Source organism: Fundulus heteroclitus, unplaced genomic scaffold (assembly GCF_011125445.2).
Source record: "Fundulus heteroclitus isolate FHET01 unplaced genomic scaffold, MU-UCD_Fhet_4.1 scaffold_90, whole genome shotgun sequence".
NCBI classification, from domain to species: Eukaryota; Metazoa; Chordata; class Actinopteri; order Cyprinodontiformes; family Fundulidae; genus Fundulus; species Fundulus heteroclitus.
The window spans coordinates 363,043-507,221 of NW_023397362.1; the positions used below are offsets into that span (position 1 = coordinate 363,043).

At 38.0% G+C, this 144,179-nt stretch overlaps 8 protein-coding genes and 1 long non-coding RNA gene across 25 annotated transcripts in view; 2 read left to right on the top strand and 7 right to left on the bottom strand.

Annotated features, from left to right (window-relative positions):
* The window catches only part of LOC118562385 (odorant receptor 131-2-like), a 2,922-nt gene extending 1,634 nt beyond the window's left edge, over positions 1-1,288 (bottom strand). The window contains exons 1-2 of the mRNA XM_036134756.1: positions 1,266-1,288; positions 431-613 (exon numbers count right to left, since the gene is read on the bottom strand). Of these exons, the coding sequence (XP_035990649.1) occupies positions 431-562 (132 nt within the window). The 5' untranslated portion in view covers positions 563-613; positions 1,266-1,288. The remainder of the gene's footprint in view (positions 1-430; positions 614-1,265) is intronic.
* Positions 1,289-6,661: 5,373 nt separating this feature from the next.
* LOC105919690 (odorant receptor 131-2-like) lies at positions 6,662-11,041 on the bottom strand. Its single transcript, XM_012855056.2, has 3 exons — positions 11,016-11,041; positions 10,138-10,315; positions 6,662-9,104 (listed from the first exon to the last, which is right to left on the bottom strand). The coding sequence occupies exons 2-3, from the start codon at positions 10,267-10,269 to the stop codon at positions 8,322-8,324; spliced, it is 915 nt and encodes a 304-aa protein (XP_012710510.2). The 5' UTR covers positions 10,270-10,315; positions 11,016-11,041; the 3' UTR covers positions 6,662-8,321.
* A 2,095-nt stretch (positions 11,042-13,136) lies between these two features.
* Positions 13,137-16,363, bottom strand: LOC105919687 (odorant receptor 131-2-like). The gene is made up of 3 exons (XM_012855053.3): positions 16,337-16,363; positions 14,897-15,079; positions 13,137-14,793 (listed from the first exon to the last, which is right to left on the bottom strand). Exons 2-3 carry the CDS (start codon positions 15,050-15,052, stop codon positions 14,002-14,004), a joined length of 948 nt encoding a protein of 315 aa, XP_012710507.2. The 5' UTR covers positions 15,053-15,079; positions 16,337-16,363; the 3' UTR covers positions 13,137-14,001.
* A 3,265-nt stretch (positions 16,364-19,628) lies between these two features.
* On the bottom strand, positions 19,629-24,038 carry LOC105919689 (odorant receptor 131-2-like). Its single transcript, XM_012855055.2, has 3 exons — positions 23,944-24,038; positions 20,534-20,707; positions 19,629-20,411 (listed from the first exon to the last, which is right to left on the bottom strand). The coding sequence occupies exons 2-3, from the start codon at positions 20,687-20,689 to the stop codon at positions 19,629-19,631; spliced, it is 939 nt and encodes a 312-aa protein (XP_012710509.2). The 5' UTR covers positions 20,690-20,707; positions 23,944-24,038.
* A 13,243-nt stretch (positions 24,039-37,281) lies between these two features.
* On the bottom strand, positions 37,282-40,149 carry LOC105919685 (odorant receptor 131-2-like). Its single transcript, XM_012855050.2, has 4 exons — positions 40,134-40,149; positions 39,456-39,483; positions 39,074-39,236; positions 37,282-38,109 (listed from the first exon to the last, which is right to left on the bottom strand). Exons 3-4 carry the CDS (start codon positions 39,218-39,220, stop codon positions 37,327-37,329), a joined length of 930 nt encoding a protein of 309 aa, XP_012710504.2. The 5' UTR covers positions 39,221-39,236; positions 39,456-39,483; positions 40,134-40,149; the 3' UTR covers positions 37,282-37,326.
* A 3,926-nt stretch (positions 40,150-44,075) lies between these two features.
* Positions 44,076-46,304, bottom strand: LOC105919688 (odorant receptor 131-2-like). Of its 2 annotated transcripts, XM_036134757.1 has the most exons (3): positions 46,149-46,304; positions 44,830-44,849; positions 44,076-44,754 (listed from the first exon to the last, which is right to left on the bottom strand). In XM_036134757.1, exons 1-3 carry the CDS (start codon positions 46,296-46,298, stop codon positions 44,082-44,084), a joined length of 843 nt encoding a protein of 280 aa, XP_035990650.1. In that variant the 5' UTR covers positions 46,299-46,304; the 3' UTR covers positions 44,076-44,081. The 2 variants fall into 2 exon arrangements, with proteins under 2 accessions (XP_035990650.1, XP_012710508.2); XM_012855054.2 differs by having other exon boundaries at positions 44,076-44,849.
* Positions 46,305-54,514: 8,210 nt separating this feature from the next.
* matn4 (matrilin 4) lies at positions 54,515-101,362 on the bottom strand. 16 transcript variants are annotated; one of them, XM_036134721.1, is made up of 22 exons: positions 101,079-101,362; positions 79,113-79,262; positions 77,396-77,571; positions 77,073-77,231; positions 76,443-76,674; positions 74,178-74,300; positions 73,785-73,907; positions 72,243-72,368; positions 70,239-70,364; positions 69,282-69,407; positions 67,144-67,269; positions 66,101-66,226; positions 64,762-64,887; positions 63,659-63,784; positions 61,382-61,504; positions 60,185-60,307; positions 58,923-59,020; positions 58,467-58,598; positions 58,109-58,292; positions 56,727-56,879; positions 56,120-56,224; positions 54,515-55,735 (listed from the first exon to the last, which is right to left on the bottom strand). In XM_036134721.1, the coding sequence occupies exons 2-22, from the start codon at positions 79,186-79,188 to the stop codon at positions 55,677-55,679; spliced, it is 2,748 nt and encodes a 915-aa protein (XP_035990614.1). In that variant the 5' UTR covers positions 79,189-79,262; positions 101,079-101,362; the 3' UTR covers positions 54,515-55,676. The 16 variants fall into 16 exon arrangements, with proteins under 16 accessions (XP_035990614.1, XP_035990615.1, XP_035990616.1 ...); XM_036134722.1 differs by lacking the exon at positions 72,243-72,368; XM_036134723.1 differs by lacking the exon at positions 70,239-70,364.
* On the top strand, positions 96,283-101,178 carry LOC118562377. The gene is made up of 2 exons (XR_004930595.1): positions 96,283-96,561; positions 100,984-101,178. It is a non-coding gene; the product is annotated as an uncharacterized LOC118562377 (long non-coding RNA).
* Positions 101,363-102,356: 994 nt separating the features above from the next.
* On the top strand, positions 102,357-119,879 carry rbpjl (recombination signal binding protein for immunoglobulin kappa J region-like). Its single transcript, XM_036134738.1, has 11 exons — positions 102,357-102,361; positions 104,213-104,347; positions 104,970-105,040; positions 105,173-105,288; positions 107,440-107,617; positions 108,684-108,821; positions 111,368-111,480; positions 115,488-115,628; positions 115,770-115,925; positions 116,156-116,259; positions 118,336-119,879. Exons 1-11 carry the CDS (start codon positions 102,357-102,359, stop codon positions 118,634-118,636), a joined length of 1,458 nt encoding a protein of 485 aa, XP_035990631.1. The 3' UTR covers positions 118,637-119,879.
* The last annotated feature ends 24,300 nt before the right edge of the window (positions 119,880-144,179 follow it).

The following is a 144,179-nucleotide window of genomic DNA, read 5'->3' on the forward strand; positions in this document are numbered from 1 at the left end:
TCTTAAATAGATATTTGTGAAGATAATGCAGATATGTCTCAATTCAAAATTCCCAATGGGCTCATTTTCTTATTCTGTCATTTCTTTGCTCAGTTCACTTTTTAAACTGCAAGTACAACAAATAAAAAATAATATTCCTATAATTGTAACCTAACTTCTCTATATTTAACTATATTTACCTTTTGAAATGTAACTTTTCACGACAGACAACTTGGTGTGGGCTACTTAGGCTATCACACAAAAACCATGATCGATCGATCGATCGATAGATAGATAGATAGATAGATAGATAGATAGATAGATACATACACACACACACACACACACACACACACACACACACATACAAACGTACATAATTGATTTAGGCACATTTGAATTGACTCTGCAAAGTTATATAAAATGGACGTAGACAAAATTGATAGCCTACCTGATGTTTTCTAAATGTATGAACCAGGGTGGCATTAAGGTATATGATTGCAAGGGAGAGGACAACAGTGATCACATTCTTGATGATCGCTACAGAAAGTGGATCCCGAATGACAGTTGCAGTATAATTCATCCCAGCATTTAAAGGGGTTGTGACACATCTGACACCTGACAGTGTGCCAACCTGCAGAGAAATGTTCAACAGGTAAAAGTTAAACAGAACACACTATTTTATACAGTCAGAAAAAAAGCAGTTGAATATTTGAAATATTATTATGCTTGATAATAAATACAATGCAAGCACTGATCAGCATAGACTCATAAATACAAGATACCAATAATCTGACATTTTTAGGCATTGTGTATTTTAGCTCATATTAGTTCGGTAATCTTCACTATTAATTATTCAGATCATCACTTTAAACAAATTTATATTTTCACTTCATGCTCATTTTCAAAGATGACAGAGGTTTTTACCTAAAAACTGTGATCCATTTAAACACATTTTACATTCTCAAATGAAGATATTTTGTAATGGTTTATCATCATAAAAATACAAGGTTTTATGACAAGAACTTTGAGACAACACAAGTGTGTACAAAGTTTAATTATCTGTTTTGATCAATAATTATTTTCTCCACTGCTGTAACAAATGCATCTCCAAACCAAAGACAGCAAAACATTTTAAATTGGAAAGCATAACAGTAAATATACATTTTGTTAGTAACAATCAATGTATTACACATCTTACAGTTTTATTCCCTTAACAGAGGATATTTAATTAAGCAATCATTATTCTGCTTAACCAGAAATAACGTCACAAAGCACAAGCTCACCTGCTGATGGCCACATAAGGTTACGCTGCACGCAATAAGTCAGTTCTGCTTGACATATCCCAATATATAGTTAATATGGAGGAAAGTCTTGGGAATAAAAACATAGTCAGCAGAATAATATGTGTGGGTGGGTGTTTTTGTGCGTGTGTGTATGCATGCTACTGGGGCAACGTGTTTGTAGTAATGTGCAAAAAGTGGGGATGATGGGATGATTTTTTTTTGTCATTTTTTGTCATTCTTTCTCATGGTTTGTTTCCTTGTACCTGGTCATTTTCCCCTCATTATTAAAATCTTGCACCTACCAGTTTATATTTAGGTCCTTCCTAAACCAAAACATAACAAAAGTGCTCATATGGCTTTTTTTTTTTTTTTACATCTTAGGAAATCTTAACAAGTTGATCTACATGGGGAACCTAATATCTCTGGTACAGGGTTTGAATCAGTTAGAATGTGGGAGTGTCAGGTTCTTATAGCATAATGTCTTCTAACATGATTGAAATAAAAAGGCTACTACAATGTAGGCCAATATGAGCATATTCTGCAAATGCTATGTGCTCCATCTCAGTGTCTAATTCCCAAAGCAAATAAAATTAATGAAAAGCTGTATTTCACACATCTATGAAGTTCGAGTTTCAACAACCAACACTTATTTTGCTTCAAGTTAACATTCACATATATGGGATCTAACTGTGTTCTCTGAGAGATTTCCTTAAATGTTATACATTTTATTTAAGACATTTCCAACACACACTACTTTTTTTATTCTTTCATTACCCTAGGCTTCCAGTAAAACATCTTATGCTATGGAAGCATAACAAACAGTACGGCAGGGCTTGAGGGTGTTATACATTGAAACCAATATAAAATATATATTTTTCTGGTTTTCTATTTCTAAGTAATGTTATTAACCATTTGTGCCTTCGTTGCATAAAGAGAAGTGCAATCATCAAGAAGTTTGAACAGCACTTTAACACTATAGCCTTCACAAAGTTGGTATTCACTGCATGTCAGGAAATGCATTTGTTTTATATTATCTTAGCATTGTCAAAAAGGTTAAAATAACCAATGCTGGTTATTTTTCTTTGCATATTCTGACATGAAAGGAAGCATGCTTTGTAACAGACTGGCTTCTTCCTTTAGCGTATACATGGCATTTGAGAGCTCGCTGAAGAATGCACTGGGCCTTGCTTGGTCCTCTCAGCTTCTCAGTTAACTGGACCAGACTGATGGCTCAACATTGTGTTAACATTTTTCCTGCTTTTTATTTGGTCTTGCTGGGTGTTGGTTGGATATATATTTTGTCGTCCAAACGACCATCATATAGCTAGATTTGGACTGTCAGTGGTGATGTTCACCACAAAAAGTCTGAAGGTGCTCTCTCGATTATTTCTATGATAATTGGCTTGTAATTTTCCCAATTAATGGAATTACCACTGAAATGGTAAGCCACCACTTGCTTCCATCTTGTTGTGCTTCCTGTCAACATAAAAACATATGTTGCTGCTCTCCTGAATGTGCAGGCAATGACACATCCAAAAAGCTTCCTTGTTCCTGGGTGCAGCTTCATGCTCGTTGTGATCGCCATTTCATCCAGAATTAAGACACCTGGTTTTAGCTTAATATCTTGTAGTCTTCTTTGCTGGTTTCAAATGTCATGGAGAGGAGGACTCATGTCCTGAACAAACATGTAGCCTGTTGAGCACACAGAAAAACAGATTGTGTGTGTTTCTATGTGCATTTGTTCTACCAATTGCCTCAGTTATTCTTTAGCCAGTGCCCTTCATTTGATCTTTGGTAAAAATATTAACCAATTTCTTTTCCATAGTCAAAACCGTGTTTCCTAGGACTGATTTTTTTCAGTCTTAAATTCTCCTTCAATACTTGTAATGTGATCTTTATGGATTTCTAATTCATTCCTTAGTTATTTCACCTCAGGTCAGGGCTTAGTATAATAAAAGGCCTTTCATAATAAAATATTTGGTTATCTGTTTTTGCAAAACTGACACATGCCTATTTTTCAGCTAATATGGTGTTCCCTTGTGTTGTGCCATCAAGCCATGGCAACATTCAGATTGAATTGGGAACAACATGTAACCTGAGAAGAAATCAAAATGGGTTGTAAGCGAAGGAATTTCACACATCCACACAGAGACAGCCTCTCTCAGCAGGGTGCCTGCTATGAAGCCAGACTTCACCTCACTATCTTAAGCCATTTACACTACCCTTGTTAAACCGATCCATGCCGAGCTCGGTCCGAGCTTGGATCAGTTAACCAAGCCGAGCTTGGTTTTAACGACTGTTTACATATCACGCTATCTCTGCTCCTCGGCTCCTAGTGATGATCTGCGGTACTACTGCTCTCTGGGATTGAAGGCAGGACCAAACAAATCAAAATGGCGGTGCCCGTAACATTAAGGCAGTTATGCTTGGTTATAATTGTGATATGTCATTGTTTGTGGAGAGTCAGGCGAAGACGGCAACTTTTGGTGAATTTACTTGACAGAGTTGGCTTTTGGGAAATGGATAAGACAAACGAACGTCTAATAAGGATTTACAGACGCAAGAAACAACGACAGATGCTGAGGTTCATCACACTGCTAAGCAGGATCATCACTTGAAATCGTGTGGCACAGTAGGGAAGCTAGTATTTTTATGAATGTCTGAAATGTCAGCTGACCACACGGAGTTGACGCGGTCTGCTCATGCACTCTTTGTTATTAGAGAACCGGGCCAGAGAAAAAATAGGCCGAGCCCACACCTGGAACTGGGCTGCATTTAGCACAGTCCGGTTGTGTCTGGCTTGATTGAGTTCAGCTTGCGTTCCGTTTACACTCGATGGTTATCTCGGTTACCGAGCTCGGACTGGTCTCAGCACGGTTAAAAAGGGATAGTGTAAACGGGGTATTACTCTTCTTGCCTTGGACTCTGAAGGAGAGGATCCACTCTGGGGAGCAAGCCAGCCACACGGGTCTCACATGGGGCTCAAAGGCTCACAAGCTGAGTAAAATGTGCTTTCTGTGAAACTCATTTCCCGTTGCTTCAATGGAGCGACAAAAAGGGGAAATTGTGTTTGTCCTGTGCGGAGCGGAGGACCTGACGGCCAAATCAAACTGTTGCAGCAAACGGACTCCAGACAGAGCCAGAGCAGCCAGCACAGAACCCATTTTCCCAAGCTGAGAGCAAAATCTGGACTGAGATGGCCTACTGCATGCTGGGACTCGACTGCAACTCGTGGCCTGCTCCGACCACGTTTCAGCTAGCTCAGAGCCCCATGCCCGCTGTTGAAATAACCAACGTGTCCTTGGAGTACTGTTTTGCCTTGGAGACCCAAAGTGAACCAAAATGGCACAGAGGCACCAACAGGTTTGGCAGAGAAATAAACAGGGAAAGTTAAATGGGTTATTTAGAAGGTTACTTAATGCATTTTCACTGTGTTTTGGAACACATGGAGCTTACAGGGTAGCTCCCGGTAGCATTCTTTAAACCATGCCATTGCCGATGTAATTCAAGTGTGTTTTTATGGTTATAACAAATGTTATCTCCACTAGGGTTTTATAAATTGATGGGCTATTGATGTTTGTGTCATCCGGTCCGCTCATTACGACTAAAATAAAGCAGAAGTTTTTTTAAATTAGTGCCGAATGTCCGCTAGCCTATTGCTATTAGCTTCCGGATAACTTCTGCTCCTCCCAGATATACGGTTTGTTTCAAACATAAGGTTTGTTTTGTTCGCTCCACCATTGTTTTGATATAGCAATGAGCATTATTGCCACATTAATATGGAATATTAATGTTGATTCAAAGGTGTTTTGTGTTACTTTAGATTAGCTGATTTTAGCGACCGATCGCTTCATCGACCCCTAGCCTCCCGGAGGTATATTTGCATTAATAAAATTGAGCGTTTACTGATGTTTACTGAGAAAATCATTCTTTAAAATGTTATTTCATAAAATAATGTTTTGTTTAACTCAGGATTTGCATTGTGACTGGGTTGAAACACATACCAAATGTTCTGAATTAGTTAAACTACTTCAGACCACAATTAACATTCTTTAAGATGAACTTTGGTTCTTTAACTCAGATCTGCAGTGAATCAGGATTCACTGAATTATTCTGATGATGCTGATGATGATCAACCACTTTGTTTTGTCTTTTGTTTCTTTTTGTGTCTAGATTGTTTCTTAGCTTCTTTTTATCTTCATTTTGCTTAGTAGTTAAGTAAAAGCCTCGTACAGAGGATTTGTTTATTGAAACATAGTGTTAATTGAAATAAACAGCATTCTATACTGATGTTCTGTGGATGTTCATTTTTTTTCTGTTAATACATTCTTGAACTTGAAGAGAACTTGTCACTCATTTATTCTATGTGTGCAGAGTTTGCTGTTAAGATAACGCCAGTGCTCGAATCATCCCTTTCAACTATGGTTCTGATATTATCTCTTAGGCTGATATTCACTGGACAATACCTAATAGACAGAGAGTTATTTATTAAACATTAAATAACTTTAAAACACTGTGCAATTGCACAACACTTGTTTTAACCTTGTTGCACTGGTTGACATTTCAGGATTCATTTTAAAGTCCTTTTGTTTGTTGTTAAAGCATTACATGGTATTGCCCCGCTCTGTCTCACTGAGCTGCTGCAACCATATACTCACTCAGCTTAAGCAAGTCGACCCATTTATATACAGTATATGCAGTTTCAACCAATCGTTGAACCTTCAATCTGGAAATTGCACCAAAAGAATTAGAATTGTGGATATCTACAATATTCTCCCTGACATATTTTTTGATTGCTTTTAATTTTTCCATTATGTCTGTCATGGTTTAGGTTTTGTCTGGTTTCTTTTCTTGTCATTTTTGCAGTTCACTCGGCTCACCCTCCTTCAGCAATTAGTCACACCTGTCTGGACACTAATTAGCCTTCATTCTCGTCACCTGTCAGGCTCCCTTTTTAAACTCACCTCGGTTGTTTCCTCGTCGCTGGCTCGTAGTGTTTGTTCCTGACCATCATGCCTGTCTGCTCCTGTTTCCCCGCCTTGGTTCCTGTCTCGTCAGGTTTGGGTTTTGTTTGGCTGCGCTGCTAACTTTTGATCACTTCGTCTTGGTCTCGTTCCTTGTTCCGCAGCAGCCCAGCTCCACTTTGCCTTGGGATTATTGCTCATGTTTTTGGACTCTGTACCTGCCAGCCAGCTCTTGCATCCTTCACCTCCGACTGGTAAACTCTGGTTTCTCATGTCACCACCATCCACCTGCAATAAACTGTCTTAACGAACTCCCCTGTGTGTGCGTGCTGTGTCCGGGTTCATCCACAACAAAATCATGACAATGTCAAACAAGGAAACACTCTGTTTGAGGTTTTGCCTTAAAATTTATTCAAAGGTGTGCCTCCGCTTTTCATAATTTTTTTGTTTAGGACCAAGATGTAGACAACAGTTTGGTAGCAGCATGATAAACTTGAAAGCTTTAATGAGAATGACAATCAGCACCCAGAACCAGGATGAAGCAAACAAGGCATGGAGAATGGTAGCCAACAAAAGAACCCAGTAACAAATAAAAACAAACTGACAGCTTAAACGGAGCTGAGAACAGGTGCAGGCTATACGCTATATAAGGAGACACATGTGAATGGGATTTGCTAATTACCTGGTTGCTTGGCTGAGGGAGAAAAAATTATGGGGCAGACGGGGAGAAACACAAGGGGGGGGGGGGAAACTAACAGAGCCTATCTAATAATACAGAGTAAATAAATGAGAAAGTAATGGCACTAAATGGGAACACTAAGAAATACACACGAGCACGCATGTAAATCCATGTGAATAGCTGCCACTCAGGGCTCAGCCCCTCCCTGCCAATAAAATGCCACCATCAAAGCTGTGTTGCGTAGGCACAAAATGGTTGAGAGAATGCCCAGTGGGTTGAAACATTCTCTTGCTAACAGCATTATAAAATTATAAGTTAGTTACTTCTTCACTAGACATGTTCCTCTGAAAGGTGATGCTGTTTTGCTGTGTATTTATCCTTTGCGCCAGCTGGAGTGGGGGTAGAGAGAGGTGTGACTTGTCAAACATGTTGTTTGGGTCTACAGACTCAAGCCACACCTAGTGTTGACATTGCACTTATTGCTCCTTTAATCTCTCTTTTTATCTGTGTACTTCAATTATAATAATCTTTTAATTTTCTTGGACTGTTCTTTAACACCCATAATTTATAATCAAGGACTCAACACCAAATAAGGTTCCAGGGGAAGATATCTAAACTAGTTAAATGTCAATGTTTTATGGTTCAAGATACAAAATGAAACGACCACCCCCCTCAGAACTGCCTTTCATTCACCAAAATGTTAAAGAAGTAAAGAAAGCCAAGCAAGAGCTGTTGAATGTTTGGGTGACTAAGATTCATTTGGGACAACAAATTGTTCACTATAACAAATTTGTCAATGTTACAAGCTTCTGCTGACTGGAAATTAATTTAAATTCTAATACAAAGTTTAACTAGTTTGAAATAATCAAAAGCTATGGCTGGAGAACACCAGGTTTTATTTCCAACCTGGGCTCTCTTGTCTACTCTGAACAAACAGTTTGCATCAACGAGTTATTTGAAGCTTGTTACAGAAACTAATTTCAACCTGCCATCTCTCAAACCAGTTTCACTCTATAACTTATGTAAAGTCACTTCAAACTTTCCGTATGGCTGTAATTTTGAATGAACTCACATTTCTACATGTATACTCCAGGCTTCCCTGATTTGTGAAATAGATCAGTCATAACGTCCCTCATTTTCACATCAAGTACACTATGAAACAAAACTTTAATACAGAGATGACTGAATTATCATAATGAGAAAGTTGTACCAAATCAAAATATTCAGCTCCTTCCCTCTGAGTAATATCAAAAGTACTACCTTCCCACTGGGATATACTTTTACTGACATAGCCAAGTTTTACCCTTTTGTTGAAGGGTAGTAGAAAACAGCAAAATAAAGAACCTAACACAAAAAAAATTGCTGGGTCTTGCAAAATGTTCTTGAAGTGATACAACATTGTGTTGGTCTTATTTAAATCTTTTCTGGATTAACATTTGTATTGGTGAGCAACAGATATCGTTTCAAGTACTCTCTGAACATCTTGTCCCTTATACCATAAACCATCGGACTGATGAGACGTGGCATAACCTGAATCAGTATTGAAATTACATATCGAATGGTCAGAATATCATTCGGAAACAAACTTGAAAGGCCCACTATTGTTATACTATGAACATAGCTTAGCATACACAGCAACAGCTGGAAGCCATGGAGTAGGACGGTGTTCCTCGCTTTCTTTGCATTTGCTGAAGCAGCCTGTGCAGTGAAAAGAATTCTGAAGTATGTATAGAAGAGAATGAGCCAAACAATGACTAGAAACACAATGTTGGACACATCTCTCTTTTCTGCAAGGATCGGGTTTGTGAAAATGTTTGCCCACAAGCAGAAAATCCTGGAATGAAAGTACTCTGCAGGTCTTGTAGCCATCACTATGAACACATCTGGTAGTATTGTCAGTAAACTTAGAAACCATATCACAGCAATCACAATGTAGGTTTTCCTGACCGTACAGATCTGGGGGTGGCGCAGAGGGAAGCATATGGCCAGGTAACACTCTAAAGCCATGGCCGCAAGCGTTAAGGGGTTGTTTAGGTTGGAAGATATGGCAATCATTAGCATAATGATACAGAATGAGACATTGAGTGTGAACAATATGTAACTCAGGACTTGGAGGAGGATCATCAATGCCAGCATGATGATATCGTTGATTACCAGGTGGATATAAAGGATGTAACGGGAGTTTGTGTTGAAAACCTGAAACAAAGAACAAGATTATTGTAGAAAGAAAGGAAGATTTGATATGTTAGCAATTTTACCTTTTAGTTTAGAGTTCCTAAGACCATGGCATTACATAATCCTGATACCAATTGGTTAAAGTATCTTTTGTTCTTTCTGACATTTGATTTGAAATTGTTTTCGTAAATATTATGTCATAAGTCATAATTAAATTTCCATCACGTTCTTACATTATCTTCCAATTGAGTATTGTGACAAAGCTCTCCTTTGAAATGCTTTTGCTGTTGTGAGTTAAAACTTTTTATGTATTTTAGTTTTACAAGTCTTATGCTATCTCTTGATTTACATGAAGATAATCAGACATTTTCTGATCACCTAATTCTATCATTGCATTATTTTTAACAGCTGGAGCAAACTAACTTTTTATAGATTCAAAAGTCAGCAAGCCCTTCAGTACATAATTAAGACTTTTCGTAGGAAAAAGGAAATTTGTAAAGTAAAAAAAAGTAAAAAATTAAATCAGACCTAAACAACTGATAACAAAAAATAAGGAACAGAACTTTCAGAAAAAATAGAACGGAAAGAACACTTATATTTTCATATTGCTTTGTAGTTTGACATATGAAATGCTTTAAAAGTGCATTGCCTAATGTTTGAATAAAGCAACACAGTTTGAGATTCATTCCCCATTTCAATTGGATGTTTTATGAAGATATTCTAAATGGGCTAATTTCTTCTACTACTGTAATTTATTTGCATAGTTCACTTTTAAACTGCAAGAACAGCAGATTCAACATAACATTTCTATAATGCTTGCCTAACTTCTCTGTATTTAACTTCATACCTTTTAAATTGTGACCTTTCACAACAATAGACAGCTAGGTCTGGGTTATCTGAGCTATTACACAAAAGCCACAGATATAAATTTGCTACACAGACAGACAGACAGATACTTTATTACCTTATTGGTTTGGGCACACTGGAATGATCTGAGCAAAACTCTCAATCTGGCTTGATATAAAAATGGACATAGACAAAATTGATAGCCTACCTGATTTTTTCTAAATGTGTGAACCAGAGTGCCATTAATGTAGATGATTGCAAGGGAGAGGAGAACAGTGATCACATTTTTGATGATTGCTACGTAGAGTGGATCCCGAATGACAGTTGTAGTATTATTCATCCCAGCAATTAGAGGGGTTATAAGTCATCTGACAGAGTGTGCCAGCCTGTGGAGAAATGTGCAACAGGTAAAAGTTAAACTAATGTCTTACACTGTCAGAAACAAATCAGTTAAATGGTTTTAATATTTATTCACATGGTTGATATGAATAAATAGAATACAAATATTCTTCAATATAGGTTAAAAATACAATATACCAACTTTCTGTTATTTTGTGGGCACTGTGTATCTTAGCTCATGTTAGTTTTGTAATCTGCACTCAATTATTCAGGTCTTTATGTTAAACAAATTTATATTTTCACTTCAGGCTTATTTTCAAAGATCATAGAAGTTTTTACCTAAAAGGGTTGATCCATTTAAACACGTTTTACATGTTGAAATCAAGATGTTTTTTAATGGTTTATGATCATAGCAATAAAATGTGTTTATGTGATGCATTTTGAGACCACACTGTAGTGTGTGACTATATGTATCTTGTTTTGATCAATAATTATTTTCTCCACTGCTGTAACAAATGTATCTCAGAAAACCAAAGACAGCAAAACAGTTTAAACTGGAAAGGATAACAGTGAGATTTATGAACACAATATCTTTCATAATGGGTAACATCAGTAGAAGGACAAAATACATTGTATTAATCACAATCAATGCATTGCACATCTTACATTTTTCCCTAACAGAGGATATTTAATTATTACTAAGCAATAACAATTCTGTCTGAAGAGAAGCAGAAAGCACAGACTCACCTGCTGATGGTCACATAAGGTTATAGTACACACAATAAGTCAGGCCTGCTTGACATATCCCTATATATAGTTAATAAGGAGGAAAGTCATGGGAATAAAAAAATAGTCAGCAATGTAATGTGTGTGGGTGGCCGTTTTTGTGCTTGTGTGTGTGTGTGTGTGTGTGTGTGTGTGTGCATGTTAGGTGTGTGACGTGTTTGTGTGAATGCGGCAAAAAGCAGCTGCATGTTAGACTGTTGCAAGTGCATTGGGATGATGATAGAAGTCACTGTGTTTGTCCAAGCTTGTTATAAGCTTTATTTTTTTATTTTATTTTTTCTTGCATGTCCTGTCTGGCAGTTTAGCATTAAGAATTACTGTTTTAATACAAAAGATAGCCCAGCAGATTAACTTCCACAAGTGGAGCATTACTGCTTTTGCCTTAGTGCTCCGATTGACATATATGCAAAAATCTTCATTAGATATTATTTTGGGTTCAATGGACACAGAAACGGAAAGGTATAAGAGAAAAAAGGAAGAGAAAAAGATGAGGCAAAATGTTAAATTGGAGAAAAGATGACAAAAATAGAGTAGAGGAAGACGAGAGTACAAGATAACATCCTGGGAGTCTGCTTCTATACTAGCAGAGGCATATATAAAAAGAACAGCAAAACCAACCAAAAAAGTATCACAGGTACAAACAACCAAAACCTTGAAAACTAAAACTTATGCAAAAAAACTAAAAATATGTAGTATTATATAGTGAGAGCCAAAGATAATTATAGGGTCTATCTATATAGGAGTGAATCTGTAAGCAACTGGATCCAAGCACCTGTAGTTGTTTGCGAAAGTGCACTTGTGTATGTAAGGTTTATCTGTGAGAAAAATAATTAACAGTGGTTGTGAGGACTGGCACCCAAGAGGGGTATCCAGACCCAGGAAATGATCCCCATCATCAGGTTGGGGTGGAGGAAGCCACCCCAGGACTACCCTAAACCCATCATACCCCAGACCTGACATACCGGGTCCATACTCCAGCCCTAACCCCCCCCCCCCCACACACACCCTGATCCCAGCCAAAACAACCCATAAGCCCGTCCACCCGGAGATCGGGCCAACAAGAACTGAGTGGGCCAGCCAACCAGAGGCCACCCCAATAACCCTGAAATGCTGCCTCCCCTACACCCTACCCTCCATGCTTAAGCCCCACATCCTATTCCCAGGGAGAGCAGAAGTGCCAGTCCCAGCCCCAGCCAAATCTCAGGACCCAACACCATTCTCCAGCCCAGACCCCAGCTAGGTGGCTTGCTCCTTCTCCAGGCCTCAAACTCCAAATGGAAATCAGAGAACAAGGATGTCAATAAAGACCTCAAGCCTGCCTCTGCCTGCTCAAATGTTGTGTTGTTGTATGTTGTTCTCAAATGCGTTTAAGGACGCACCACTAGCAGCGGCACCAAAATCTGCAGGGTCCGAGGCTAGTGACAAGCGCAGAGGCCCAATAATCAAACAACTGAAAATAGAAACCAACACACTAGAAATGCCATTTTATATAAGATAAATGTAATTTAATTTTTATGCATAAAATCACAAATAAAGGCTAACTAATAATGTTAATTTATTGAACCGAAAAGATTCACATCGATCCTTCAATGAGTCAGCAAGGACAACCAACACTCGGTGGTTGTACACTTTCTGGCAGAACGTAAGCATAACGTGTGAATTTCCAGTGTTTTGATTGGACGATCCGAGCTTGGGGCCAGAGGATTTGTGTTCCGCGGCTTTCTACTCAGAGCGTGGGTGTGGGGTGGGGGGTGTATGCCGTGTAGTCATCAAAATCGTTTTCCGATAAATGTTCTTCACAGAAAATGAGCCGAGGCCAGTGAATCTGAGTTTGAAAAATGTATTACTTATATCATTTTTATTTCAGTAGAAAATGAAAACGGGTCCCACTGACCCGAACATCACATAAGGATTAAAAACATTTCCAACAGCCACTTTTCAGTTGTTTTTTTTATTTATTATTATTTTATTACCCTAAGGTTCCAGTAAAATAACATATACTATCAAGCAATACAAGCAGCACAGCAGGACTTGAGGGATTTTTACCTTGAAACCAATATAAAATATAAAAAGTTTCCGTTGTCTCATGTCTGAATATTATTATTAACCATAGATTTGTGCCTGCCTTGCATAAAACATAGTACTAAAATGATACAAATAGCTGATAATTTGATTTCAATATATTTTTAATTTACATCATAGCTTTACCAAACCTATATTACGGTAATCAGCAGTCAGATTTAAAATAATAAGGCTCAAAAATTACATTAAACTACAGTGATTGACACCAGAATTACATTTATAACAAAGTTATAAATATTTGAAACATGTTTCTTGGGAAAGTCTTGCCACCTAATGGAAAAGGAAGCAAAAGAATCAGAGAGAAAGCTGTTTTTTACTGAGAGTCATATACTGTACAATGAAAGCAGGTGGACAATAGTTCCGTATTTCAAAGGGGAATGTGACTGGCTTTTGTTCTATTGTTAACAGCAACATGAAACATGGGACTGTTAACATGTTCAATTTTTAACAGTAAGTCTCAGTCTTAGTAATAGTAATAGTAATAGACCTAAAAATGTTCACCATAGTCACTACCATGGAAATTCACATGTAAGATTTGAGCTCCCCAAGAGGATTTAGAAAATGAATCAAATATATTTTATTTCATACATGTAACATTAAGACTTCAACATCTTTTTTATCTTAATTTACAAATTGTTTTAATATTAAAATTACATTTATTCATTGCATGTTGTTTAGTTTTGGTCTCATATCTGTTTTTGACAAAATAATCTCTTTTTGTATTGCTTAAAACCATAAAGAAAGCTTCTTTATAAGCATCACTCCTCCAGACAAAATTAATGATTTTCTGTCCCAGCTGTTTTTTTAATGTTGATTTTTTTTTTTAAAAGGATGGGCTTATCTAGATCAACAAAAAAAACTTTGCTTACGGATGTAGTTTGTTGGCTGCTCTAATAGTGCACAAAAGATACTTTCTCAAATGCTTTTCAAATGTTTTGTCCCGTAGCCCATACACAATAGGACTCACCAACCTGGGAAGAATCTGGACAAATATGTACCAAAGAAAAAGCATTTGGAGATAATAAGCAGGAGCCATGAAGATAAGAAATTTTTGAGCCAAAGGAGCAACATATGTTAGCATACACAGAAGTAGCTGAAAGCCATGAAGCAGGATCGTATTTCTGGCCTTTTTGGCATTTTTTTCAGCGGAGTTAGCAGCATGAGCAACAAAAAAGATTCTGAAATAGGTAAAGAAAAGGGTGAACCAAACTCCAGATAAAAAGATGATATGAGAAACATCCCTTTTCTGCAAATGTATCGGGTGCCGGAACAGATTGTCTCTTGAGCAAAATATTGTGGAGTAAAATAACCATAGAGGCTCGGTTGCCAGGATAATAAAGATGTCTGGTAAAATTGAAGCTGCGCTCAAAACCCAAATACAGCCGATGAGAAAGTATGTTCGTTTGATGGTGCAGAGTTCAGCGTGTCGCAGTGGGAAACAAACGGCGACGTAGCACTCCACCGCCATCAGAGCTAAGTTTAATGGTGTGTTGACAGTGGTGAAAACAGCAAAGATCACAATGAAGCAACAAAAGGAGGCATTAATTTTGTAGAAGACATAACTAAAGACAAACAAGCTGATTGATGTAGTCAGCTGGATCATATCGTTCACCACCAGATGGATGAAGAGGACGTAGCGAGGGTTCATGTAAAATATCTGAAAGAGAAGAAATGTTTTTTAAAGCGTTTTCACCCCATTTAGTTTGATTTTATTTGATATCTGACAATGATAACTCATAATCAAGGAAGAAAAAGCTGACTTCGTGTTTTCTGAAGGTGTGGATCAATGTCCCATTGATATAGTTGATAGTGATGCCAAGAGCCACGACGATCATGTTTTTTGCTAGAGCAGTGCTGGGAGAGTCTCTGTAATTCAGGCTGCTTGACACGTTGAGGTTAAAAGATGGGGTATTCATCTCGGAGATCCAAAATTTTGCTTATGTCTAAGAACAGAAAATGTTAACAGTTTAAAAGTTTAGCTATTTATGAGGAATTGAAATATTTCATATTTACAAAAAATATCTCGGGGCTTTGCACAAAAGAGTCAAGAAAGTGTCCCTGAAAAAGGCTACACAATATTTTTCATAACTGTGTTCTTTTCAGCAATTCTTGCAATTTTGTAAATACTGAGTTTATCTGCTCACCATAACTTTTCAAGTAAAACATCAGGGTTTATAGGTAAAACATATGTCTGTCCAGGCTAGGTCAGCGGCCTAATGCAGGTGTTTATGTTTTCATGGCCTAAGATCCTGGCTATTCAGAAATCTTCAGCCTTACAGCCTGGCTCAGGGCAAACAGCACTGATGGGTTCGACTTTATGGTTGATTATTAATGCAGGTTCAAAGAAAGTTAATGCAAGCAGTCGTTAATAAAGTTTCCTTTTCAATTAACGTCATATTCCTTTGCTAGAAGCCTGCGACAGAAAAGTGCAGTACCCAGGCAGAACTTACACATGCACGGGGAGAATGTGAAAACCTTACAGGAATGTGATTGTAAAATATTAAAGATCATATTCTGTACATTAATTAAAAAACAGTAGAAGGACTGCCTTCCTAATATGCCTTAACACAAAATTATTTATAGAATAAGAAGCTTTGAGAAAACCCCACATTGTCACAAATCTTAAGAGACGTGTGCAGGAAAAGGATGCAGAATTAATACCTTTAGAGGGGCTTGGTATTCTTTACGTTTATCAATGTCTATGAATTGTTTTGGTAAAAGGAAAAAAGAAGTAAAAGCTAGGGGTAAAAGTATTCCAACACCATTGTGATGTACTGCAAAAATTAATATGTGCATTTGAAATTAAGCTGAAATTTGTTGAATTATTAATTTTGCCATCCTAATAAAATTAAACTAAATTGAAAAATGAGTTTATTTTTATTTCATTTCTGGGGTTACCCCATGCAGATTTTTTAACTACAAACAATAGCTACACATAAAAAAAACAAGTGATTCTACCATACACTTCACCATCAATGCTATGTGCAACAAATATTAAAGATATTATTTTTTGCATGTGCTATTTTTATTAACAATAACTATGAATACTGGAGATACAGATGATTAATAAAAAGGAAAATTAGCTCCTAAATATCTATAATTTCCATACATCATGCATCATTTAAAACATAAAGCTAACTAAAGAAAATGCTATACCTGAAACATTAAATTACACATGAGAAGTATAAAATATATCCTACCTCAGATGTATCTCTCTTGGCTCTAGGTGACCAGTCAGAAGCTCAAAGTCAAGTATTGCTTCATATGATGGTTAAGTCTTGGCAAAATGGAGTATATGACTCTCTCATGGGTATTAATTAGTTGTCAACGTAACGTAATGTGCAGACTTTTTACATTAACTTAGTTTTGGATGTTTGTTTAGCAGAGTTTCTCTTCTTTCTATAAACCTGACCATGACAGCATATTTCGCCACATGTGGTTTAACAAAGGAATTTGACATCTTGAGGACAAAATAAGAGTCAGTCTAAAAAATGTCTATGAGTGATATTATTAATCTAGATGTTATCTTTTTTTATTTTTTTTTGCAGCTCTAGTGGCACACGTTTTTTTTTTTACAGTGAGCTGACAGGAAGAGGGGGAAGACATGCGAACACGCAAACCATATTAGGCCTCCTAATATGGTTTGCGCTAACCGCTCCGCCACGGGCGTGCCCCTAAATGTTATCTTTGACTAGAAGTTCCCTTTTAAATCTCATATGAAACATTTTTTTATGACATCCTTTTTTCACGTGCACAACATTGCCAATATCTGTACTATTCTGTCTGAATTACTTTGACAAATTGATCTGTGCATTTGTTTTATCAAGGCAAGGCTTTTGTGATTTTTTTTTTGCAAAAAAACTTCAACTGATCCCTTCATTTCATTCTGAGAAAAATGAAATGAAAGGATAATACTTTGAAATGTGGTGATTGTTCACTGTTTTTGTTCTTCTTTATGAATATTTGAATAGTCCAGCTCCATCTCAATTCTTCCATATGTTTCTAACAGATTACTTCACTCTCAGACTATAGGTGTACCGGTGCTTCCTAGTTGGACGATGGGAGAAAGGTTTTTGGATTATCAGGCTCCTCTCGTGTGGAAACAGCTTCTAGTTTTAGTCAGAGGCATATACCCTGTCTAATTTTAAGATTAGTCTTAAAATGTTCCTTTTTTGATAACACTGATAGTTTATAGCTGCTTAAGTTATCTGAACCATTTCTGTAAGTATGCTGTTGGAGGTTGGCTCTGCGTTCATAAAATTCAAAGGTTTCTGAAAAGCCCTATCACCTCTGACCCAACTCCTGAGTTTACTCTCTCTCAGTTGCTGCAGAAGGGAAGGGGGGGGGACCAGGGCATTGTCAGATAAGGTGTTCTGCTACCTGTCCACCATAACTGATCTTATATATTGTGATATAACAAATGAGTGTGCTTATCCATAACTTGTGACAAGAGGGATTTCTTTCTTCCTCCCTCATTGTTCCAGTACGGCTCTGTAATTTATCCATCCATTATCTGTACCTGCTTATCACTGCAGGTTTGAAAGGGGCTGGTACCTATCTCCAGCAAACAAAGCAATTATGTTGTATTCATTTGTTTTGGGGCATCCTTAGTTTTCAATATTTTGGCTCAAGCAGCTGTTGTGAAGTATTGGTGGAGGTAAATCCAGCTGTTTTGAGATAAATCTCACTGTAAGTCTGACCGTATGACTCCTCTTCCGGACTCAGAGGGCGGTCAGGGAGGAGCTGACAGCTGAGAGCTAGCTGTTCCAGGTTTTATGATTGATATGTAATCTTTTAAATTTAACTTTTGTTATTTTTTATCCTTATTTTTTGTTTTTGTTTGAAGAGTTACCCAAAGTGCATTCTAAATAATATTCAAAATTTTTTGTCAATCTTATTCCATCCATCCTTTTTCCCGACCTGCTTACCCATGCAGGGTCGGGGGGCGAGAGGCAAGGTCCAATCCTGAACACTTCTATTATTATTATTATTATTATTATTATTATTATTATTATTATTATTATTACCTTTGACGACCCAAGGGAGGTTTTCGGGGTTAATGGGGTCCACAACTCAATGCAGTCAGGTATTTAACTTTTTACCATCTGGTACTAATTAGTGAACTGTATTTTACTGGGTTACATTATAACTTGAATTGAACTGTATGAAATTGGATCTGAATCAGGCTTTTTGATTGGATAGTGTTTGGATGAATTAAACTGATTTCATCTGAATCAGTACAATACTGGATTAAAAAAAATTGGACATGGAGTGTGATTTTGAAGTTAGTTCTGGAACACTTCACAATGGATTATGCAGGGCAGCAGGTCTTGTAGCTGATATGTGTATTACTACAGTTGGACAGTGAAAAGAAGGGGAGAAGAAGGGAAAGGAGGCAGTGTCAGAAGTATCCATGGCTAAGCAAAACAAGAAAGGAATCAGTTGCAATTATCGGCAGCAGTGGTCACAGTGCATGACTTTTCCCAAAAGGTTTTCACAAGTAGATTCTGCACGATGTTTTTCTGTGTCTGTGGGAACTCTAAGTTGAGCATCTGTCACACAGAACAACCACAAATCACTGTTGCAAGCTTGCAATTAGGGATTTTCCTTTGATTCTTTTACGGTGAAAGATTCTTCGCTAAGTAGGCCTAATATTGCACCATCTTAAGACAGGTCATTCTATTATTAGAGATTCCCACTCTGAGTATTGGCCAAAAGTGCTTGGTCCTAATAAAAGACATCAGCTGTTTCTCCCAATAACTATAAAGAGATATCTGTTCCAATATAATATCACAAGTAAAGAATGTGTTCCAAAAATTGAACCTTGAAATACTTATCTATACAAAAATGGTGCATTTCTATTGGTCAGTGTGCTGCAACCACATGTTTCATGGACACAAACTGGCCAAAATAATCCACTCAAGTAATGGCCAGTCTGTTAAATATAATTTGAGTCACAACCAGATTTGGTTGCGACTCCAGATGTGGTTGCGATAATGAGAGTATTATTTTTAAGATCTGTATGATTAGGAATTTATCATTTTATTCTTATTTGCTTGTACAAAGAACCCCCCTGTCTTTCTGTTCAAGTAACTATGTACACTGAGATGCACACAATATCTTAACTAGAGAGACAATCATTCAATGCATACATGTTTTGTGAAATAGATGACATGCAAAACATTTAGAATGATTATTTTTTTAAAAGAGAGAAAATAAAGGTGGAGCGATGATTGGCTCCGCCTCAAGTTAACCAAGTTAATCTTCGCATACCAGTCTGTGTCAATGTTCTTTCTTTTATTTCTTCCATAATGCAGCCATCAGCTGTTTTGGCTTCTTAACAAGTGCTTGCAGTCCACCCTTAGACACATTTTTCACCAAAACACTATTCTTTACAAATAACTTTACATTGATGAGACTATGCAAACAAGATATTTAATGATGATCAATCATATTTATTGTACAGGTACAATAACAACAACAGAGAAAGCTTCAAGGGTGTATTTTGTTGGCTGATATGATGGTGGGCAGCAGATACTTCCTCAAATACTGTTTAAATGTATTGTCTCGCAGCCCGTACACAACAGGACTCACAAATCTGGGCAGAATCTGGACCAATATGTACCAAACAAATAGGATATGAACATTGTATTTAGGGAACAAGAATATCAGGAACCTTGTTGCCAAAGGAGCTACATAAGTTAGCATAGACAAAATTAACTGGAAGCCATGAAGCATAATGGTGTTCCTGGCTCTTTTTGCCTTTCCTTCAGCCGAATGAGCAGCAAAGTAGATCCTTAAATAGGTAAAGAAGATTGTGAGCCAGACTAGAGATAAAAAAACGATGTGAGAAACATCCCTCTTTTGTATACTTATAGGGTGTCGGAATAGAGTGTCTCTGTCGCAAAATATTGTGGCGTAAAATAACCAAAGAGGCTCTGTTGCCAGGATGATAATAATGTCTGGCAGAACTGATGTTGCGCTCAAAACCCAAATGCAGCCGATGAGAAAGTATGTTCGTCTGACGGTGCAGAGTTCAGCGTGTCGCAGTGGGAAACAAACGGCGACGTAGCACTCCACCGCCATCAGAGCTAAGTTTAATGGTGTGTTGACAGTGGTGAAAACAGCAAAGGTCACAATAAAGCAACAAAGGGAGGCATTAATTTTGTAGAAGACATAGCTAAAGACAAACAAGCTGATTGTTGCAGTCAGCTGGATCATATCGTTCACCACCAGATGGATGAAGAGGACGTAGCGAGGGTTCATGTAAAATATCTGAAAGAGTAGAAAAAAATGACTCCTTTAATTAATTAATTAATTAAGCTGTTACTGATGAGCAATGGTGTCACAACAATGGTGTTTCACCATGACCTGAAACAGTGATGAAAAATTCTGACCTGGTGTTTTCTGAAGGTATGAATCATTGTCCCATTGACATAGTAGATGGTGATGCCAAGGGCCACGATAATCACATTTTTGACCAAAGCAGTGCCAGGAGAGTCTCTGTAAATCAGGCTGCTGGACACATTCAGGTTCAGAGATGAGGAATTCATCAGGTAGATCCAGTAACCCTGTAAATGTTTTTTTTAAAGAAGAGAATATATGGCTCCTATTCAGCTTTAATTTTTTTTTTTTTTTTACTTTGGGATGATTGTGTTTAAATAATGAAACACTAAATACTGTTGCTTTGCATACATTGTTATTGAATCCACAATTACCTATCAACTAGGCACTGGCTGGTGGCTGGTATCAAGGGACACCAAGCTTTGAAAACTTTTTAATTTACAGATAAATCTTCAAAAATTTAAAATACAAACGTCACAACATCTGTCAGAGATTATGCTTATAGTTTGTTAGTTACAAACACTGTCTTTTAAGCAACGAAATGCAGGCTGTAGAGATTGCCAAACTAATTAATCAGCTAGCATCAACATTTTATGCTCCAAGCCATACTATTTAAAAAAAGGGAATATATTCTGTGTCGTAACAATGATTACTGGAAAACTGTCAGTTAACTTATTGTCTCTTTATTTCACGTTTTAGCTTGAAAGGAGCATAGCACAGGTTCTAGAGTTTTTACACAAGTTTGCCACCTCTGGTGAGAAGTTGAGACGACACCAGTGTTGTGCATGTGCATGGGAGAAGAAGAACATGATCTGCCAGTGCGACTGAACGGGTCTTTTGTTTAGAGGCATCATGTCTTCTGATGTAAGAAAGTTATATATATTGAAGTTAGCCTGTGTTCTCTCGCTAATACATCTAATACATGGATTATGGCGGAGACTTAATAAAGTAGTCAGGTGAACGAGAGAGCGCACGTGTCACACCCTCTTGCACACCAAGAGAGGTTGGCCAGGTTCACTCTATCGTGAAGTCACTAATGGAGCCTATAAAGGCAACTGCAGTAAATAGAAGATAACTAATTTTATACATCGGGCAATTGATGGCCGACTAAACCAGTCTAGTACCGTGTCACACTGCACTTGACATTTGTGAGGGACACCAGTATTGCATTTTCATTCAGACTTGGGGAGGCGTTGGTATATGGGTGTTTTATATAATATATATATATATATTTTTTTTTTTTTTTTTTTTTAAATAGTTTGTTTGTCTTGTCTTTGTTTTTTGTTTTAATTGCTTAACAGTCTGGAAATAAAGTTGAAATGAAAAAAAAAATAATATTTAACTTTAAAACTTACACCATGCACCTTTAAGGCTCTCAAAATCAGAACAATTTAATAACTAATCCATAGTTATTTTTTATGAAATGATAAATGATAGATTTTCTGCTTCATATAAAACGTTATTCAAAATTAGTGCAGTATTTGAGTGCAGTACAGCTTTAAAAACTATCAACCCCTCTGGCACACTTTTCCACAGATGGGGGCCATAATCCTGGAAAAAAGCCTGTCCACAAGTTTATGTTCTGACTCTTTGGACTGTTGATAGATCAGTACAAGTGCCAGAGGACCGCAGGGTCTGCAAGGGTTCCAAAGTTAAAAGCAGTTCTGTAAGATAGGAAGGCCAAAGGCAATTAAGACATTTAAAAAGACATTTAAAAATATTATTTCAATCGCTGCATTGGTAGGGAGTCAATGTAGTGATTTTAAAACAGGCATAGCATGAGTCAATTTCCTGGTGTTGGTTAGCACATAAGCAGCAGAGTTATGTAGCAACTGAAAGCTGGACATATTTTCTTAGGGAGACAAAAAAAGCAGTGAATTGCAATTATCTAAAAAGGTTTGTATTTCTGAAGTGATTGTTCTCTCTGAGCCACAGATCCAACAATTAAAACTTTAGTTTTTTCCTGGTTGAGATAGAGAAAAGTCAAAGCCTCTTTAACAATAGTTATGTTAATATGCATACAATTTCACAATCAGATTAAATGTAGTCAGACTAAAAAAATGGGACTGTAGTGATTATTACTTATTTTTTTTATTTTAAGTTGAATACGCCATCATACACCTGCTTCAACAAACCCACAGTCATCTGGACAAAGCAGCCAGCACTGTGAGGATCATGTTCTTTGATTTCTCCAGTGCATTTGATACAATCATCTGTTGGGGCAGTGGCATCAGAGCCAGTGACCTAAAAAGGCTCAACAACCTGATCAAGAAGGTTGGGTCTGTTCTGGGGACGACTGTGGAGAACCTCTCAAGACGATGATGCAATGAAGGATTTGGCATTAAAATCAAGAAAATTATGGACAATCCTGAACATCCTCTTCATGACATTGTCATTGGAAAACAGAATCTTTTCAGTCAAAGGCTTCTCAGATTGGTTGTAAAATGGACCACTACAGGACATATTTCCAGCCCACATGCACTTTGAATGTCTTGTTACTGAAAAGTGCTATATAAGTAAACTTACTTTTCCTTAGCTTAAACTTACCTTATGACCATCTATAATAACTCCTTGACCAAATTACTTACATAAACATTTCATTTTCCTCTGGGATAAATAAAGTATATTTTTGAATTGAATTGAACTGTTTTCTCCTGCACTCCTGCACTGTTATATGTTAACATTATGTTTACTGCTGCACTTTATATTGTAACGTCGCCTTATTCCACCTGGAATCTGACTATACTCCCATAAGCTGTATGCAACAAAATGTTGTTCTGTATGCACCCTGTACATACAAAATGACAAATAAAGTTGTCTAAGTCTAAGTTATATGGGCACACAATGCTGGTGAAGATTCTCAGTCATCCAGGTCATGATCATTCCAAAAAAAGTTCCAAGCTTTATATTATTGCCCAAAAAGGCGTTGTTATGGCTTATATAACATGCAAATTAAACCAAAACTGGTCTGCCCCTTAGCAATGGGGAGAGAAATAAGGTTTGATGTAAAATTTCTTTGTTTAATTTTGATTATTTCTTAATACAATTTCAACCTTTTTTCTTTACTGTAGCACTTTATTGTTCAGCATCATAAATTCAACACTGATAACAAATAACTTGTTCTTTTATACACCAGCCCATCATACAATATGTTTAGTTATGTTAAATATTACAAATTGTGAAAACATTGGTGTTTTCCATAACCACTTATAAAGAATAATGTAGCAGCCTTAGTCCATATTAGAAACATATATTTTGTATTGTATATTTATGAAATTAATTACCACAACTTTTATTCATTTAACTCCTTAAATGGGTGTGATGTACATTCTTTTCAACAATCAATTCCTTAATTACTGATGGCCTTCTGTAAAAAATAAATAAAATGGATATAAAGGTTTGACTAAGTGTCTGAACACAACAACATAGACATTCAAAGGAGAAATGTAAAAGGAGTTCTTACCTCAGATGGATGACTCCAGATTTCAGTTTGTCAAGTCAAGACCTGAAGCATACGTATGCCTGCAGTTTTAATATGCATGGCCTTTGTCGGTCCTCCCAAAATGTGACGTTCGCATTATGTCATTAATTAGCTGTTTTGAGAAAAAATAACCATGAGTTTTTTCCATGCTGGATAAATATTTTAAATTTTAATATATGAACTAACAGTTATTTTGATACAAACATATTTCCCTACTGCATTACGACAAACACTAATGATACCAACGATAATAAAAACTTGGTTAAGGGAAATAAATCCAGTACAAAGCAAAAGTGTTACCCCCCCCCCTCCACACACACACACACACACACACACACACACACACACACACACACACACACACAATTTCTTTATACTGATGTTCTAAAGTAACAAACGTTCTTGTATATTTTTTTCACATTTAGCTTTTTTTCCTCTTCTTTTTTCCAAATTTTCACTTCACATATCCATCAGAGGTGAAGTTTTTGGTTAGCTAAAACATTTATTTCAAACAATAGCATATGAAATACCCATGGTTAAATTTGTTTCTTAACTCAATACATGGTGTTGTTTCTCTGAAAAACTAGGTCTGCAGTTATTAACCAATTTAATCCACAAAACTGATTACAAAAAAATAATTTTTATAAAAGTTCATCTTGATTTTCATTTTCAAAGTATACAGTGAGAACAGCACAGCTACAATGAACAGCCAACACAGAAGCTAACTGGATACATAAACACTAGAAGTGCACATGTGCATCCAGCAAGCGGAAACTAGCAAGGAGTGCATGGTGATGTGTGAGCGCATCACAATGACTGGCATGTGGGCCAACCAGTAGAAGATCCCCCTGGAACTCAAATCCGAATAAGATCATCCCCTATCCCTTTAAATTCCAGTTAGTGAATATAGTGCATTTAGGTTCAAAACTTCCTAATGTTGCTGTTAATATTGTACACTCTTGTGCATGCACAACGCACATGCAGTGACACAGGCCGCGTCATCAACTAGGAGAAGTTTTTATATGCTTATCTGTTCAACTTAACACGGCAGACCAGGATTTTACTAGTTTGGGGAGTCCAGCACCTACGGCTGAATCACGGTCACTTACTGTGGTGCTTTTGTCTGTCCAGCATCTGAAACTATAATACCTCTTTGGCGATGGATCACCCGTACAACAGAGATAAGGACAGCGCGAGATCAGAGAAAGAGGGTGGGCAGAGAGAACCCTGAGCACAGATGCGGCGGCTGGCATTGCCCGTTATGGAGCTCAGAGATGGAGGTTGACCGCATGGAGGTTGGGCCTACTCAATAGGACTATCTGGAAACACATGAGCAGGCTTTAGGCGATGCAACGAAACACGCTCCTGACTACCTCCCAGGTCAACCAAAAAATCTGTCGGCCCCACCTCTAGTACACAAAATGGACCATCATAAGGAGGTTGCAGTGGAGAACAGTGTGCATCATGGCGGATAAAAACTTACTTGGCAGACATTAGGTCCTCTGGCACATGTGACGGCAGTAATGTGCCGGCACTGGGGCGAAAAACCTAGCATCCCCCAGGAAAACTGACCTGCTCACCGTCTGCTCGGTTACTCTGAGCTATCTCTGTGTTTATGCTGCTTTAAGCTTAGGCTGCTGGAGGACATCAGGGTCTATTTTTCTCACTCTGCTGAGTTCTCCTACTGTTCTCTGTTCTACTGTTCTCCAATTTGCATTGCTTGTTGTTTTTTTCACCTGTTTCTATCTTTTTTTCTTTTACTAGTAGATGCACCTCGTCTGGCTTTCTGTTAGCTGTGACATCATCCAAGGGAGGCAGATCATCCGCTATTACCATATAACATATAAAGGATTCCTAGATCAATGTGTGCCTCTGTGTCTTCTCTAACCCCCAGTCTGTCAAGACAGATGACTGTTCACACTGAGCCGGGTTCTGCTGGAGGTTTTCCTCCCTACTGTTGCTTCATGCATGCTCAGTATGAGGGATTGCTGCAAAGCCATAAACAATGCAGACGACTGTTCACTACGTTCTTTCATGAGGTGTGAATGCTGCTTTCCAAAACTAGATGCAATCAGCTGGGTCTGTAACGAATTTGGATGGACTAACAGAGCCCCCCCTCAAGGGCGGATTCCAGATGCCCTAGGCTGGTCGGGATGGGCTCTGTGGAAATCCCTAATGTCCAGAATGTGGCGGGACGGGACCCACTGCCGTTCCTCAGACCCATAACCCTCCCAGTCAATGAGGTACTGGGTGCCTCGACCCCACTTACGGGACTTCAGGATCCTCTTGACAGTGTAAACCGGGGAACCATCAACCAGACGGGAAGGAGGTGGGGGTGTGGCGGTGGGAACGTCCTTGGCCAGGGAAGGTCACCAGAATTGGGATCTGATGAGCCGAAGGGTTTTACTGACGCCAGGATGACCGTATAGTCGGGAACTGTGACAAAACTCTATGACCTTTGATCTGAGGTGGAGAGGGACAAAGAGCCTGTCCTTAGGACAGGCCTCGGGTGTCTGAACAGAGCCCAGGGACTCCCTTACCTCCCTCTCAAGTCCAAGATGGGAGACAGCACACCTCACAGTGTCCGGCAGAATAAACCCCCGTTCTTCGTCCGGGTCCTCCTCTTTTGCCTCGAAAACCCTGGATAAGGCGTCTGGCTTGGTGTTCTTGGATTCCGGCCTGTAGGAGAGGGTGAAGTTGAAGCGACTAAAAAATAAAGCCCACCTGGCCTGTCTGGGGTGGAGTCTCTTGGCAGTCTTAAGGTACTCCAAGTTGCAGTGATCAGTCCAGACCAAAAAAGGTGTCTTGGAACCCTCGAGCCAATGCCTCCATTCCTCGAGGGCCAGTTTAACAGCCAGAAGTTCCCGATTGCCTACATCATAGTTCTGCTCGGATTTGGATAACCTCCTGGAAAAAAAGGCACAGGGATGAATACGACCATCATCAGACTCCTGGCTGAGGACAGCTCCAACCCCAGAGCTAGAGGCATCCATCTCCACTATAAATTGTCTTTCTGGATCAGGAGAAACGAGGACCGGTGCTGAAGTGAACAGTTCTTTAAGGAGCTTGAAAGCCTTGTCTGCCTGTTCATTCCAAACATATTTGGTCTTGCAAGAAGTGAGAGCGTGGAGTGGAGAAGCGACCTGACTGTAATTATTAATAAACCTCCTGTAAAAATTAGCAAACCCCAAAAACCTCTGGGGTTGCTTACGGTCCACCGGGGTGGGCCACTCGGTAACTGCCCGAACCTTGGCTGGATCCATGGCAATCTGCCCAGGCGACAAAACAAAGCCAAGTAAGGAGGTAGATGTTGTGTGGAATTCGCACTTCTCTGCCTTAACATAAAGCTGATTCTGTAGGAGGCGGAGAAGGACGGAGCAGACGTGATGTTTGTGAAGGGTGAGGTTCTTGGAATAAATGAGGATATCATCCAGATAAACAAACACATATCGGCCGATCATGTCCCCAAGAACCTCGTTAACCAGATTTTGAAAAACGGCTGGGGCGTTGGTAAGACCAAAAGGCATGACCAGGTATTCATAATGGCCGGTGGGGGTGGTAAACGCAGTTTTCTACTCGTCACCCTCTTTTATCCGGACCAAGTGGTAGGCGTTGCAAAGGTCCAATTTAATAAAAACCTGAGCTCCTTGGACCTGGTCAAATGCGGTGTTCATTAGGGGAATAGGATATCGGTTCTTCACCGAAATATTGTTAAGACCCCTATAATCAATGCATGGGCGGAGGGAGCCATCTTTCTTACTAACAAAGAAAAACCCCGCCCCCGCTGGTGAGGAAGAGGGGTGAATGATGCCTGCCCTTAGGGACTCATTTATGTAGTCCTGCATGGCCTGGGACTCTGGGGGGGACAAAAAACAGAGGCGACCTCTGGGTGGAACGGCGCCTGGCAACAGGTCAATCGCACAATCATAAGGGCGATGAGGAGGTAAACTCGTGGCCTTGGCTTTGTTAAAAACCTCCTTTAAATCGTGGTAAATGGACGAAACTTTAGACAGATCTGGGTAAAATTCATCAATCTTACCCTCAGATGAGTGGAGAGGCTGGGCGGAGAACAAACCAAACTCAGAACATGACGAAGCCCAACCTGTAATCTCGACCTGCCGCCAGTCTATCTGGGGGTTGTGTTTACGGAGCCAGGTAGCCCCCAGGATGACTGGAACTTGCGGGGAGTCAATAATCATAAAGGTAAGTTTCTCCTTATGATTACCTCCCATGGTTAACTCCACAGGCTCGGAGATGAGGCGCGACTGGTTGAGTTCGTGCCCATCCAGGGCGAGAACACTACGGGCAGCAGAGCCATTGTGGAGTGGGATGTTTAACCTCCCCACTCAGTGTCGGCTCCTGAATCGATAAAAACAGAAACACTGTGGGATTGTAAGGAAAAGGTTAAAGTTGCAGGAAGTAAACGATCGGGGGGACAGCAAGTTTGGTGTAGCTCAGTAGGGATGCCCCACCCCCTACTGAGCTTGGCCTTTTTACTGGACAATTCCGGACCTGATGGCCTGCCCCTCCGCAATAGAGGCAGAGTCCCTCCTCGTCCTTAGAAAGACCCAGCTTGCCCAACTGCATAGGCTCTGGCTCGGATTGTTTCTGAGAGGCCGGCAAAGTGACAGGAGGAGGAGCCAAAACTCGAGGATGGGTTGAGGGGTTTGAACGACGTTCCCTTCGCCGCTCCATAAGACAGAGATCCACTCTAGTAGCCAGCTCCTCGAGCTGTTTCAGGGACTTAGGATACTCCCGGGTGGCAAGTTCATCCTTAATCTTGTCATTGAGCCCATAAATAAAAACGTCCATAAGAGCAAACTCGTTCCATAAACTCTCTGCAGACAATAAATGAAAATCAATAATATAATCAGCCACAGACCTATCCCTCTGTCTCAAAGATAGAAGCCCCCTAGAGGACTCCCGGCAGGGCAACACGGGACTGAAAACTCTCACAAGCTCCTTGGAGAAGTCATGATATGAGTGGCAGATGCGTGAGTCATTCTGCCACTCGGAAGTTCCCCATAACCTGGCCTTACCGGCCAACAGGGAAATCACGTAGGCGACCTTAGACCGGTCAGTAGGGAATGAGGAAGGTTGCAGCTCGAAATGTATCTCACATTGTGTGAGAAAAGCCCTACAATGTTCTGGATCACCAAAAAACATCCCCGGCGGAGTGAGACGGGGCTCTGACAAGGGCGACGTCACCGGAAGTGACGGAGGGCTAGGGGAAGCTGCTTGCGGAAGCGAAGGTTGCGGGCTACTTTGGCTTCGAAGATGATTTAGAATCTCCGAAACGCCGGCTTCTAACTCTGAAATGGATTTTTCTACTCCCGCGCGCCACTGGCTTTCGGGTACAGGGTCCATGTTTCTTGGCCAGAACGTACTGTAACGAATTTGGATGGACCCAAGGAATACCCGAAAACAAGTGAGTAAAACTTAAGCAGTTTAATTGAGTGGATGGCGGTGCGGACCCCTGGTTTGTGCAGCTCATACTCTGCGACTGGCAGCTCCTGAAGGCAGAGCGGTGGGTTAGTGACCAGCAGAGACAGACAGAAAGGTGAGACTGAAGCAAGGTCACTAACCTGGCCGCACCGTGGGTAGATTGGGCAGAAGTCTGGCTCCAGGTGTCGACTGGGTCCGAGAGGGGATAATCAAGGGTTCTTTATCCAGGTACAGTCCGGGTCTTGTTGAGGGGGAAATCTGTTTGTTCCGGCAGTGGTGTCCAAGGGGGAATCCAATAGAGTTTCCAGGTCCAGGTCCAGGTCCAGGTCCAGAATCCAAAAGGCACAGACAGTTAAAGGGGCAGGCAATCTCGGTAACTTACGGGCAGGCTGGGGTCAGAAGCACGGGAAGGCAGTCCAGATCACTGAGGCTGACGAGCAGAACTTAGGCGGGCAGACAAATCCAGGAAGGGGTTAGACTGACTCGAAAAACAGGGGCAAAAACAGGTCGACAGGCAGACAGGATTTCAAAAAACAAGGCTGGAAGCGCTCACAGTTTGGCTAGAGACGTTCTGGCACTGGAGGCTGCACAGAGCAGAGCTTTTAAGCAGATAGGGCGGAGATGGAACAGGTGCGCTGATTGCAATTAGCAGCTCCAGTGCCAGAAACGTTACAGGGTCTCCTTAGAAAGGAAACTTTTTGACCAATCTGTCTGGATGATTTGATTGAATTTGACTTTGTAAAGTGCCTTGAGATGACGTGTATTGTGAATTGGCGCTATAAAACTAAAATTTTATTTAATACATTTTTTTTCACAGATGTGCCAACTTGAGAAATTTTAGTAAAATGTACAGATTCTGAGAACATATGGTCTGCCCACTGAAAGCTGAATAATATTAAAATGACAATACTACATGTTAATTTATTGCACAATGACAAATACAAGTAAGATGTTGATTAATTTTATTTTTTACTATTTTCATTTCAAAATTATGAAAATTAAAACATAGAGTTATTATAAGGATGTATTTGTTTTTAGTAAACAGATATTTCTTGGTGTCTTTTGAAAGTAATTTATTTGGTTTTGTACAGTTTTGTACATATGGAAGATGATATTAAACTTTAGGTTACTTTCATAACCCCGGTTCTCTGAGCAGCATGAGTGAGTGTCTCACATTGGGAATGCCTTCGGTGTGACCTCATCATCTATTTAAGGTGATTTGAGTTTTGTGACATGGTGCATCATCCTACTTGAAGCAGCCATAAGAGGACAAGTGCTCATAAAGGAGTGAGCATGGTCCACAACAACACTGTCTGTTTGTTGTTACTCAAAATTAGCCCAGTGAAAACCCCTGTCATGAACGGGGACGGGGACAGAAGGACCCAGTATTCAACCAGACAAATTATTTATTATTTTGAGATGGTTTATTAGAATTAGACTGCCAAGACAGGAACAGGCAGGCTCGGTGGTCAGAATAACAATCCAAGGTCAGTACACAAATAAGCAGACTGGCTAGGAAAGGACAGGCAGATTCGGTGGTCAGATACAGTCCAGAACGGTACACAAACAAGCAGCCAAAGCAGGCAGGGATCAGGCAAGCTTATGTAATCCAGAAAACAGAACATGGTCAGGCAAAAAAAAGCAGGCAGTCAGATCAGGTAGGAAAAATCTGAATAACAGGGAACAGGCTGGCTCAGAAAATCCGTGGGTTAAATTGGGTCAGATCAACAGGTCGAATGAATAAATAGAACACTGGACTAGACTCACTAAAAGGGTAAAATAAAGAAAAGTGTAAAACTGAACTAACACAAAACCCAAATCATGACAACCCCAGAGCATTATACCACAACCAACAGCCTGAACCATTGATATGAGTCAGGATAGATCCATGATCTAATGTCGTTTATGCCAAATTTTGACCCTCCAACTGATTGGAACATAGTTATTGTACTTTTCTGATGAGCCTGTGCGAACAGAAGCCTAAGTTTCTAGTCTTATCTGACAAGAATGGCACTGGTGTAGCCTTCTGCTGTTGTAGCTCATCTGCTTCAAGGCTCGGCGTGTGCTTTCTACGATGAGACAGCAAATTCCTCAGCTGCAGTGAGCGGTTACCTGATCAGCTGTCATCCCATACACATGTATGTCCACACAAAGACAGATATTTTGTCTTTTGAAGACCATTTTCTGTAAACCCAACAAATAGTTGCATGTGATAATCCCCGTAAATCTATTCTGGCACCAAAAATCATCTCCTCTTCAAAGTCACTTAAATCCCCTTTCTTTCTTATCCTGATGCTCAGTTTGATCTGGAGACTACCATGAAAACAAAGGCTACTTAGAAAATTACATGTTAACTTATAGTTTATTGCACATACTCATGCTTAACTTTTACTTACAACGTGTCATCTTGACAGCATAAAGATAATAATGTAAAGATTGCATGTCGTAACCTATGTTTAAAATTTTCAAACATCATTTTGACATGTTTTTCAGAGCCATGTTAGGGTTTTACCCTTACTGCTTTTACTTGTACACATATAAAATACTTCCTAAGGTACATTCTAAAAACCTTGTCTCGTAACCCATAAATTACAGGACTTAGAAAGCGAGGAATGACCTGGATCAACACAAAAGTAATATTTTGAAAGTGCTGTCTCTGCTCAGGGAACAAGTATATGACAAGCTGCTTTAACAAAGGTTGCACATACACCATCATGCACAGCAGCGTCTGAAAGCCATGAAGCAGAATAGTGTTTCTTGCTTTTTTTGCTTCTGAATTTGCAGCTTTTGCCACCAACAGTACTCTGAAATAAGTGTAGAATAGAGTGAGAAAAACTACCACTAGAAAAAATATATGGGATGCATCTCTCTTATATTTACCATAGCTGCTTCTGAAAACTGTGTCCCTCTCGCAGAACAATCTGCTTTTCAAGAAATGCAGATCTTCAGCGATCAAAAGCGTGAAGACATCAGGCAGGACAGTGAGCAAGCTTATTAGCCACATAATGGCGATCACAATGTAGGTTTTCTTAACTGTACATATGTTTTCATAGCGGAGGGGAATGCAGACGGAGATGTAACATTCTGCTGCCATGCAAGCCAGGTTTAACGGAGTATTATTAGTGGTGAGAACAGCAGGCAGGAGGATTAGCGCACACAGGGAGACGTAGATGGTGTAGAAGGTATGGGCAAAGATGTAGAGGGAGATGCTGGCTGTCAGCTGGATCATGTCATTCAGCACCAGGTGGATGAAAAGGATGTAGCGAGGGTTGAACCTAAAGATCTAAAGTGCATGAATCCAGAGTTAAACTGCAAGGTGATAGAAAACACAGAAAATAATTAAAACATCCTTTTCTGCTCTTTTGGTTCTTATCATTCAAAAATTATTGTACCATGAATATTTCTCTTTCTTAATTTACTCAATACTATTAATAAATATACTGTAAACATAGGTTCCAATGAACCAGTAAACATTTATCTATTTGTTAAAAAATCATTGTTTAGGGATGTAAAAAGGGCACTATTTGTTTTGATTACAAACATTTGTCATCTTGTTCCCATTTATGAAATAGGAAACAACATGCCCACAACCCCACTTCTCTTCATCATGACAGACTTGATAAAGCTGACCTGAAACAACTATAAGTTTAAAATTTGTCAATGAGGATTTCTGCTTTTATTTGCATACTTTTCCTCTAACATTGTACCAGTGTAGACATTTAGAGTTATTTTAATTTTTTTTCAAGATCTGCCGAGTCCAGCACTATGTTAACTTAGTTTATTCATTTAAAATACTGCAAGTTTGTGGCCTTCATGAAGCAAATATAATCTATATCATATTAAATCCCATCTGTAATAGAACAAAACAGAGAAAGAAATGAGGTGATTAAGTTGGCATGATAGCTGGAAAACTGTTGAGAAAAACCCTTTCCCCTTCACGCAACTAGTATTCACTCTCCTACGGTAACCTTTCTACCTAACTAATGAGACATAAAAAAAAAAAAAAACACACACTGATGACACACAATATAATTAAATACACACTTGATGCTTGTTGAACGTGTGAACCATTGAAGCATTAAAGAAGCAGATGGTGATGGCGAGTAAAACAACAACCACATTGCCAATAACACGGGTTAAAGAAAACATGCCCAGATAAACTCCAGGTCCGGTCAGATTGCCCTCAGTAAGTGTGAAATTCATGCTGGCAGCTAATGAAGAAGACATCTGATACAAAATAAAAAAGGGACAGGCTTAGCTTAAATCATGATGAGAAAATAAACAATGTATAATGCTGGTTTTAAATTAGTAAAAGACTGAACGTAATTCCCAACTAAAAAAAAAATGACCCTAGAAAGAGACATGTACAGAGTAATCTTTGGTTGTTTTCTTTGTAAAATTCAGTAGGATTATTTATAAGTGTATCTTTTTTAAAACACGCCCCCTTATTTCAAAGAGGAGACAAATTATGCATGAGTTATTTTTACCATCAAACTGTTCTTTCTAAACTGGAAACAAGTTAACAAAAACAAAATTTTGAATAATTTGTCTGCAACTAAGACACCTTTAAAGACATATAGCTTTTTTTTTTACCAGCCATGATTTCAGAAGGGGTATATTCTGACTCTGGCATTTTTTACACTACTTAAATCATTACTTTTCATAAGTTATCTCAGTTTCCTTATATCTAATTAATAAAGTAAAAAGGCCAAAAATAGTGTGAGATTTCCAGCAGACATAAAAACTTGGATTTGTGTATTATGCTCTTATCAGTAATCAAACCATTGCATCCTGGGATTATTTGTCTCAAGGCTAAATCAAATGATAAATGACACAAAAACAAGATGAGAAAGAGTATTAAAATAAGTCTTTGGGTTTTGCACATTTCTGCACATCTTGGAGAAAAAAAAATATAAGCCTTTTACATAAACTTATGATTGTAGAAATTTAAATTAAAAATAATTATTGACAAGTTTGTTATTAAGATTTCCTTAAAGCTTTGTTTTTAAAAATATTGTCTGAACAGATTAGTCTAAACAAGGAATTTATTTTCACAAATTAATGTCACTGAGTACGTTTAGCTTGTGGCCTGTGATTGTAAACCAGCTATGCTAAAACATGGCTTAATGGCAGGTTGTAAACTGTTTTATTCTGTTCAACAGCTACAGTATCATCAACATACATTTGCATCAAATATGTGTATTAAAATGAATTAAACTTTTAATACAATAGCACAATTTCATGGAAAAACAAAGATTTCTTGCGGCCCTGTAACACATTTTACCTCTTTACCATCCTCACCACTGTGTGTGGTGTAATATATCCTCATCAAGGCTTGTTTGACACAGCTTCAGTTGTTTTAAAGTTTTAATTGCCGCTCTGACAGTGGACATTTTCTTGTATAGATTTCTTATTTTTGCTCAGCAACCTCACCTGCTGAAGCCATTACTCAGTTACAGTCAGCTTTTGACACTATTCAAAATCTTCTCAAACATCAAATCCAACTCTCAAATCCCAATCACCAACCACCACCTTTCAGGGAACTCAAATAAAATTTGTTAACCAATACAAATAGCTCGGAATCTGGATTGATGGTACACTTTTATTTGCACATAATGTTAAACTGCTTGCAAATCGACTTAGAATCAGGCTGGGTTTCTTTTTTCGAATTTGGCTTGTCTGTTCTTTGAGGCCCGGAGGAGGCTTGTTGCAGCCACATTCATGCCGATGTTGGACTATGGCGATGTATTCAACTTGCACTCATCAGCTCAGAGTCTGAGAGCTCTAGATACAGTCTGTCATGAGCTCTGAGCTTTATCTCTGACTTCAAAGCTATTACACATCACGGTGTACTTTATGTTCATGTTGACTGGCCCTACTTTGCATCCTGCAGGCTTTAGGATCTGTACTTATTTATTTATGAATGTTTACTTGGTCAGCTTCCTTGTTACTTACAAATGTATATTTCCCAGACATGTACTGGTTCCTATCATCTTCATTCCACGACCCATTTTTATTGTGAGTTCCAAAGATCCAATCCGAGCTGGGAAAGAAGGGTTTTCAGTTTGCTGCTCCTTCTGCATGGAACCTTCTACAAAACGACTTAAAAGTTAAAACTAAGGGAGCTGGTCTCCTTAGAATCTTTTAACAGACTTTTAAATGACAGAGATGCAGTCACATTAACATGAAGTCGCTTTAACTGGTTATTTTTAATTATATCATAAAATTAGTTGCTTCTGACATTTGATACGTTCACTGGTTTGTAATTGTTTATTTTGTATGTGTGGATGAATGTTTGTAACTGACATGTAACTCTGCTGCCTGTCTTGGCCAGGACGCTCATGTAAAAAGAGATTTTTTAAAATCTTAATGAGACCTTTTCCTGTTTAAATAAGGGTTAAAAACACTGCACCTGTCATTGTACGGCATGCATATTAAGGGTTTTAAAGCCTGAAAACCAATGCCTGCACCCCACACAAATTACAGTGACAGCTGAGTTTGCTTGGTAGCCAAAGTCGCGCATGGGCAAATGAAATGCGCAATTTGCTTATTAGGCGATGAACAGAAAATTTACTGAAATGTAAATGAGAGTAGAAGCTTTCAGATGTACAAAAACTGGCACCCTGTGTAAAAATTAAAAAATGCTCTATGGTGAGTTGTGTTTAGTTCAGAGTTTGCCTTACACATCTGTTTAAAATTGCTTTTGACTGTTCTTGTTAAACAGTTTTACTGTTTTTAATGTTCTTTTTTGTTACTACATTCTATCCCTACTTGCTTTTATTCTATTTTCTATCTACATTTTATTATTTTGCTATATCTTAATCATGTAAAGCACTTTGTATTGTCTTGTACTGAATTGTGCTATATAAATAAATTTGCCTTGCCTTGCCTTGCCTTAGTGGGGAATGGTTCTTTGTAACAAAAAATTAAATGTGAAATGTTAAAAACCTGGCAGTATTGAGATAAGCATCACAAGATCTGCTGAGGTTCTGATCAGCATTGTTATTTTGATACTAGTCGGATTTCTAAAGGCATCTGTGTCACCATTTGAACATGTTTTGGCTCTCAAAAGGGACTTCCTAATCTATCTCCTCCACATATCAAGGATGATGAACATGTCTGTGCTAAAGACTTTCAGATCACTTCACTGTGATATACTGAGCCCCAGTGATCAGACGTGACATTTTTCAGAATAAGCTTGGCCCCCTGTCATTCACTCTTTCTATGAGTAACTGTGTATATGGTACAAAACTGATTGAATGGGTCCCCTGGCGGCTGTCTTGCTGCTTGGGGAAGGCGGGCCTTTGGTTCTTCACAACCACTATTGAGCATTTTTCTTCTAGATAAATTTCACATACACAAGTGCACTCTCAGAAACACCCAAAGGTGCTGGGTTCAAGGTACTAAGTGTTCACTTCTATATAGAAAGCCCGTTATTTAATTTTTTTACTTTCTTTTCTCGGGTATTACATTATACATGTCAGTTTAAATAATAATACATATGATTTAGCAATGGTATCAAGGTGTTACTTTATTGTATCTGTTACACTATGTCCATTGGTTGTGCTGTTCTTTTTACATCTCTCTTTCCAGGTGATGAAGCAGACAGAAGACATTTTATCATTCTTTTCTTTCACCTCTTCTCTTTCATTTTTTCTCTTCTTGTTCTTCATTTTACTCTCCCACTTTCCCATTGTAGTGTCCACATAATTTGAAATACTCCCTGCAGGAATCACAATAAAACTATTTGCATGCATAAATCAAGCGGAGCACTATGGCGAAAGCTGATTGCTCCACTTGTGAAAGCAAAATCTGTCAAGCTCTTTTTGGCATTAAGACATTAATTCTTATTGCCACGTTGCTAGACAGGACACTGGGAAAAAATAACTGATTGAATGAGCTGTTTCAATGTAAAATATATCAAAGCTCAGAAATGCTTCTGTCTCTGAATTTACACAACAGATACCTTTTCAGGTATTTCCTGAAGGTGTTGTCTCGCACGCCGTATATAATGGGGCTAATGGATCGTGGCAGGACCTGCACAGTGATGTAGAAGGCAAACAGAGAGTCATTATAGTTTAGGAGGAACACCCGCTGAAGCAAACCTAGAAGGACAGGAGCTGCATATGTAGTCATGCAAAGCACCACCTGAAACCCATGCAGGAGCACTGTATTTCTGGCTTTTGTGGCATCCCTGCTTGCTGTTTTTGCAGTAAACAGAATCTTGAAGTAAGAGAAAAAGATAGTGAACCAAACCAAAACTAGAAACAGTGAATATGTGATATCTCTCTTTTGAACAAGGAGTGGATTTGGGAAGGCAGTTTGTCTGATGCAAAATACTTTGGAGTGAAAAAAATCCAGCGGTTCTGTGGCCAAGGTGATAAACAAGTCAGGAAGAACTGACAGTAGGCTGGTTGCCCAGATTAATCCCACCAGCATCAGAGTCCTCTTCACGGTGCAGATCTGAGCATGACGCAGGGGCATGCAGATGGCAATGTAGCACTCCATTGCCATGCAGGCCAGGTTGAGCGGGGTGTTTTCAGTAGCAAAGAGAGTAATCAGGATCAGGATGCAGCACACTGAAACATTAAGCTTGTAGATGGTGTAGCTGACGACAAACAAGCTGATGCTCAGGGTCACCTGCATCATGTCATTGACCACCATGTGGATGAAAAGGATATACCGAGGGTTCATGTTGAAAATCTGCAGAAAGGATCCAGAGTGAAAGAAAAAAAACATTTTTATTTCTAGTGTTCATTGTTAGAGGGACTATGATGGCAGAAAGACAATCCTTGAGCTAGAAATGTTACTGGCCTTCATGCCAACCAGCGCTAGTCTACTTACTTTATTACTGTTCTCACTATCAAAGACACACCACATAGTAGTAATATTGTTGCAACAAGAATAAATTCATTGGTCAAATTCAGTTGTTCACTTACTGCTTTTTGGACATGAAATCTGAAAGGCTTTTTTTCTTAATGTTCTTTAAAAACTTTGAAAAAAGACTTTAATTGATATTTCAAGATAATGGGAAAGACTGCTGACTCGACACATGTCAAAAAGGCAGTTATTGACACCCTTCATAAGACCACAAAAGGTCACTGCTAAAGAAGCTGGTTGTTCACAGACAGCTGCACCCAAACATATTCATAGAAAGTTTAGTAGAAGGAAGAAGAAATATAAGACAAGGTGCCATATGTCCAGACTGCCAAAGGTACAAAAAGCTGGTTCAATGATCATAGTCCTACTGGCAAACAAATCTAATATCAAGAAGAAATAACAGCTGACCTAATGCAGATCACCTGAAGGCTACAGTCAAAGCCACCTGTGCTTCCATTATACCTCAGCAGTACCACATGCCACACTGACTTTGCATGAAATACGTTATACTTAAAAAACAGCCCAACCACTTATTGAGTGCATGAAAATGAACATAGTTTTCAGAAGCATGACAATTCTAATAAGTTTATTCCATGTAATATTCAAATTTTCTGGGATAAAGTTTTTGGTTTTCATTAAATGTAAGCTATAATATCATCAAAATATTAAGCTCTATGTGTAATTGATATGTTTCACTTTCTTGGAAAAAAATATCTTTTTAGCAATACTATTTTTTTTTTAGATGTACCCGTATTTAGATACATTTGTGGCAAATATTTTATCTAACCTGATGTTTCCTGAAGGTGTGAATGAGACTTGCATTGATGTAGTTGATGGAGATGCCCAGAAGCATGACAATCAGATTCTTAGTCACAGCTTTACTGAAGGAATCTGGATATCGAGCTATCAGTGTCAGGTTGGCAGACGAGTTCATTTCTTAAAACCTGAAACTGTTAGCAAAGCAAACAGTAGATCACAAAATATAATTTAAAAATATGATAAAATCTGTAACAGCAAACATGTCTCAAAAAGTTGGATTATGCAGCTTTAATATCTAAACTCCATAATACAGTATCTAATGTTATTATGTTGTTTATGTTGTTAAACGTTTGTATTGGAATGCTCTCTTTTTGAAAAATGACTCACTGGTAACAAAGAATGATACTTACTTAGACATGTGATCAAAAGAGGCAAAGTCTGAAATATAAAAAGCAAAATTTATGCATGCTGCACATTTCTAGCGTAAAAATAAGTGCTTTAAAATGTCTCTGGATAGAGAAAGATTTAACCAATCTGTTTATGTGATTCAATAGAAATGACTGTGTAAAGTGCCTTAAGATGACATGTGTTGTGAACTAAAACTACATAAATAAACTGAATTCAATTCAATTAAAATTATAGTTAGAGAACTTACGTTGAAATAATAAATCATTATATGATGCTATAGAAAGCAATGATAAACTAAAACAAAATCCCCATCTGATTATGTTAAAGAGAAAAATTAAATTTCTGTAACCAAAGTGGAAAGAAAAGGGACATAAAAACTGTGTATCTTTTAGTTGGTTATGTTTAATGTTAATATTTTCAATACAACTTAATCCAGATCAGAAAGTTCAACAGATGTAAACGATTGCTCAGAAAATACATAAACATGCAAAATTATAATTCCAACTAACATTACATGAAAAAGTTGTCACATACCAACATTATGTTTGTTGTGTGCAACCCTAAAAACTTAAAATAAAAAACGCCCTAAAAGCGTAAAATAAATCCTAAAAATAAAATAGGAAAGTTCAAAAATACATTTGATTACATTCTGGTGAATAAGTATCATAAGTGATGCTTACCATCATGAGTCTTTCCTACAACGTGTGACAGATAATGTAAAGCAGCTTTTATACTGTGTGTGAAATCCGTGATTCAAAAGAAAGCAAAGGTGTGTGTGTGTGTGTGTGTGTGTGTGTGTGTGTGTGTGTGTGTGTGTGTGTGTGTTTGTTTGTGTGTACTTTTATTTGCTATTCAGTTGTATTGTTATACAACTGTGCTTTTTGCCTACAAAGAAGAAGCAAACAGTTCCAGTAAAACAAACTAGAAGTCTTTTATAAATGTTTCAAAAAATATATAATTGACCATTTTTTGTTTTGCTTTGGGAAGTTTCATTGCCTCGGTTGTGCGTGTGTGTGTTTGTTCTTGTACTTGAAGCTTAGCAAGAGCACTTTTTGTTCATTTTACTAGTAAAGTGAGGACATTGATGTTAAGTGAGGACCTTTTGTCACCTAACCCCTGGGCTAGGGGTTAGGTTTAGCATTAAGGTGTTGATTATAAAAGGTATAAAACCGTGGCTGCACAGTGGCGCAGTGAGTAGCACTGTTGCCTTGCAGCAAGAAGGTCCTGGGTTCAAGTACACCCCTGGGTCTTTCTGCATGGAGTTTGCATGTTCTCCCTGTGCATGCGTGGGTTCTCTCCGGGTACTCCGGCTTCCTCCCACAGTCCAAAAACATGACTGTTAGGTTAATTGGCTCCTCCAAATTGTCCTTAGGTGAGAATGGTTGTTTGTCCTGTTTGTCTCTGTGTTGCCCTGCGACAGACTGGCGACCTGTCCAGGGTGTACCCTGCCTCTCGCCCAGTGAACGCTGGATATAGGCACCAGCAACTCCCACGACCCCATGAGGGATTAAGCGGTTTGGAAAATGGATGGATGGATGGATATAAAACTGTAAAGATTAGGGTTAGAACTAGGGCTAGGCCATAGAAAGGCTTGTGGATGCATGGAAATCTGTGGAAGAGTAGGCATGGTCCCCACTGTGTAGTTTAAACATGGGTGTGTGTGTGTGTTTTTAAAGTGTAACATTTATATACTCCTATTTGGCAGGGAATGAATGGGAATGCAATATCCGGTGTCAAAGTTCGCTTCTGAAAGTATCCCAAAATAATAGTCAAGTCTCAGTTCAGCCACAAGGTGGTATAAGTAACCTTGTTGATGCTGCGGATTGATGGGATGCACCCATTTTTGCTGAGAACTCCTTTCCTCTCGCAACACTTCGTCAACTAGAGGAAGGAAGACCAAGGTGTGCCTTCTACTGTAGTGTGTATACACAAACAGAATCATAAGTACATGTTGTAAGATGAGCAGACGATAGTAATCCACACTCTTTGGTGGTCTTTCTATGTGGCGAAAGTTCTTCTCTGTGCAGAAACACGCTGTGGTGGAGCGTACTTTGCAAATACTTCCTGGCCTCACTTGGGTTATGACAATCATAGCTCATATGTTCTCTACATAACCATAGTTTGGATGTATATATATATATATATATTTATATATATATATATATATATATACAGTGTGCGATTTGCCGGGGGGGATTTACCCCCCTCTGCTTGTGACGTCCCCCCCTCTGGTCATTCATGTTTTATCCCTGGGGGGGATAAATTCCTCCCCCCCTCTGGTCTGAATTTAAAAATGTATATAAATTAGGGCTGTCAGTTTTAACGCTTAAGACCACAACGCCAACATTTTTTTGTCGCCGTTAATCGCGCGTCAAAACACACACACCGTTCCCTAATGTTTTTCCCCCTGCCGCGCTTTCCGGACTGTGTTTCTTTTACCCTCGGCGTTTTCCGTAGTTTCAAGAGAGCTAGAGACTGTAGCAAAACAAACCCGCGCTCACTGTTGCCAAACTCATGCGACTTTGGACTTGTTTTTTTCTAAAGGCGCTTGTAAATTTCATGAGTCACGGGTTGCGTTTTTTTGGGCACGTTTCTGAAAGTGAAATAGCTTATTTGGGCTCTAAAATAAGTGACCAAATAGGGGTTATTAAGAGGCCTGCCTTGAGTGTATCCAGCTGAAATATCCCTCCGCCATAGGAGCCGACGGTAGTAAAGGCAGACAGAGCAACTCTGCCCGTATTTTCTGCAGTTTATAGTACAATAACCGGTGATAACTGCTGAAAGTAGATTACTTGGTGCATATCACTATTTTGAGCAGAAATTGGTTCTGAAGATGAGTTTTTAACATGCTGAGAACATTGCAGAAACCCCAACCCATAAACCGTACTTTAATGCTTATTAATTTGTTTTCTCTGTATTTGTCAAACTAAGGCTGAATTACGTTGCCAAACGAAGGACCTTTATGGGGAAAAAATCTACCAAAAACAGGCAATTTCTGAGGTAACAGCAGGGAGCAGCATTACCATTTTATGTTCAATACCAAAGTTTAACTTGGCAGTGGTTACAACTAACTTGTTTCTGTCATATTCCATGCTGGAAGAACATTAAACTGAAATGCTTGCTAACTCGATATGCTTGCGTTGCTTGCGTTTATTTGACGTTGACACGCAGTTTTTTGTTGTTACTTTCTCGCGTGCATATCCACCTTATTTTTGACGGAAACATGGAGGCAGCGAGTTGACGTTTGTTTGTGCGAGACTTCCGCCCGCTCACTTCCTGTCAGTGTTTAGGTATCTGAGAAGCGGCTCATGCGGCTACTTCGTCTCAAATTACTCGTCATTATGACTTTGAGGAAGACCGGGATCATTTGTGTGGTTAGAGGTTGTCATAGTAACGAGTGTAAAAGAAAGGTTTACGTGGAGCAGGAGTGTTTTAATCATCGACCGTGTACAAAAGCTGTGGATACGAGGCGCCCTACTTCATTCACCCTCAGCCGAAGAATGAGGAATCCCTTCGCCTGTGGTTAAAAGCTTAAAATCTGAAGAAACCACCGAAGCGACCGTATGCTTTTTTCATTTTGTGGACAAAAGACCAACATAAGACCACATGACGCCAGAAAAGTGTCTGGGCTGCGAAGTTCCATAAAAAAACAAAACCAGGAGACGTCAAGAGGAGAGGAGACAGGTAAGCTAATGTTTTGATATCCTCTCATAACATCAGTTAAATCCCAAACATTACAAAATTAACTGACCAGCAATCTAATCACAACGAGCCAACGGCCAGTATGATTCTGAATCAGATAATTCATCAGCCTACCTTCCATAAGTCGCCGCTGCATGACTGAAGGCTTTCCCTGGAGCCGCAGCATCAGAGTGCTCTGAGGTCTCGTAGAGCCGATTGATGCAGTCAGAATCCAGCAGCGTGAACGTCGGACTAGTTTTAGCTTGAACGGACATCAGCCTCCATGAATACCAGGTCATCCATGTTGATATTTATTAACACCGATCCAACTCTTTCACTGCGGAGGTTCGCTTCGGTAAAGTCGCACAGCAGAGCCATCCTCACCAAGTAAAGACACAAAACAGGTTAAAATGTCCTCGTACATTATATGAGGCCACTTCTTTGTATCATCCACTCACTCATGAATAGTTTGAAGCTGTGGCCCTGACCTGCCACTTCGATTGCTCTGCAAGTTTTGACACTGTTGCCGCGACAGTTGATCATTTCAGTCAAACTAATGTTATTTGGCCGAGGGAAACGCTGAAACGGAAGTGCGGCACACACAAACGGAAGTTGGACAGACCTTCACAAAATAAAAGCATGTGAGCAACATGCGTTAACGCGCGTTAAAGAAAATATCGCCGTTAATAGTCTAATGAGTTAACGCGAAATTAACGCGTTAACTTGCCCAGCCCTAATATATATATATATATATATATATATATATATATATATATATATATATATATATATATGTGTGCGTTTGTGTGTGTGTGAGAGGGTTAGGGTTAACCATAACCCATTTGACAACAAACAACAAAACTTTTCATAAGAAATATTTATATAGTATAAGATTCAATGCAGGTCATACAAGACTGAATAACAATAACGTATATGCACAATTTATGTTAATGTGAGCGCAACTGACAAAGTAGGTGTCCTTTTAGGTGCTTCCTGAAAGTTTTATCTCTTATGCCGTAGATAATTGAACTAATAGATCGTGGCAGTATTTGAAAAATTATATAACAAGCAAACAGAGAGTCTGAATAATACTTAGGAAACCATTGCAACACTGCCTGTTTCAACAGATGTTCTGCATACCCTGCCATACACAGCAGAAGCTGAAACCCATGGAGGAGGATTGTGTTCCTCGCCTTTTTAGCGTCTTTATTTGCTATTCTTGCTGTGAAAATTATTCGGAAATAAATATAAAGGATAACGCACCAAACTAAAACCAGATATACAATATAGGTAATATTTCTCCTCTCTATGATTCTGGGATTTCGAAAAGCGGTTTCCCTGAGGCAAAACACTTGCATATTAAAATAGTCCAGTGGCTCTGTGGCCAAGGTAATGAAGAGATCGGGGAGAACAGACAACAGGCTTGTGGTCCAGATTAGAAGAATCAGCAGCCGTGTTCTCTTGATTGTGCAGATCTGAGGATGACGGAGGGGAATGCAGATGGCGATGTAGCACTCCATCGCCATGCAGGCCAGGTTCAGTGGGGTGTTTTCAGTGGTGAAGAGGGCAACCAGCATTAGGATGCAACAGACAAACACTTGTATCTTGTAGAGGATGTAGCTAACGATGAAAAGGGCAACAGTCAGCGACACTTGAATCATGTCATTGATCACTAAGTGAACAAACAGGATGTACCGAGGATTTGTGTAGAAGATCTAGAGATCAGACAAAAAAAGCACATGGTAGTGATGGTTATAAGTCATAAAGTTGTATGGTGAATGATGAACCAAGTAGGAGATGAAGTTTTATGCAAGTAGCAGACATTATTTTAAAGTTGTGGTTAATTAATGACTAGCATAAGGGATGACATTTGTTTGAAAGAAATGGCTCAAATGTTTGATTTTTATGGGTTTGAGCTGCTATGGCACATGTCTAAACAACTCATTTCCGTGTTGTTTATGATTTACACCATAATGTAAGTACAATATTTCAAAAAACAATATTAAAATGACCTAAGCTCACATAAACCCAAACATTTTCTATATTATACCTGTATTATACTATATTATTTAAGATGAACAAACATGTTTTATACTCTAAAATGCTGGCTTTTATGTGGAAAAGTGGCATGAAGATATAGCTTAAGAAAACCTTTAGGAGTCCTTTTCAAAGGTTTTCACAAACCATTCGGTGGACACTATAAATGAGTGAAAGAGTAGGATGAGACTAAAATTAATGTTTTAATTACATGTATAGCTCTGATAGGGGTGTAAATCAAATGTTTCACATCAGCTTGAAGCATCCAATCAACATTGCCATGATCAAGCATAATAGTGGCAAAATCTTTCTGTAAGGAGACTTTGTTGCAACAGAGACAGTGTAGCTGGTCAGAGCAGTTTCATGGTGTTAAATACAGGGAAATATTGGAAGAAAACCTGTTGGAGACTTCAAAATATATCAGACTGGGTTGTAGGTTACACCAGCAGCAGGATAACAACCCCAAACATACAGCCAGAGATGCAAAGTAATTTAGTTCAAAACAAAACTATATGTTATATTGACCCAGTCAAAGTCCAGACCTAAATCGAACTGAGAATCTGTGGCAAGACTTGAAAACCAATGTTCACAGACACTCAGCATCCAATCTGACTGAACTGGGGCTAGTTTGCAAGGAAATAGGGCCAAAACTCTGAAGACTGGTGAAGACATTAAAAGACTTAGCGGTAAAAAATTATTTTTAAAAATATTTACTCAGGGGGCCGAATGCAATCGCACTCCTGTGTTGGTCTGTCAGATGAAATCGCAAAAAAATAAATTGAAGTTTGAGGTTGTAACATGGGAAAATATAAAATTCAAGTCTGAATGCTTTTGCAACGTCCTGCACTTATTCACCTTGCGCTGCTTTGTTTGAAATGTAAAAACTTAGCAAAACAGGATAAAAAACAGAACATTCCTATTCTAGAAATTTGTTTTATAAAATGTGTATATATACATATAATTAGAAGATGTCTGACCTGCTGCTTAGAGAAGGTATGAATGATTCCTGCATTGATGTAGTTGATGGAAATGCTGAGAACCACAACAATAATGTTCTTGATCACAGCCTTAAGGAAGGAATCCCTATAATCTAAAACCACTGTCACGTTAGCAGCCGACACATTCATTTCTTTAAGCCTGTAAAGGGAAAAGAAAAAGATGCTAAATAATTTACAGAGATCTGCTACATCATCAAAAGTAGTTTTCTATTTCTATTTTCTACAAAGGCTATGGTTAATTAAAATATAAAACCTATAAAGGTGTATAAGCATGTTTAAGTAGTTGTGATCCTTACAAGCCCATACTTGTTTTGTTTTTTTTACTAGCCATGAATGCTGGTTTTCATCTAGAGTTCCTCTGAGTATCATATAAAATACAATAAATATAAATACAATACATACATATCTGCAAGATATTTCCATCTGAAAATAACCATACTTAAACAGAATAAAAAGCCATAAAACAAAATAACATAAAATCACTACAAGACAATATATTTAAAATGAGAGTCCAATTATCAGTCGCTACACAATTAGTTGTTCTTTGACAGAGGTCAGCACGAGTAAAGATACTGGTCTGTGTTTCTGCAGTTATTAACCGTTTGATTTTTGCCATATAAGGTACATCAGGTCTTAACATGACTCACATTTCGATCCATTTGGATATAAAAAATATCACAAGGCCTTCTCTAATAACCGATGCCAAAGTGATTAGTTAAATCTTTCACTCAACATTTCAGTGGTATTGTTAATACTATTAAAAGCACAAAAATCCATTTAAATTTGAAATTGTAAGCTCTGAATAATTAAAAAGTCCAACATTATAACACATTGTGACATGGAAATAGAGGAGCCAAACAGCCCAAATCCATGTACACATCTTAACAAAATCCTGTCAGTCTTTGTAGTAAAGTATCACCATGTCATTTTGTTAATTGTTTAAACAAAAAACAGAATTTTACATCAGGGTGTAAAAGCTGGACATTTCCAAAAGTTAAAATAAAAGCACTAACCTCAAGTTCAGGATCACCACATCAGCTTAAAGGAGTTTTCTTTATTCTTTTTTTTTTTTTACCTATTCCTTATTCACAAAGGTTAAAATGTATTAAAGGCATCTTATTCAACTCATGAAGGCTGACTAGAAGAGTTTAACTCCTTGATAATTATTTCCTTTGTTTTAATGCAAAATCTATGCACAGTGTCTTCGTTAACAGATTAAAGCAACACCAACACTGATGCTCTATACTTTAAATAGTTTGGATATCATCAGGCTAAGGATTCATGGGTGTGACTGTGCATACGTAGGAACTAGCAACCCTCTGGGTTACCACACGTGTGCAGATGATTGTGTATCCTTGTTTTACAAGATATAACCTCCAAACTTGCAAAACTTTCCAAAGATAATCTAAATAGATAACTGATCAGACATTGAGAGACTTAAAAAAATCACAGATAGTTGTTCAATGGCCAGATAAGGTAACATTTTTATCTTATTGTTTGACAACAAGGACAAACCCCTTTAACTTTACAAAAATATGTAATTCAGACATTTGTCCCATGAGGAAAATAAGTATTGCCAGCTTTGATCTCATATCGATGCAGTGAGGTTTGCTTACATTTGTTTCTGTGCCGCTCTTTTAAGGCCCCACACAGAATTTCAATGATGTGGCGGTCTGGTTTTTGACTTCCCAATACAACACATTTGTTCTTTTATTCTTCAGTAATTCTGTGATAGGTGAGCAGCTTGTTTGGGATCATTGTCCTACTTATAACTCAGTTTGGGCTTGATAGGCAGGTAGCCTCCTATTTGATTACAGAATACAAACCAAAGGAGTCCAATAGTCAGTGTTAACCTATACCTAAAGGTTTGGTTTTCGCCAAGCACAGCATATCAGCGCATGATTCCATGATGCTGTTATGAAGTGATGCATGATATCGTGCATCACTTCATAACATCTTATCGTATTGAGTTTTTGGGGTTAATTCAGACACAACTTTGCAAACCTGCTCATCCTCTTTTTATAAGGATGGGAATTTCATCTAGTTTGGTACGGTTTTTCTAATTGTAACGTAATGTACCTTAACATTTATTGAGGCCTTTGGCGTCAGCAATGAAACTCCTATTTGTAATTTCTCTGAAGATTTTCTGGTCGGACCTTAGGGTAAGTTTGCTGCTGAGTAGATCGGTCGTAAGTGTTCACTTGTTTACCCTCACTTTTTTAATAGAACGATTGACTTTGGAGTTTGGAAGTTGCCATACAACTCTTATGGGATTAATGGAGCATCCCTCTCTTAGGTCTTTGTTGGTGTACCATTAAATTGTTTGCCAGGTTACACTAAAAAGTACTTAAAAAAAAATTAAAACAACATTCTAGTTAAAACATGGCAATAGCACATATAATACTTGCCGTTTAAAACGGCTTATGTGCCTGTCATGAGCCTAGGTGTTTGGGTTTTGGGGCTTTTTTATGTCTGTTTTCATCATTATTGTTGTCATGTTCTGGCCTGTCTGTCTGCATGCTGCTGCACTCATCCTGCATCTCTGCAATCAAGATAATCTATAGCACCTGTGAGCTGTTTCCCTTGGCAGCTCAAACAAGCTCATCTCTTTCACCCATTCAGCAGGAAAGTAGTGCAAGATTATTGAAAGCCTTGAGCCAGTAGATGTTTAGCATTTTTTACCTGGCTGATTCTTTGTTCCTGACTGGATCACATTTTCTGTGGATTTTCTCCGCCTTACCCTTAACTGATGTCAATGCTGAGTCTTCTGTTTTCTGGATTCAACTTGGACTGTTTTCATGACTTTTGACCTCAAACCAGCCCCCACTCATTTCTCTGTCAGTCTCTGCTTGCCAGTTACCGACCAATGCCTGTTATCCTAACTGTTTCCAGACTCTGCAGGTCACATCACCATTAAAGAACAGCTCTGTAGCCCGGATGTTGAACTGCTGGGGGTTGGACTCTGTCCATATAAGCTGCCCAGAGAGATCCCACACGTCATTGCTGCTGTCCTGTACATCCCTCCCTCTGCAAACCCAACATCTGCCTGCAGCATCATACACACCACCATCTCCAAACTACAGACCCAACATCCTAATGTCCTCATCATCATGTCGGGAGACTTCAACCATGTCACGATGAACAACGTTCTGCCGACCTTCAAACAATATGTGAGCTGCCCTACTAGAGAGGAGAGGACCCTGGACCTGATGTATACATCCCCCCCCCCTCCCCCTCCCCCCTCTGGGCAGGTTAGATCAGAACCTGGTTCACCTCAAACCCTGCTATGTGTCTCTGGTGAAGAGGAAGCCTACGACCACAAGGACGGTGGTCGGAGGAGGCTTATGAGGCACTGCATGCCTGCTTTGGGGTAACTGACTGGCTTGCATTCTGTGAGCCCCACGGGGAGGACATTGATGGGCTCACAGAGTGCATTACAGACTGTATCAACTTCTGTGTGGACTGCAATGTTCCAGCTCGGACTGTCACCTGTTACGCCAACAATAAACCCTGGATCACCAAGGACATAAAGGCCATCCTAAATGAGAAGAAGAGAGTGTTCAGAGATGGCAACCGTGAGGAGGTGAGGAGAGTGCAGGTGGTACTCAAACGTAAAACCAAGGAGGCTAAGGACAAATACAGGAGAAAGCTGGAGAATAAACTCCAGACCAACAACATGGGGGAATGATGGAGTGGGATGAGAGCCATCACAGGGTTCCAGAAGTCTACTGGCATGGGGTTGGAAGGTCACGTGGACCGGGCCAATGAACTGAAAATATTTTTCAATAGGTTTGATACTGCGGCCCAGAAATACAGGAAAGCAGGTCCTGAGGACTGGACATGGGCATCCCTGCTCCATTTAGTTGAGATTGATGCAGTGTGTGTCTAAACTGCATTAAATCTGGGGTTGTAGCTGGGGTATGCGAGACCCTACTGCTAATTGACAGCAGAGTCTCTCCTATCCCAGTCTCAAAGCCCTAAGTGCACAATGTGGCCAAAAATTGCAGAGGATGGGGAACTTCATGGTGCTCCCATCATGCCTGCCAGGTCCATCATCCCAAGTAAGGCTGCACATGCCACACAGGCCCAATGCAGGCCCCAACAGGTGCGCCCAGCTTTCAAACTCCCACAATCCACCCGAACATGATTCAAATCACTTAACCCCCTCCCTACCACAGATCTTATTTTGCCCCATCAATGCTGCCAGACCCCAGGTCCATCAGACCTCAGCTGTCACAGAGTTGCTGCTGGTTTCTGTGGTTTTATGACTCTCTGACTTTTTAAGCTTGCTCTGCAGAATACAATGATTTCCTGGTCCAGCTTCCCTTCGATGAGGGAAAGAACACACTGTTAATATTTTAAATTGCATTTGTTGTTTGAGCAGGTTTTATTGCCTTGTTTTGAGCTGGATAGTTGTTTATTTGTTTGTGTGTTACTGCGTGAGTGACCAAGTTCTATATGTCTACACCGCTCTCGCTAGAACTTAAGACACCCTGCTGTTGTCGCTGAATGTACATCTTGAGGTGTAAACATGGCTGGACCACCAAGCCTGTACTGCTTCCACAACAAACCTGAAAACATACTTACAATTATTTAAAATTAAATAAAACAAATGTGCATTTAACAGAAACATAAAAGCATAGAATATAATCCAGGGCCAAAGTAATTCAGTGTACAACTACACAAAACATTGCAGCAACAGGCCTTTTATGGCACACTTTAAAAGACAAACGTGATTTTCTTGGTTTTGTTAACAGCTTCTACATATTATCCAGTTTATTAACAAGTCAATCGTGATGTAACAAAAGCAGTAATTTTATCTGAGAGCTTTTTTATCTTTTCTACTTTTATAACTTTTTTTAAAAAAAAAAGCTTGTTTTATACCTTCTTATTCTATTGCAATTATTCTACCTGATGTTGTTTGTAAATATAATTAACAGTGCAAAAACATTAATTCTTATTTTCATATACAAAAAAAAAAAAAAACTTGTTCTAAATGTAGTTGTATGGGTTTTGAAACAAATATTTTAGTAGCCATTCTCTCATGGATGTCTTTTGCATAAACATCCAGTTTTCTTAAAAGTAACCCTCTTTGAAAGTACAACAACAGTTTTATGAAAAACTGTAAAGATGCATGACTTTGATCTGAGTTTAGATGTAGTGGATTTATTTTGTGCCTTAAAGGTTTCACATTATTTTATAATATGAATTATAATTAAGACATCTTCTCTTGATAACTTGCAACGCTATTGCACTTACTTCTGTTAGCAATACTGTTGGGACATCCTGACATTTTCAATAATCCTGAGAGAGTTCAAAAGGTGAGTCATGCTCCAGGACAAACAGACAACCATCTCATTAATCCTGTTTAGACTCTAACAATAAAGGTCACACACAGAGGGATGGGTTGTTATCTGCCATGCAATGTGTTATGCACCACAGAACAACCAAGGGGATCTATTAGACAAGTTTTTGAGAGAGATTGTTGTTAATCCTATTAAAACAATCAGGGAAGGACATGTAGGTGTCATTATTTACTTGAAATGGTCGTCCTAATTAGAAACAAAGTGAGCATGTTCACTAGAGAGCACATGAATAAGGTTAATGATATTAGAAAGATTGTTTTAAAACAAATATTCTCCATAGACAGAGTCTCTTATCAAATCCACCAGGACAGCAGCTTTATCGCTCACTTGGCTAACTAGTTTTCACTTTATTTTGTTTATGAACAGATTCCAAATCTGCAGAAATATATGATTCTGCACAGATTTGACTGGCATGTTGGCAAGTTTAAAAAAAAAAAAAAGATTTTGTATTTAGATTTTTCACTTAAAAGTTATTAATTTTACTGAAATAAACGTTGGTGTTAGATTTTGTATTTTGGAAAATATTATTTTTAACATAATAAACACAAGGGAAAAATATAATTTTTAAACATTATCTCCTTTATTTCTGCCAAAAAAAAGAAAACAAAAGCCTTTGATGGCAACAGCGGCTCAACATTTGAAGGCCCATTAAATCACAACACTGTGACACAAAGTTGTCCCAGTTCCTTTTGAAATTGTAATTTTCAAGGGTTTCCTCCTTTCATGGCAGAGGAAGGATGCAGCCCTACATATCCCATTCAATTGTCTATAAATCAACAACTGGATCAGAATGTTAATGATTTCCATTCTCTTTTCAAAAGAGAGAATTAGGTTGAAAACAGTCTAAATGAAAACTTAGTAAGTTTTATATATAAATGGCCCCTTATTGAAATACCAATCAAAATATTTGTATATGTTATTTGAAAAAAAAATCAGCAAAAGGAGTGTAAGGAGGCCCACCTGTATGTATTTTTAAAGCAAGACCCCAGACACACTATCCCCTTTATGAGACTTTATGTAAAAATTAAACTAAATTGGACAAGATAGTTGGAAGAGAACTGTGGACCTTCTCCAGTCTGGTTCATCTTTGGGTACAATTTTCAGATCCCCGTATGTGTTCAGGAAGGATGTGTTCTGTGTCCCAGAGATGAATGTGTTTTGGTTGGTGTTTGGTATTTTAGTTCATTATGTTTGTGGTAAAACCCAAAATTCAATAAAGCCATATTCAAAAACATTCATGAATTAAAAAAAACTAGGCATAACATAGAGTAGTCTAGTGTCATTTCACAGGAACTTGATGCGGGCCATGCATCCTTCAGAGAATCAGGCCTCTGAAAGTAGAATAGGCTAAGTAGGTTTCAGAGAAGGATGCAGCCACTGAATGGGGACAAACTTATTGTTGTGAGATATCAATTTCTGTAAATTTTAAAGAATACATTGATCAATTTGATGGAACGTGACACGAGTCCATAATCTAACTTTGTCTAGAGACTAACTTTGAAATGTTACTTTCTCAATCATGATCCCCTTCAAACTTGTTTAAATTCATTTGCATAAATCCTTTTTTCTCTCCTTTATTTTGCACTTTCTAAAACTTTGGGGTGTTTTGTTGGTACTTTTTTCAAAATGTAAAATGGCACATACATTGTTTGAAAAGAAAATTATGTTGACAGAATATAAAGGACATAATTTCCCAAATTATACATATAAATTAAGTAACAAATAATAGGAATTGGCCTCTGTTATTTGTACAAAATGTATACTTTTGTGAGGAAGTTTCTGGATGTTTGTACATTAGGAGTTCTAATAGACAATTTGCAAGTTTCTTCTGCTTTCTTAGGGTTAAAACTTCCTGTTTGGACAAAATGCATACATTAAGTTGTTTTAGGTCTTGCTGTCTAGTGACCTGAGACAATAATAATTTTCTCTTGATATTCTTTTCTTAATGTTTTTACAATCAATGATAATATCTCCCATGACTTGTTTATTTCTTTTACTCAGAACTGAAGGCAGTGTATTCTGTTTTTTTTCCTGTCTTATAAATCCCTGAAAACTCAACACAGAGCACTGTCTATCTTGAGTTTGCTCTGCTTAAGTCAGTTTTTTTCTGAACACCATGTGCAAAGTTATTAATCAAATTCAAGAGTGATGCACTTTAATAACTGTGGCGACATGAATTATCATAAAACATGCTGTTTGTGACCCAAACTAGCTTTAGCTGAATGTATCTATCATTATTTAAATCTGATTCTGATTAGATTGAACTGAATAAATGCTGGCTTGTTTTAATTTTTTATTAAAAAAAAAAAAAAAACGTAGAGAGTATCTGTTGTGGGATTAATTAAAAAGTAGTTATCATTCATTATAAGTTGTAGTTAATACTTTTGAGGTGTGTGTACTTTAAATTCCCAGAAAAAAAAAAAACTCAACAGTAAGACTTAGTACTTTAAAAGTTTTTGTTTTTTTCAATAATAACATTTGAATTTATAAATAGTGGAAACGAAGTTATCGCTTTTTAATGTATTAACTTGTTTAAAAGAAAGAAACTTCTGGAGCAAACATGCGTTGCTTAAGGGTCTGTTGAGAAAATGCATTAAAGGTCACCATCAGTAATGATACTCAGTCTGAAAGCAGTAAGTAATCCCTGTAGAGATGCTCTTTGAATGCAGCAGATTAAAGTCCACAGGGATTTAACATTTATCCTTCTGGGTGAAACTTGTACCTGTCCATGTGTCTGACAAAAACAAAAACAAAACTAAAGTTGCTCCACAGATAATTACTTTTTTTTTGTCTTTGGGAACTTCTTGGTAAAAGCAACAACATGTAGGTCTTATTTCCTAAGGATACTTAAAGAATACTAGACTAAAATAAAGTTTATTTACCAAATACTTTTACCATTGTTTAAACTATGTGGGGGGAAAACGCACATCGGAAAATATTGTGAGGATTTAAAAAAATAATAACCAGACCAACACTCGGTGGCAAAAATTTTAGTCCTTTATTTCCCTCTTTGGTTTAACAGACTCATTACAAAAATACAAAAAGTTAGTTATTAGAACATATATGAAATCAAACAGATGTTCAGATATTAAGGGCTATAAATCTATGGTGGTATTTTTATTACACATGGAAAGAATGAACATCTAAATTAGCAGAAAAAAATCCAATAAATTTAGACTCCAGTTTCTAAAATCAAATGAAGAACCTTTTTCAATATATATTATAATCCAGCATATATGAAAAGAGCTGTAAATTATAAATATTCATATAAAAGCAGTATGTCTTATAATATTTGCAGATTCCTCTACTGAATTAACACCACAGCTTCAGTAAATATTAAGACTCAACATTTCATAAATTCCCTTTTTAATTTTAAAGCCAGTTACCTTTTCAATGCTTCTCAACTCTGAAAAGCTAGTCAGGTCTGAGTGTTAGCTCAGGAGGTAAAAAAGAAAAGGCTTTATGTGACACAAGCCAGAGAGTTAATGGAAGTGGTATCAGGACTTAATTTCTCTAACTTGTGTCCTTCTACGTGGTTTTAGTGTTTCTGCAGTTGGTTGAAAAAAATAAAAACCGCAATCTACCATAAATACATACAAATACATATGGGATCCAGTATAAAAAGGGCACTGAAGGATGCAGATGATTGTGACAATGACAAAACCTGAAGGTACACTTTAGGCTTATAGCTACAGTCCACTGATTGCATCTAGTTTACAAAAAACAGACCGCCTGGTTAGAGTGGAGTGCTCGTTGAAAGAAACCAGAAACTAATGTGTAATTCAATACAAGTATTAAATAGTTTCTTACAATACATTGTAGGAAACGGTATGTTTTAAGGGTTTATTTTAAATAATACCTATGTTGTACATTGGGCATCACTGATGTTGGTTCCTTTATGCCATTTAGAGCGACAACAGAAATTTCAATCACCATCAAAAATTCTCACATACTGTATTTCTCACAGTATTCATAGGTTTTGTAAAATCCCCTGTTTCACATGTGGGTGTCTGACTGCTGCTCAAACACGTGTTGCTCATGCCACGGATCACAATACTTTTTTTCAGGATGAGTCATTGTCTTCTTTTTTCCCATCAGTCTGCCTGTGTGCTGGCCTGTTTGCTCACTCTGTTTGACCACGTCACTTCCTTGAGAGGAGCTGGTTCTCCAGTTGCTCTAAACGGGAAGCCATTGCAGCGAGTAGATATTCCATTAAGGATAAGTAAGATTTCTGCAGTTCCCTGCATGCTTACATATACGTCATGTTCAACTGTTTGCGTTACAGTGCTTTGCATAATTGTTCACAAACCTTAAACCTTTTCATAAATGTAATAGACCAACACAAAACAGAATTGCAAAGTAAAAAGTAGAATTATACATGTCTACTATGTGTGGGGAAAAGAAAGAATATTGACACCAGATAAAGAAAAAAGGCAAAACTGAGCAACACAGACACAGAGCTGCATGCAAACTCTTAGGTCAGTTATTTATAACCTGAGTTATTTCAAATCATAAATATATGATCATATATAAAGAGTGTTACTTGTATACTAAAGATTTTTTGAATTTTCATTAAAAGGATATGTTTTTCTGTGAGCAGATCCAGAGTGTTGATGGTGCCCTGCTGGAACTCCACCATGTTCTCACAGGCACATGGATCCTTCACCTCAACCTCCCCCTGACTCTCCGCTGCAGACAAAAAAGTCAACATTTTGTTCTCATAAAGTCTTTCCATCAATGATTCATATACATTTTAAGACTTCTAATTAAAGGTCAACATGTCTGTCTGGTTCTATCTAAACTGTCTTGTTTATGAAAAGTCAGATCTGACCCTTTACGTCCACTTGGATCAGCAAAAAAACTGTTTGCATACAGTTTGTAATGATTTGCCGTCACTCTACATTTTAATGCAGTTTGCTGTGATTGTAAAGCTTGACATTTAACTAAATTATTATTTGAAATACTTGTCTTCAGAGTTTAGTTGTCTAAACCTAATTGATCAAGGATGATATGTAAAGAAAATATCAGAGTGACATATAAAAAAAATCAGTAATCAAAGGCAAACAAAAATAACCGACCCTCGTTATTCTAAGCTCTTTGATTCCATCTTCCTTATCAGGATTTGCTTTTTAATTTTTTTATTCAACACTACAGAGTTCTCACTAAGGTTGTGCTTGTTTTTGTTTTTTACCTGGACAAATATTAAGTTTGAGGTTCTCAGCGATGGTGTTGATGGCAGTGAAATCAGTTGTGTAATAGAAATGTTTGTCCACAGGGTCAGATGCAATTTCACGCAGCTCATCTTCCACAGCTTTGCCCACACCAACAGCATACATGGTGATTCCTGCATGGATACAGGGAAAAAAAACCCCATTATGACAAATTGTTTATTAATGCAATAATATTTATGATGCGTTAGAAAGGCTTAAATGCACCCATTATGAGCATGAATTACATATACATTATAGGCATTTAAGGATTATTTTAGCTTTTATTTATTAACACATTTCTAAACAGTAAGCTGGGTGCACAACTTTGAAATTTACTATATAAATAAAAGGTGTCAAAATTTTACATACAGGCTTAAACATCAACATGCATACACCAATTTGTATATTTGGGTAGATGTTCTGAAGCAGCATTGGCTGTTTAGCATAGTTCACATATGTTGTCAACATGCTTGAGGTTACAGACTTTGGAAATGTCCCATCAGAAGATTAATGTTAGCCTGCTTCATCCTTGTACGATGTGCTGTGTTTTTGGGATTATCGGCCTTGAGGAAACACCAAACTGTCCCAAGTTTCAACCGTCTAGCAGTTATGATGCAGATGTAAAATCTTTAAGAAGTACGATCCACTTTTTACAATGCTATGGTACCACAAACAGACTTAGAACACGATGCTACCTCCATCATACTTTGACAGACTACAGATTCCCTGGATTTAAAAGTCATTGTTCTGGCTGAACAGCTTTACCTTCATTCATCTGAACATTCCCCTTTTCAGCAGAATGCGTTTAGCTTGTCCATGTTTGCAGCTTTAAATTGCAGTAAAGCTTGAAGGTGCTAATTTTGGAGAAGCCAAAATATCATTAGGATTTCACTGGTACTGGCTGTAATGAATTTATCTGGAAACCCGATATTCAAGCCAGACAAGAAGTACGTTTTAAGAAGTTTATTGAAGGAAGTGGAGTAGATGACAGGCAGAAAATGGCAGGCTGGACGGATGATGAAGGTGGAGACTGACTTGACTGGGTGTAGTAGAATCCACAGGGATCAGGCAGAGCACACAAGCACTAGTAAAGTAAACTAGCGAGGGCAGGGCAAGAACAGGTCCACAAAAAACAGAGCACCAAAAACACAGGGAGAAAAACCACATGCAGGCAGCAGGACAAGACGAGATGTCCCGGTGAATGGATGAGAGAAGCAGGTATATGTAGACAGATGATCAGGTGGAATGACTTGAGGGTAATCAGTGGATCTGATAATGGTGCTGAGTGGTGGCTGGGAGGTGACTGAACAGAGTGGGGAATGAATGAAAAGTCCAAAAACAAAACCTGAATCCTGACACTGACCTGCTTCCTTCGCCTTTTTGGCGTACTCGCTGATGTCATCCTGGGATCGTCCGTCTGTGAAAACCAGCCCGACCCGAGGGATGTTGCGACTGGCTGGCCGGGCGCCTTCTGCTTCTGAGAAGCTGTTTTCCAGCATGTGCTTCAGTGCCAGACCAGTCATTGTTCCTTTTTCCATATAATCCACCTAAAAGCACAAAGTTTGTAAAGCCATAACACAATTATCTTTAACATTACTCATACTTTGCTGTTTCTTAGTCTCTGTGTAAAAGCTGATATTAGCACTCAAAACGATGATAGCTACCTGATAAGTCGACTTCCACAACCTAAAATAAAGGCAAATTCACATTTGTTACGCTACCTTCATGACTGCGTTTTTGATGTCTGCGGCAGTGTGGTACATATTGAGTGGGAACTCAGTCCTGACTCGGCTGGAGTACTGAACCAGACCGACTCTGGTGCCGTGAGCAGACACGTCCAGAGAGTCTACAACCTGGAGGGTGTCAGGAAATAGACATATGACGTCAAATGCTTGTACCTATTTACATTCAGCTCTGCAGTTCAAAAAAAAAAAACACACAAACAAAATCTAACCTCACTGAAAAAGTATTCTTTTGTCAGTATGATTGAAAATCCAGATACTAACATTGTATTATGCATAAACAAATGTTTTTTTCTTTATTTTAAATCAATCTGTGCAAGATGTATTCTTTTAATCAAGATCAGAAGTGCACATTTGCTTTTGTCACAGTTCTGTTGTCTGTGCAGTGACAATATTCTGTAATACAACACAATTATTTCTTAGAAAAGGCTCCACCTGATTAACAAACTTTTTGACAAGCTCAAAGTTTTGAGGGCGGACGCTCTTGGAGCCATCGATCAGCAGCACCAGGTCGATGTTTGCAGACTTGCAAGCTGAAGACGAAACAAGTGTTAGGCTGAAAATAATAGGGATAACAGATTTATCATGTTTGCTCTGTGTTAATTCTTTTGTATTGCTCCATTTGCAACAGTGTTTCTTGAAAGATAAGATAAAATCCCAAGAAAAAGACACCAGTAATCAAATATAAAAACCTGAACACAAAAAGTATCACCACCACAAAATCCAATGCAAAGTTAGCATAAATGGAACAGAATCTTTTTAACAACATCCAACCCAGTAGTAAATTATTAAAGCTATATTTTTCAAATGTTAGTTATGTAAAAAAAAGAGAAAAAACTTAAACTGCATGATCAAAGATAACATTTTAAGAATGAATAACCTTTATATCTTTAGATTTTTTTCTAATGGTTGGATATATCAGTTAAGAAATATATGTTTTATAAACTATGAACCTCAAATTGCCAAACTGGTTTTCATTCACACATCACTAAATAATTGAGTAAATTAATGGGTTTAATCTTTTTGCATGATTTACAAACACAAAACTGATATTTGGCTTATCAACATTTCTTTTCCCGCATTGTGCAGTATGAACACAAATACCAGATAAAGATTGTGTTTTACCTCAATATTTTTATAATAATAATTCATAGTACTTATTTAGAGCACTTTATGAAATAAAAGATTTATATTTCCCCACTATTTAATAATTGATATACTATATTTTCTTCAGATTAGAACAAGCTTTGGCTAGACAGTAAAAATTTGGTCAGGCCCTGTCTCTCATTCTCATTTCAGGGAAATACATTTTAAAAGATAATCCTCACAAGAGTCAAGCTATTTTTTTTCAACATAACCAAACTGTTTTTCACATCAGCGTGGGTTATTCCTCAACCTCTTATTTATCTTCACTTCGATTCTTACGACCCCCGTTTTTATATTAAATAAGAAATCTATCGTGTGTGATTTGAGTTTAAATTTAAATAACCTAAATTGCATTTAATATATTTTTCATCAAACATCTGATGCTCTTTTCTGTTTATAAGGTTTGTAACTAATCAAGCCCATATAAGCCCTCTAATGATAAAGCTTTCTCTATCTATAGGTATCCTATATGTCCTATGTGTGTGCAGGGCTGAATTACAAAATGCATTTCATGCCTATAAACCATGTCTTTCTGCAAAGATTAAACTTACTGCCACAAGTCTTGCCATCCTCCTGAAGCAGTTGTCCCTCAGGACAAACACAGTAGAAAGATCCAGGAGTATTAACACACTGGTACTCACAGCCATGCTTCACTGTGTTGCACATGTCCATGTCTAAATAAATACAAATACAGAAACATTAAGCAACACAAGACAACATGTGACATATTATTTATGAGGAAAATGCTGCTGAGATGAATTATGAGACGATGTCAAGAAAATCAAGATTTTTTTGCGAAAAAAAAAAGTTTTTAGCAAACAAGGTTTAAACAAATAAGTATTGCATCACCAAATTTATTAAATTAAATGATATATTAATTGTTGTATTTGTTTCTCAAGGAAATGTCAGTCTTGGACGTAAATTCATTGCTTTTGTTCTCCAGTTGTTTTTCAATTAAACATACTTTACAGCAGAACCGTATTTCTCTATCAGTATGTTTTTCACATTCAGAACTCAATGGATCAGATGTTTGGACCTTTTTATATGTTTGCATAAGCTATTTGTAAATATTGACCAACTACAATTTTTTGATTGAATTAAAGCCTAGATCTCTGGCAGGTCAAAAAATGTCAACAACATTAGCTGGAAGAAGTCAAGCATAAAAGCGTTCCACTGATCTGGTGTGTTGAATGATTCCCTAAACTCACTCACATATTTTATTGTTATATATCATTAGTTAAAAATTTCCTACAATAATGTAAAGGTTTACCTGCAAACTGGAATACTGAACGGTTGTATAGGCTTTGTCTAATTCATCCAATATTTTTTTTTTCCCCAGTGTCCTGTCTGGCAATGTGGCAATAAGAATAGCTGTCTTAATGCCAAATAGAGCTCAACAGATTTTACTTTCACAAGTAGAGCAGTACGGCTTTCGCCATAGTGCTCTGCTTGATTTATGCTTGTAAATAGTTTTATTATGATTCATAAGTCCAGTCTCCGTTAATCAGTTAATCAGGTCATTAATGAGATCCAATAAAGAAGTTACATTATATCAAAGCTTTGAATTCCTGAATTTATAGCACTTTTTAAAGGATTTCTCCGCTTAGTCAGTGATGCTTAAAAAGAGGCAATTTACTCTGTAGGTGAACAGAGAAAACAATGGTATGGGAATATTAGTGATGTATAAATAAATATTAATCAGTCATGCAATGAAGAAAAAAAAGACAATAAAAAAGGGATTCACTGACTTGTGCAAGTCCGCTTGTCCTTGTTGAGTTTGAATCCTTTGTTACAGTCGCATGTGAACACGCCTGGTGCGCTGATACAGAGCTGTTCACAGTCATGCTTCCCCTCAGCACACAGGTCAATGGCTAAAAGAGCACAGACATATTGAGTTCTTTTTTGTAGTCAGAGTCAATGGTTTTTGTGCGTCATTATATCAGTTTCTTTCTATGTTGCAGCTGGAGTGAACCGGGATACTATGATAATGTAATAAGGTTTTTTTTTGTTTGTTTATAAAAAACACTATGTCCAAAAAAGCACAGCCAAAACACTGAATGATCTTTGGCCTGTAGCGTCTACTGAACTTGTGATGAAAGCTTAATTTTTATGTTGCACAGATGGAGGTGTTGACTATGCAAAAACACTCAACATTGACGCCATGCATAAACATCTGGAGCATTCTGACTCCTTAGACAGACTTCTGTTGGCTGAAATCTCCTCAACGTCCAACCCTGCAGCCTCACATCCTGGCCATTGAGCTTCCTGCCACCTTCAGCCGGATCAGAAATTAATCCTGTGGACACTGGATGTTCTGACCACCAGATGACAGCGAGTACTGGTCATGAACGTTCTCTTAGATTTCTGCTATACATTGACCAGCTCCACCCAAGCCGGTGTAATTTCTCTTAATGGATGACTTTAGCTCCAAATCACCCGATTATCATTTGGTGAAGTACGCAGTCGCAGACAACCCAGTTCTCCTGTGCTTTCAGGCCTCGTTCATTACAATGGAGATGCTCTGCAGGAGATGTAACTGAACTTCAGTAAGACCAAGGACATGATGGACTTCTCCAGCCACTAGAGTGTAACAGCTGCTGCTGTCACCACCATCACCCATGGGAAGCCAGTGGAGCTAGTGGAGGGGTATAAATATCTGTGGAAAGTCTTTGACCATCTGCTGAGATTCTCCTCCAGCACAGAATATATTCTCAGAAAGTTCCCACAGAAGCAGTAATAGTTCCGCCGTTTTATTGGCGTTCTCCTCTGCTTTATAGTGTTATCACATTCTCTGTTACCAGATGATTTCACTCCCTCAACCTGCAGCACAGACAAGCTGATTGAGGATTCAAATCAAGCTTTTACCACCTTCGTCTTTGAGCGAAAGTTAAGCCTTTTTAAACCGTGCTGATCTTGAGAAGGCTACACATGCTTTTATTAGCTCAAACATACTGCAACATTCTTTATGTCAGTGTGTCTCTGTCATCCCTCAAAAGGCTACAGATGGTCCAAAATGTGGGTGTCAATGGTTTAGCTGACCCCCTCAATCACCGAACAGGGCCTAAATCCAAACTTAAAAGAGCAATAAGTAATAATGAAACCTACTGCTTCAAATTGGAGCAACACACAAAACAGCCCCCGCCCCAAGTCTTGCCAAGTCAAGAGAGCAGGATACTGCACAGCAAAATTTAAGATGACAGGTGAAGACAATTTAGCCAAAGTAAGTTGTTGTTCAAATACCTTTGTCATAAAATACCAAATTCTTGGGAACCTGTCATGTGATTGGCTCAGGAACCAGGAAGGTAAACACAGGCTACACTCTAAAGTAGTTCCGGACCGTACCTATAGGTTTGAAAGGAGGAATACTTGACTAATATACTGTTGATGGAGAGGACCGATTGTTTATAGGGAATGTTACTTCCATCCCGGGTCACAAATGAGAATGATTTAGATTGATTTTACAGTAATTTTCTTACTTTTTGCTTCTTTAGCACAATTTTTTTTCAGGAAGACATTTAATAATCACTTGCACTGTAGGGTTTTACCACATATTCCTAACTTCTGCCCTGTTGATCTTTTATCTCTTTTATGTTTTTTTTATTTCTTAATTATTTTATTTTGAAGCATTTTGACTGCCTGGTTGGCTGTTGTAAAGAGATATACTAATGAAAAAGAAACATTTAGGTATCCCTACTTTCTCAGTAGACTGGGTAAAAATGCAATTCTATGGTCCAATGGAGAGAAGAAAATATGTATCTATGGGTACATAACTAATTTGTTTTTTACCACTGTTTAGTTGTTTTCTAAAGGTTGTGTAGTGGTCACACTCCCTCCAAGTACTGGTAATATATACAATTTCAGGCTGATGGGGATAAATACAAAATACTTTAGGGGAAAAAATATAAAGCGAGCATGGTTAAAGATGAAGACAATTGTCTGTGACTTAGATACATTATTTGACATCAGAACCTTGTATGTGTATAAATGTCTATATATGTGTGTATGTTAATGAGGGTCTTGACAACCTGAGCAGCTCTTCTCATCCTCGTTGAGTCGGTATCCCTTGTTGCAGTCGCAGGTGAAGATGCCCGGGCCCATGTTCACGCAGACTTGTTCACAGTCATGTTTTCCCTCAGCACAGAGGTCAATGGCTAAAATTAGACACAACAATCAGTTTTATGCTGTTTTTAGTGGAAAGGTTTGCTTGAAGACATACATATGCCATAGAACTGCCTATTGAGATATAAATAACATTATAAAATGAAATATTAATATGTAGCAAGAGGCAAAAAGACCAATAATAGTGATGGGTTTTAGTAGAAAAAAAGAGATGAAGAAGAAAAGGGAGGATGGAGTGTTTGTATTCATGTTTTTAATATAATGAATAAATAAATATAAAAGGCAGAAAAGAACTGTGGAGTTAGTGATGTGAAGAGTTCCCTACCAAGATAACAGCATTATGAATATGTTTACATTTAGAAAACTAGCTTTATTAACAAAGCGACACAAGGAAATGTTTCTGTTCTTACATAAAGCTTGCTTAGGTTTTTATATGCATTTGTCTGGTATGTTGTCTGCAAGTTTAACCACTAATGTAGGTTAAACTGGCTGATAAGTGAATTTGCTTCACAACATGGGTCTACTACTAATATGTTGACCATGCTTTAATCATAACTAATTATGTTCTGGGAGTTTATTTTTCCAGTAAAATGTAAAAAAAAAAAAAACAAACAAAAAAAAAACTGATTTGTTCAGTTATTTATGTGGTTTATTCAGAGTGTTTTGTGAAAAAAAAGGATTTAGCAAATTACTAACATTTTAAGATTTTTTCAGCACATTAACTGTTAGTTTGATATGGTATTTCAAATACTATTTTCTTTATTTTTACATTTTCATAAAGGTTAGGTTGGACAAATTTGACTGCAATATTAAGTTAAACTGCAAGTGAGATAGTTAATGTTGACCCATTCAACCATTTCTCAGAAATATTAAAGCTTGCAAAAGTAGCAGATATTTGGTTTGACTAAGACAAAAAGAAACAAGTACAACTTTGTTGTCAGATAGATAAAACAGCATTTATCATTGAATTTATGTAAATATATACATATGAATGTGTATGCCGACTAACGTGAGCAGGTCTTCTTGTCCCCGTTGAGTCTGTATCCCTCATTGCAGTCGCAGGTGAAGCTGCCCGGGCCCGAGTAGATGCAAACTTGCTCACAGCCATGTTTTCCCTCAGCGCACAGGTCAATGGCTAAATTACACACATTCATTGGGTTAAATTTCTCTTCGTTCTCCATTTTTTTCTAAACAAGTATCAACTTATGATACAAGACAAGATCAAACAGTAAAACAAGAGAACTACTCTTCTGTGGTTATGTAGGTCAGGTTGTGATAAACTGAATATAAAATCCATTCCAATGACCAACCAGTAATGAGAACAACAGTAAAACTAATAAGAACATTAAAATTTCAAAGAAGAAAAGTGATCAAAAAGGGCTTGCTGAGTGTTGTGTGTTAGTCTGGTTTGGCTTGTTTGGCGCAAATAACAAAAGGACAAACAAGCCTGTAGAGTTAGTAGTGTGAAGCAGATGAAAAAGCTGAAGCTAATTTGAAAATATTAACATTAATTTCCATTACACTCTGCATACTGACATAATGAAATAAGCCAGTGCTCCACAATCCTCATGCTCAGGGCAAATTGTCTGGTATGTTTTAATTGTTACCTATTGCCAATTACTTATCTTAATAATGGGTTGTTAACAGACTTCTGCATTGTTTAATGACATATTAAGAATGTAACGCAGCTATTGGAATCAGGTGTGGAAAGGTATGGCACATTTAGAACATTCAGGACAATCGGCTCTGAGACACAGGGTTTGGGGTCACTGATTTTATTTAAGAAGAAAGCTGGGTTTATAACAAAAAATAATAATTAGTGCAAATTTAGGATTAGTCGTCCTGCTAATCCCACTAATTTTAGAACATTAACTGATATTGATAAAAATGATTAAATTATGTGAAATAATTATTGAGAGAGTCGGGTCTTCATCTTGAAGAATAAGTAACGCAACATCTGCTTGAGTATGACTTATTGTATTTACTGGTAAATGTTTGAAAAGCTCTAAACACTGTCATCTTGTCTCATAGCAGCTACACAAACTTTACTTGAAGTGATGTTCTGCAATGTGATTTGAATAGCAGTAACTGAGGCTACTGATGTTTCATATAGACTTCTATTTAAATACTAAGTTATTTTTCATGAAGGACGCATAGAGTTTTCAAAAAAAACATTCTTTGTCTTTCCCTGTATTACAGATAACGTAAATTTTTTTCATGATTTTAGGAGGAAAGAAATGTCAACTTGGTTGTAAGACACATTCAAAAAAGGAAATTATATGTTATTAGATGTGCATATATATACATATGTCTGTACATGTGTGTATTTTTGTGAAGGCCCGACTAACGTGAGCAGGTCTTCTTGTCCCCGTTGAGTCTGTATCCCTCGTTGCAGTCGCAGGTGAAGCTGCCCGGGCCAGAGTAGATGCAAACTTGTTCACAGCCATGTTTTCCCTCAGCGCACAGGTCAATGGCTAAATTACACACATTAATCGAGTTAAACTTGTTGATTATTAACCATTGTTTAAACATTTATGAATTACTCTGAAATATTTACCACGAACCAATTCAAAACAATGTTTCTAATATGGCCTTTTAATAATCCCTGTATTCAAATGGTAGCTAAATAAGTAATTTCCTTCGTAGAATGACAAAACACAGAAGGTCTAAAAGGTTTAGGTCCTTGCTTAAGGCGTGCTCTACTAAATCATGTCCTGTTATTTGTGTTATTGGGCTGAAAAGGCAAATCATATAGGCCGAAATTTAGGAAAAGTATTTCTACAAATCCACCCAATGACATGAACTTGAAAAGATTATTACATCCTTGTCTTCAAGGAGAAGTAACGCATTGTGTACATAAATAATTACTTTATATTGAATGTAAAAATGTATTCTAGCAGTACTAAATAATATTATTTAAGTAGTGTGTAGTGCCTTTACTTAATAAATAGTTCAAGAACACTTCTATGAGATGATTTGTTTTACCTCATTAAGACAAAATCATAGTGTTTGACTCTTAATGAGCTAGTAACTATTAAGTATTAATAGTTTAGGAAACTTCTTTCTTTAATAAACCTGTCTTGTCAGGGGACATGAGGGAGAAGATGACACCTAATCTGAGAGGTAAACTGGTAGACCTGATTTTTTGTGCAGTAGTTGTCAATAAGACTTGTTGTGAGATATTATTAGTGCCATGACCTAAAGCTTTCCTGAAAAACATTCCAGCTCTTACATTAAAATACAAGGTCTGGGCAGTAGTAGAGATTATTAGGAATATCATCTTCAACCTGTTGTCAGATTTACACAACAAATATAATTGTTTGTGTTGTCAGATTTGTGTAGTTGTAAAAATGTCTGCACATGTGTGTGTTTCTGTGAGGATCGGACTAACGTGAGCAGGTTTTCTTGTCCCCGTTGAGTCTATATCCCTCGTTGCAGTCGCAGGTGAAGCTACCCGGGCCCGAGTAGACACAGACTTGTTGGCAGTCATGTTTTCCCTCAGCGCACAGGTCAATGGCTAAATTGCAGACATTCATTGAGTTAATCTTCTTGGTTTTTAACCTTTTTACTACTGAAAAAATCGAATTAAAACAAACAACTGTTTCAATCTACCAAAGTGAAATAAATATAACAAGAGTCTTGTACTTTCACCCCTTAACCATCAAAAAACTCCCGCACTTACTGTCAGGAGGAAAAGACAGAATCCTTCTTTTAAATTTAAAGGTTTTAGATATCAGTCCATTCTTAACATCACCTGGGGTCTCATTTATAAAGCTTGCGTATGCACAAAATGGAGACTAAGTTTGTCATACATCACTTTCCACGCAAAGGCCATGATCTATAAAGGAAAACTTGACGTCAGAATGTGCGATCCCTCATGCAAACCCTGACCCATGCATACGCCCGTTTTAGGAACAGGGGAAACTGGTGACGCAGATGGGGAGGTGGTCAATTGCAACCACACTGCATTATGAGTCCCCTCAGACGTTCAATTTCACTCCATACCAGACTTTATTAAAAGATCAACTTTATCTTAAGTATCCCAAACCACAATGATAATCATTCTTGCACTGGTAAGCCATAATTATACAATAAAACCTACATGGGACAGTGGTTTCCCCCTCAGGTCCTGGTTGCTAACCCACTCTCCAAACCCCAGAGCAGAGAGGAGGTGTGCCTTAATATGGCTCACACCCATTCACACTCAATTGTGACACGTGCCATCAGCATCCTAAAATGCCGGTGGTTGTCTTTGATGGCAAAGGTACGCAAACCTTCAGATCCAGCTGTGATTCATAAAGCAAAAGTGTGCACTGGTAGAAGTGCGCAAGGTTTTATAAATCTGGATTTATTTTTGGCGTATGTCATTGTCGGCCTGTGGGTGTATGCAAACTTTTAGTATAGATCCTACACAACGTTTTATAAATGAGACCCCTAGTTTTTACCAGTTTCTTAATCTATATAAATCCAACCAATGGTGTACAAAAAAGACTATGAATTCCACACTGTCATTATTTATTAAACTGAGATAAAAGCCTAATAGAAAATCTGTGTATGAAATCAAAGTAGACCCCTGGACAGACCTTTATCACAAACAATTTATGCACAGCTCTCAGCACAGAAATCAAATGGGGTGGCTGAATGGACTTTGGACTATTGCAACAACCTGACTCTTCTTTTTTAGCCGTTTTGGAATAAATTTGGAGCTATGCTTGGCATTATAGTTCTGTTAACCTAATTTAAATCATGCTTGACCTCATAGTTCACTTGACAACACTTTGGTCATATGAGATGAGTTCATAGTCGACCCTATAACTGCAAGGTGCCCAGGTTCTGTTTCTGCAAAACGAGCACAAATAATCCCCCCTCCATCACCGTGTTTGAAGCTTAGTATGGGGTTTTCATTCATATATGCTGTGTTAGGTTTCCTGAAATCATGGCACGAGGAATTATGGCCAGATATCTCTACTGTTATCTGTCAAAAATTTTCCTAAAAGTCTTGTAGAACCCTGAGATGCCTAAGTACTGCTGCCATATTCCTTTTTATATTGAAGATTGCTTGTCTTTGAACAATTATGGCTGGTTTGGAGTGGTTAAACATTTTATTGTACTGTCATTATGTTTAATATTATGCTGAATTTGACACGTAGCTCTTGGAGTCTTGCAATAGCAGGGTCTCACATTGGGATGCACCTGCAGGAACATAAACTCATGAGAAGAGTGCTAGCTGTTTGCCACAGTGTTAACACAAAGTGGCAAATGGCAGAAAGCCATGTCAGTACTGGGGTTGGCACACTTGCTGACGATCAACTAATCAAGCATATTTCATAAGCAACACCTGGCTCCTACTCCTCACTTTAATCCTATGACAATGCTGAAGATGGACTATTTCACACACAGCTTTTCAAATTTGACACTTTTTTCACAAATAACGACAGTATGAAATCTATTGCATCTATTGTAACCATTATGCAATTAGCTGGGTTAATAAACCATATTTTATAAGTCAAAACCTGTGGCCCAACTAACGTGAGCAGGTCTTCTCGTCCTCATTGAGTCTGTATCCATCGTTGCAGTCGCAGGTGAAGATGCCCGGCCCCGAGTAGACACAGACTTGTTGACAATCATGTTTTCCCTCAGCGCACAGGTCAACGGCTAAATTACAAAGATGCAGTCAATTAAACTTGTTTTCTTGCACCTTCTTTTACTGAAAAGATTTTACATTTTGGGGGGTTTGCTAATGTACATGGTGGTGATGGAGATAGCGGAGTTAATAATCTAAATGATACAAGTCAAAATCTGAGGTTTATCTCTACCAACCCTGCCCATTAGGACCATTTCTGAAAAGTATGTGACATTAAAATATTGGAGAGTTGTGTCTACATTTGCATAAATAATGACTTCTTGTTGAGGACTGAATCAATATTTTTGCTACTGCAACTGTTATGGCAGCAACAGTAGATTTTTGTAGAATTAAGGTATGTAAATATATAATATTAATAAACATTTCTATCAATATGGTAGCATTTCATGTCTTATTCACTTAGTTAAGTTAGGACAAGAATCTCTAAAGTTAAAAAAAATGGTGGAATCATTGCTTCTAAATTTTAGTGACTTGATAACAATTTCAGATTTAACATTTTACAAATGCCACTGAAACAATCTCTTAGTTTATTTATTAAAACACATCTCAACAAGATTACTCTTAAACTTAATGTAAATCATAGATCTGAATTTTTCTATGAAAATGACTGATGGCAACTGCATGACACATGTTTAGTTAAAATATATGTGATGTCTTCAAACTATCCTGACCAAGATTTGAAAAATTACAGTGACATATGGACGCTGTTCAGTTGCAGATAGTTCAGAATTTACTTTGCAAAAATTGACCAGACTGAAGTCAAATTCTGTTGCTGAATCCTTTATCATTAGAAAAGTCTGTAAAATGTCTGTATGTGTGTATTTTTGTGAGGTCAGACTAACGTGAGCAGGTCTTCTTGTCCCCGTTGAGTCTGTATCCCTCATTGCAGTCACAGGTGAAGATGCCCGGGCCCGAGTAGACACAGACTTGTTCACAGCCATGTTTTCCCTCAGCACACAGGTCAATGGCTAAATTGTAAACATTTACGAAGTTAGATGTTATGATAGCTAACCATTTATTCCTAAAGCATTTAGAAATGACTAAGAAATCTACTCTCCAACAATGTACAAATATTTTTTAGAGTCTCGAACACACATTATGGGTATGATGAGGGTATATAAAGAGCTTATCTAAATCCTCAGGTTTTTATGTTGCTTTAAAAAGTGTCTGGAATCAATAATTAATTAATTGGATTCTTCAGTATATTTTAACACCATTCGATGTGAATTTGATGTCTTAAAACAATGGCGAACAACAGTTGCACTCATAAAATATTAAAACATCTTGCAGTCAGCTCAGTCAAGACTACGTATTCACACTCACTGTTTTGAAAAGAACCTAAATGGCAGAATAATAAGATATTTTTAGAAAGGTTTTTGTTGCTTTCTTCAATTTCAGAAGTCTACAAGACTACTGTAGCCTTAAACAAGTTGGAAAAGCCAGGATGACTTAGCCAAGGTTTTGTAAAGATTAGATTTTTTTTCATGACATTTAAATCAAATAAGTTTAATTTTTGTCTTAAATGTGCATCTCAACCCTAGAAGGAAAAGTAGAGGATCTTGTGAAGGTGCTTATTGAAGCTGGTATGAATGTGTCAATATCAATGTGTCAAAATTAGTCCAGTAGTTACACCAGTTAGAAGACCGTTCCAAGTGTAATAATCCATCACTCCAAAATCAATGTAAAAAGGCAGATTAGAAATACACAAAGGACAAAAACCTTGATTTGAAGACATGTCCTGTGATCTGATGAAACTAAAATTTGATTGTTTGGCCAAAATAACTATCATTACATTTGGAGGAAAAGAAGGGATCGTTACAAGCCTGGGAACACCATCAACACTGAAGTATGTGGGTTGTATTATCTTATCTTTGGGGTGTTTTGCTATAGGAAAGACTGGTGCACTTTACAAAATAGATGAAATACTAAGGAAAGATCATCATGAGATATAGAAGCAGTATCTCAAGACATACATAAGCTAGGAGGTTAAAGCATAGGCACAAATGGGTCTTCCAAATGAACACAGTGACCATACTTAAGCCTCCAAATTGGGTACAAAATGGCTTAAGGACAACAAAGTCAATGTTTTGGAGTGGCCATCACAAAGAACTGATCTGTCACACAGATAATTAGTTTGCAGAAGTGAAAAGATATATGAGAGCAAGGCAACAAACCTGTCTCAGTTACAGCAGCTCTGCCTCAAGGAATGAGACTAAATTCCAGCAAACAAGGAGCTTGTGAAAGGATACTCTGAATGTTTGACCACAGTCCTACTGTTTTCAAGGCTATTTAACAAGTCCCGAGGAAGTTTATGTAAATGCCTGAGATTAAAGAAAGTTAAAAATAAATCTCAAAAGAATCTTGTAATCTTTCTTGACATAGAACAGATAAGTTTATTCTGATTTCTTGTGGGGAAAAGTGTTATGGTCATACAGTGTGTTGTGTGTATTTGCCTGGTTTGAACTACCTTTAGATCAGTAGTCTCAAATGCCAGTCTTTGAGGAGCAGGTGTCCTGCAACCATTAAATGTGTCTCTGCTACAATCACCTGGTACCAATATGAGCTCATTATCTTAGCTCTGCAGAGCCTGACTGCATGCTAGTGAGGAAGTTTAGCCATTTGATTGTGTGGCTAAACTTCCAGATTGTGTGCAGGGTAAGGGATACATCTAAAAGTTGCAAGACACTGGCCCTTGAGGATTTAAGTTGTAGACCACTGATTTAGATTGTATAGGATAACATTAGAATTAAAAAAATACACTTACAACTGCAATGCTTCCATGTCACATGTGTGTATATGTACATATCTTTGTATATAAGTTGTTTTTTTCAGAACGTTTGACTAACGTGAGCAGCTCTTCTCGTCCTCATTGAGTCTGAATCCCTCGTTGCAGTCGCAGGTGAAGATGCCCGGGCCCATGTAGACACACACTTGTCCACAGTCATGTTTTCCCTCAGTGCACAGGTCAACGGCTAAATTACACACATCCATTTAGTTACATTCATTGTGTATTAAAACATTTTTCTTCTGAAAGCACACTGTGATCACAGTTCTCCAACATAGTAAAATAAATATAATAACTTACTTCACAAGTAACCTCTAAGTAGCCTCAGTGCTCCAGTTGTTGTTATAAATCAGAATAGCTGACAATCTTTCATTAAAAACATATTTTTTCTGTTAACAATAATCACAGGGTACACTCTGAAAATACCTATTACTTAAAAACGGAGTTGTAAGTCTTGGGTTACCAAAAGGTCTTAAAGTGTCATAATTCGTTCTACACAATCTTAGCTCCAGGTGTTGCTTGCCTCACTGCATCTGTACATGAGCTCATGTGCAGAAGGCGTGAATATGCACAAACAAACCACTGTGTGGATATGCCTGGGTTTTATGGCTGTTAAAACGTTCTCATTGCTATACAAACATTTTTTCCAAGTTACAAATATCAGTTGCAGACTTACATGTATGCTTGTGCAAGTAAATATTTTCCCGAGGAAGTTTGTGGCAGGATGTTAATGACATGAGTATGACAGTATAAGTAACTCAAAAAAAGCTAAATTTTATATGTTGTGTTACACTAGGAAGATAATTAAAATGATGCAAACGCCATCATGACAAGTGGTTTGATGATTTTTGCCTTTGCTAACTTTTTACTGTACCCACACTTGCTAGAGTGGTGGAAATGTATTAAGAACACAAACATGTGCCTTTGGAAATGACAAATATCATATGTTAATTGCCAATGTTTAAGCTCTCATCAGCTCAAAAAGCGATAGGGCAAGCACTGCTGCAGCCTGGCATAATTTTGAGTTTGCATTAGGTTACAGCGAGAAGCAAGAGGAATTCAGCAAAGCTTTGTTTATGATTTGCAGGAAGTCAGCCAGAAAATTTATATTTCAGCATTTGACTTAACATTTTTAAAAGTCATGCAGTTTGATGTTGCAAACTGCATGACCCACAGATGGTTACAAAAAAAATCAAGGTTTGGTTTACCATCGCTACTTGTTGCCAAATAAGAGGCCAATATTGTAAATTTCAAAGGTATTTAAACACATATGAATGTTCACCAGCAGCCTTAGTCTCTGTTTCAGTCAAGTAATAGTGCAAATATTCTTAAAAGGATTATGACAAATGTAACTGCTAGATTTTGTTTTTACAGTTACAATTACCTACTGCATTAAGCAAGCAAAACTATCAAGCTGAACCAAACTGTTCTAAGTAAAACTTTAGAAATGTTGCAAATTTCCCATTAAATAAAAATCTGTTTGACATGAAGTCATGCAAATTAAATATTGATTAATATATGGAAATGTAGCAGCAGATTATTTTGCACGTCACACTGAAACATGGAAAAGACTGTGCAGTTTGTATGAGTGTGTGAGACTAACGTGAGCATGTCTTCTTGTCATTATTCAGGTGGTAGCCTTGGTTGCAGTCACAGGTGAAGGAGCCAGGTGAACTGGTGCAGATCTGCTGGCAGTCATGCTTTCCCTCGGCGCACAGATCGATGGCTAAGAAACACATGCAAACACACAAAGGCAAAAAAATCACATGTTAAATCACCTCTGATAAGATTTAAGTGTTTGTCGTTTATCAGATGTTTTGCTGGGGTACATTCTCCATGCATCTGCAACAAAGTACATTTGTCTCCTTTCTAAATTCCTTGCATGTAATTCTTATTATGCATTTATTCTACAAACGCTGTTAAAGGATAGTTGCATATGAAATGTCCCCTCTTTATCTGTAAATAAAATTCAAATATGACTTGTTAGTATTTTTACCTGAGCATGTTTTCCCATCAGTATTCAGCCTGTATCCAGGCAGGCAGTCACAGGTGTAGGATCCTGGGGAGCTCTCACAGATATGTTCACAGCCGTGATCCGACTCCAGACACAGATCAATACCTGCAGCACAGTTTAGAGCAAACTGTCAGTATATTTTTACCCATCCCTTAAGGAGCAATAGGCCACCACTGTGCTGCCCCTGGGGAACATTCTGGGGCTATGGGTCTTGCTCAGAGACCCAGAGTGCCAGTGTGTGGGAGTTGAACCAGGAACCTTGCAGCCTCTCCATGACACAATCGGTTTGCTCTTTAACCATTAGGCCACCACTCTAATAACACCTAATAAAACCCAGTTCATTAGACTGCATTCATAAGTTACCTAATGAGTGAATACAGCCCAGCTATATTAATTTGTTCTCAGTATAAATCCAGCTGTTCTGGGAAGGTCTCAGACAAAAGATGAAAAAAATTATTGAACAAACAGGATCATGAAGATTAATGATCACTTCAGGGGAAAAGTGAAAAGGTTTAATAAGGGAACAGCTTATAAAACATTAAAGGTGCCTTTTTATTTAACTTTTTTTTAATTTATACATCTGTAGCTCACTCTGATTGCATGCAAAGTTTTTATGAAAGATTATCAAGTCCTGCTGACATATTAGTTGTTATTTTGGTGTTTTACGCTTTGTTTTTCCTGATTTTGTTAGCAAATATATCTCTCTGTGTTTATATTTAATAACAGAGGAAGTATGTCACTGCGCATGCGCAACAGGGGTTAAATCAAGGAAGTGGCTAACGGCTATTAGCATCACCCAGAGAAACAATGAAGAATGGTCCAAGATCCAATGCAAAAAAATGCAAAAAAATATTATTCCAAGGGGGAAAAGACTGGAATGTCGCTGGGAATATCATCAGGCTTGGTCCAGCAGTATTTAATATTGTTTTATTAATTAAGGAAACTGGAATTATGATAGTTCTGCGATACTGCCAGTAGATGGCACCACATCTGCTTATATCTGGTCATCACGCCTGGTACTGGGGCTATTTTTATCCACAAAACGACCATCAAAACATTATCAGGATGAAGGCTTGGGGTATATAACTATTTTATCATGATCAAAGGGTTTTTGGTCTTTTATAAGTATACAACATGGCTTTAAACAAATCTTTGAGCATCTATTTCTATCCTACCAAGGCGTGGATGGTTCACCAGCAGCCAAGAGAAATTATGTTTTTAGTTTGCCAGAAGCCCTGTAGGGACACAGCAAACACACGAAGAAGGGTGGTCTGGTCAGATGAGAAGAAACAGAACTTTTTACTCTCCAGTGCAACCCAGTACATTGTTGGGACAGTAATGCTGCACATAACCCATAATCTAATTATAATTCTGATGCTTTTCTCGCTGAACTGTTGCACTTTTGTTAATTTTGATAAATCTTGAATAAAGCTGACAGAACAACACTGTTGTAATAACATTTCTGCAGGTACATTGCAGACCAATTCCATCAGCTTCACACCACCCTTTCATTTCCACAAAATTAAACACATATTGTTTCATCAATTATTTGATCTACTCAGTCATACAGGTAACTTTCTACCCTTTTCTTCCATTCAACAATACTAGTTTATATTTTAAGATCAATGGTTTAGTTCAGAATAGCTCCTGGATGTGGAAAAGTCTCCGACTTGAGGTATTTGTGAAGTCTGGTATGAAATATAGAAAAAGGTTTAGCAGTGAGATGGGGATTTGTTTTTATCTTCAGGGTAAGCATTTATTGTTTTCAAAATTCATAACCAAAGTTTTTTTTGGCCCTGTTAAAGCCAGCTGCATCACATTTCAGAATACTTGGCTGCTTACATGCACTCTGTTAAAATCACTTCAAAAAATAGTAATCCATTTACTGAATTAAATGTGAAGGCCGGGTTCAGATGGGACTTCTACAAAAACATGATCTCAACTCCAGAAAGTTTGACTTTCCGGAGTTCATGTGATTTATGAGCTCCAGAGTGTGCTTAAAATTGGTGCACATTCCTGTAGAAATATTTATATTTTGTACAATGTTATACACAAAGTATTTTATGCTATTTACTGAAATAATAGGAAAGGAATATTTTAGACTAAGTCTGTCAATGACAGTTTAATGACTATAGCCAGATTTTTTTTTAAAACAAAACATCTGTTGTGGTTAAAATCAGTTTTAGAAATTTTAATATTAAAAGTGAATCTTCACAGCTGTGAGATGTTTCCGTTTAGTAGTCTCACCACAAAGCTTGTCTTGGAACTGCAGTCCAAACTGGTGGATAAGGTCAAACCTCTCCACCAGGAAGACGTGGTCTTCAAAGGGCGGCGACGCCATGGCTCTTAGTGATGTCATATCGGCTCTCGCCACTCCCACAGCATAGATCTCAATGCCTTTCTCTCTGGCCTCAGCTGCCACCTCCGCCACACGGTCCTGAGGACGTCCATCTGTCACAATCACAGCTACGTTGGGGACCTAAGGAGAAATATCAGAAGATGTAATAAGATGTAATCTATAGAAAAGAATGTAAGCGTGCTTATAAAGTGTTAAAGAATAGTTGCAATAACTACTAATAAGACCTCCTCTCCTAAAAAAAAAGGTTTTCTTTTCATTTTCATAGATAAGAAATATCCTTATTTTCCCACAATGGGGAAATTAGGGGGTTATATGCCTAGATTTAAAAAAAAAAGCTTTTCATAACAAGATTCTGATGAATTCTACAAGGTTCAGCCAAACAAAATTGTATGTTATGTGAAAGTTGTCTGAGAAATACAATATTTGTATCCGAGTTTGTTGTGAAACTATTCAACCAAATCATCCTGTCAAATCAATAAAAAAGGTAAACTTAAGACAGTCGTTTATGTCATGTTTACCTTTGGCCTATCTCCCTGTCCAGGAGTGAAAGCTTCATTCATCAAATATCTGATGGCGAGGCCTGTCATGGTGCCTTGAGCCAGTGGAACAATCTCATTAATGGCTTTCACCATGCTCTCCAGCTTGCTGTGGGTCTTCAGGAAGAACTCACTGCGGACCTACGCAGAGAGGGGGTCATTGATACTGACATTAGTAAACTGTTCATTGCTTTGACCGTTCCTTAAAGGAAAAATATGCAAATTCAACACACCAAGGAAACAAATTACTGATAACTATAAAGAAGAATGACTGAAAAGGGTCTGGATGATCATTGAAACTGTACCTTGCTGGAGTACTGAACAACTCCCACTCTAGTGGTGTCGAGTCCAATGTCCAGGGTGTTCAGGATGTCGATCATGAATTTCCTCATGGTCTCAAACTCATGAGGTCTTACGCTGCGGGAGCTGTCGATGAGGAAGACCAGATCCACCGGACCAGACTTACATTTCTGATCGGGACCTAAAACGTGGGTTACAAGGACAGTCTGTAAAACTAGTTAGTAAAACCGTTGACTGTATCCTCATTTCCTGGAGCAGATATATTATAAGTCCAAGAAAACAACAAATATGTAAGCACTGTTATCCTATGCACTTGCAACTTTCAACCCTTCATCTCCAGAGCCCCTTGCTCTCCTTCCCACTTCAGTTGACCAGCTGGGGTTTGTGAGCCGCTTTCTCAACCTAATGATTGTTTTATTTTATTTTATTTTTTTGATGTTCAAAACTGTAGCGCCTATTTGCAATAAAGTCTATTGTATGTAAGGTCAGTGTTTATACTCTTTGCACAAGTTCTGGGTCGGATCTGGTGTAAAACAGTCAAGTTGGTGTTATAATATCTCATCCCTCATCATCTCTATTGATGTAGTTACAGCAAAGTCCAGTTCTGATTGGTCTACCAGTTCCTCATAATGGCTCCTATTCCAGAACATTTGATGCCGAGAGGTTGTGATGCATTTGGAGACAATGACAGAACTAAACCCTATAGAACCTTTTGACTATATAAGATCTGCTCAAACTTTGTGGACTGGTTTAAATTTTTGTCAGCAAGGTTGTTGTTTTTTAGAAATACCCTGCAATACGTTATTAATATATTCACCTGTCGGAAACATTTAAGCTTTTGTACCCAACTTTAACTTTTCCAAGCTCGTCAGCTGATTTGAAATCCAAATGGAGTCTACAGACACAAGATGAATCTGGTACTTAAGATAAACCGTCTATGCTGAAGGCAAAACATTTGTCTGTTTTGAAAGGTCATTGGTGGATGTAGAACCACACTTCTTAAGAAACCAACTAAGTCCCAGAAATGGACCTGACAAACTGTTGGTGTTAGATTAAAGAAAATGTATTTTGTTAGCCTGTTGCTAGTCGTCTGATAATAAAAGCTGACAGATTATTCTGGTGGCTCAGCCCCCTGGTCTTTCCTTGTATTTGGCAGGCACTCTCCTGCATGGGTCTTATGTTTAACACTTACAGCACCTAACCTAAGTTTTCCACAGTATCAGCTACTACTGGGCATCTGTTTTCATCTTTCTTCTCTGACTCACTTTCATGTTGTAACATCATCATGGTTAAAATACACTGCAGCAATGAATCAGGTATTTGGTGGGTCAGTGTTTTTGCTGCAGTTTTATAAGCTGGGAAAGGACTGCTTGATTAATGCACATCCAGAGTTTCATCCCAGGCTGAGCTTAAACTGGAAATATTAACCAGAGAGACGGCGTGGTCGGTGTGTGGGACTGTCTAGGATTTCACCTTTGATTTCAAGCAGACAGGAGCAATAACAGGTGATTAAGCACATCTTAGAGTCTGTTGTCTGGCCATGAACATGAAGTGAATTGCAGATGGAATATGAATTGCTTATGACTCGCAAATTCTCTGAAGGTACTTTAAAGGTAATTTATGATCCTCCTGGTAGTGGAAAAATGATCTGTTTCCATTGGGAGTAACAAAAAATATGAAAGATGACAACTCAATATGTTCTCCTGCTAAAGGCAGACTGACCTGATTTTGGTCTGGCGGTGGTGAAGACTGCAAAGGTCAAGAAAATGAAGCAACTGAATGCTGTGATGTTTCCCATCTTCACTCCGAAGATCACAATTTTGAAGCAAGTTGCTCCACAGCTGGACTTGGCTCCACTGGAGAAGAATCAAACTGTAAGGGTGAGAGTTGGTGGGTCAGCCGGAGGTAAAGCAGAGACAATATCCTAGCCCCTTTACCAAGTTTGAGGCTAGTCTGAAATATGTGTTTAATGTGTCAAAAAAAATCCTTAGAAGGCTCAGGCCAAAATGACGTGAATTAAAGATCTGGATTTAGTCCAATTTCAATGTTGGGGTCAGGAGATGCCAGAAGATAAATTATTCTTGTCATATGGAGGAGTGCTTTCTTAATAACCCTCACAGTGACTGCACAGCAAGGAATTCAAGTTAACTAACAATAAAGGCAGAAATTAGTTTATGTCATACTATCCCTAATACTTGTACTACTTTTGTTTAACTTCACTGTTTGATTAAGTCTCAAGCAGGCAGTTTCAGCTTAATTCTTATCTCATCGAAGACTGATGCTACACACATTAGGTGGAAATCAAGCTCTTTCATATAAAAAAAATGTCTAGGTAACACTCATTTTCTAAGATCCCACCCGCAACTTTGTTAATGTCCTTAATTCTCATTGAACAGATTATCAGTGATAATCAATGACCACAGAGTACGCAGAGAGAATCTGTGAACTTTGTACACCGAAAACATAAAAGAAATAATTAGATTATAGAAAACTCCCTTTTAAATAGACACTAAGTACAATTAATAAATGGAGGCCATGGACTAATTTTCATGATGGCGGTTAAATAGAGATGTAATGTTTTTCCATATTTCCTCATATATGATAGAAACTCATAAAACGTGTCTGCAAACAAGAGGTAAAGGCTGATGAGTGCAATTGACATTACTGTTTGAGACGAGAGTGCTGATTAAAACATTATTTAAATAGGTCTGATGAAAAAGATGCAAATTGCAGAAAATTATATTCTTTTTGGGCTCTAAATATTGATGTTACACAACATATTTATCTGTTTTTTCCAGTCTTGCATGGTTACGAGGGCTTCTGACCTTAACCAACAATCACTAGGCAACAGGAAGGATACACCCTGAAACCATCACCAGTCCACCATAGGGCAACACGACAGTACAAAGAAGCAACCACAGACGCACACACTTAAACCTGATTTATAATGGCCAATCAGGCTAACACATGGGCTGCGGGACAAGGCCGGAGCACCGACAGAAAACCCAGAAAATTTCACACAAAAAGGTGCACATCGGATTCATATTCAGGGCTTTCTTTCTGTGGGTCAACAGCGTTACCACCTGCTCTATTATCTCAAAATCAGAATCAGAGTATTTTATTTGTCACCGTAGCAAAATTTCTATCATGTTTATTAAAAGGAAATTGTCTGAAAAGGCACTGTGTTAAGTTCAACCTGCAACTTAAATTTGCAACTTCTGTATCGATTGAATTAGAAAAAATACTTTTGCTAAATTCCATGAAAATCAAACTTAACCTGAATTAACAACGATATAATTTTATCATTAAAGTAGGCTGCCACACATATATCAAGCACTTAATTTCCTTTACCGATTATCCTACAGCAGGGCATTATTTGGAGATATTATTCTGTTCTGCCTCATTTGATTTGTTGGTGCTGAACACAGTGATTAGAGAGGAACAAAGATTCCTGCAGAATTCCCCCCTTTGTGTTCCTGATGGCGGTGGCAGGTTTGTGTTGCAGTGGGACATTCCAGTCCTGCCCTATCATAAACCACTTGGCTGCAAACACCTGGTGAAGGTGCACTGTAGTTCCTGCTAATAGAGGGCTGTGGAGAAGCACACACAAATGCCTGATCTGCTTGTGTGTCTGTCAGTAACCCTGTAGGCTATCAGCTCAGCAGCAAAGGGGTAATGATAACGTCTGGAATGTGTTTATGCTCAGGGAACCCGGTCAACTCAAACAGGCGGCATGAAAGACACCTCTCTGTTTTTAGGCCCACAGAGACCATCCTGTAGGAGTTAATCTCCTTCAGACTGGCAGACAGAAACTCCAGTCATCGTGAGCTCAGGTCAGAGTCATGAGTCCACAGATGTAGCAGAGCACAAAAGGCCTTTTCTCTGCTTTTTTGTCTCTGCTTTTTGTCTCATCTTTCTCTGCAGCATCTGTTCTTCCTCTCTCTGCCTACTTCCTCTCTTCCCCTTCAGTCTTGACAATTTTTTTTTTTCATTTTCACAGGAGCATCTTTGTAGTTAATGAAAGGCCAGCCAAACATCTGGAGTACATTATTCATGCATTTACATTTATGTTGCAGCGTTTCTGCTCTCTGAATCAGGTCCAAATGCGCCTTGATTGAACAGAGCCTAGTCAAAATCGGTTCAGTCTGCGTCTCCCCAAAACATTAGAATTTGGTGCGAGTCAGAAAACGCAAGGTTTGAAAGAATGAAACACGGGTAGAACACAATCAGCCTTCCCAATGTTTTCCAACCCTGACAAGTAATTTTATAATACTGACACAAAGAGTCTGTGTCAACCCTTGTAAAAGTGAAATAAATTGTACATACAGATGATGAAACAGCATCTGTTTCATACTGTCTACAACTGTTTTCTTGAAAAACAGGCCATGTTTTCAGCTGCTGGTCTTGTTAGTTTCTACGGACTGTACCAGCAGTTACCAAAACATCCACTATGTGGCAGCCTTGCAAAGCTTAACAAACAATCAGCGTACAGCAGCAGGTGTCCTGTGTGTTTGTGAACAGATAATTTTAACAGTTCATTAATTGAGAAAGAAAAACACAGATATCTCCAGTAATGCACCAGAAACCCAGCCTACCTGCTTTTTAATGGGTTTACGATAAGAAACAAAAACAGAAAAAAGTGGACTGAAGTTTCTCTCTATGTTAATTTCCATAAAACAAAGCTGCACTGTGCGGTGCAACAATGTTGCCTCACAGCAAGAATTTCCTGATGTTGAATCCTGGTTGAGGCCTTTCTCCCAGTAATTTTTCCAGAGTGTACCCTGGATTTAACCTATCACAGACAGTATGCTGGTAAAGATATTAGATGGAGGGATGGCTCCATAAAAGCGAAAATTGAAACCAATATAAACAGAACAAAACATTGCATGTTTTCTTTTCTGCATACTACTGTGCTTTTTTTGTTTTGGCTTCTCTGTTGACTTTTGCATCTGGAGACTGCTTGTTTTAAAAAGCAATTAGAGGTTTATAATTTATTCAAGTAGACATGTTTGCTAATATTTTGGAGATGTAAGCAGAGATAGCAGAGAGACCATCGCTGTCCCTGGCCGTTAAAGTAGCATTTTTTTAATGAAAGGTCAGCTTTGACTTGAAATTAATAGACATTGTGGTCACTAGCAGCTCTCGTACTAAAATAAATAGTCATGAACAAACACAGATATGAAAAAGGCGGGTTATATTTGTATATATACATATATACAGTGGTATCTCTGGCATGATAAGTTAAAAGGGGAACACAAAAACTCAAGGCCTATTAGTACCAACAAATTGTTTTGTGATGCATACAACCTGACTTTAAACAGATAGATTGGCATAAACCGACACAATAGAAAGGCCATTTTATACATAAAATAGAAAAAATAGAGGCTCACTGATATTATTCATTGAACAGAAAAGATTCACAGCAATCCTTCAATAAGCCAGCAAGGACAACCAACTGTAACGACCCGAATCAGAGGACCCAGAATTCAGCCGGACAAAGCAGATAGCATTTAAAACCTGTTTATTGATGGTAAACTACTGCAGGTAGCAGGGAAATCTTCAACAGGTAGGCAACGGTTCAGAACTGTGATGACAGAGGCTGGCAGGATGATTGATGGGATAAACCAGAGTCCATAATCCGAGAGCAGATCCAGAGTCAGAGCCGGGTTATCAGAAATCCAAAGACAGCCCAAATCAGAATCTGAGGGCAGAGTCAGGGCACAGAACCAGGTCCGGTAACAGGCAGGCAATCATGTCCGACAGGAGTAAGGCAGGCTCAGAGAATCAGGAGACAGAAGCGGGTCAGATCACAGGCAGGCAGGCAGACAGAAAACGCTGGATTAGACTCACCGGTGGCTCGTAATACTCTAGCGTCACATCTGATTAAGCATTATGGCGTGACATACAACAATGGTGACAAGGATGTCCAAGAGTGTAATTTAGCTAGTATAAGTGACGAACTACAGGGCTGCAGTGGACGCGTTCAATACGTACTTTTCGTGTCCTAGGTGAATGTAGCGTTTGCCTGCCAGTCATTCTACAAGATGTCTCAAAAACGAGGTGAGACCGTCCAACAGTTTAGCACACGCCTAAGACAAGGATTGCAATTTTCATGGGGACACGGATAATCAAATAAGAGATCCATCCTGAGTGAATATACATCGGATTATGAATGGAGGAAGTTGCTCGAGGACGGAGTGGGCTGACACTCGGTCACACGCTGAAGTTGACATCGCAATGTGAAAGAGTGGAGAAACAGATTGCAGTTATGAGCTTTGATGCTGGAAAGAAAGAAGAGGAAGCAGTAAGTCATATAACTACAGAGGAAAAGCTGTGAAACCAACAGTAACAACTGGAAGCAGAGCAGGAAATAAAAGTGAGAAAAGATGTTACAGATGTGGTTATACTAATCACAATGGAAGTGACCCCAAATGTCCAGCACGGGGACAGACATGTCGCAGATGCAATGGCAAGGACCACTTTGCAAAGATTTGTCACACAAAAGACAAGAAAAAAAGAAAGGTCAACTTGGTAGGAGATGAACAGAAGGACTTTGCATTTATTATAAATGAAGATGACATGCAAGAGAGACTAACATTTTCTGTGGGGGATGTAGAATTAAAAATGTTACAAGACTCTGGACCAACAAGTAATGTTATGGGGGAAAATGTTCAGAAAAACTACAGGTTTTTTCCTATGTGCCCAAACAGCAGAGGAGTTTGTATGCATATTCCTCAACTCAGTCACTTACTGTTAAAGGTGCATTCAAATGTCAAATCAAGGTGGATGACAGGTCAGAGCAGGCTGAGTTTATGAGACAATGGTGAACCACTTCTTAGGAAAAGAATGCCATGAAGCTTGGAGTGCTTAACATAGGTGAAGCTGTGGCTGCAGCCAGTGATATTAGGCACACACTTGAGTAGTAGTACTTTGAGGGAGTAGGAAAACTGAACACCAAGCAGATACGTATTGACACAGACCTGAATGTAAAACCAGTAGCACAACCACTCAGACTCATCCCATACCACCTAAGGGAAGCTATGGAAAAGAAAATCCAACAACTGATTGACATGAATATTATAGAGAGTGTTGAGGAATCCACACCATGGGTAAATCCAATTGTGACACTCCCAAAACGAAGGATGTGCTTGGACATGAGAAAAGCAAATGAGGCTATAGTGAGAGAGAGGTCTCTCAAACAGTGGATGAAATACTCCAAGGCATGAACAGCTCTGCAGTCTTCAGTAAACTGGATCTCAAGTGAGGGTATCAACAATTAGAACTGACCCCACAATCCAGAGAAATTCCCACTTTGCTGTTCACATCAGAGTATACAGATATAAAAGACTAATATTTAGTGTCTCATCAACCTGCGAGCAATACCAGCATGAGATAGCAAATGCATTGACAGGCATTGAAGGTGTCAAGAACATTTCAAATCCGTGCACTGGACCAAGAAACACATAACTGTCATGAAAAGACTCTGTGAATGTGGACTGATATTAAATGCTGAAAATGCAGTTTAACATGGACAGGCTTGTATTCATGGGAATAATGCCTACACAGAAAGACATGAGCCCAACATAAAAAAGAGTGAGAGCAGTGGAGGAAGCCAGAGAGCCAAAGAATGCTGAAGAAGTGATGAGCTTTCTTGGACTGGTAGGTTTCAGAGACAGATTTATACCACAATTTACATCACTCTCTGAGCTACTGAGACGTCCGACTCGAAAAGAAACAACATTTAAGTTTGGGCCAGAACAAAAGCAAAACTTTCAAATTCTAAAGAAAGAGTTAGCAAGAACCGGAACTTTTGCATATTTTGACAAAGAAGCCCCAACCAAAGTGTCTGCAGACGCAAGCCCAGTGGGTTTGGGTGGAGTGCTGGTGCAAACACAGAAGGGGAAGGAGGTACCAATGTGCTATGTGAGTCGTAGTCTGACGGACTGTGAGAGGAGATATTTTCAAAGAGAAAAGGAAGCCTTAGCACTGGCGTGGGCGTGTAAAGGGTTACATCCCTATGTGTATGGCAGGAAGTTTGATCAACTTGGATCAACCATGTGCACATATAGAAAGATGGGTTCACAGACTACACCCGTACAACATTCCAGGGAAACAAAACAATGCTAACTCACTATCAAGATTACTGCCAGAGCAGACAGAAGAGGAGGAGCACAGACACGAGTCTGAGGAGTATGTGAGGTTTGTGGCAGTGAACGCAACACCCAAAGTACTCACTACCAGACAGGTAGAGGAAGTTTCAGCTATTCAGAATTCACTGAAGTGTGCAAAGCAATCTGAGACGGACATTTTGATAAATGCAAATAACACCCGTTAACAATGAACTCTGTGTGATGAGATACATTGTTTTGAGTGGAAATTGGATAATATTACCAGAAATCTGAGAGCACAGGCATTCAAATTAGCTCATAAAGAGCATTTGAGAAAAGTTGGGAGAAAACAACATCTCAGAACAAAGGTGTGGTGGCCAGGCATGGAAGAAAGAGCGGAAAATTATTGTAAAGGATGCCATGGATGCCAAATTGAAGCCAGGCTAGATCCACTGGAACCACCGAGAAACACAGTGCCACCAGATCGTCCCTGGCAAGAGTTGGCGGTAGATCTACTGGGACCACCGCCTACAAACCATTCCATTCTGGTGTTAATAAACTACTACAGTCACTACTATGAGTATGACGTTTTAACAACAACTATGGACAAAATCATTGACTGTTTTGAAACAATGTTCAGTAGACATGGACTACCAAGTACCTGCAAATCTGATCACAGCCCACAGTTCAAATCAGATTTATTGAGAGATCATTGTGAAACGAATGGGATCAAACATGTGAAAACGACACCAAAATGTGCCCAGGCTAACGGAGAAGTAGAGCGCCAGAATGCAATGATGAAGAGAATCAGGGTTGCTCATGCAGAGGGACTGGGCTAGAAGCACGAACTAAGAAAGTATATAACTATATATAAATAAATATATGATTAAGCATTAAGGTGGACAACAATAAGTATTCTGGCAGACACAAATGTTTATAACATAATTGTACTGGTAAGGGAATCAGTCTTTTCACAATATTACTCTATAAAGAACGATCCTGACCCACTGATTATTGTGAACATGGAGCTTCACAGCGACATCTGGTGGGGCCAGATGGCAAAGATGTCACAGCATATACAGTATATATATATATATATATATATATATATATATATATATATATATATATATATATATATATATATATATATATATATATATATATATGATGTACTGAACCCAAGAGGAGGCTTTTTATTAAGTCAATAATGAGACTGTTTGACCATGACTTTTGTGTGTGCGTGTGTGTGTGTCAAACAAAGACTTCTCAGTGTAACCACCACCTCCCACTCCCCCTCCTGAGTCACCGTTCAGTCACCGAACAAAGACCCTCTACGATCCTGCTGCTGCCGCTCAGCTCCACCGCCACTCAGACACACATAGCGTATCTCCACTGCCTCCCACAGACCACCACATGTCCTATATTTATCCACAAAGAGAATCATTCACCTTCAAGCTAATATTTTCTGTTGAAACATTTCATTGACCGGCCAGTGGTGAAAGCTGTAAATTGTGATGACAGATTCGGTTATCAGCCCTAAATATAGAAATGGAGATTGTGTTTCCTTTCATTAATGCATAATTTTAAACAAATGACAACTATCTGCTCCTTCACAAAAATACAATTTATTCTTGAATAAAGGTTGGCTTTGTTGTATGCTTAATCTATAAACTTTATGTCTATGAGAGCAGTTACTGGATATCTGAAATAAATCTGAAAATAAATGCTCTTTAAATGTAAAAATAAAAGCACGGCAGCAGTAAAATGTTTGTGAGGCAGTTTGATGCCACATACTGGAGCGTCAACCAGCCGTTAAGTTTATAGAGCTACTTCTGAAGAATAGCTGGGGCCCAGGCTGGCATTGGCACACGTTCGCATGCAAGTGAGATTACTACCACAGATGAAACATAAGCTGTATTTTTATATTTTGGCAGTTAGTAGACAACGCTGTCTTTGTACCAGTATATTTGTTTTTTCCAAATAAATGGAAGGGGTACAAGTTCAGATTACATTTTAAAAAGTTCCCTTTTATGCTTTTCAGGGCCATTTAATTAAATTTGTCAAACATACTTCTGTGCATGTAGAGAGCATAAACTGTTTTAGATTATTTGTCAGGCAGCTTTGGGTCAAAAACTTTGAACAAGCTGTTCAGTAAACTTTTTTGGAGTTGCGGGAACTGGTGAGGTTGGCAAAATATAATGTTTATTCTTGTGGTCATTTTTCCATTGCAGATAGGGATGTTTATAAGATTTATTGAGTAATTTGACAAATTCATGACATTATTCTTCTGTTGCCTAAACAGTGGGCTTGTTTTGTTGCATTTAGTTTATGTTTTAAACAACTATTTTTAAGACTTGTTTCTTTATAAAAAAACATTTTATATATCACATTAAGAAAAAAAGCCCAGCACACTTTGGTCATTTGGACCCACAATACAACTAAACTGAATAATGCTTTTTGCGTTGTATTATAAAGCTCCCACTAAACAGCCTCTATAAAGCTTTAAATGCAATTCAGTAAATAATTTTCATCAAACAAGTAACAGGAAGGGTTTCTGCCAGTAGTTACTGTATAAGGACTCCAAAACAGTACTGTAGTTCAAAGTCTCAATATTTAAATAAACAATAATAAAATAGAACATCTTCTTGATGAAAAAAAACTTTTTCCTAACAAATGATTGCTGTGTTTCTGAAACCAATCAAATCAATACATTTACAGTAAACTAAATGATAAAACTGTGTGCCTATTACTCCAAAGCCACTTTATATTTGACCTGTTGTCGTATTAACCATATATTAACCATAGGGTTCAGTTAGACCCAACACTCACTTTATTACGGTGGCCGACAGGTGCAAATGCGCAGCAAAAGAGAAAACATGCAAACAAAAAAAAGACACGCGCACAAATTAAATGCGGCAAACAAAAAGCAAATAAAATGCAGCAAACAAAAAAGAAGACACCCCCGAATGAAATGCAGCAAACAAAAAGAGAGACGCAAACAAATAAAATGCAGCAAACAAAAAGAGAGACGCAAACAAATAAAATGCAGCAAACAAAAAAGAAGACACCCCCGAATGAAATGCAGCAAACAAAAAGAGAGACGCAAACAAATAAAATGCAGCAAACAAAAAGAGAGACGCAAACAAATAAAATGCAGCAAACAAAAAAGAAGACACCCCCGAATGAAATGCAGCAAACAAAAAGAGAGACGCAAACAAAAAAGAAGACACCCCCGAATGAAATGCAGCAAACAAAAAGTGTTGAAAACGGAAGTGCGGTCCGTGACCGTGTTCTTTTCCAAAACAAAGCCGTTTTTCCGTTTTTGTCAACACAATTTAGAAACGGAAAACCAGAAAAATTAATGAAAAAAACGGCCCGTTTTTCGATTTCGCCAATTCTTTTTTCCATTTTCTTTTCAAGATTGAAAGACGAAGACGCTTTCACGGCTGGCCCGGAAGTGCAGGAAAATATTTCAAAATAAAAGCCTAGATGTACGCGTAACATAATTCAAGTCTGAAGAAAAAAAATGAAGCGGAGAGATTTCTTTTGAATAAAAAAAGAGGACCTTTTTACGTCGCAACATGATAGTTTATTGTAGATACGTGAGCTTTATTACATTATTGTGTGTTTTATTGGTGGAACATGAAACATGCTGTATACAAAAATATGGAAGCATTATTTGAAGATTTTTCTCATCAAGCAAAACCCACCTTGACATAGGATTACTGTCTATACGTCTCTTGTTTTTAGTGAACAGTATATATTGTTGAAGCTAACAGAGAAACAAAGTTGTTTTTATTGATTTAATTGATTTATCTTCACCAACAACAAAAACAAATAGGGGAGACCGGGGCACTTTTTACACTCATACATAAATATTGGAATCAAAACACCATATATAAAAAACATATGTACCAGATGAAAGAGCAAAGTCTCAGGTATATATTTTGTATTCTGGTATTTTTCATATCTTATTCCTGTGCAGAGTTATAAGCGATCTAATGGAGATTGTCACCATGTGACAAGTTGCCCCTCCAAAGGTTGAGTTGTCACACGGGGTTTTGCAAACAATAAAAAAAGGGCAAAATGAATTTTGTTGTTATTTTTAATGTTAAGTGAATAAATGACAATAACTCACTTTTACTATTTATGAAATAAATATGCAACATGCATTACGAAACTGACACTTAAACTTTGAATACAAACAAAAGAAAATCTCAGAGTCAGACTCCTCATCTGAGTTGCAGTTTTGGCATAGCTTATGTAGACTGAATTGCCAGGAGCACATGCTTCATATGAAATAACATGAAATAAAATGAAATATTATGAAACTTTGATTGATAGCTGTCTGACCCTGAATTTCCGCTGGTGTGAATGTTTTACAGTATCACCTCAAAGTGCGGTAATTGACATTAAAGTCCTTCGCTGTACTTCTGTTTGACTTGTGACCTAGGGTCACCTGCCTGACTGCCCTCAGCATCACGTCAGGTGCTGCACGGCCATGCTCTGTTTTTCTTTTATAACTCCTGACCATCTTCTCACTTTGTCCTCTCTTTTAAATCGCTCTTTTTTCTGTAAAAAATGTAAAATATTTAGTAGGATGTATGGATTTAAATTATTTTTAAAAATGATCATTTTGGGGTAAGTTGTTACATGTGACAACTTGCCCCAAAATGATCATGTTTGCTAATGCTAGCTTTTTTTTTTTTGCTAATGCTACTTTTAAGACTAATCTTAAAACTTTGCTTTTTGACAAAGCTTATAACTAGAGTGGCTCATGTTACCCTGAGCTATCTCTATAGTTATGCTGCTATAGGCTTAGGCTACTGGAGGACATCAGGGCCTATTTTTCTCACTCTACTGATTTCTCCTGTTCTCCAGTTTTGCATTGCATTGAAATGACTGTTGTCATTTCAGCTTTTAACTTTTTGTTCTCTCTTTTTCTTCATAGTCTGACGTTCTGTTAGCTGTGACATCATCCAGGGAAGACGGCTCACCCGCTATTACCATCTAATGTAGAACAGATTACTAGATCAATGTGTGCTTCTGTGCTTTTTTGTCTCTCTTGTTGTGTCTCTGCTCTGTCTTCTCTAAGCCCCAGTCGGTCGAGGCAGATGACCGTTCATACTGAGCCTGGTTCTGCCGGAGGTTTTCCTTCCCGTTAATGGGGAGTTTTTCTTTCCACTGTCGCTTCATGCTTGCTCAGTATGAGGGATTGCTGCAAAGCCATGTACAATGCAGAAGACTCTCCCTGTGGCTCTACGCTTCCCTAGGAGTGAATGCTGCTTGTCGGGACTTTGAAGCAATCAACTGGTTTCCTTATATAGGACTTTTTTTTTTTTACAAATCTGTATAATATGATTGAATTTGACTTTTTAAAGTGTCTCAAGAGGACATGTTTCATGAATTGGCGCTATATAAATAAAATTGAATTGAATAGCTCTATCTTAATGTTAGGCTTAATCAAAACAATGACTGAAGTATGACCGGATGCCTTAATATCTACTTTAACAAGTCCATATGTATAACTGCTAGAATTTTTATCTGAATGAAGGTAATTTTAAAAAATATAGAGTTAATATTTTTTTTTTTTTTTTACTTTGGGTAGTGGAAAATGGTCAATTGGTGCTCATTTAAACTTACAATGTCCTGTCCTCTTCTCACTCAGTCCGTGAGACCTGACCATGCAAAGGAAGAAAACTAGTATTCCACTTTTTGGTTGCACCCTTTGCTGGAGAAGATAATTGCAATGTGACAACTAGCCCCGGTCTCCCCTACTGCCACCGGGATAGAGTGCCTCATATATTTCCTATTTCTCATACAAAAGATGCTAATTAAAAAGTGAAACTGTTCCCTGTCTGTACTAGAAAAGCATCTATAGCGGCTTTCACGGGAGTTCCTCAGTGCTTCCTCTCTCCTTGATGGAAATTTTTGATTACATTTTTACTAAACAAGTGTTACAATCTCCCTTATTGAATAGACTATAGATGGAGATTCTTATTCATAAGGAAACTGAGATCCAATCTAACCAATAGCTAGATACGCTGCATTGCCTAGCTTTTTTAAGTCTGTTTTAGAAAGTGCAATTATTTGCTCATTTGCTGAAAGAACCGATCCAGAAAGCTGGTCCTGTGCTGAGGATCCACTACTGGAACCGCTGAGCTGATTGTCCAGAAAAAAAATGCTGCATAAGCTACTGAAGATGATGGATAACTTCCTCCTCTCCAAAACACAGTGAAGAATCAAAAGAGCAAGGGACTTCTTCATGTTCTTTAAGATGATAGCTCCTCAAGATCCTTCCTGCCAGCAGCTCACATTCTTCTACTATATTTTTGATTGATTTTTTTTTATATATTTAAATTTCCCTTAAGGTACTAAGAATTTTTAATATTTATTTTGGCTTGAAATATTGAAGATTTGTGGTTATTTCACACATTTATATGAGACCAAGTGGTTAATATTTTATTGAGGTGTTACACTATTTACTTAAACAACTGCTTATACCAAATCCCCACAATGTGACGTTGTACTACTGGTAGGGATGTTGCTGCTTCAAAAAACAAATTTTAATCATTCAACTGCTTAAAAATAAGTTAATTCTGCTGAGTTTTCCCCATACTCATGCTACTTTAGATTTTTACATTACATAATCTTTGTTGTCACATTTAACAGCAACAGGTTTTCATCTCAACCTTCATCCTGCCCAGACATTACACCCCCCCCCCCCCCCAAACAATAAAACACACAATAACGTAATAAAGCTCACGTTTTTTTTACAATAAACTATCATGTTGCAACGTAAAAAGGTTCTCTTTTTATTCAAAAGACATCTCTCCGCTTCATTTTTTTCAGGGTTGCATTATGTTACGCGTACATCTAGGCTTTTATTTTGAAATGTTTTTCTGCACTTCCGGGCCAGCCGTGAAAGCGTCTTCGTCTTTCAATCTGAAGAAGAAAATGGAAAAATGAATGGGCAAAATCGAAAAACGGGCCGTTTTTTTCATTAAGTTTTTCTGGTTTTCCGTTTCTAAATTGTGTTGACATAAACGGAAAAACGGCTTTGTTTTGGAAAAAAATCGATTTGCCTGAAGGTACACGGACCGCACTTCCGTTTTCAACACTTTTTGTTTGCTGCATTTCATTCGGGGGCGTCTTCTTTTTTGTTTGCGTCTCTCTTTTTGTTTGCTGCATTTCATTCGGGGGTGTCTTCTTTTTTGTTTGCTGCATTTTATTTGTTTGCGTCTCTCTTTTTGTTTGCTGCATTTCATTCGGGGGTGTCTTCTTTTTTGTTTGCTGCATTTTATTTGCTTTTTGTTTGCCGCATTTAATTTGTGCGCGTGTCTTTTTTTTGTTTGCATGTTTTCTCTTTTGCTGCGCATTTGCACCTGTCGGCCACCGTACTTTATGCTATATCCAGACATGCAAGTATTCCTGCAATCTATGCACCTCGCATTACATTCATCTTTTAATAATCACATGATGAAACTAAACAGGCTCTACATTTTTGGGAGGCATCGCTAGAGACTGTGGTTAATAAGAGCTGGAACAAGACTTCACACTAGTTACATAAAAATGGAAACAACGGGACGCCGTGATTTTAAGTGTTAACCCAGATGTAGTGTTAACGCCGGCTATAGCCTTCAACACAGTCATCTGGGGTTTGATTCCTGACCTTAGGACATTTGCTGCTAAACTTGCCCTCCTTCTGTCTCTGCCCCATTTCCACTCTGATTATTGGGAATAGAAGCCCCTACTGACATATAAAAATTAACACAGGACAAATTTATACAACAACATTTTCCAAATATTATTTCATAGACCTTGTCTGTGTAAAAAAAAAATATTGGTCAATCAATCATGAACCCTCATTCAAATCCTGAATTGTGACATTTATTGACTCACTTCAAAGTTAAAATCTAAAACTGAAAGGTAATTTAATTCAATTTGGAAATGCTTTACTAATCTGAAATGGAAATTAAATCTTTACATACCATATTGTTCGGACTATAAGGCGCACTTAAAATCCTAAATTTTCTAAAAAAATTAACGGTGCACCTTATAATCCGGTGTGCCTTAAATATGATTGCAGTACTTGTTGTGCTTACTGGCTAATTTTATGTGGTTCAATGCGCTCAAAAATGTGTCACAGTGTGTAAGTATGAATTTGGTAAGCAACAAAGCCGCTCCTCTAAATGGATTTTCGGAGCATTACGGTACACTGTGTCACTACCTGATCGGACCCCTGAGCTGTCTACAAGACTGCCGGACTGTAATGTCCTAAGGTAGAAGTGCATTCATGTAGGGCAGCCTGCACCAGGAGTACGCGGTAACAACAATAAACAACGTAATATAACATTTAAGTTTATTTTAAACGTATGGTAGAAACAGGGCAACGTAGTCCAACTACTCTGTTCTCCCAACAGAGACGGATAGCTCTCAATCTCAGGTAGTATGTATTATGGTCCGATAAATACGGTACTACCTTTTTCCACAGGTGTATATTGATTGTGCTGATATAGCTCACCATCCACAGTGGCAAGGTTTGGGGGGTGGGGGGTCCATACGAAGGGGGATACCTCCCAGCCCCCTTCCATGATGGGGGATGGGGGGTGCTAACAGCTTTCCCTGGTCTGCAAAGTGTAGGGTCTGTTAGGATATGTATCCATGCATTTAGGTGAATGTTCTGTACCTGGTGTTGGATATTTTGGCCTCTGAAACAAAAGGGCACTTGCTCATTATTTTTTTTTTCAGCTGTTTATTTGTTCAGAAGTGTGGACTATATTTGATTATCTTATGTTCATAATGTCAAAACATATAGTCTGTTGAAAACTAAACATTTTAGTATTTTACCATTTATTTATTTTCTATGCTGATGGGCGATTCTTTAGAGCTGCCATTGCATTTTGCCACCTTTCATTTACTTTGTTTAATCTTAACTAATCAAAAGCCCAAAACTTTAGTTGCATAGGAAAAGGGAATAATAAACACAGAAATCTGTGAGAAAAGCATGTGGATGCATTCTCCAGATTTCCCAAGAACATTTCCCGAATGTCCACTCAAACTATACAACCAGTGGACAGAAAAGAAAATCTGAGCTGACTCCAATTTCACTTTGAAGCTCCTGTAGAATAAATTTAACTGAACAAGATGTTCAACCTGCTTCATGTCTGATATAACTGAAGATCTGGAATACTCTTTTGCTGGCTTTTTTATTTTAGTTTTAGTTTTATTTTTTTCTTATTGATGCACTTCACTTGTTTTTGTGTTATCGAGGTGATCATGTTACCTAAGTGAAATCCCTTACCTTTTGTATTGGAAAAATAACTTCATGTGAGCTTAAAGTTTGTCCATTCTAGTTCAACTGAGATTGACTGATATTCTGCTGTTTCTCTGGTATTTCACATAAAAAATAAAGCTATTTCACAGATAACTCTACAATTGGATGAAGACGGGAGTGAACAGTGCAATAAGCAGTTTTTGTAAGGTATGCCTTTTACAATCAAGGATTGTGGGTTTATATGGTTACTAACAGAAAACTGTTTTGTTGCTTTTTCTACACATTCATGTTTTTAACAGCTGGAGATATGTATCTCTTTAAGATGAATATAAATGGATTTCACATTAGTCTGATCTCATATTCTAATCTCAAACAATGTGTTTTCATTAGCTGTACATGGAAATCATCATGATTAACATAAATAAAGGCTTAAAGACATACGGCTGTGTTTAATTAGTCTATATAATGTGTTTTACTTAGTGAATTGAGTTGCTTAAATAAACAAATTATCCAATACTATTCTGATTTATTGAATAGTTCTCTGTACAGTACTTGAAATGTACAGAACATTAGGTATTTTGAACAGTTAGATAATTCCTCTAAAAGATTAGCTTCAGTATAGACGTATTCCTGTTTGCCTGTCCATGGCACTGTTTAGATAAGATAAGCAGTTTTAGAACTCTTTTTTAAGACTGACTTCTTTCCTTGATTGTTTGCTATTTTTCCATTTAAAGGCCATTAAACACAGCAATTTTAATGACCTTTTTACTCTGTGTGAAATGAAAATTTGTTTGCAACAAAATGCCCCATAGAGACATATATTTTTGTATAAAAATATTTTGTCTGTTTAAAAAAAAACTTCAAAGGTCTTGTGTGTTTGTTGAAGAGAAAGGTGTGTGTGAGAAAGAAGCAGTTCAGGAACAGGTGATTATCTTTTCAGGCATACAGACTGAACTCCACACACACACACACCCTTACACACAACAAGCAGATAATAAACCTATAATACAGAGCAAACAGAAATAAACTGACATGTTTTCCATTACAGGTATTTTTACTGTAGACTGTACCAAAGCACCATCACACTTTACAGTTGAACCATTTCACGGATAGATGGACACTTTGCAGAGTTTAACTAATGCAGCTCTGCACACAGTGAGGATGGTATGTCTCTGCAGCATTTGGGATTTCTGAAATGAGAGAAACTGTTACTTCGGCACAGGAAACCTTTTCTTTTAGATCGACGGAAGAACAACATCCTTTAGCATCTGAACCAAGAAGCTGAAGAACATCTTTCCTACTCAGCTGACAGTAAGAGCCATGGTCTGATAAAGTCAGACTGCAAACTAATGCAAATTAAGTTTGATTTCTGAGCTTGATTACATTACCTTTGGATAGGCTTTTAATTTTTTAATAATTACAGGGAAGATGTGTTTTACACAGATATTAACCTTAAATATTTGATTTTAACAGACCATCAAACTGGAACCTAAAGCTCAAATAAGTCGACAGCTGCTTGAATGAAATGACATAGCTGTTGGACCTGGTGCTGCAAAGAGAAGGCATTATGTTACTGCCTGACTGAAACTTGGATGAGCGCACATTTGTCTGTCGAACTAAGTATTGCTATTTATGACCCTCTCATAAACAACGAGGTACAGTTGAAAGTGGAGCTTTTCTACACCACCTTTGTCATGGGAGAGAAACCATGAACCTGAAGTGTGCCCAGTCATAAAGAAAGCAAAGGCTATCATGGATAAAGTGGACATTACCAATAATAAAAGTAAGTAAATGTTTCTTTTGCCCCTCTGTCAGATACACTTGGGATAGTTTTGTGAGAAAGTGCCAGAAAATGACTATAGGAGATTGTGTGTTCATAGTCTTGTTATGGTCTAAAGTTCCACTGTGTAGGATGTAATGGCATCAAGTGGCGAAGGCCAAATATTTCTTTCCAAATTAAAACAATCACTTGACCTTGATAACTGTCTCAGAATAGGCTGCATGGTCCAGGCCCTGAAGTTAAGAACTGTTGACAGTCCGCAGAAAATTAACCCCAACGCTGACATCCTGCTAGGTTCTGCCAGGCTAGTAAATTTCACTTTTGTCCCTATGGGTGCATTTCGTGATCTCTCACAAGTAATAAATCACATGCAATGCAGCGACATTCATTTATCCTAAAGGATGACTTCCAGGAACTGGCATTGATGTTTTCTCTGCAGATAATAGCTGGCTGATATCTGTGCTTCGTAAATCTTCTCCCTGCTGTAGCTGAAACTGGAATACTCTGGTGAAGAAATGAGAAATGAGAAGCATCTACAGAACCAGGACCAAGGATGGAGTTCTGATTCCAGACTTGTTAATTGTTACAGATTTGTTAAGGACAAGCTCAAGGATAGGGGTGATTGGAAAAGCTTAAAATTAGTAGGAATAGTAGAGCTTTGCTGAAGTGTTCAGACCTGTAAAAACGTTTTCAAATTTTTCACAAACATAACCACAACAAATTCAATGTGAATGTGGCTTGATGGGTTGAATAGTCGCAGTTGAGTGGTCAGCATGACTGGAAAAGCGCTATATAAGTTAAGTCCATTTACCAATGTATTTAATTAAGATTTTGCAACAGGCGGGCACTGGTACATAAATGTGAAATAAAAAGAAAATGATACCTAGGTTGATTTTTGTTTTTAAGCAAAATCTGAAAAGAGAAGGACTTATTCGTCAGACCTTATTTGTTTTCCATACCTGCTCCTGGGCAGGTACGAAAAAAGTAGTTACCAATACAGAAAAAAAAAACAGCAATTGAAATGCTCACAAACCAGGCTGAGAGAAGCAGAGCCAGCCTAAGTAGAGCCCATGGAAAAGAGGCAAAAATTACCCACAGATGGACCCTGTTTTAGAATTAGGTGACTTCTAAGGTTGGCTGTTTGCACTCGATTTTATTTAAGAGTACCAAGCTAAATGAAGTTGAATTCAGATGCAGGCCACACTTTTTAGATTCTGTTTAGTAAAAAGAAAAAGAAAAAAAAAACGATCAAATCATTTTCATTCTGCTTTGCAGTTAAGCATATTCCTTGTCTTTGTCCAGCACATTAAATACACTGGTGTTTACTGTTGTATTACGTGTAGACATGCATATTAATGTCAAACAGGCAATAATAAGCATGGTGTCAGATATGTCTGCAGCTTTAGAGGCCTGGAATTATTATTTTTTTTCTCATGCTTAATTTTGTAAATTCTCAAACCAACTGTGTCTTTAATGTTATCCATCCAAATCATGCACACTTTGTCACCTGTAAGCAGTATTAACAGCGATATAGAACCCGTTCTTGACCTGTATTCTACTTTCCATAAATGTTAATTTTAAACACTATTCATATCTTAGCCCCTGGAGTTATGTGAGCAGTTGCAGGAGGACAGAAATAACTTCTATTATTGTGAAATATTTACTTTGATCCCAACTATAGTTTATTGTAGTTTTGCTTAACTCAGTGGCATTTATGATGCATGAACTTAAAAAGAACAACTGCAGAAAGTGGTAAGTTAAATTAAACTCTTACTAAATAAAAAAGGAAACCCCAGAAATAAAAAAGACTATGAAACAATGATACAATGTTCTATTTATTTAGCCAGTTGTAAAAATAAAACCCTCCACACTGGAATTTTAAAAAAGTTTGTAGTTACATCAGTTGAATGTGCAAAACTGTTTGTGCATTTAACCGTTTGTAACTTGTGAGGTAGGAATTTGCCCTTGTATTATAAAACAATTTATTTTCAGTGTGTCTCCCGCATTACTCTCGGATTATTGGGGCTAAGCAGAAATCGGAGGCCACTGAAGTGTTGAATGGATGAGAGTGACACTCCTACATGCAGGAATGGTTACACTCTTCATACTGAAAATAAACAAAAACAAATCTAATGAGTCCAAACTTGTCAAAGCTTTTAGAAACTGGTGCTTTCCGCAATCAACACGTGTCACCTGAATAAAGGTCCTACAAATTCCCCTGCAGAACAAAAGTGACCCCTACTGGGCCAATTTGAGGGTTACACTTAAATTAAATGACTCAACTTCCACTGCTTCAACCACTAAAAGCGTTCAGTTTTATCTGGGATCATATGTAAAATAATTAAAACCGAATGGTGCTGAGATAACCAGTTAAGCTATAAATTTGTTTTCAGTGTAGGATCAAGTTAGACTGGTTGTACTTATAGGTGAGCAAATTATTCTTCATCCTGATTTGTGGTCTTGTGAATTGATGTCTGAAGCACAGCTTGTTTGCTCAACGAGCGAGATGTAAGGCGATCCTCGCTTAAGTGGAGCGGAAATTAAAGCAGGGAGGAAAGAAGGTGAGATGTGGAAAAAGAGTGGAACGGCATGTACAGAGGAGGTAAAATGTGAGTTATATATTTAACATATATGTTTTCTCTGTAAGATTGACATTCTGGATTCAATCTGAGAGGAAAACAGATGGCAGAAATTCAGTAAATGTGTCCCTACTCACTGATGGTGAAAGACACTCTGACTGAATGGTGGGTAAAAAGTAAAAGGGAGAGCAGAGACCATGTGAGTCATCCTTTAAGTGATTTGGGATTTGAGTGACAGCTGGAGCAAATACAGAGATGAACACACAGCGCGTCTTGTTAGTGGCTTTAGATTGGAAGCAGATGTTGCCTCTGCTACCGTTGGCGGCGGCGTTGACTGCTTGACTGTTTAACAGCAGCTCTACCAGCACACTTATCTCCCTGAAATACCTGCAGCGTTACTGTAAATCTACCTGAGCTTGGATTTATGCATGAACTGTGGTTCAGATTAGGCTAATCCTCTGGAAAAAAACTGAATTAATCAGAGCAAAACTATTTAATTATTTACTTTCATATAAAGACTAATATGTTCAGCCTATTCAAAAGCTTCTAATGGCATAATCTCAACAAAATATACACATCAAACTTCAGCTTTATGGTCCTCATCAACAGCTGACATTGTTGCAAACAAGGCTCAGCAAAACCACAAGTAATCAGCTATTTTTGGTTTTGCCCTTTGGAGGAGCTGGGAAAGATGGTGCCGTTAATGCTCTCAGGCAGGAGGTTCCTGTTCTTAATCTTGAGTTATTGTTGGCAACTTCTAAGAAACTTTTTTCCCCCTTTGGTGGATTTGCAAACCTTCAAAGCATCCAAAGCCTTGTTTGAACCTACGAAAAGCTGCAACATCCTAAAGCAAAAAGATTGTTACAATTAAATTTTCCATTCTAAAGCCTGTTTGGTTTATGTGCTTCTGAAAGCTTAACATTGCATCTGAGTTGGAACGTATAACCAAAACAGTGGGAGTGGTTTAGTCAGAGGTACATTAAGCTTTGGAAATACAACTTTTAGACATCACATTTGAAGTAAACTGAAAAAATAGCTGATTCTACACATTATCCATTCTCACTTGTAAAACAAACTTACACCTGGGTGATGTAAAACATATATTCTGCCTCAATTGTTCAGAGCAGTCTACAAATCTGTGCACCACAGGACCCCTCCTGTTATCTCTCCATGTGGGTGTAGACTCAGTTTCAGTTTGAAGTTGAACTGATTTCTTTCTGCTCAGGCAGGCTGACTAATCAGGCTCTGACCCCCAGCCTCAGACTGCCTGTGCACAGCGTCACCTCCAGGCAACCAGTGGGAACCCAGATCAGTCAGTCAGTGGCATTCATTCATCCAAACACAAACTTTCAAACCCCACAGTGGCCTTTTTTTTTTTCCTTTTTTTTTTTTTTTGCAATTTCTAAAATGATGAAAACTATTTCCTTAAAGTAGAACAGCTCGACGCTTAGCGGTATTTCAATACATCTAGCTGTGTTGTAATAAATCGTCTCTGAGACCTCACATGTCCAACGCAAACAGCAACGTCACTTTGCAAGGATCGGTCAAGCTAAATTTTACTTTGTTTTTCCAAAAAAAAAGTACAATTGGTTCCTAAATATAAACAGAAACATCTGTTAAAAAATAAAATAAAAAATAAAATATCAGTTATTGGTAATGAATGAATAAATAAACAAATAAATAAATTATAATAGTATTTACAGCCCTTGAAAGGTGCATACCTGTGCTGCACACCAAGGCTTGCTTTGTATCTCATCTAAGCGTCTCTGCTGGTAAATTACGTCTGAAGATGTTTACCGTTTCTGAATAAACTTTTATTTAACGCAAATCTGTCTCCTCTTGTCAGGAACGTCCATGCAACACACACGGTTCTCCCACGCAGACGTCGCCCTGCTACCTTCCTTCCCTCTGTCCCCCGACCCGACAAACCCGCTGACTCACCTGGGGACGCTGCTGCCCGGACACGACGCACCGCGGACCAGCGGATGGGACAGGTAATAACTTGGAGGCGGCGAAGTTGTTCACCTCCGACAAAAAGAAACAAAAAAGAAAATTTAACACAACAAGTGCGGTTCCCCGGGTTAGAGGCTGTAAGGTCGCGGTTTAGCGTATCCCAAACTTTGCTCAGAGGAACCCTTGCCGTGCCGTGAGGAATGAGCGCTTGGACGTGAAAATGTGCGCAACGTCTAACCTCCTTTTTACGCACCGATGGAATGAAGGAGTTGAGGGGTTGTGTGGAGGTATTTGGATGCCAGGGGAAAACGTATTAGGGGAGGGGGAGACCGCACCCCCTGCTACTGAAACCCGAACATCAGTGAGAGCTGGGGAGAGTTTGAAGCAGAGGTGAACAGGTTTGATATTTAATCTTTCTCTAAGTAAAAGCACAAATTGCATTTTTTTTTTTACTTTCTTACATTTAATGGTTTTGTAGATACTGTTTTAAATTTGATTATCAATTGTTATGACAACAAAATAGAATCCTGTCATCCCAGGTTAGTCAGACTGTTCAGGTTCTGGTGCAGTCTTTGGGAGTAGGGCCTTTCTGCATCTCATACTGAATATGGTTTTACAATCGCCAACCTGTCCATTTTAATAGCCCTAACACCTGTCGAGACACGCATACTTGCAACAGTGAGACTAATTTTAGTCACCAAAACTCTAGGTCAGGGCAACAAGTGCAGCAGGAGGTTTACTTTTTTGGAGGTCGAAGGCCATTTTACCCCCTCCTCCACCCGCCTTGTCCTCATTCCCTTCAGTGTTTTTCCTGTGACATACCAGAGGGTCTGAGCTCCTAACTTACTGTTCTTTGACCTCAGAAGACGAGGTTGTCACCTTGGTGACTGACCACACACTAATATATTTACACACACGCAGTTACAGCCATTCAAACTTAAACAGGGGGAATGTGATCTCCCTCAAACATGAGCAAAACGGTTGGTTTAAAGCTCAGAAAGCAAACATGTGAAGCAAACTTCTAGGATCTACATATATCCATGTGCAGGAATAGGGGAGAAGAAACAGGAGCTGTTGTGCCTTATTTAGGTATTCATAAACCATGACTTTGTCCTCACTTTACACTGATGAAGCTCACCTGTAGAAGTTTAGAAATCAACAAAACAACACTCTGCAGCACTCAATATGCATTGCTTTAATTGTAATAATTTGGGATGCGTGTAGTAGGATTTAAACTACACATATTCACTTTTTATGTATTATGCCATGAGGTAAGAGTATAAGTTGGACTACAAACTTCAAGATTAACATTCAAAGGCAACTCTAAACAAATAGGGTTTGTTTGATCCCTAGTGCTTTGAAGAGGTCTGTTTCTCTCTTAGTGCCAGGTTACAACATATTGAACATGTAAATGTTTTCTTATTTAGTGCAGTTATTTGCCCGGTCTTGCCCTGTTCCTTTGATCATTTGATTTTCTGTGTTTAGAATCTCAGAATGCCATGTTTGATATTCTGTTACATATTCTGGTCACATATAAAGGCAGTTAAAAAACAATATTAGAACACAAATCCTTGACTTTGTGTTTAAACAAATATTTGCTATTTTATTCAGGAATAAAAATATTTAATGTTAATTATTTTTTTAAATTTCTTTTCTTTTTTGTTAGTTGTTAAGGTTGCCCTGGCTTTGTCCTGAAGGAGTGAAAATACATCTACAGATATTCAGTTATGTACTAATCTTCTTGGGTTTTCATCACTCACATGATTCAAATTTGTCTTGTTGAACCTTCTTTATGATCCTGCCTTCCTCCTCTCTTTGTGTTGACAGTTTCCATCATGAGAAACATTCCAGAGGGCAGGCCCCAGGGATTTCACTCAGCTTTTGCCTCCTCATTACTTTGTTACAGTAGAGAGAAAACACAGTTAATGTGACAGCAGCCATCGATAACAGAGCAACAGAAGGCCGTAGATGCAGTGTTGTTCAGTTTGCTACCTAATGTTTAGTTGATCATCTCCAAATTCTAAAAGTAAACAGAAAATTCATGCACAAGTGGAAAATTTTACATTAGTTAAAAAAAAAAATTGTAACACGCTTGGATGATGTAAAGAGCTGTAGTAACTACAGATGTAGACTTTGAGGAGCCACAACATAAAAAACCTGTACATATTGTTCACTATGTTATTATTATGTTGTGCTATTATTGTTTGTTGTGTGTGTCCTAAGCCAGAGGATGTCCTGAAAAAAATTCACAACGGTACCAAGCGGTGACAATAAAAACCTTCTTGGTTCTTGATCAAGAAGGTTTTTATTGTCACCGGTGCCAAATATGTACAAGGACATTGAGGGGTGTGGTAGGTGTGGCAGATGGGTTAGAGGTCGGGGTGGAGCACATCAGGGATCAGCTCTAAGTCCTTTCTAGTTTGCCATAAAGATGGAGAAGTTGATGGAGTTCTCATGAATAATGATGTTTGCAGATGATATTGCGATATGTTGTGAGAGTAGGGAACAAGTGGGAGATAGCTAGGAGAACTTGAAGTATGTGCTTGAGATTGGATATTTTGCACCTGCTATTATCTAAGATTAGAGACAGTGTCAGTGACAAAAACAAAGGAGGAAAACCTGATGGTCACAGAGCTGCAGTTAAGAATATTAGTGTGACCAAAATGGACAGGATGGAAACTAACACATCAGAGGGACAGCTCAGGCTGAGTGTTTTAGAGAAAGATAAGATACATTAGACCTGTACCCAGGAGGGATGTTGGATGTTGATGTAAGATGTTTGTCTCATTCTTTACTGAATGAAGAATGGTGCATCATTTAGTTCAAACTTAACTGTGGTAAGTGAATTTGAAGGGGCATAGGTGTAGTAAGATTCAGTTTGTCAACTTAATGTTATTAAAATTCAATCCTAACCGTACACTGGAGTTCATTTTAAACATGTTCAAACAAACAAATTAAGACATGCTGCTTGACCTCTGGTGCATATTTGCATTATCTGGTGTTGCAGGTTACATTAGCAGTTTAATATAAACTTAAATATAAAAAAAGGGAAAGAAACAGCTACATAGAATTTAAATACATCCAGTGGCTGTATCTTACTGACAGCTTTCTCATCCAATTAGGAGACCTGACGCGGGCTTTCCAGGCTGTCAGTTTCTGGGAGCAGGGAGGGAGTCCAAACGGGAAGCTCATGCAGACCAGAGCATCACCATTCTGCACGCCAAGGTCGCCCAGAAATCTTATGGCAGCGAGAAAAGGTCTAATGACATGCCTTTGACAAAAATCTTATTCAACATCTGAATAATAATTCTGCAATACAAAAAATAATATGAATAAAATTTCAAAATGTGGCTCATAAACTTGAAATAGCCTCCCTTTATTTAGTCATTGTACCTTCACCTACTGTTTACTGTTGACACATTTAAGGCTCTTTGAGTGACTTGTTGTAAATTAACCAGTTTTTAAGAGCTAATTTATGGAAAACTCTTTTAATCTGTTTATCTTTTTTTTCTATTTAGGAAGTAGCAAACGCAACGGGAAAAAATAAAAAATGTATTTAATTCCACATTTTAAATAAAAATAGGAATATCCTGTATTGTTCATCTGTGGGGCAATTCAGGTGTACCAGCAGAAACATGTCGTGCAAAAGGAGGTTTGCAGATTCACAGAAGCTGATACATAAAAGCAAATAATAAATAAGAGACCGTAAATTAAGGAAAAATGTACAACATAATTAAAATACTGTACAGTTATTACAAATAGCCTATTCATGTTTTAAAAATATGCAATGGAGAATTAAAAAGAAAATTACAACCTGTGCTTATATATTTAGTTGTTCTTGTATATTTGTGTAAATGTACACTTTCCCATATCCATCAGGTTTTTCTGCCCTCCTCCTTGTGTTTACATCAGTGGTCATGGATGGAAAGTCATGCAGGATCATTTGAAAGGTGAAGTATAAAAAAATATTTCAATTAAGATATGAAAAACACACCCCTAAATCTAAATCATTCCTTCTTCTGTCTGACTTCCTACCATCTAATTTTCACTTCCTCACTTTCCCTTAACCCCCTGTTCTGCAGCGGGAGGTTATGGAGATTCAGTTTATCAGATATGCGGCTACATGTGTCTGGACAGCTCCAGTCACTCACAGGCAGACACATTCAAACTGCTCTTTGATGAACAACCAAACTCAAGGGTGAGATAACTATGACACTATGTTTAGCACAATTGTCCTAATTCAATAACACCAGTTTCCTCTGATTTCAACCATCAAAATCTTATAATCTCACAACAGTTGTTTAGCAAGGGTCCTGTGGGGTTTAGCTATATTATGAGTCTGTTTCTATTTTTTCACAACTTATATTTCCAATTGCTTTCCTTTGTACACTGCTCTGACTGCTTCTTAATCCCCTGTTTACCAAAAGTGTCAGTCATTCATTAGGTGTAGAATGTCCATAAAAGTAAAGTATAGTCCTGTGTTGTACTTAATCTTCATTAGAAAGAATGACCAAATAGGCAGTAGAAGTGCCTCCTATGTCAATATATTGGCATTTTCTTTGCTCAAAATGCCAGAGGTGTTTATTACATTTACATTTAAGGATTTAGAATGTAAACAATCAAAACAGCAAGTTTGTTTTCAGAATGCAGCTGCTAAAACTGGATGCAGGCATTCACATAATATGCTAAAAGTTAATATCCTGGATTTAGAGTGTATATTGATGGGTCTTATAAAAATAAAATAAAAAAACTGTCCTGGAAGGATTAACATCTAGGTATCCTCTTGTGGTTGAGAAAGAGCCCATATGGGTAATGATTGTACCTGGAGGTGTGTAACTGGGAAAAATGGCTTCCCTAATCTAAATGTAATTGATGTTTTAATTTTGGATTTCTGTGTATGTCCATAACAAGCACTGTTGTCAAGCATCGAGCAGTTCATTAGTATACTTAGTACCGGGGTCACCTTGGCATAAGCTCAGGTCCAGTCCCCATGTTTTCAGGAAGGGACCTGTGGCTGTCGCCCTGACTGGAAAAGTTGCGCTGGCAGAGTTACTGAGAAGGGTCATGGGAATTTGAATATGTTTGATAACTCTATTAAACATATACAACAAAGTTCACCAATGTATTTTATAGGGGTGCTGCTGGAATATGGGGTACCGGGCATGCTTTTAAAGACTATATTTGTATAAAGCTCAAGCAGTAAGTTCAGTTTTTTTCCCAGTGTGGGTTGAACCCTGCCACAGCTGCCGATTGTAGTTATTCCTTGTTATGGTCTTCATGGAGAGGAGTCCAAGGCGTAGTTTGCCTAATGTTTGCTTTTTTCAGGTGAAGTGGTTTTGCTACCATCTTAGGGTCATGACCTCCAGTGTTTACAGGAGCAATTTGCAGTAGAGTGTGAAATTGTTTAGAGACCCTTAACTCTGAGGTCACAGATCTGAAGCAGATAAAAAGTGGAATGCTCTCTCCAGGCTGGGTGTAAATCTCTGCCTCAAGAGGATAAGTTCAAGTATATTGCTATGTTGATTACAACTGCTGGTAAGGTGTAGATCAGTGGTTCTCAGCCCTGGTCCTCAGGGTCTACTTTTCTCCTTGTTTTAGGAGTTTCTTAGCTACCACGCACCTGACTTTAACTATGTTGATTTAAACTAAGCATACTGAGGAGGTACTGATATCATCTGAATCAGGTTTCTAAACCACTGGTGATGAGGGTGATGGATAGATAGATTGTAGCATTATCTGCAGTAATGAGGTTCACTGCTTCAGTCTGTCATGGTGAAGAAACAGTCAAAACGTGAGGCTCTCAATTTGCTGGTTTAATGGCCATGAGATTTGGATCATGGCGGAAAACCAAGAGATTCAGGTTCAAGCATCTAAATTGAGCTTCCTCAAATGCGGGGCTGGATTCTGGCTTAAAGATAAGGTGAGGAACGCTGTCATATTGGGACAACTGGATGAAGGTTGCTGCTCCTCTACATCTAAAGGAGTGTGAGGAGCTCGGACATCTCCATTTAAAGGTTTCTTGGGGTAGGTCTAGAATTTGCTAGAGGGACTATATTTCAATTCTGGGGACTCCTTGGGATCCTCCAGAATGAGATGGAGAATGCCGCTGGTGAAAGGGGAAGTCTGGGTGTCCCAATAGATGGAGGGATAAAGGGGCAGGCAGGCAGGCGGACAATTATAGATTTCCCTGAGAAACTTTAAAATTGAATTTCTGTTTTTTGAAAGTTATACCTCGAGTTTAGAGATAATTAAAAGCATTGTCTAAAGGATGTCCAATATTCAACCAGAATTCTGCCAAAAGGCTATATTTCATTTTCTCATGTTTTTCATTCTGTCTTTGTTCGTACAGCAGCTGTTTGCTTGTGCAAAGTCTCTCTTCATCTCTGATCAGGACAAGAGGAAGCATTTCTGCCTGCTGCTGCGACTTTTTTTAGGCAACCAACAGGAAGTGGGTTCTTTCCAAAGCAGGATGATCAAAGTGATCTCCAAACCCTCCCAGAAGAGGCAGTCCATGAAGAATGCTGACTGTGAGTCACTGTTTGCAATTCAGGAAAGTCATCTGTTTTTATTTATTTACTTGTACGACAAAGCAATGTACATTCTTTTATAAAACAATGCACAAGTAGTTGTGCAATAAATAACAAAGTTCAAAACAAGAAAGAAATGAAGAGCGTCTTTTAATTGGTTTTCAAGTTATCCATTTTCAACTTCTACCATTGTGTACTTTAAAATTAAAGAGAACAAAAGATTTCTACAGAGAAAATAGATGTCAGGAGTTTAAGATCGTGACAGTTAGCATTTGTTAGGAGACAGATTACATGTTTAGTTTGGCATTTCAGGCCAGTGTATGTTAACATTTTGTTTTGATTAACCAACCAAGAATCAAAAAGATTTAGTAAATGACTTTGATTCAATCTTAATACCTGTGCCAGTCATTCACTGACTTTTGTTTCTCTATCTATCTCCGTCAGACTTCTTCAGCATGTGTTAGTTGTTTTGCTGCAGTAAAAATGCTAATTAAAAGTTAGCATGATTTTTCTGATTCTGGTGCTACGTTTGAGAGGTAATTATTTCATTTGAATTAGGTGTTTAGGAGGAGGGTCATATCTAAAATGTTTTTTTTCCCCCCTCCAACTAGGAATAAAGGGCTAGGTACGGACATTCGTTTTAAGTGCAACTGACTAGTTTGACGTGGCTCAGCAATATATTTTCTGGTTACTCGGTATTCCATTGTTATTATATTGTATGTAGAGTTGTTGGTGGGACCATATTTGCTGGGACTTAGGGCATCAGGAATATATTGACTGAATTAAAACCTTTGCTTTAAACTTTAAATTTTACTAAAATTGTGATTACACAGATGAACACATGATTACTATTTTTAATGGACAATGAAATGATAAAATTAATATCATACAGACTCTTTCAAGTGTGATATTAATTTAAATTATTAAACAGTACTGTGAGGAGCCTCTGTAGATCTCACATGTGGGAATTAATCAAATATCAAAATGTACCCTCTTGCGCTTTACAGAGAGACAGAGGTATGAATAACTGCAGTGAGTCTTACAGTGTGCCACTATATATTTCCAGTGTGTATATCCTCCTGCTCCAAAGTGGCTTTGTTCAACCGCTTACGCTCACAGACGGTCAGCACTCGGTACCTCTCAGTGGACAGTGGAGCTTTCATAGCCAGCGCCAGACAGTGGACAGCCTTCACCATCACTATGGGTAAATGTGTGTGTTACCCCTGTGTGTTACGTGGAAAGTGGTATAAAAGCTTCGTATTCACACAGCCATGTGCTTTATATTATTTATTTATACACACACACACACACACACACACATATATATATATATATATATGTATATACATATATATATATATATATATATATATATATATATATATATATATATATATATATATATATATATATATGTATGTATATATGTGTGTGTGCTTATATTATGCCACTGCAATGTCTGCTTCCTTGTCTTGTGTTCTGTTCATGTATTTCACCTTGAATTGTGTTGTTACTGAAATGTGCTATATAGATAAACTATCCTGGCTTTGTACAACGCAGCGAGTCAAAGTAAATGGCTCTCTGTCTGATGCTGAGGCGTCCTTTACTGGTGCGCCTCAGGGTTTGCATCGTATCACCTCTGTTGTTCACTCTGTACACAAACATGAGCCAAAGTCAGCGCAAGAATCATCACATTAATACATTCGCTGAAGATTCTGTCATTTTGTCCTTGTTGAATGCTGTGCCCCTACTGGCCACGGTCCTGTCCTGCAGGATTTTCTCGGGTGGTGCCAGTCTTCCTTTTTGCACATTAAAGCTATAGCTGATAATCCTGTTCAGAAACACTTTTTGTTATACTGGGTGAAATCGTCCTTCCATCCTGAAAGTAGTTCATGATTTCTAACCTCCTTTTTGTGAATACATAATGTATTCACAAAAAGTGACCACAGACACTCTCATAACGCCAGTGTCTGTGGTCGTTCCTTCTGAGTTTCTGCTTGCTGGCTGTGCATGCACACTTCTAGTGTTGATGTATCAGGTTAGCTTAGCAGCTAGGTTTGCGGTTATAGCCATTCATTGTAGCTCTGCTGCTGTCACTGTATTCTTTGAACATGGCTGAGAGTCACAAGAAGCGAATTGCGATCATGTTTATGAGAAGAACAGGAAGGACACAGTAGAAAGAAAAAAGACCAGAGTGGATTTGTAAGATTTTTTTTCACGAGATCCCCCTTAAGAGTGGAAGAGCAAGGTAAGATGGTCTTGCGCATGCACAGTTATTCAAAAAGGGACTTGGAGAAACTTCATAAAAAGCGCTGACCCTAGCTTTAATGTGTCCAAAACAAAAGAAATGTGTATAGATTTCAAAAAGGTTCCTCCACTTCTCTCTCCTGTCTCTGTAAAAGGACAGGCAGTGGAGTGATGGACATAAACTGACATTTGAGTCCCAGGCTTATGCACTGAGCAGAAAAGCCCACCAGAGGATGTACTTTCTCCGAACGTTGAGGAGTTTTAATGTTGAATATGTTTTCATGAAAATGTTTTATAATTGTTTTATTGAATCTGTTCTCACCTTTTCCTTTCTTTGGTGGTTTGGTTTACTGAATCTGAAAAACTGTAACCACGTGCAGAGCATCATTAAAGAATGCGAAAAAATCATTGGAGCACAACTGAATAACATTATGGGCCTAGTCAAGTCCAGATCAGTGACTGAAGCCTAAAAGATTTACAAAGTACAAAGAGTTTAGGCCCCTCCCTTCAGGTAGTGGATACCCCTTACCAAGGTGTCCAACCAAGAGTCTGAAAAACTCTTTTGTCCCCTACAGTCACTGGCTTTTTAAACAAACTGGAGATTCTCTAGTCTTGATTTAAGGTCACTCTCTAATTGCTGCACTTTAACTTTGCCCTTCGGGGACCTAATAAAGTAACGCCTAAAGTCTTGTTTGCAAAAAGGTTCACAGACGTCATTGAAATAAAGTGAAGTATAAATAAATTTTCAGCTACATTACTTTATTTAACTTTTTTGCGATTTTAACATGGGATTGTTAGATTTTTCTGAATTTTAACCAAATTTTAGTGTGACGTTATGCTGATTCGTCAAAAGATGAATTAATTTCTAGGCTTTATGTGTGATTTTTATAAGGGCTGCCAATATGTGTGGAGGGGCATGTGTGCATCCAGCAGTTGCATAGAAACAAACTCCAAAACTAAAAGTAAAGATCTGGTTTGACATTAAACATTCACAAATTTCTTGTCATCCTTTCCAGGATGTTGACTCATGAGGTTTTACATCAACATTTGCATTTCTGTTGAAAAAAAAACTTATCTATGCAATAAAGTAGCATCAAACTCCTACGTTTCAGTCATCTGACAGCTCCCCTCATAAGTCGGCCACCCTGCATTAATGCAGACACTGTAGGCATAAGCAGGTTTTCACCAGCTTTTTCCCTCTCTGGAGGAGTCTGGAGGAGCCCACCTAAAGGTCAGCGAGGTTATTTATGTAGCTCAGTGCTTCATGTGCACGGACCTCCCACCACCAAAGCCTCAGCCTCAAGTGATCATCAATCAGCGCTCCTCATACGTTTCCAAATCATACCTTTTTTTTTTGTTTGTTTGTTTGTCTTCATCTGCTGGGTACAAAAAAAATACACTAGTGCATCAAAATATTAAAACAGTATAATAAGAAAAAATGTATTCACAGGGGTGGAAAAATTTCTATGAATAGTCACACATAGTTCTTGTGTGTGTTTGTAGTGGATGACCAGCGTTCTGACCATGGCGGGCTTGTGCTGAGTGAAGGCTTCATCTGTTATGGTTCTGTGGTCCAGTTAGTTTGCACTGAGTCAGGAGTTGCCCTGCCACCCATGGTAATACACACACACACACACACACACACACACACACACACACACACACACACACGGACATTTAGGGCATTAACCTCGGTTTTGCTGTCATGCTTTGGCTCTACTTGTCTCCTAAAATGCAAGTGTCACTTTAAATACTGCAGTGTCAATAAGCTACATTAAAATCTTCCATAATTAAAAAAATAGGAAAGTAGCATCATTCGTTCAAGAACAACTGACAAATTCCAACAGATTGTACTCACACAAATAGTTTAAACATAACAACTGCTGAAGTTATTTTTAAAACATTCATATTAGGATGAGTTCAAGATGACCCCTTCAGGAATAAGAGCTAATTTTGGCTAGACCAGAAAAATGGAAATTAAAAAAAAAAAAAAAAAAAAAAAAAAAAAAACTGAATAAAACGGCTAAAGTAAGTAAAAACTTCAGATCTTAGGTGTCTGCAATACACATGAATAAGGTAAAGTTTGAGATTACTGTTTTGTCACTGACTTTTGCATAGCATGCCAAGATAGTGACAACCTGGCCAGCCAGATTGATAATGCGTAACTAGTGTAACTAGTGCCCGCCTACCAACGCTTGGTTTTAGCCTATCACGGTATCAAATTAAAATGTAAGCAGCGCCGTCACACAAAACCAGACAAGCTAGTCAAGGCTAACCTGGCCAGCCAGAATGATATACACGACGTATCAGTCTGGTTAGGAGCTGGTAGAGTCCGGTTTCAAAGGCGGGACTAACAGGGTCAGCATCAACAGGTTAGAACCCATTGAATAACTACAGATGTGATACAAAAAGCTTCTAGTGACTATTTTTTATTTGTAGTGGCGAAACATGTCATGCCATCAAGCAAACTCTCCAGTGAACAATTTTTTGCCACTTTTGTCTAAAACATCAGAGGATACATGCTGTACTCACATGCACTTTCCTAATCTTCTAAGGTACCAAGCAACAAAAATCTCCAAATGTATTTTGACAGTTATGGTAGCCGAAACACGCTGCTGCATTATGGGTAATTCTGCCACTGAGAGTGACGCATCATAAAGTCCCGCCTCCTGTGCTGTGATTGGAGGGAATGGAGCCTTAACAGACTGATTTACGCTTCGTGTAATTCAGTCTGGCTTGCCAAGCTAAGTCAAGGCACCGCTTGATGTTCTTTCAAAGATGAAATTGTGGATTCTGACATAAACAGATGTGATAGCAGCAGCTATGAGTGCGTCCTCCTGCACTGCCATGTTTATCTTGGTTCGGCTGTGGGCTCAGCAGCTCCTGCTTTAGTCGCACCTGTATGCCCTGCCTTAAACCACAATACTGTGACATGATTGGCCCAAACCGTTTTTGGTTCGGACACAAACGGTTGCTGCTGGAGTGGGGACAAGATGGATTCTCGTGTATTAGTGAAGACACAAATACTGCGAGAACCCCTCTTGCAGGCAAGGTTAAGATAGTGATAGTCTAACATGTAATCATTGTACCTCTGACCTGCAGAGATTAGTACAAATCACCAAGTACCATTACATTTAAAAACCTATTTATATGATGCATTTTCAGTCCTCTGTGCTTTGACTACACAAGTGGCACCATGAATATTTTGTCAAAAAAAAACAACAAAATAGTTTTCAACCAGCAGCCAAATTATATTATACATTGTTGCTCCTAGTTACATAAAAAAAACTAAGCAGAAAGAAGTGTTTTTCCAGGCGTAACTTTTGTTAAATACAAATATGCTCATTTGATATTTGTACCACCCTTATCTTAATTGCTCATCCAAATTTCCAGCAAAATATAAACAACCTCTTCTTACATAATAACACTTAGTATACTAGGATTTATCAGCAGTGTTGAACTTTTGAAGAGCAGAATCTCTTTCTCTTTGTCATCCTCGTTTTATAATTGCATATAGTATTAAAGTGGGCTGTTGTTCCTTCATCTTGACATACTATCAGCTCTGACCCTTTAATGGTTATGTGACAAAATGGTCCAATAAATATTTCTCCATTTTCTCTCATCATTCAATTTAGGGGATGCTTAAACAAATGTCTGAGCAGTCTCTCATTTTTTGCTGAGCAGACCTTTTCCTCATCCCTCTTGAGCTGCTGACACACCACACTCAGCTGTGGGTCTTGTGGAAGTTGCTTAAGTTGTACTCTAACGCTATACCTCTATATGTTATTGTAGTCAAGGCCAATTACTGCACAGTTTGTTTAAAGTCAGAGAAATTTCGCCTGCTAAGTTGTTAGCGTGACAAGATTCTTGGCTCTGATTCTATTTGTGGTTTACACCCAGAAGGTAAAGGATGGGGAAGGTGGCTGTGTGGACCATAAAGTTCAACCGGATCAGCAAACTTAAGTATTAAAACAACATGTTTAATATCCTGTGAGCTGTGGGGTCTGAGGGGTTTTAATTCTAGGTCAGGGGTCTGCAACCTGTGGCTCTGGAGCCGCAAGCAGCGCTTTGTTTCTTCCACAGTGGCTCTTAATAACATTGGTTAAAAATTACAGAACTAAGGCTTTTCTTTCATATAGATATAACAAATGGTGATTTGAGGAGGTTTTTCTATAGAAAAAAAATATTTCTGCTGATTCACAACAGAACGACTGAAAAAATAGAAGCCCCCATCAAGCAAAGCCGGTGAAGTGTCTTGTCCAAGGACACAATGACTGGGACAGTCAGAGTTGGGTTTTGAACCAACAATCCACTGGTTACAAACTCCCTGGCTCTAGCACCACTGTTCCCTCCAAGAAGAGAAAAGAAACACTCAGGGTAAAAAAAATACTGTGCAGTTAATAGAAAATAAGGCATATTCAGATAAAAATGAAATGTTCAAGCTGTATGTACCAAACAACACTTCATGAGAAGCTAAAACAAACGTGCTAACAGTCATTAGCATGATCAAATTGAAATGTTCCACTCAGAAAAGACAGATAGTAGTCACTTTACAGAATCATAAAAAATACTGACCGGTTGTGTGAAAGTCACAGACAAAACACAAACACAAAGTTTCAAAGTGTGCAAAAAGTCATTAGCAAAAACTGAAACGTTAAAGTAAGTAATAATGTTTAAGTGAAAAAAATTGCAATTTGCATGCATATGCAAACAAATACTCCCAGAGAAGCTAAAACTGCTCAAGTAGACATTAGCATATGAGAGACAGTGTAATAATTCTTTATCAGATCAAGATTATTAAATTTTATCCGATAAGTTATTAAACCACGTTAAACAATCTCTGCCTTTTGTGAGATGGAATTATATATAGAGAGATTTTCTTAAAATATTGTAAATAATGTCCATATGCTTGTCCTCCTGGATTTTTTCCCCCCAAAACATTGAGAAAATAATATCTTGCCAATGGGTCCACCTTTTAACTAAGCTGTAGTATTATGTGGGCAACCTAAGAGTGTGAGTCAGTGTCTAAAGGCAGCTTAATCTTTGTACGTATACTTTGATCATCCTTTTAAAGTTAGTGCGTACTCAAAAAACTAGCATAACACAGGATGCACAAAGACCACTCAGTTGTGCCTGTCCACACTGTGACAGTAGCAAAAACACTAATTACTATGTCCAATTCACACAGAGTCAACTGCATGGCTGTTTAGAAGAAACCAACATTAAGGTTTTTCCAGTAAGACATGCTTAAGTCTAGGGTTTCCATGATTCAAACTGATATTATTGTATTATGTCCAGAGTAAAATAACATGCGTTCAGGTTGAAAATCACTTATTTTTTAAAAGGTTAAGGGTAGGCAGGCCCTATCCTGCCAACCTTGACTTATAGGATGCCCCTCTGCCTACCTGAGAGATGGTGAAGGGTTTTTGCTGCATGTAATTGGTTGAACTTTGCTCTAAAACACCACTGTTTATGTGTCAACCTTGCTGAACAGCTAAAAATTCAATTGTAGTAGATCCTTAAATTTACTAAACTGGCTTTGACAGGAATGAGATTCTTGATTTTTCAGCAGAAATCATCTTTGTGGGTCTGAAAACATTCCTGAGATTTCCGATGTCTTCAGGTTATTCGAAAGGTGAACAAGCAGCACGCCATCTTAGACGTGGACGAACCGGTTTCTCAGCTCCACAAGTGTGCCTTTCAGTTCAGAGACAATCCCAATGCTTATCTGTGTCTATCAAATGACACCATCATACAGTACCAGGTGATAACTGTTTCCTCTACTGTGTTTGTTACATTTTCTCCATCTCCTTATGTCAACGTATCTTCTTGCTTGTTAACCACACCTTTATTCTCTTTCTTTGTCTCCTTCTAACATCTCTTCCACTTTTGTCCTTGCTATGAGGCTCCGTCCAGCATCAGGGACTCCAGTAAAGTGGTACTAAATGATGGATCCTGCTGGACCATCATAGGTGTGGAAGTGGTTGAATTCACCTTTAATCGAGGTTTGGCCAGCATTCAGACTCCAGTCAGTCCATTCCCTGTTATCACTGGGTTGGGGGTGAGTCTGTCAAGGAATGACTGCTTAATAGATTTCTTTTTCATACAATTTCCCAAATCAGTTCCACCTGATCTGGTTACATGTTTTTACTTTAGGTGTCAACATCATTTGAATGAGTTTCTCTGTGTCTTGTTTTATTTTGCCTAATAAAAGTAATAATGTCAAATATTATTTTTTCCATGTAGATGAAACTGTATTTTTTTTTATATAAACACTGTATGTTTCTGAAGGTGAATGGTGGAGGGCATGTCGCCATGCTGGAGATCCATGGAGAAAACTTCAGCCCTCACCTCAAGATGTTGTTTGGCAACAGCGAGGCTGAGACAATGTTCAAGTGAGTTCAAATAACAAGAGGCAATCCAAATTAAGGATAAGATAAGTCTTGAAGCTGTGAAGAATTCTTGTAAACTGACGAATAATTGCTAATGGAAAAAGAAATATGTTGCGTCTGAATTGAATGAATTTGCAAAAGGTCGTAGTGAAAAGAAGCCGCAGATATATAACACATCAGACAATATGTTGCTCGGTGCACCCATATCAGACAAATGTTTGCTGGATCGTGATCCTTTAAAAAAAAAAAAAATGAATAGAATGAACACTTTCTATTGGGAACTGCGCATAAAAGTGATAACGTGCCATTTGGTATCAAGACTAATTACCAATAGGGCATCATGTGTGAGGATGAGGAGGTGAAAATAGCTCATTACTCATCTATCCTTTTCGCAAAACACATTAAGCTACAGCTCCACACCAACAGTGATGCATTCAAGCATAACTGACCCTAATCATACTTTAAACATTCTCAATTTGAAAGCATCTATTTAACTGCTCATTGAGGATAAATAAAATAGATAATTATTGTGTTCAAGTATGCTTGATATTTTTTTATGGATGAAGCATCTTAATTTTACATGGAACACTTCATCCATATGAATGTGTATATATGTATTTTACAATCGCTATGCAAAAATTTGACTTGGGCTCGAAATTAGGGCTCAACAGTAAAAAAATAAATAAAGGGTTATATTAAAACACAGTGAAAAGAGTACCAATTCAATTCCTACAGTATCATTTTCTATAAGAGCTATCATCCTAATTAAATTGAAGTAAATAAAATGCATGTTGAAAAAAAGCTAAAAAAAAAAAAACTAAAAAAAAAACACATGATTAAAGGTCACTATTCTTATTTGTTTCATCTTTGAAAATGCAAAAAGGCTATTTTGCATTTGCATCACAATCTGGAGTTGTATATTAGCAGGATTACCATTATGACAAAAGTCAAAGTAATTTATTAAACAATCATTGATATACATTTGGATCATTAGCTTTAAATAACATTTATTTTCTTTCTTTATTTTCTTTATTTCCTTTTATAGTGGTTTGTCGTGGTCTGTTCCTCATTTCTTTAGGACTCGATGTTGAATATTACAGAAGAGGTTTCCCCAACAGTTCAGACTAAATGTATGCTCAGCAGTTATGATAAATTGCTGTTCATTTGGCCCCATTTCTATAAAAACTAGTCTTTTTTTTAGTCCTTCAGAAATATAAAAAAAATATTTATTGCAAGAAGCATCGCTTGGAGCAGCTTAGCCTGACTTACAGTACAAGGACACTCTTCTGTTTCACTCTTGCGTGGGAGCTTCTAATTTACAGGATAGCGCTGCAAAAACTGGACAGCCATCCATCCTCTTACTGAATCTGAAATAGTATGAGGGCAGCTTCTCTGACGTAAGAACTTGCCTCAGATCCCACACCTGAGGAGCTGGGGAGGTGTACTTTAGGGTTTCTGGCAGAGGACAGCTCACCACAGGTTTCTGCAAATAATCCTCCCTGCAGCTTGGACGTATCTAGGAAAGTCTTGTTTGAATAAGTTAGGCCTTCACATCGTGCTGTTTGTATAAAAATAAAAAAACTTTTGTGTAATTTCACTTTAAATAAAAAATTTTTCTTTATTTTAAATGTTTTACAGACTTCTCTTATTTACATATTTCTGCTTTTTGCTCGAGGAAATCATAGAAATAACTCTCAGGTTACAAGTAAATAACTTACTGCAAATTATGAAAAGCCTTTAGCTGCTTCTTATTTTTACTAAACTCTTCACATATAGTACATTGTCCAAATGACAATACAACATCCTGATTATTTTTTTTTTATTTGCCGTTTTCTATGTAAAGCCGTTGAAACTTGAACTGTAACACAACTTTGAACATAAGTATGAAGAACCACCTAGGTTAGAACTCTTTATGGATCCTATCCACTCTTCAGTGTAGAAATATACAAGGGGCACGCACCAAGTTAAATTACAAATGTCAGGTTTTCAGCTTTGTCTATGTTGATTCTGTGTTTTGCATCTTTTCCTTTTATTCTCACAAGTCTCACCTCTCTGTTTCTTTCACGTTTCTCCCTTTAGGTCTCCAAAATCTATGCTCTGCGTCATTCCTGATGTTTCAGTTTATAGTGACAGCTGGCGCTGTCTGCGTCGCATCATCACCCTCCCTTTGTCCCTCGTCAGATCTGATGGCCTCATTTATCGTACATCCTACAGTTTCACCTACTCCCCGGAGCTCCACCTGCCTCCATCTGCCCGAGGAGCAACAGCAGGCAGAGAAGGAGGGGCAGACGGAGGCCAGGAGGACGAGGAGGACATTCTCTTAGAGAAAATTCATCAGGAGTTCACCAGAACTAATTTTCACCTATTCATGCAGAGTTAACCACTTTTTTACGGTAATTTAGTCCTCAGGTGAATGTTTACTTTAGTTCAGTTCAGTTTAATATCATGAAGCAAAAAAATAACGTTTGCATTCTGGTCCAGTTACATGCAGTCAGCTATTGCATGTTTGAGTACTTTGTGGACTCCTTTTACTCCTTTTAAACAATCATGCCCCAATGAGGCTTTCGATTAATTAAATAAATATATTTGCTTTAAAAATCTTTAAAATGTAAAGTAAAAGACTAAATTTAATTAGTATTACTTCATCAGTATTAGTACTATGATGTCTTCTCACTGCTCAAGGATGTTTTGAATACCGCAGTTTCCATTTTTCCTGCGAACAAATATTATGTCATAACCACAATTCCAGTAGGACTTAATCTGCAGCACTCACCCATGACTAGCTAATATAAAGAAGCTGCTGTGATGTCCTGACATCCTCTTATCTAAAACCTAAATCGTATTTGGCTCGTAATACATTTAAATGTGGTACTAGTTAACCATGTTTGGACAAAACACTACTACTGCTTTGTAAACTTGACATTTTGGGCATCTTAAAGTTTAATGATCCAAAATGCAATTTTATAGCTGGACGGCAGTGCAGCCACTATTAAATCTTAAACAACAGACCAACAACCGATTTATGGAGTGAACTTTAGTTGTGAACTCCAATACAGGTAATTTAAAAATGCTGTGATTGAGACCCTTAAATCGATATTTGGAACCAATCATACAATCCCTATTTTTTAAATGTTCATGGTTATATGCAGGGCTGAGCACCTCTAATAGTAAGGTGAAGCATATTAAATCTTGTACTTTTTGAGCTTTCACTGACTAGCTTTCACTGAAGTGAACATTTAACAGTTAAATTTCAAATACTGTAAATATTCAATGTAAATTGAAAAAATCCCCTCCTTTATTTTAAAAAGCTTTCAGTGAAATAAATCATGGAAGTGTACACTTAAAACACCATAATGTACTACGAAAAAGTTTTCTTGAGTACAGTATGACACTTTTCACATTTGGGAACCTTCTCATGAGTGTTATTTCAATTTTATCTATGTTAAGTATAAAAACGCATGACAGGATAAACAAGACTAAAGAACTGTAATGAGACTAGACTTGCAAAGTTGCATTTCAACAAACAAGAACAAAATCTCTTGGACAGACAAGTTCTAGGTCGTCATGATTTGGACTTATTGTGTTTGCAATTTGGCTTTGTCTCTATAACATAAAAATGTATATTTCTGGTGCCTCGTGTGCTTTTCTGCTTCTAAAGTTTCAAGGTCCTGGTAAGAACCATATTTTCTCCAGTTATGTCCATAAACACAGCTCAAAATAAATATAAAAAAATGTAATCACAGCATACAATCAAGTCAAACAAACTTCTTGAATGTTGGGCTGGTCAGTTTAGTAGTCAAGGTCATTTGAAAATGATCGAGTTGATGGTGCTGTGATGGGACACCAAAGATTAGGATGTTTTTTTATATAACCTCACTCTGATTTGTGCGTCTCAATAAGTTTGTCCCTGACTGTTTTAGAGATTCCTTGGTCTTCATGGCGTGATGCCTCTCTTGTGGTGTCGCAGCCTCTGGTTCATTTCAGAATAGGTGTCTGTGCTGAAAAATCATGTGTCATTTAGACTGCATGCAAACAGGTGGACTTCATTTCACTAATTATGACTTTTAAAAGTAATTGTTTGCACCAGAACTTGTTAAGGGCTTCATAGCAAATGGTGTGGCTATATATATATATATATATATATATATATATATATATATATATATATATATATATATATATATATATATATATATATATATATATATATATATATATATATATATATATATATATATATATATATACATATAGTAATGTAGTTTTTGGGGTTTTTCTTAGTAAAGACCTAGTACTTTATCTTACAACAAGCCTTTGTGCCATGCAATACACATTGTTAATAGAGAGCACACTTTTATCTATTAACTGGCTTCTGGAGCCATCATAAAGGCATTTATTTCGTTATGTACAGTGTGGTCTGTGTCTTTGTGAAGGTAATAAAATAGCCCAGGGTAGAAAGTAAAAAACAGTAGAAAAACAAGCTTGAAAAGGTAGACTGGGCGACTCCAGTGCCAGAGGATGTTTTTTCTAGAGGACAGACTCGCCATCTGAGGGCTGCCTGTGGAGAGAGTATACTACTTCCTATCTGGCCTTCTCAGGAACAGATTCCAACTTCAAGTTTCTGTGAAGAGAGTCAAGAGATTCAAGAGTGTAATTTGAGTGTGTACCTTCTATGATCTTTTATGCCACTTTGTGACACAGTTGAATCAATTTTAGGTTATGTGGTAACGTTTAAACTAATGTGGTTTAGTTTTAAGCTACCTCTAAAAGTTAGTGGTTACATCAGAAGTTTGAAAAAGTAGGTAGATAACAAATCAATAATCCAATCAAGAAATGATTGATAATTTGTATTTTATGATTGTGTATAGCACTTTGGTCCTGTGGGTGTTTAAAGTGCTTTATAAATTAAATTAGTATGGCATGGTATGGTGATTTACAGATCCTATTTTTTTGCTCAATATTTGCATACCCCTCTTGGGGGAGGCCTGAGGCCTGTCTTCTCCCCATCCTCAGTGTTCTTGGGGTGAGAGGCAGGATGTGCAAACTGGAAAAGTTGCCGGTCCATCACAGTGACAGACGACCAGGCATGCATACAATTGCACCCATAATTTAGGGCAATTTAAAGTTACCAGGCAACCTAATATACAGACATATTATCAGGTTTTGATTCTAGACAAGTGCAGACAAACAGGCAGGAGCGACACAGGATGTTTAAAAGAATTTAATGAAATAAAGAAAATTCATATTAACAAGGCTAACAAGAAGAAAATAAGGCATGGATCATGAGCAAAAAAAATGTTGTTGGCCAGATGAGGCATGGACAGTTATTAAGACAATCCAACAACAAGACAATGCTTGTGTTTCCACTTTCAAAATATCGCTAAAAAGAAAATGCCAATGAGATGTGTTTCCATCTATTGGTTTGTAGCAAATTAACCAGGCGACGCAAAGCGTAATGTTGTCATACGTTGAAGATGGCTATAATAAACAGGAAGTAGACATTGCTATCACAGACCACAGATCAGTAATGGAGCGAGGCTTTAATAAATGTGTTAATTTTTATTTCATATTTTCACAGATGGGACCAAGATATGCAAGTCTTCAGATTTTGATTTTGCCGTCACCATCAACCATTTCTAATGCAATACTTCAAAATGTACATAAAAAAAACTGTAACTGAGTACAGTAGCGGGAAAAACAAATGAGTGGCATGAGAGATAATGAGCTGTAACAGGTGAACTGAATGGGCTGGATTGCTGGGTGGCAGAGAGCAGAAAACAGCAGGAAAGAAAACTAATGAACATGTCATAGTTTGGGTTTTATTTAGTTTTAGTTTTGGATTTTTCTTCATTTAATTTGTCACTCCTCTGTCACCAGCCAGTAATCAGTCAGTTCAGTACATCTCTCAGCCACCACCCAGTCAGTTTGCCTGTCACCAGTCACTAACCAATCAGTTTGTTTCACTCCCAGTCACCACCCTTCCTTAGATCAGTTCCACCTGTTTCCAGTAATTAGTTTTCAACTCCGGTCACCTGTTCACTCCTCTATTTATACCTGACTCATTCTACTCTTCAGTGCCAGATTATTTTGAGCCTTTTGGTGAGTCTAATCCAGCGTTCCCTGTTTGTCTGTCTACCTGTGCTTCTGACCCGATTCTGCCTCCTGATTTTCTGAGCCAGCCTGATCCCCGTCGAACCTGATCACCTGCCTGTTGCCTGACCTGTATTCTGTCTTCTGATTTCTTTGAACATGAATGACACTGACAAAAAACTTAAAACATATTTCTGATAGAAAACCCAAAATAAAAGAACACAGGAAAAGTGTGAAACTAAAGAATAGCCTAGTAAGGAAAACTCCAGATAAATAATTAGCCCTACATAATGAACTAAAGAAGGCTTAAATCTTAAAAAGCCCAGTAAATGTAGAAAATCAAAAACTCAATCTTATGACACCTATTTTAAAATTCATTTATCTAAGTAACTCGATTCTTTAAGTAAAATACATTATAACGTTTGAGTACAAATAGACTAATATTTTAAGCATTTATTACTGTTAATTGTTATTTTGGTGGGGGTTTTTTGGGCTTTTTTTTATTTATTTATTTTTTTTTAAATAAAGAAATGTGGACATAGTGGAAAAATATATATAAAACCTACTTCAACTTTATTTCCAAAAGGTACTTTTTTTCTGGCAAACGATCCTTATCGGGATCGTTTACATATTTTTGATCCGTCTGAGGAAGTCAGATTACCCAAAGAGAACCCAAACATGCAGGGGATGACTAGCAAAGAGAACAGAAAAGCTATAGTCAGAATTTAAACACAGTACCTTATTGCTGGGAGGCAATTGTGCTAACAGCTCAGGATCAGTTGAAAATGAACAAGTCAAGATGTCTGGATAGAACAAACTGAAATCCATTGTTTGCTCTTTTAAGCTACAGAAGCTCTTTGGTTCTGTGCATATCAAATATAATACACAACTCTTCAGAGTGATCTAATGTGATACTGATTCATTTATGCACTTTGGGATAATGCATCTGCCTGACCAAAGGGCTTCTGTCACACACAGTCACAACTTTTGTCAATTTATAATCGCTAATTAAACTTACATGCCTTATTTTAGACTGCACAGTTAGTAGAGTACTTAGAAAAACTCGGTCCTACTTGGTGAGAAAATCTAAACTTCACACAAAAAGACCCCTGGGAAATCTGAACCAGAGACCCTCTAGGTGTGACAGAGCTGCAGCAGTGCTGACAACCCGACTGTGACAACCGACTGTTTTCCTTTTAGAGATTTGTGAAGTTCTGCTATGACAGACTACAGCGCCATGTCACAGATGCTGCAACTGTTTTTACTGCCTCTTTCATTTATTCTGCTCATATCTGATCATAGACTCCCATTTTGACCCCGCACTGCTGTTGTTAGCTGCGTTCATAATGACTCATTATTTAATTAGTGGCATTGGAGAGCCACTTCAAATGGTATAAGCTTTATGTTTAAATATTCCTGTTGAGGTTCCCAGTTAGATTTTACTTTGTGACCAAACCTTTTTTTTTCAGTCTTGCTTTTGACTAAGTAGTGCAATAATTGGGGGAAATGTGTTTGTTATTGTGTTTAGAATAACAACTTTACATATTTATGTAGCTATTTGTATATATATATTATATACATCTAATATTAAGCATTTAAACTTGGGCCAATGTTGATCAGTTTTCTTTTCACAGCACTTTAATTTATTTTTGCAAACAAATTTACTTGAACCCAATGTTTGCGCACACATCAACATTAGCTAACTGAGTATTAAAACTGTAGACAGCACTGTTTTGATTAATTTCCCATGACTGTTCAAAATCCGCTTAAAAGATTGCTTTGCAAACTTTGTGAACAGCTAAATCAAACATTAAGGTAATTGTGTTTTCACGAGCTAATGGATTATTTTGCTTTGTGTCTGGAATTGCCTCTGATCTTCTGCTGTGCTGCACATTAGACAGAAATGTTGGAAGCAGAATAAAGCAACGACAGATATCCTTTGGATCACGTCCCATTTGTTGCCACCTCTTTATAATGTCAGCCCACCGGCGCTGTAGGTTCCAAGTCTCATTTTGTTAATCCAGTTATTCGAAGTGTCAGTTTGCAGCAAACCTCAAACACCACCAAAGCTGACTTTGCTCAGGTGATATTGCTGTAGCCTAACATCTCTGTATGATCATTGAAGAGAATGATCAAGTCAGTGGTCAAATAGCAACTAAAAAGCTCTTTTGTTCCCTTCAAGTGAAACAAAAAAAAAACATTCGAGGACCTCCCACACAGCTATCCATTGGCTGCCCTCTTCTAAATCCAAAATGCTAATTGTTTTACTGTGATATGGCCTTTCCTTTGAATTAAACTAAAAAGGTTCTGAGTAGTTTGACTGAACTCTAGATTAAGGATATTTACACCCTGATACTTTTCGCTTGATTTTCCCTTCACTAGCTTCCCAGCAAAACGCAATCTGAAGCACAGTTGCATGCATTAAGTCCAATCCACCACGGACTGCAGTTCTCCTAATATAATCACATGCTACTTCAGCAACGAGCCATTAGGCATCATTTCACAAAGCACTTTACCTCAGACAAGAGACATCTTCTTGCCTTCTTGACAAGATTTATTAAAGGACCAACTCAGTATGCAGACTGTTACTCCTTAGGGTTATAACCATCATCATGTAAAAGAAACAAAATGGTTTTGCTGCTTGGTGATGATGCAGTTATGATATGCTGTGGTGTAGATGAAAGCATAAATTTAAACTCCCCTTTACTATTTGAGAAACATGTTGTTCAGGACAATCTGATGCATTTTTTAACATTATGAGGATGATGCATACTTTCCATCCCAATGAGTCATTCGTTGTTTTAAAAAGCATTACGTCAGGGGATAGTCTAACATTAATTTTAATGTGTTGTGCTCCATGCCAACGTGTCTGGGTTCGACCTCTGTAGTTCTGCAATGCTGGTATCATTTATGAAGGCTAACATTGAGTCTGATTGGTGATTTATGAATGAATACAGAGAGTTTAAAAAGAAGATAGTGGTTGGGATTATATTGCAGAACTGTTTGGTGTAAAATGAACTGTAGAAAAAAATGTAAGAGGCTACGTTGCACAGGGTATTATTACTTAACACATTCTCGTTTGGAGCTTCAGTCCGATTTTGATTTTTATCCATATACAAAATTATGTACCTTTGGCAATCTGTGCATTTTGATCATATTTTCTCAGATAATTAACCTGTCTGGAAAAATGTGTTACCTGCTGCTCTTGACAGCGCATCATTGTAACAAAACGGAGACAGGACATGTTCATCTGAACCGCCTTTGGTTGCTTTAATGGTGGACTATGAAAATACCAAAAATGACACAAAGCAAAAAAGGAAAGACAGAACAACTTTCCCTTTACTCAACAAGGCAAGCAAAGCAGTAAAGGGACCCTGAACTTCCTTTCATACCACACATGTTGAAACTCTGAGGGGAACAGAGAGGCATGTGTCTTTCTTCCTGCACGCGTTCTCCCTTCTTCTCCTCCTCCTCTTCCTCATTATTAGCAAGACAAACATGTGTGGGAGAAAGGAGGAAGGAGACTGGTACAAACACCAGACTGGGGCGTCTCTGAACTTCTAATCTCTGTCATGTGGGAGAAACTTCAATCTAAGAGATTCACGTGCCCAAAACACTGAAGGCCCACAAGGTTTTCCTTCATCCTGGTCAATGAGAAGCTGCATGAAAGAGGCCATTCTTAGGTTCCCATCTACTGTAACACGCCCACATTCTTTATTTAAACCCCTAACCTTCTTCACTATATAACATAAAGAAAATAGTTTACAGCCTTTTGGTTAAGTGCAGCTTTTCTTAACTACCTACAGGCACTCATACGAGTAATTGCTTTCAGTGAAATTAGACAATGAATGGAAGATTTTCTTTCTGTTATGTAATCTTCTGTTACCTGTCCCCAGAGTTCATGAAAGGAGTGGAGAGGTATGCTCTGCTCAGGTCCCCGGTCCACTACATGATCACTACTCTAGTTCAAAATGATCCAAAGTTAAAAAATAAATAAATAAAACAACTAAGAAATGTAGATGAACATTACAGACCACCAACTGGCCAAAATGAGTTTGTAACATTTCTGAACTCTTTGGTTTGTAAAATTTCTGAACTGCTGCAAACATCGGTACAGTATTCTCATGCCCTAAAAACTTACAACTGACACCTTTACACTAATCAGCCATCCCTTTCAGATATTTTTAGACATATTTGGCAGAACACTATGCAGTTTTAATGCTCTTTTGCACTATTCAAGAGTAATCTTGGGAAGGGAAGCTCCTTCCTTACCAGTGTTTACTTATCTGTGAGCTCAAAGCAAACTGCACTTTTTTTTTTGCAGTTCCATGGCATTTTCAGACAAAAGAGGTTTTATGTCTTGTCTCTTTGTGCAATGAGAGTTTTTGACAGCTGCACTTTTAAAGCCACACCAAGTAAGATTTTTTACCTTAATATATCCTCTTCTATGTCCCTGTGATGGTAATCTAAGTGGTCATAAAACAATTGAGGGGTCTGCCATCTCCCCTTGGTGTCTCTGGACAAAAAAAACATACTTGCTACTTTCTGTAGCCCAGAGGCGGTCCTGTGACTCTGTTCTAGTTGTCGCGGTAAGACGAACAGCTTTATGGCAGTCCAAGGTAAGACCATTTGCATCAATAGCAGTGTTACAAGTCTGCTTATTATAAGTGACGTCCAGCTTGTTTTTTTTTTGTTTTTTTAAGTTACAGCTTGCAGTTTATTGGGCTTGTTTTTGACCACAAAGTCTCTTATCTGGGAAACAAACCTAAACAACTTGTTCAAGAGTTATAAATAGACCAGCTCCCGCTGCGTTACAGGCAGCCCTAACCCGGCCACTATCCGTCTGCATACACATCTCTCTATCTCTCTCATCTCCTCATTGTCTCCCCCCTCTCCTAAATAAAGAAGAGCTAAATATAGACTCACCCGTGTTGCATTACGCTGGGCACACAGAGCAGGTCTCTATCAGTCCGCACACACACATCTCTCTCTCCATCTCTCTAGCTGCTTTGAGAGTGACCCCCAGATTCCACCTCCTCCGCTCCTGTACTTGTCCGCTTCATTCCACACCGTCCCTGTGAAAAGCAACGCCATAAAAAGTGTATATAAAAAGCCAGAAACAAAATAAACTTTTCATTCATCCAGTGTCTAGATGGTTCTCATTAATTAAAACGTGAACGGAACAGAGCGGTCACAGAGGATGTGGAAGTTGGGGGTGACAGTCCGCTGTAGCTGTCGGGTGTGGGGGGCACGTGGGATGGAGCGAATGTTTACGACGGTGCTATTTTAAAAAGTTCCTGTAGGGGGAGCGGCACTCGAAAATGACTTAGTGGAGCTTTAAATCCAAGCTGATCCCATTCACTTTGAGGGGCTGTACGGCATCAAGTAATGAAAACTGCCATTAGACTTTAATGTTTGTAAGAAATGCTGCTATTTTAAATTATTTTAAAAGTACAAATACATGTTAAAGAAAAACATTAATACTTTTTTCATATGTGGGCACATATGAAAATCCTGAGAAAATGTGGTTGGGTTCTGACTGAAATGTGAAGTTGTTAAGTTTATTTTCAGGTATCAGATACAAACCTTTGGGATTACAGAATGATTTTGCACCCCGATAGAAAGCACACGAGCACGTCTGTGTGAGAAGGTAGAGGAGCAGTATTATAGAGGGGCCCTTCAGTTTCAGCACTCATATCCTTCACAGTGTGGCCGAGAGGCCCCTGTCCATCAGATTTCCTTCTGTTTATTACAGTGGAAGAAAGGAGCCTACTGTCCAGCACTGCTCTGCTATGCCACAGACCTCTCCCTCCATGTCATCACCTCAGCATCACTGTGATAGACAGGCAGCAGAATGAAAAGCAAGAGAAATCAGTCAAGACTACAGAGAGACCAATAGAAAGAGGACAGTGATAAAAAAGGCAAACAAGGAAACAAATTACATTACAAAAAACATTTTGATTCAAAGAGCCAAAATATGACAAACAGAAAAATATGACAAACAGAAAAAACTTGAACATTCTTTAAAGATTCAAGAGGAAAATGGTTCATAACAGCAACATGGTCGATATCAGACACCCCTCAATAGATAGGTTTGACATCATAAAAGTGCAGAAATGCTTCTTCAGAAAAGAAGGCAGATCTTATCAGTGCTCCCGTTGCTCACAGCTGTTCAGCTCAAGGTACCGACAGGAACTGTCTGCGACGAGTCCTCCTGTCAGGCGATTCAGAGAAATATGAGCAGAATGCTAATTGTTGCAAGCTAATAGACCATGGGAAACATGGGAGGAATGCTAATGATAGTTAATAGAGATTATACCAGGTGGGAGTGTGAGTCATCCTTTCAGACAACGATGGATTCAGGGTAGTTGGTGGGGTTATGTGGCATACACATGACCAGCAAGTATCTAACTAGTTCAATTTATCAGCAACTAAGCAGAGAGCCTGTTTAGGAGCAAATGTATGTGGTCAAAATGAACTCAAACTAAAACATTAAATATATAGCAACTTTATATGCCTATACCAAAAATAACAAAATCCAGTTGATTATGATAAAATAAGACTATATGCTCCTAATGTCTGTTCAGATCATGTTTTGATATTCCTTTTGAGCCTTTTGAACCCCAGCAACAGGTGCGATGAGCTGACATAAACAGACGTGACGCCATCTACCGACAGTACCGCAGAACTATTTGAAAGCCAGATGGTGGTCATTGAGGCAGCTACTAAATAAGTCCTGACCAAGCCAACCGTGGTGTAATGCCACGTGGAAAACCAACAGCTTCATCATCATAGCATCGGGTTGCCACATTTCAGGCAGAAAATAAAGTTAACTAACCAGGGCCTGGTTTATTTATTATTATTATTCCTGCATGGGCAACAATTTGCCAAGTGATCCACCAGTGTTGGTTTAACAAAGCTGACATCCTGATTTTAAGCCTGAGATTCTCCTTACAAGCTTAGTTAGTAGTTTGATTTATTATTCTTTTAAGAGCAAATGAGAGACAGAGTAAAATTTGTAATTTTTACATGTTTTAAATTAAAGAGAAAAAAACATGTGTGTGCTGTTTGTGGTTTTATTTAGATGCGCCTTGACTCTTAACATGGACTGGGAACAAGCTGTTTTCCAGACATTTTCACCTCATCGGTGTCATCCAACATGCAAACTACCAGCCCCCTCCTGACAAGGACAGACAGATGGACATTCCTTTGGTTCTCTGACACATAAGGGTATATTTTAGAAAAAACATAAAGTTGTTGGTGGTGTTGTTTTCAGAATTTCCTCTTAGCTGTACTTTGTGTGTTTTTGTTGAGTAGCTACACTAAAGGATGACACCCAGGTGACACAGGACAAATAATTGCTCTCCTAATTAGGATGTAATTTCCTTTTAAGATTCTAAAATCTTCCCATAATGGCAATATTATAGTTTCAGGTTGAGATGTAGAGTTGGATACAACATTAAACATGTAGCAGTTCAGATGAGTCTAAAAGAGGATTTACTGATGCTGGTCATATAATTATAATTTTATTTTTACAGTAATTCCATTTAAAAACTTGTATATTATATTAATTTATTACACATAGGCTGATATGTTTCAAGTGTTTAGATTTTTTTTTAACTTTGATCATTCTAACTGACAACTAATGAAAACCCCAAATTCAGTATCTCATAAAATTTGAATATTGTGAAAGGGTCCATTATTGAAGAGACCTGCTGCCACACTCTAATCAGCTAATTAACTCAGAACACCTGCAAAAGCCTTTAAATAGTCTCTCTGTCTAGTTCTGTAGGCGACACAATCATGGAGAAGACTGCTGACTTGACAGTTGACCAAAAGACGACCACTGCCACCTTACACAGAGAGGGCAAAATGCAACAGGTCATTGGTATAGAGGCTGGCTGTTCACAGAGCTCTGTGTCCAAGCACATTAATAGAGAGGTAAAGGAAAGCAAAGATGTGGAAGAATAACGTGTAAAAGCGATAGGGACTACTGCACCCTGGAGAGGATTGTGAAACAAAACCTATTCAAGAAATGTGGGGAGATTCACAAAGAGTGGACTGCAGCTGGAGTCATCAAATTTTAGAGCACTTCATGCTCCCTGTGGCTGACCAACTTTATGGAGATGCAGGTTTCATTTTCCAACTGGACTTGGCACCTTCACAGAGTGCCAAAGCTACCAGGTAGCTTCAGTACCTGGTTTAGGGACCATGGTATCCATGTTCTTAATTGGGCAGCAAACTCCTCTGACCTCAATCCCACTGGGTTGGTATTGTGAAGAGAAAGATGTGATACGCCAGATCTAACAATGCAGAAGAGCTGAAGGCCACTATCAGAGCAACCTGGGTTCTTGTAACACCTTAGCAGTACCACAGACTGATGGACTCCATGCCACGCTGCATTGCTGCAGTAATTCAAGGAAAAGGAACCCTAACTAAGTATTGAGTGCTGTGCATGATCATACTTTTCATGTTCATACTCTTCAGTTGGCCAACATTCCTGGAAGACCTTTTTTGCTATTGGTTTTAAGTAATATTCAAATTTTCTGAGATGCTGAATTTGGGGTTTTCATTAATTGTTGGTTATAATCATCAAAATTAAAAGAAATAAACACTTGAAATATTTCAGTCTGTGCGCAATGGATGAATATAACATACAAGCTTCACTTTTTGAATGGAATTAGTGAACAAATCAGATTTTTCATGATATTCTAATTATATGACCAGTACGTGTATCATGTTTGTAATGCCTTTATTTTCACATTTAAATTATTCAGTTGTGGTGTATATAAAGTAGAACTATTGTTGGCCCATAGCCCCTCTTTTGCCCCTGTTCTGAGATGCATCTGAGAGCAACTTGTTTTAGTGTTGTCTCTTTAACGTCACACCCCTTCAGGTCGCAGAGCAATCGACTTCACCCCGTTCGGTGATTTTTGTAGTATACTAAGGGATAGCGTAGGAAATGTGCAACAAATACACCCAACAGCCGGGTTTTGCAGCAAATACTGTGACATAATTGTTCAAAAAATGTAACAGAGAACAGAGAAAGCTAAACAGTTTGGTTAAAAACAACACTTTTATTTTTATTTTATTATAGAACAAAATATAAAGATATATACGCAGCACCAGGACAGACTACATTCAAATGTTCTGCATTCCTCAAGACCAAGACTTCAAGTACACAACAAAAGGCACGTAAGGGCTAAAAAGGTGGATTTTGCACAATCTTTTAAGAAATTAGATCAAGTCCTCCAGACTCAGTGTATGTTTGACTAACCCTAACCTGCCAGTCCAGGACCTTTGTACAGTGCATGCTGTGTGTCTGTGTTTCATGCAAATCAATGACTGTGCACAGAGGAAGTCATCCTGTATACCCAGACAGACCAGGGTCATGTATAGAGCAACGCTGCAAGCTCAAAGAATTTACGAGCCTCCACAGACATAAAGTACCTTGTATCATGGTGTGAAAAATGTTTTACGAGCTCACAGTAAATTTTGGGCTTCATCGTTCAACAGTCAAACATGTCTCAACCAACATATGTATTGATAGTTTTTGTGACGTGTTACCAAAGCATACAGCGTGGGTTTATGCCGAGATGCAGTCAGGAATAGAGCAGCAGAAACAGCTACCTGGACCTTTCAGGAGTTCAAAGCAAGTCAGTGTGCAGCAATTAGGTTAAATTCCTACAATTTTTCTTTGAATCCTACGCATTAAACTCACGTGTTCTAGTGTGAATCCCAGCATGATATTTTGTTTAGGTTTAAACATTCAGGTTCTCACAGCTTGAGGTCTTTACACCACGGGTTCATTGAAATGTCTGTGAAATTTCATCTGGGACACAGATGTTTCAGAGGAAGGTGTTTCTATCACACTGATGATCCGTATGAGTAAGCTTGATGCCATCTGGGGTGTTAAACTTAAAACTGTTAAGCTGATGCTGGCAAACTGGAAAGGTGAAATACATTTAAATTAAAATGTTGTGTTGCAGTTTAGGTCACATTTTGACTTAACATCAGAATTTGTTTTTGCCAAATGCATTTGCATAAACATTGCAATTAATGGGGTTTTCTTTTCTTGTTATAAATGCTAGACAACTGAACATACATAAGATATTGAATATAAACTGCACTAATATACTTACCAGTGTCTGCAGTGGTAAGTATGCTATGGAGGAAGTGTGTGTTTTTCTGACTTTTGACCCTTCGTGAACCTTACTGACCTTTACATCCTCCAGTCAGCCTCTGAACTAAATCCAACAGGACTTCTGGGAGAACACACACAACGAAACAACCACTCTATGGAAAAAATCTAAAAAACAGGCAAAAATGTACTGCATGTCAACAAAGTCAAAGATGTCATCTCAAAAAAGAGTGACCTTTTAATTAAAACAAAATGTGTTCAGTTTTCTCACTCAGATTAACAACACCAAGTGATGGACAAACCCACTGCTGAGGTGTAGTGAAGGTAAAGAAAAGTTTCCAGGACTGTCAGTACAGTTACGGGAATAACTGAGAAAACACAATTTAGTGACATTTATTCACTTTCTGTGTGACTTTCAGTCACTCAAATCGCTGTGGAGAATTTTGTGCAACTCTTGTGGAACACGTTTATCAAATTTTAGATGTTTATTAATTCATGGGGAGCTCCCTCAGCGTGTCAGTCAAGTTCAGATTGAGGTCTAGACGTTGACTGGGCAATTTCAACTCCTTAATCAATCTGTCTGACAGATGGCCCTGTATTTAACTCTAAAAGACATCAGCATTGCAAGGTGTTCATGTTTAAGTCAAAGACTACATGATGCCCTATGCTGCGAAACAAAAACAAATGATCATTTTTGGTGGTACCTCCAAACCAACCAACAGTTGGTTTGAGGTGTTTGCGCTAATGCATATGTGTTTTTACAAGATGCTTTGAATATTTCCATGTTCTAATTCAAATTTGCAAAAATGTTTACAATGTCCAAATTTTACAAAGATTGCAGGATAATCTTTTGTAATAGCAGTTTGTCAGTGAAATATGTAGATGAGCAACACATTTTATCCTGCTAACTAGGTTCTTCTGATTTTATGCTGTTTGCTCAGGAACTGGAAAACAACTAAGTATTTAGACTTTGACGCTGTAAAATTTGGGACATGTTGTCAAGATCAGTTCTAGTTGGAGAAAGCTTTCGCACGGAACGTGACATGGATGTACAGACTGCCCCTGTAATCTTTTGGATTTTTTTTTTGTAAACAAGTTGGCAAATTCATAACAGGCCGTGGTGGAGTGGAGTTTAGATGCCCTGGTCACAGGAGGATTTCTTAACCTGTGGACCGTGGCAAATAAGGCTTGAGCATTATTAATGTTTTTGTTAATGATCTCAGAGAAGAAAGATTCCCTTGTAACTAAGTCGCTGCTTAGAGCCACTCAGTCATCAGTGGCCTCCCATAAATGCTTTACTTTAAACATTCATTCCTTGAGATTGAGAATACTATAAACATTGATTTGATGGGTTCAGCATTGATAAGCACAGTGTGTAGCGCTCTTGCCTCACAGCAAGAAGGTTCTGGGCTTGAACCACAGGCTTGACAGGGGGCCTTTCTGTGTGGAGTTTTGCATGTTCTCCCCGTGTCTGTGTAGGTTTCCTCCGGACGCTCCAGTTTCCTCCGGACGCTCCAGTTTACCCTACCACTAAAAGACATGCTGGTCAGGTCGGCCATTAGTGGCAGCAGCTCAGGCAAATCATCCAACCCTCTATGTAATTTAATTGTATGTATAATGACAAATAAAGCACTTCACTAAAATTGCAAAAAGCTTGATTGTAAACATGGTTACAATCTGATGCTATAAGTTTAATATTTTCTCTGTGTTTGGGCTTGGTTTGTCCACAAATACTTCTAAGCAAATAGTAAACGATTTTCTATAATTGCTTTATAGCTCCCTCTTCCAAATGCCACCAGATTTATATGAAAAGGTGTTAGCGGTGGTGATGTTCTAAACAGATAGAGGGGTCCCAAATCAAATTCTGCTTAAGGCCCCACATACTGTGACCTTGTGCCAACCCTGGGCTGTGTTGACACTGAGAGTGAACCCAGTTCCTGACAGGAAGCATTTCCCCACAGGAAGGTTGAGGACAGACACGTGGACTCAGTCATATGTAGAGAAACAAACAGTAAAACATGATTCCTTTGTCTCCTCATGTTTTCCCTGTCCGTCCTCAGCTTATAGGGAGCTGTGCATCAATGTCTTAAAGCTCAAATGTTGTCCCATAAAAGACTCAGATTATTCATCCAGCATACTTGAACATAATGTTTTACTGTCCACCAGTTTATCATCTGAGACAATGTCGCTAGCTAAAAAAACTCAACTATTTATCCTAAAATGGCTGTGATCTCTATTGACTGTAGGAATAATGGGGGAAGAAAAGTAAGACGTATTTCCTGAAGCACTTTTCTTACATCATCATTTTACTTTACACAACGTCAGAACCAAGAGCAGATTCATTTATTGATTCAATTTGTTTTATTGTTAAATGTACGTCATAAAAGCTAAATACCTCAAACTATAACCACTGCAAACATGCCTATTAAATCCACAAGATATAAACAACTGGCACCTGTTTTGGATCAGGTTGTAGTTATCCTGTCTGTAGCTAAAAACACAGCAGATGCAGAGAGAGAGAGAGAAAAAATTTGTTTTTTTCCTGTTGTATAATGATTTTAAAAGACAATGTCACGGCTGCAAGATGGCACCGTTGGTAGCACTCTGCACTTGCAATGAGAAGGTCCTTGGTGTGCAATCTGACCTGTGGTCATTTTTCATGTTTTCCGCATACATGTGTAATATTGTGTAGGTTTTACACATATCTAGGTTCTCTCTGGCTTCCTCCCACAGTCCAAAAATATGACATTCAAGCTAGTGTTGGTTGGCTAATTGGTTATGCTAAATTCCCCTTAATTCCCCTTGAGTGTGAGCATGGCTGTCTGTGCTATGTCTGTGTTGACCTGTGAGGGACTGGTTTCCTGTCCTGGGTGTACCATGCTCTCTCCTAGTGACTGCTGGAGAAAAGCAGCTGCCCTCTGTGACCGTTTGAGGAAAAGCAGAGATGGACAACATGATTGGTCAAAAGGTATGCAAGATGGCTTTGGCAACTTACGTCAAACTCTTCACATGCTTTTTAAATCTTTAATGAGAATTGAACATGACACCAAATGTTTTACATCTGAGGCTTGTTTGATAAAATATATATTAATCTTTAGATTTAATCAATACTGTGAACACACCTAGATGGAAACCACCGATTTGTTAATACTCAGCATGAGACTTTACGCAACATGTTGCAAGAAACTCTAAACCCAGACAGTTGTGTTGCTACAAATGCAATGTCTGTATCAACTACAATGTAGTCAAGTGGTGCTTTATTCTCTCCAGGATGTGCTGCACGGAAAATAAAAATTAAACACGAATGCTCATTATGTATTTGTAGCCTACTTAGCCATTTGATAGTAGGCTAATATAGACACAGCCCATGTTGCCCTTATTATAAGGCTTATATCAGACTTTTAATTTTTTTGTGGCTCCATACAGATCTGTTTTTTGTTTTTTTTTGGTCCAATATGGCTCTTCAAACATTTTGGGTTGCTGACCCCTGAACTACATCAATAAGTATACCATCATTATGCATCTGGTACCAGGACACGAATAAGTAAACTTAAAAAAGTAAGTGGTTGTGCCTAATAACCATGAAAAATATTAAAATTGAATGGATAAACCATTACAGTTATGCGTGTGCCAAACTCCAGGACTAATCCTCTCTAGGGCGGCCATGGGAAAGGAGGAGCCTCACAACAGGATGCCTCCTAAAACCTATGAAACCTGTCCTCCCGATTCAAATTGCCCCCTTTGTCAGCTGTCTGCAGTGACAGGCAGCACAAATGAGCCTCACTGTCTGTTTACTGGCCAAAACAGAAAAACATTTCCTCAATCTGAGACCAAAAGCTAAGGACTGTCCGCTTTCTGCGAAATCAGAAACCAAAGCAGGCAGGTGAACAGAAACAAGCTGCTTGTGATATTTCTCTCTGCCTTGCAGGAAAAGCTGACCTAGGACTGAGTCGAGAAGTTTCCTTCGGCTGGAGGCAGCTGAGGACTGCAACCCATGCAAGCCGTGTGGAGCCTCCCCAGTTATAAGCTTGATCTGAGGGCAGCAGTGAGCGCAACCCCACCAGAGACCCAGGAGAGCCTTCCCCCAAACCAGAGCACTCGGTTCTGCCACTGAAATAACTCAGCAGTATTGGATATCACCTAGTCACCAGAATGGGACACATTAAAAGGGCCATGACAGCAAATTTCATTTTTCTAAGGTTTTGGTGGTAGAATATGATCTGGTGTGCAGGGGAAAGGGTTATGAGGGAGCCGCATTTGACTGGTTTTCCAAATATCGTTATAGCCAATCAGAGTGAGATCAACTGGATATCATCACCGCACCCAACCCTTTTACTGAGGTACATTTGGCCTGACAAATAAAACAAGCTGACGTTTTTTTAATGGAATTGTTTGGAGAATTTACATATGCAGTAATATAAACTACATGACATGGTTTATATAGTGATGTCATGGCACCTTTAAAGGATGAGGATTGGCAGAGAAAACAAGGAAAGTTAGTTTGGGATGAAATGTTTTGTAGCTAAGCTGCCTGTTAGTGTTTTTTTTAGCCTGATGCTACTGTTTTGGGTTGTGTCTTAGGGTATGATACACATTATTTCTGTAGGGGTTTGAATGACGTGAATTCTAAAAATCATTGAATAATTTTTATAGTGATAGTTTTCAACAATTTTCTATTTGTTCTTGTGTTTACATAGTTCCTTAGTTACTTTCTTCTTAATTTTGCTTGGTGGTTTTAGTTAAGTTTTACTAGCCTATTGAAGAAGAATTACTGATTAAATTAGTTTGACATGAAGTAAAATTATTTATGTTAATAAATGCTTACATTTAAAGTGAAGCTATCACTTAATTATTTGAAATGTGTGCAGAGTTTACTGTTAGAGAATGCTAGAGCTCGAATCCCCATATCACTTGTTGTCCAAACATCAAAGCTGAACTGGAGTGATATTCACAGGATAATACCTAACAGATCAAGAGTTATTTGATTAAATATTAAATAAATAAAAAACATGTATTGCACAAGGTCAATGACTAAGCCTCGTGGTACACCTGTATTAATTTTTGTATTTTTTTTTTTTTTACCTCTCATGACAAAGCATTGTTCCAAATTGTACAAAATATGATTGAAACCACTCTTAACCTATTCATAAAAGTCCTGGTTGATAATTTCTGAATAAGAATGTAATGGTTTAATGTTCAAACTATCTGTAACATAGTGATATAAGCATGTGTGCTAACAGCATGTTTCAAATGTAAAATAAAAGACAAAGTCTAGACATTTTTATTTTCATCCCCATAAACATATAAAATGGAAAGAAAAACAAATGTTCAGAGTAGAATAAGTCAGTTGATTTTCCCAGGTGAGCTTTATGAGCGCCAGATGAGGCTGACTGAATGAGAAGTGATGAAGGACTGGAGGAATTAACAAGAGAAGGTAAGGGACTCATCAATGAAACCTTTCTTATCGTAAGAAGAAAAGTACTCTAGGAGTCTGGTGCTGAAAAGAGGGGGAGGACCTGAACTACAGGTGGGCTTGGTTAAGGGAGAAGGAGGAGGTGAGGAGAGTGGGAGGAGTCAGAGAGGACTGCCAGGAGGTGCCTGTCTGGAGGGTACAGCCTCACAACAACTTTAAACCTATAGTTGGCAACTCTGTTCAGAAACACATTTTGTTAAACTGGGTGAAATGCTCCTTCCATCCTAAAAGTATAATACATTATGTATTCAGAAAAAGGAACGAAAAAAATCAGACCTGAGAGCCGCAGGACTGTAAAAACTGACCAATCCCTGCCGGCGGTTACAGGTCGTGGCTTTGAATGGAGCATCGATGGAAGTGGGAGATGGTGGTGGAGCTTAGAGGTGTCATCTTGCTAGCTCTCCGACTCCAACATCACCAACTATAGCTTTAATGTCCTCCAGCAGCCTAAACCTGTAGCAGCATAACAACAGAGAGGTCAGGATAACTTAAGCCATTCTAACTAAAAGCTTTATCAAAAAGGAACGTTTTAAACCTGGTTATTTTATATTCTGCTAAAGCAGAAACATTGATTGTAACCCCACCTGAACTACACGTGAACATCAACCATGTGGTTACCTCGTTCTGCACATCCACTAAGTCCTGTATAGCTTTTGAATTTGACTTAACCCTGGACTCACACAAGATCCATTCGTCTGATGTTCCTTTCACTTAAGGGGCATTAACAAAACTTTAACCTAAACATTAAATATTTTATTAATGCTTTTGTTTTGATTTTTGTCAGACGTTTGTAATATATTGTTTATGTGACAAAATAAAGCTTTTTTTAAGTGTATTTGAGGCATACAGAATGCAGCAGCAAAGTTATTGTCAAACTCAACAAGTCCTCACCAATAAAGCAGTAAATGGTCAGACACCATTTACTGCTGTTTAATCTGATCACTAAATATTCAGTTTCTTGTCCTCTCTATTCACAAAATCAAAATGTGTTAATTCATGGACTGATAAAAGAGATTACACCTTTCAGGTTTTGAGGGGAAAAAAAAACACTACTTCCACAGTTATATCCAGTTGATTCATTGGATGCTTAAAAAAAATAATACTGCTTATTTAGTCTGACGTCTAGCTAGGGGTTCACATTTTATATCTGTTTATCAGGTATGTACATATGTTTTTATGTATTTCATGTCCTGTAATTTTGATTATATTTTACCTTGTAGAAGGCTTTATTAATTCATCCATTCATTCACTACATGCTTTAATGTTCACAGATTTGTCAATGTGACATTCAGATGTAATTATTCCTTAAACAAAACTGGACAGGAACCCAAACTCACTGAAATGTACAAAGAAGAAAAACTATTCACAATAAGGTAGAAGGTAAAATAAGTGAAATTCAGAGCATGGGGAAGTAGACAAAAAACAAATAAAAGGAGAACAATATCCCATTGAAGTAAAGTAGGGCAAATCAACAGATGAGAACATCAGAAACTTCTAAACAAAACACTCAGTACATTTAAAACGAGAGTCTATGTGAGGAGAAAGTTGCTGTAGTTTTACACACAAACATGTAATTTGATGGTTATGTTTCATAGTTTATATAATATGGGAACAATACATTTATAAAAAAGAGATAAATGACATAATTTCCCAATGCATTTCCCTCTGCGTCGCATTTTGTTAGGAATCTCGGTATATAACCATGTTCATTACCAGCATATTAGGTTCTTTACATCCTTACAGAGAATTGAGGATCGTCATTATGCAGTTCCTGCAGTTTGACGCTAGAGGGAGAAAGACACCACGCAAAAAGATTTGTCTTCAGGTTTCTGAGCTGCAAACCTTGTCAGACAACAAACACTCAAATGCACGCAATGGTTAAAATCAGAGGTGTTATGTGGGCATCATGATCTAATTCTGAGAATAAAGACAAAAAAACCCGTTGTGTTATTTAATTTTACTGTAGGCTATATATATATATATATATATATATATATATATATATATATATATATAATATATATATATATATATATATATATATATATATATATATATATAAGCTTTATTTGTCACATAAACAATATATTACAAACGTCTATATATATATATATATATATATATATATATATATATATATATATATATATATATGTATGTATGTATGCCAGTATTGTGTCCTCATTGTGCTTCAATGGTGTGAGTTTCTAGTTGTCTATCCAATTCATGTTGGCTCTAAGCATTGCTTTAACCTCTTGTTAAAGATCCCAGATTTTAAAAGCTAAAGACTTCAGGTATTCATCCTTATTCTGCTGATATTAATAGGGTGTATAGACATTTAAAACAATAAGCCTCTCTCTGAGAGGGAGAACACAGAACTTTACTCTGGCACTTGGCAGGACCAGCAGGACATCCATCCATTTTCTGACCCGCTTAATCCCTCATGGGGTCGCGGAGGTTGCTGGTCCCTATCTCCAGCATTCACTGGGCAAAACGCAGGGTACACCCTGGACAGGTTGCCAGTCTGTCGCAGGGCAACACAGAGACAGACAGGACAAACAACCATTCTTGCACATACTCACACCTAAGGACAATTAACCTAACAGTCATGTTTTTGGGACTGTGAGAGGAAGCCAGAGTACCCACACATGCACAGTGAGAACATGCAAACTCCATGCAGAAAGACCCAGGGTTGGACCCAGGACCTTCTTGCTGCAAGGGCAACAGTGCTACCCACTACACCACTGTGCAGCCCCAGCAAGACATATTCACCTTAAAGAGCTTTTGTGATAGGTTGTTTTTGTGGATGTATTAACTGTAATGGATATTAATAATTATCAATTAAGTGAGCACACCACTCATGAAAACAAATGATGCATCGTTTGTCTTTAGGTTATTTATTCAAAGGCATGAGCGTTTGAATGTCTCTGTCCCCTAACGCAGTTAGGAAACAGAGCGAGAGGAACAGGGCACACTAAACCTTTATACATTTTGGGTGTGTACAAAAATGTGGGAGTTATCTTCAAGGGAGTGAAACCACTGGTACGATCTTATCTAACTCAACTTCCCTCTCTGTCCTTGGAAATGAAAACACAGTAGTAAATCTGTAAGCATGTGAGTTTTTTCACATGGGAAAGTTATGCAGGTGCATCCAGAGAAGATATGATCAGAGTTACATACATCAATAAAATTTTCACAACATAACGTAAGTACAATTCAGCAGGCAGTCAGACCCATGTTGCTATTAGATTTACGAGTAAGAAACAGAAAAGAAAAACGACAAGAAGATTGATTCCATTTTAAAAGTAAAACATGTAGATGAAGTTGAAAGCAGACAAATGTGAGCCTAAATAAAATTAACTAAATGTTAAGGTTTATGTAATGGTCAGGAAGATTCATTGTAAAACATATACTCTGAGCTTTCAAATTCAGTGCTGCCAAAAATGTCCAAGTAATAACAGATTACATAGAGATACAAGGAGTACCATTTATGTCTGATACGGCTGAGTGACCTTAACCACACAATTGCCCCACATCCGCTCACAGTAGGGTTTTTTGCTTAACCCTGTTTTTGACCAGACTCGCCCACCTGAGGAAGAAGTCAGAGTTTTTTTTATTTATTCTGTTCTCATCTTCTCAGAACAACGCTCAACTTTTTTTTTTTTTAGAAAGCTCACAGGAAAGCCAAGTGATCACGGGGAAGTGAAAACAGTCAAAGTGTTAGTTTCATTCAGGAGATGATCTGAGTGGAACAAGAATAACCTTTTCTAGTTTTTAGTCGCTGAGGAAAGAAGTTTCCCGCGTTGTCTCTGGTTTAGGAGTGGCTTGAAACCAGGCAGGCAACGTTTGTATCCCAGGTGTAGGATTTATATGGAGGCTCTGGATGTGCCGACTCCAGCTTCAATCCACTCCTTGTGAAGCTTCCCCCAAATTCTTAAATGAATTTCGCTTGACAATCCGCTCAATGCTGCTGTTATCCCTGTTGTAACTTACCTAAAACTAAAAAAGAAAATACTGACAGAGAAACAACTGCAAACAAATTCTGAATATTTCCTTTTTTTTTCTTAAAAACTAGGATTCACAATCCCAGTCTCCTCAAAAGAAACCACCACTGCTTTTAGCTCACATTACAAATGATTCATGTTAGTTCTGCTCTAAGGGACTCTGAAGGAGGTCAGAACCTTTGTTTTTATGGTCCTTTGCTGGCAGCTTCATGTGGTACGATGTTAGATTTTCATCTTAATTTCAACACTTGTGGTTATTTTACTCCTGTTCTCTTTATTTCCTTATTTGGCATTGTTTCCTGAAAGTCATTGGGCAAGAGTTGGTGAAACCTTACACCTTTCACCAGTCCATCACAGGGCAACACAGAAACACAAAGTACAAACTCTGATAAACTACAGAGGTAAGAAAGTTATCCACTATAATAATATGAGGATTTTACCGATACCTGCTGAAGGACAGAGTTTTGTCCTCTCCACTGATGCCTTATTATCCCAACAGTGTGTTATTGAGGCCCATTGCAGGACTGGTGTCCAGGTTTAGAAGAACATTCTAGAACCCTGTTTCAGTTCCTGTGTAAGCTGAGGGGCACCACAGAGAAGGTTTGGGACATCACTGTGATATTGTAGTTCTTTAAAATATTCAACTAGGAGCAGAACAACATCCTGGCCACACAGTTTAGTGACTACACAATCCTCTCAGGATGGAAGGGCAGCCAGAAATAGGATTTGTACCACTTATTTTTTATATGCATAAAATGGAGCGGTTAACATTTACAATGTTTTTTCCCATCAGCATATTTGACTTGTGAAAATCCTCCCATCTTAACTGAGGTTACAGCCTTTTCCTCTGTCTTAATAAACTGTCTTAGTGAACTCCTTGGGTCTTGAATTCTGGTCAAACCAATTCTGCTTATTTTTCCTAGTTATGCTTGTTTGTAACAAAATAGCAATGCACTGTGTAAAGCTGAAAGGGCTTGCTGCTTTTTATTTGACGGGTATTTTTTACTAAGTTGATTTCTATGAATGCAACAGGAAATCTGCTTTCACATCCTTCAATTTCTCATTTCCCCTTCGGCCCCAGTCCCCACGATGTTTTCTTTCAGCATGCAGCGTTTCCTGTTTTAACAGATACATGGTGGGAGTGGTTGGTGGAGACGTAAGAAGCTGTCAGATGGAGATAAATGTACTTCCCTCTTATAAGCTGAGAAGATAATTATCGAGCTGTTTTCATTCTATTTTCCATACTTCAGAGCAGCAAAATAAAATGCAAGCAGCACATGTTGACTGCTACTTTATAAAGTGGGTGTTACACAGCAACAACTAGATGTGAAATTTTAATTTTAAAAGCAATAAGCCATATTTACACTTACAAGTAATGTTTATCTCCTCTGTTGGCCACGCTCAGTGACCCTAAAACACTTTGCACCATCTGCATTCGCTAAGATATCATGCTGAGCTTAAAGATAAGAGACCAGTTACAAGAAAAAGGCTTGATATATTTCACTCAATGTGTAATTCATCTATAAAATAAATTAACCTTGTGAAATGAGTGAAAAAATACTAAACTTCTACTTGATATTGCAATTGTTTCAGCTGTTCTTGGGGGTGTTATATGGCTACAGTGTATTTTATGACTAGATATACTGTGACACTGAATAAAGCTTCAAGTTTCAGGACTCTGATAACCTGGAAGAACTCCAGCAGCTAGCAGAGGTCATCACTGGAATCACAAACGCTGTTTCAACATGTGATGGACCCAAAGACACTGGAATTATTATCAAGGTGTGGAAATCATCAGATGACTCAAAACTATTGCTGGGACAAAGGCTCCATCCTCCTCAGCTTGAACTACGCTCTGAATCTTAATTAGCTCAGCTACACCTCTGAGGTTTTTCTAAACTTATGTTAGAACTGGATGCTTCAAAGATGTCAAATAAGACCAAGGCCCTCAAGAGCAAACACCTGGCTTGAAATAAGATTGGGCCCAAATTATGCACGTTAGATTTAAGTAGACCTATATTGTCAGTGTAGCACTATGTGCAGCGTTTTGAACAGAGAGCTGTAGAATCACCTGTTTGTGATTTGTTTTTCTTGTTTTTAAATGCTTGTTGAAGTAAGTTTGTAAGTTGCTACCAAATTTAACTTTGTCACACCTGTCCACCAATGATCTACTGGGATGTGTTATAAAGATGTTTTTTTTTTTTTTTTTTTTTGT

Bases quoted from the DNA above. Each gene is read 5' to 3' on its own strand.
- rbpjl (XM_036134738.1), top strand. The intron at 108,822-111,367 runs GTAAATGTGTGT...GTGTGTTTGTAG, and splicing joins AGCCTTCACCATCACTATGG to TGGATGACCAGCGTTCTGAC. The intron at 115,629-115,769 runs GTGATAACTGTT...CCTTGCTATGAG, and splicing joins ACACCATCATACAGTACCAG to GCTCCGTCCAGCATCAGGGA.
- matn4 (XM_036134721.1), bottom strand. From the start codon at position 79,188: ATGGGAAACATCACAGCATTCAGTTGCTTCATTTTCTTGACCTTTGCA. The intron at 77,232-77,395 runs GTACAGTTTCAA...CTCTCTGCGTAG, and splicing joins TTGTTCAGTACTCCAGCAAG to GTCCGCAGTGAGTTCTTCCT. The intron at 73,908-74,177 runs GTAAAAATACTA...TGTGTTTCTTAG, and splicing joins TGATGGGAAAACATGCTCAG to CCATCGATCTGTGCGCCGAG.
- LOC105919688 (XM_012855054.2), bottom strand. From the start codon at position 46,298: ATGAATGTGTCGGCTGCTAACGTGACAGTGGTTTTAGATTATAGGGAT. The intron at 44,850-46,148 runs GTCAGACATCTT...TCTGATCTCTAG, and splicing joins ATACCTTCTCTAAGCAGCAG to ATCTTCTACACAAATCCTCG.
- LOC105919687 (XM_012855053.3), bottom strand. From the start codon at position 15,052: ATGAATACCCCATCTTTTAACCTCAACGTGTCAAGCAGCCTGAATTAC. The intron at 14,794-14,896 runs GTCAGCTTTTTC...CTTCTCTTTCAG, and splicing joins ACACCTTCAGAAAACACGAA to ATATTTTACATGAACCCTCG.
- LOC105919690 (XM_012855056.2), bottom strand. From the start codon at position 10,269: ATGAATAATACTACAACTGTCATTCGGGATCCACTCTACGTAGCAATC. The intron at 9,105-10,137 runs GTAGGCTATCAA...TCTTTGTTTCAG, and splicing joins ACACATTTAGAAAAAATCAG to GTTTTCAACACAAACTCCCG.
- LOC105919685 (XM_012855050.2), bottom strand. From the start codon at position 39,220: ATGAACTCGTCTGCCAACCTGACACTGATAGCTCGATATCCAGATTCC. The intron at 38,110-39,073 runs GTTAGATAAAAT...TCCTTTCTGCAG, and splicing joins ACACCTTCAGGAAACATCAG to ATTTTCAACATGAACCCTCG.
- LOC105919689 (XM_012855055.2), bottom strand. From the start codon at position 20,689: ATGAATTCCTCATCTCTGAACCTGAATGTGTCCAGCAGCCTGATTTAC. The intron at 20,412-20,533 runs GTCAGAATTTTT...CTACTCTTTCAG, and splicing joins ATACCTTCAGAAAACACCAG to ATATTTTACATGAACCCTCG.